Source organism: Thamnophis elegans, chromosome 3 (assembly GCF_009769535.1).
Source record: "Thamnophis elegans isolate rThaEle1 chromosome 3, rThaEle1.pri, whole genome shotgun sequence".
NCBI lineage: Eukaryota > Metazoa > Chordata > Lepidosauria > Squamata > Colubridae > Thamnophis > Thamnophis elegans.
In genome coordinates, this window is record NC_045543.1 from 98,041,197 (window position 1) to 98,171,726 (window position 130,530).

A 130,530-nucleotide genomic window follows, 5' to 3' on the forward strand; every position below is an offset into this window, starting at 1 on the left:
CTTCCTTCCTTCTTTCTTTCTTTCTTTCTTTCTTTCTTTCTTTTTCTTTCTCAGGATTCTATCTCTTCTACAGACCCAAAGGATGATGAAAGAACTTGATAAATGTCTGAATCTAGACATGAAAAGCAATGACAGCCATGGGAGAAAATTCAGAATCCATGTTTGTATAAGAGTAAAAAAACATAAATTAGTAATTTAAACAGAGAAGAAAACTTACTGAAATCACACTGGCTGTAGAGTTCTCCTCTGTGCTGAGCATGTAACATTGATGACTTTAACCCCCCCCCCCCCCCTTGACATGAAAGGTTGCTCATCTTTCCCAGTTTGGTGCTCTCCAGTTACATATCAGAGACTGTGGGAACTGGAGTTGAGATTGGAGAAATGTTTCCTAGTGTTGAAAGTTAAAACCCACCCCTTTCCTAGAGAAATGAAATATTTTAGGAAATATTAAAAAGGCAGAATATTTCCTCTAAAAAGAAAAGTAGAAACTCAAGAGAGGCATAAACTCAGCGACCCCCACCTTTGTCAATTGGCCATTAAAGCCCTGACCAAGTCTATTCTACATAACAAAGTAGGATTACCCCTCTAAGGATCTCACCACATGGCACTTGGGAAGAAGCAATGCTGAACCAAACTTGGACTCAAAACACAGCCTACAGAGTTGCCCCTGCATGGCACCATGGCTAACAGCCAATCAGAATACATGCTCAAGTTCAAAGCTCAAAGAAGACATAAAACCATGGACTTTCAACATCTCTGCCTTTTTTTTCTTCATCACCCGAACATCTTGAAGCATGTGATCACCTTTTTCCCCCAGGACCTCAAACCAAGTGGTCCTGTCCACCATTAAAATCATCTTTCCAAGTGGCCTCTATGTTTCCAGTGTCTTTCTCCCACTTGGAAATGAATCCAGAAGGACATTTCTTCCAACACTAGCTATGAAGGTTTCAGCAGCAGTAGGAAGTGAGGTAGATTGTATAGGATTGCTTAATTCAAAACGCCACAATCTTTGGAAGCTCTATTGTTCATTCCTGAGTTGGTCCTGCTTTTCTATTCCAAAACCTTATTACATAAAATGGATAAAATTGAAAAGATTTTCAGGTGGCTTGAGGAATTGGTGGATGTTCCCATACCTCCTGCTTTATTACACAAGGTAAGCATGAGGTGCGGTACAAATTTGCCATTCCCCTCTCTACACATTTCTGTCATAATTGGTGGATAGTTTTCTGACAGCTGGTAACATACTGAAACTGGGAGGATAGCAAAGCCAGAAGAGGGTTTAAACATTGCCACTGTTAGCTGTTTTAACACTGGCAACATTGGCAAATAGGTCCCTTCAGCAAGAAAAAATAGTTACTGGATTATTTACACATCTATCCAAGTTCTACTGTCTGTATTCTGGGTTTATTTTTCCTCTCATATTATATGTTGGTGTGTTGATCTACTTCAGATGGTGGAGTTATACACTTTAGAAAGATCTTTTTATACAAATATGTAAATGATATATGCAAAATCACTGCAAAATTCAGAGTTCCCCTCAAATGCCTTATTAATCAATTTGGCTTTTGGTAGGTGCTTGGGAATTTCACTGACAATCTGGGCAAGATTTGCTTGAGAGCAAGGTCCCCCCACTGGTAGGAGAAAGTATCTCAGATCCTTGACAAAATCCAGTCTGAGCAAGTTCTGTCTGCCAGCCAGTCCCAGTTAGCTCCTTAGTTCTTTGAGGACCTCCAGGGGATAGAGGCAAACTTGAACACTTTAGACAACAATTAAGATAACAGAGGTACATTCATAAGTTTAGGCCTTTTCAATGGTAATGAGTAGCAAAATGTGCTTCTGTCTTACTGCATCAGGTAGTTGTTGTCCAATGAACCTGTTCCAGGTTGCCAACTGCCTTTTGAGTATGATTTCTGTTCTGACCCCCCATGTTCCGCACCAAAGCACACTCGTTCCACACCAAAGCACACTCCGAGCCAGAGATAAATTACAGCATTTAATTAACAGACAAACATGTCCTTGACAGCAACCCAACACAGACAAGCTTGGGCAGCAATAAACACAGATAAGGCTTGGCAGCAATCCAGCCTGCCAAGCTCCTACAAAGTTCTCCAACATTCAATTCTGTGTTGACTTCTGCAAAGAGGGGCATGTGCACAAGTAGCTTTTTATAGTCTGGAGAGGAGCCTAATGACCACCAGCTGAGCACAATTACGTCCTGTAATTGTGTAATTGTTCCTGACGCCTAGTAGCTCTTCAATGGCGTGCATCCAGGAACAACTCACTACTGGCCTCCGGCTCACTCTCCCTTGTTTCCTCCCCGCTGGTCCAAGGCTCAGGTGCCTCCAGGTGGCCAACCAGCCTCTCTGCGCCCTGCTTGGAGTCGGAACCCTATCCAGGGTTCTTCACATCCTTCAGAGCTGACTCATAGGGCCCCTCACCGTCGGAGTCTGCTGGCAGCTCCAACGGCTCCTGCTGGGCCACAACAGATTTCTTTGTTCAACACTTTGCTGGCAAAGTCGGTCAAACCTAGTCTAATCTGGACTCTAATCAGGATGAGGCTTTGCAGTGTGATTTAGAGCACCATCTTGCCAATCTGACTTGTAATTTCATTTGGCATTTTACCTTTTGACAGGGGTCTCTCAGGGACATCTTTATCTGTGACTGGATTTTTGTCCTTCCTGGCTTCTTTGGTCAGCTGGGGAAGTATTAATTCCCTCCACTGAAGTGGTGGTTGTAGGGAAGAGATCAGTGTGGTAGCTTTGGTCCTGCAAGTGTTGACATCAACATGAGCCACTGGAGGAGATGATGAGACAGTTTGATCTTGATACTGTCAGTATACTGATTAACTCCTAGTACACATTGGGCCTCTAAGCCATGCTAGAGATGCTTTCGAAGTCTTCCCCTGATGCCTTGAGACTATATGGGTCTTGCTGGGAAAGGACTGAACCCTAGCAAGATAGAGCTTTGGTTTGTACATCCCCTTATACCCCCTGCTTTCTCAGCTTGGTATGCTTATCAGTGATTACATATCACACCTGTCATATGCACTGGCTTCCTATTATATTGGATTCTACAATATAATGTCATTTTTGGTAGCTCCTAATGAAGTTTTTCTTAATTAAGTTAGAATGATGATTTTTTAAAAATTATTTATAGATATAAGACATGGGATTTTTATCTCTGTCTTAAGACAAAATACTGTATAAAGAAATATTTTTTACCTGGTTTAAAGTCTCTGTGTGTGTCTGTGTCTGTGTCTATATGTATACTTCATAATATTTCATATTTGAAATATTAGAGAAGCTGTTACTGAAAAGGTTTGTACTTGTCTTGATGATGGTAAAAGTCATTTCTTTATTTTTTCCTTATTCTTTATTTTTTATATTTCTGTACCCTTTGTCTTTCTCTTTCTGTACTTTTCACTTTTTCTTTTTTATGTTTATCCTAATTTGTATTCATGTTTTAACTTTCAATAAAAATTATCTTAGTAACACATTTTTATTTTTTTACAATTCAAAGCCGTAGTCCTATAGAAAAAGGTGGAAATATGAATAACAATGCTACCAACAATAAAACAACGTTTAAGAAGAAGAAAAAAGCAAATTTGAGAAACAATGGAGGGAGGGTTCTGGGTCATAGAGGATCTTGGAGACCTTTAAAATAGAGCATGTCTTACAGCCATATATTTGATAATTGAGTCACCATTTTCTGTAAATCCTCTGTGCAATAACTATGTCATGCCAGATGTGGAAAATAGGCCTGTGTTGGACTAAAAAAGAATTTTCTTTCTTTAAGAAGGGATTAAAAATGGAGAAAGAAGAGGTTGCAGATGTCGTTTGTCTCTCTCAGGCATGAATATGGTGGCTAAAAACTGTTTATTTTATATGTTTGTTTGATATATTTAAGGTGGCTGTTTATTGATAGTGCATATGGTTATTTCAATTTATAATCAAATAATGGCTGCTAATAACAAAATTGAGGAGCTGAAGAATTGCCTCAGTATTTCTATCACAAGATCATCTGAAAAAAAAAATTAATTCTGTATTTTACAACTGCATTGAATTACGGTACGGATTGCAACACCTGCTTCAAATAAGGAAAAATGGCATAATGCACAAGCTATCACATATTCGCTTTCAGCTCTTGCATTGTCAAGTTCATATAATGATTTGGTGGATATTGTGTGGCTTCCTAATTAATGTGGAATTTGATAATTATTAGAATGAAAGCTATTCTTAAGGGCTTTCATGTCATTCCTGTCTAGGCCTTTGAAGATGAATGCATCTGCTCCTTACTAAAGATCAGGAAACTATAAGACAAACATGTGGGAGAAACTTGTGAGCAGGAAGAGATTAATGCCTGCCAAGTTAAATCTAATCCAAAGACAAATGATAAAAAAAAATACACATGAGCAGGTGGCAGGAAAAAAAACAGAATTATTTGATTTATTCATTTCATCTTCTCTGAAACACTCAAATGGCTTAGTTGCAAGCATTAACAGCAGAATTCCCTCTCGAGTAGAAACAGCCCTCAGTATCTGTATTTTAACAAACACAATTAGCTTCTTGGTTCTGGTTAACAGAGTAAGGAAGTAGGACATCAAATACTAAGAAATGGGTGTACAGTATTTCCATCAGAAGATTTTATTCTGTATAATCTTAATATTATCTTATAATGTATAAAACTACTTCAAGTTAAAAAAAACGAGGCAGTGTGTCAGAGACTCATGGTACCATCTAATTAAAGCATCATAATCAAAGGAGCTCTACTCACTCAGTTTCTGCCCCTGGTTTTATATACTACTACCAGGAGTGTGGGAAAAAACGTCTTCGGAGAGCTGTCCTCAATCTTTTGGACACCCGGGACCAGTTCCATGAAGAAAGATTTTTCTGTGAACTGGAGGGGGCGTGATTTTGCATGCTGCCTGAATCCCAGGAATGGGGCTTTGCATGTTTGCATGGACTGGTTGCTGGCAAGCTGTGGACCAGTGCTGGTCCATGGACCGGGAATTGGCGACCCCTGCTTTAGGACAATGTAGATACCAGAAAACTTACATGAGTTTGTTGAACTTTGCAAGACTGGGCACAGTTGCAAGCTGAGAAATAGTAGGACTGATTTAAAAACCTAAGCCTAGCAATGCTCCAGGCAATTATATTATCACTGCTGAAGTTATTAATAATAATCTGGAATGATGGACTCCATTTTTAGTATTTCTGTTTACTTTTATAAACCATGTGTATATTCTATGTGAATGGGACTTGGCCATTATAGGGTCCATTTATTATTATTTTTAAAAGGTAATTAAATGCAATTTAATTTTAAATACAAGCTGTAAATTTTATATTCAATCTCTTTGTAATAAATTTACAGCCTAGGTCAATTCAGTATATATATTGGCTGAGGAACAGGGAAGGCTTTAGAACTGGCCATTTGATTATAGAATAATTTTCATTTTTATTTTGTTCTAACTTTATCACTACTAGCTGAAAACTATATTGTTAAGTCTGGATCTGCATCATATGACATATGATTTTAGGTTTACATTTGATTTTATTTCTAAATCTAGGTTGTGGTGCAAACCTTAACTGTCTCCTGTTGATAGATGGATGCTTCTGTTAGTGAGCAATCTTTATGAGAATTCAAGATTAAAAGTTCAATGCAAGTTTGGTGTAGTGGTTAAGGCACTAGGCTAGAAAGCAAGAGAGTTCAAGTCCTGCCTTAGTCAAGAAAGCCAGCTGGCTGATCTTGGATCAGTCATCATCTCTCAGCTCAATTCACTTCACAGGGTTGTTGTAGGAAAAATAGGAGGAAGATGTATTGGATATGTTCACTAACTTGAATTATTTGTAAAAATTAAGGCTAGATATAAACAAACATCACATCAGTGGTGGGTTCTACTAGTTTGGCCCGGTTCGGCCGAACCAGTAGTGGTTTGGCGACCTAGGTCACTGGAATCGGCAGCGATCCAGGCCTGCCACACCCCCAAACCAGTTCCCCAGTCGGCACCATTGGTGCCACCATCTTGTTTTTCATTTCTGCGCATGCACAAAACAATTTTAATTGCACTGCACATGTGCGCATAGTGCGCATCAAGCACAAGCATGCACATGAAGTGCACACACACAAGTGTACCGGTAGTAGTGCCAGCCAGAACCCACCCCTGCACCAGATCTATTCTTAACGACAGGACTGTATTCTGTCACCTTTGTTACTTAACTTACATATCAATTTTGTAGTGACTAAGTTAAATATCTTTGCATACTATCTTCTGAAAGTGGTTGACAAACACAATATGATAAATTTGTATATGGATGATGCAGTATCATAATCATATAAAATTGGTTTGGGATGAATGTGTTTGCTCTGCCGTGAATTATAAGGAAAAAACTGCTGAACAGAAATTCTAAAATTAAGATCTTGGTATTTGTCAAACATCACAGAGTCTATGCCTGACAGTTGAATGAGCACCTGATTGAACAAGTTAAAATCTTAATATATTTGTGAATAGTTTTCAGTTCTTTGGTAACGATAGGGCACACTGGGATTATATTGTTCAAAATGCCTCAAAATTGGCATTAGTCTGCCATCTTTTTATTACTCTAAAAGAACATTATTTATATTAGCTCCCTTAAAGCATTTTTCAGCAAAAGATCATGTGTACCCTTTATTTGGTTTCCATATAGGCTGATAAAACTATTTAGCCCCATTAAAGAGAGTACGATTTCCATTTCTAAGGACTATTTTTTCAAGTGGTACAAAGTATGCTAACGTGGTCTTTCATAAAACTGATGTGATTAGAGTGGCTATTAGTAAATGGTTGTGCAGGATTTTTTGTGGTTGAAATCAGTTTTTCCCAGCATACACAGGTATTCTGATACTCATAATTTTTGAATCAATTTAGGAGACTAATTCGTTGGACGTTGCAGTTACAGCTTTTCATAAAATATATTACTGATGATGGATTATAAACAAGCTGTGTCAGGCCTTTAAGCAACACATTACACATATATAAGTCAATTATCTTTATCAGCTATCCCTAGAGGGTTTTTTAAAGGTATATTTTTTAAACTAACAAAATATCTAAATCATATTTCCATCCCTAAATTTAGGATAGCACTAAACCCCAGTATGTTACAATATACTTTACACAGCTATCCTTGAAGGTGGTTTAGGAAAATCCCTTTAAGATTCTGTTCTTGTAGGAAGTAACATTGAAAATACAGTCCATGTGTTGTGTCATTGCCCATTTTATAGATACACAAGGTTGCATTTTATCATTTTCTTATTAAACTTCTGAGACATTTAGATCTATTTTACATATCGCTGACAGTTGCTATTTGTCAGCCAATATGATTGTTTCTTTGAATGTTGCCAAATTTTGCTTTGTGTGTAAAACTTTTTATTGACAAATAAGAAATTCATTTTGCAAATTTCATTTTTATTTTAAGATAATTTTTTGTAACTGACCATAAAGGATGAACACTGAAAATAACTTTTGAGCATTTTTGCTGTCTGACAGCATATAATACTCTGGGGAGTTAATTGTATAATAGGATGTTTTTGTGTACTGTTATTTTGTTATGGTTATGACATATTTATCTTTGTTTGCTGCCAAGAGTCTTCTGTGGTTGAGATATATATTTGATTAATAAGTAAATCAGTGGCCCACTGGAATCAATCCAGTTAAGCAGTAGATATGCTTTCTGACATGCATCAGACCTATTTCAATTATCCCTAATCCAGTTAATTATCTGACAAATTTTAGCTGATCCAGATAAAATCCTTCACTGATCCTAGTCAGCTTTAGTTGAAAATATTAACTTTTTCATTAGTATATGCTTATGTACACTATATTTTTCAAAATGTATCCATTACAATTACATACACACACATATGTATATATGTATACATATACATAAACCTACTGTATGTACACACACACACATTGTGCGCATGACTTACAGGTGAAACTCGAAAAATTAGAATATCGTGCAAAAGTTCATTTATTTCAATAATGCAACTTAAAAAGGTGAAACTAATATATGAGATAAGACTCATTACATGCAAAGCAAGATAGTTCAAGCCGTGATTTGTCATAATTGTGATGATTATGGCATACAGCTCATGAAAACCCCAAATCCACCATCTCAGAAAATTAGAATATTAGATGCAATCAATAAAACAAGGATTGTACATAGAACAATATCGGACCTCTGAAAAGTATAAGCATGCATATGTACTCAGTACCTGGTTTGGGCTCCTTTTGCAGCAATTACTGCATCTCATTTGGAAACCAAAGTCCCAGAGTATGGAGGAAGAATGGAGAGGCCAATCAAGCACAGTAATCCGTCATCGAACCACTTTTTGGTGCTTTTGGCAAAAGTTGCTCTCATCAGAAAAGAGGACTTTGGACCACTGTGCTTCATTAAGACCAGGGTCAACGCATCCGTCTACCAGGAGATTTTGGAGCACGTCATGCTTCCTTCCGCAGACGAGCTTTATGGGGATGCTGACTTCATTTTCCAACTGCCCACACTGCTAAAAGCACCAAAACCTGGTTGAATGATTATGGGATTACTGTGCTTGATTGGCCAGCAAACTCGCCTGACCTGAACCCCGTAGAAAATCTATGGGGCATTGCCAAGAGAAAGATGAGAGACATGAGACTGAACAATGCAGAAGAGTTGAAGGCCGCTATTGAAGCATCCTGGTCTTCCATAACACCTCAGTAGTGCGACAGGCTGATAGCTTCCATGCCACACTGTATTGAGGCAGTTAATTGCTGCAAAAGGGGCCCAAACCAAGTACTGAGTACATATGCATGCTTATACTTTTCAGAGGTCCGATATTGTTCTATGTACAATCCTTGTTTTATTGATTGCATGTAATATTCTAATTTTCTGAGATGGTGGATTTGGGGTTTTCATGAGCTGTATGCCATAATCATCACAATTATGACAAATCACGGCTTGAACTATCTTGCTTTGCATGTACTGAGTCTTATCTCATATATTAGTTTCACCTTTTAAGTTGCATTACTGAAATAAATGAACTTTTGCACGATATTCTAATTTTTCGAGTTTCACCTGTATATCTGAGACCAACTTTTAGCAAAGCTCTTATATTGCTATATGAGTAAAATAAATTGGATCACTTTTTTAATTACATCTATTGCAATAATTCCATGGGCATCTTTATATTGCTTATCTTCTGAGAAAATATCTGTGAGAAATTGGTCCTTAGAAACAGAAAGCAGCTGACTACATAGGCAAATACTCATAGTTTAACACTGTTTCCAAAACAAACAACTGTTAAGAAAAGGACAGGAGGTGCTTAATAGTAAACCATTGTTCCCTTGCGTTTCCCAACACATTTGAATGTTGCCATATAATCTAACAGTTGATCAGTACTGAAAAATACACAAGCACCTGGTGCTAGCATAGTCAGTAAAGCTGATCTACATATACAATACCTTTAAGACATACGTTAATATTTTAATGAAGCACAAAAAGTCCCATTTAAATTAAATCATGCTTTAGTCTCACTGAAATAAGCGGGCAAGTTAATCATAGTTCTATCCTAGCCATTTCATAGAAACATAGAAAACTGAGAACAGAAAAAGGCCTAGTGGTTCTGCCCTTTGTTTTTTTAATTTTTTTAATTTTTGTCAGGTGATGGACATGTTCATCCCAAGGATTTTTAAACTCAGTTACCGATGACTGATCCACTACCTCTGCTGGAAATTGGTTCCAAGCTTCTATGCAGCAGGGGTGGGATTCAGCTGGTTCGGGCAAACTGATAGTTCCAGCAATCAGTTGGCCCCGCCCAACTGCCCCTGCGTTAGTCTGTCCTATATTTCCTTTGTTTGAAGCCCAGCTGATAGGCATGGCAGAACAGATTGCTGTGCCTCAGCTGTTTTATTCACTGGGGCTGCAGTAGAAGGTAAGTTTTACAGCTGTTTTCAAACAGTGCATATGTGTGAAGCATGTACTTGGTGTGTGCGCATGCAAAGCGCACACTCAGTGAGCCAGTTGTTACACCAGTTGAATCCCACCACTACTGTGAATTAATGCTTTCTAACATTGCTTTTGAATTTCCCTTCTGTCAGTTTGAGGTTACACCCCCATGTTCTTTATTTTAGATTAATATTGAAAATATTGCCTTCTAGAATTTCCATGTAATGCATGGTGAATTCATTCATATTTTCTTCTGTATGTTTATATATTTAATATATTGGAAATGAAAGTGCTTCATGTCAATAAAAAACAGACACAATAATACATGCACGTTTTCTGGAACATTTTGTTAAAAAGATGCACTTGGTTTGTCAAATAATTTGTTTATTTCAGTGTGAGAATTAAATTACAAAAGAAAAGCTCTTGTCTTATACATCAACTCACAATTAAGGAAGTGGAGAAAATTAGTACAATTCTCATTAGCAAAACTGCAGAAAGAAGCCAAAAAGCTTTAAATGAATCTGTCAACTTTTTAAAAAAACGTTGTCTTAATTTCTTGACTTGGTTCTATCCATACTGCACGGCGCATCACTTTTACAAGTTAGTGATTAATTTCAGTAGAAGCAAAATAGCAGTAATCAGCAAGTACAAATATGACAACATTAGTGACCTCCAGATGCTAAATTAAAATTTAATAGTCAGCAAAGACAGGGGTACATGATGGGCTTTTCCTGTTATGTTTTCCTATTGTCTTTATACAACAAGTGATTTAAAGATAAATTGAGATGAACCATACTGCGTACTGATCCTGTTTATTGATCCACATAAGATGCCTCACAAAAAGTACATTGAAACATATACATTAATCCATCACAAAGATTATATATATGATAAGCAGGCCTTGTGTTCACATAAGATATTCTACCAATATGGTATGCCAATAAATATGCCCTGTTAAAAGGCAAAAAATACAAGAAATAAATATGTATAATCTTTTTGACGGAGAATCAGTAATGGGGAATTACGGTACATCTATTCTTTTATCATACTTGAATTTAAATTAGTTATTTTTGTGGTCTTAGTAATGTTAGGATTAGTATTATTGGGCTAAATGCCTACCTATGTGTGTGCATTTTTTAAAAAACAAGTGGAATAGAGGCTGCATCATAAGATACAATTATGTAATGCTAAACCAACTTACTGTTACAAGGCCTAGATTGCTGTCTCCTCTTCCAGTATATCCATGACTTTAGAAGCTCTTATTTCTGTTTTAGGCTAAGCCACCGTACATAACCTGATACTCGTTAGGTACTTTGGACTTCATCAATCCTTGTTACTATGGTCAATGGCAAATGGCTGCAGGAGCTGTAGTTCCAAATGCCCAAGAAAAATCCCTAGAATTCCTACCATGGCTAGTGTATCATTATGTCAAGGCCTAGACAAGTTGCAATTAATCTCAACTATCCTTAATATAAAAATACTTTAAATCATTAGTTTGCAACATTGGGTTTGGTTTTTTTTTTGCTAACCTTAATAACAGCAATAACAATTTAAGGCTTTATGCAGTGATTTAAAGTTGGGCACTGTAAAACCTTAAATTGTTTAACTTTTCTTTCCCCCCACATTTTTATCATGTGTAAGAAGAGAAAATAGAGAGAAATAAGTAGAAGGGATCTTTGTGACCATTTCTCAGATCTAGTTTCCCGTTTTGTGTGAATTTGGCCATCAATCACTTGAAAATGTTGCTGTCAATCTAGCTTAATGCAGAGGTTATTATCTGGTCTGAAAAAGTAAAACTGGTACTAGAATAGTTGTTGTAGCATCCATACATTTTAAGCATTGATTTCATTTGCAGATTAAACTGGATTATCTGAGAACATCGGTAAACAGATATTGAACTTGTCAAATAATCATGAACAGGATTGTAATGACGAAAATCTGCTTGAGATACACATTTGACTTGCTTACTACTGTTTTAATTAACAATGTGCACACACATGTTGCTATTTCTGCATAGAGGCACTTAGTAGAGTACTTCTGTTGTAAACAGTCCACGGAAGGTCTCTAAAGTAAAATATATGTAAATACCAAGTTGGTTTGTCCAGAGCAGTTTAATATACAAATCTTATTTTCTACAAGACACTAAAATTTAGTACATTAGTTTCTAGTGCATTAACCAAATGAAAAAAAATTTTTTAAACAATTTTCATTCTCAATACTTACCATGTTGTATTTGTATATTGAAAGCACTGTAGGCTGTGCAATAGGAAATTTATGCCTTCGGGCATACGTATGGAAGTACTTTTTTTAGCCTCTTTTCTTAACTGGAGGAACCAACAAACATTTCAGCTGAAAACACTAATGCTATATCCTAAAGCTGCAGCTGATACATAAAAACAGCTATTAGAAATTGGAAGAAAACCAGTGTGCGACTGTATTAGGCAGTGGATATAACACAGACCCATTCAAATTTGTAAGAATGTTTCCACTGACTTCAGTAGAATAATTATTGTTCCCAACACGCTTTTTGAGGAAATGCATAATACAAAAAGGATTTCTTAAACATATTAAAATTAAACATTGATTGTTATGTACTGCAAAAGTAACACACAACAAAATGTACATACAGCAATAATTTATTCTGTCATTTAATTTTGTTGAGACTTCACCTGTGCCTCATTAATAAAAGAGCAGCCATCTTACCTCAAATACCAGAATATACAACAAGTTACAGCATAGCAAAAATCCTATCTACTGTCAGTTAAAATCTAGTTCTGGTAAAATAATTTTGTTCAAGGTTTACACATACACATATGTCCTTTTTTCTTTTTTGCAGAGCACAAAAACCAAAATGTATTCATCTCACTATAACTATGCACATTATGTGACCACAGAAATGTTAATTATCATTTCAGAAAATGAACCATCAGTTCTATCCATGCAGGAATAAAAGGCTTGTTCAGCAGAAACCATATTACTGTGAATTTCACAGCCACATGATTAATTAAAAGGTTAGTGGCTTCACAAATACTAAGGTGGAGGGTTTTTCTTTTTTGGCATAAATACCAATTTTTCCCTGAAGTTATTTAGCCATTTTGCAACTCTAGAAGTGAGTGATATATTAATAGAATTATTTATTTTAATCTGTTTTTCATCTTTCTAAATTCCCCCAACCCATCAAAACAATTATAAAGGTATGGGATGTTAATTAAATATATGTAAAATATACTGTACAAATATAATTATTTTAGCAATTTTATTGCTAAATTATCAATTGGGAATCCCTCAAATATTAGTGAAGACAAAGAATATTATATATGGCTTCCAGAACAAGAACCCTCTACAAGAATCAAACCTATTTACAAAAAAAAGAGGGGCTAACCACAATTTTGCTGCTTTATTTTTAAAAATCCACATAAATCAATACATTGTTAATTTTCCATTAAACAGAAGTCACCAGATAAGACCCTGAATGGCGTTTAGGGCTTTGTGCACCATTCGAATCTGTACTTTCAGTCTTTGAGTCTCGTTTTTTTGTACTGTTAGTTGCTGGTGTTGGTATCTGCGATGGTCGAACAGAACTGTTATCTATACTACTTTTTCTGGGGCTTGGATTATAGTTAAAAGGCGTCACACGTGCTGCAACAGCACCACTTGGTGAGCTGTGTTTACTTGAGCTGCTAGAACTAAATGGTGTGCGCTCAGTCAGAGTGTTTTCACTAGTCTCTGGGGCAGCTGTAGAGCTGCTTAGAACAATTTTAGTTTCAGTTCCTTTCTTGTCTGGACCATCAGATTGGGTAAATGAATTCAATCGCGTTTCTAAACCCATGGTGCGAATAGGAACATTTCCATGAAGATCTTTTGAATCTTTATTATTTATGCTACTTTTCTCTGAACCACTGTCAATAATGGGGGGACTATTTCCTGTTGGAGATTTTCCAGACCTTGGATTATTAATAGGACAGTCCTCAATCCTCACCCATACATCCTCTGTTTTAGAGACCGCAGGGGCCATCTGATAAATTAGAGTTTTTGAATCAGCACCATTGGTGGGACTGGGTGACATATTCTGAGGAGGACTTGTCATTATTTGAGGAATTTCATTTTCCTTTATTTTTCTCCAAGTCCCTTTGGTTGGTGCTTGATTTTCTTTACCTTGTTTGAGTCCAGAAAAAGAAGTTACATGTTGCTTTTCATCCTCACTTTTTGCCTTTTCACTGGATTCTGAAGAAGCTGAAAGAATTGAGGAAGAACTTCCTGTCCTTCGCCAAGTACTTACACGAGGAAGTGATGAAGAATGTTTACTGTGTTCACGCTTCCATGTTCCTGATCTGTTAATTGGCAATCTGGATGGACTCTCAGAATGAGATCGAGTTATGTCATGCCGTTTTGTTGGCCTCCCATCACTGTATTCTAAAGATGGACTCAGGTTAGGAGGTAATTTTCTCCAGCCACTGGCTTGGATGGCTGAGTGAGCAGATAAAGACATGTCAGGAAGCGATGGACTTAAAACTGGAGTCTGTGTTTGGGACTGGGTTGGGGAGTCTGGTCTAGAAGGTGACAAAGATTCAAAGGAGACAGACTCTTCTAATTTCCTTCTTAAAGTAGGACTTGGGGTTTCTTTAATAAAAGTTGACTGACGTACTAAAACAGGTCTCTCTGATCGGTCAGATTCACTCCCACTTGATTTGGTTGATGACATTCTAGATAACTCAGTCTTTTTATTTGATCCACTGATATTACAATTTTGATTTAATCCTTTTGAGGCAGATTCACTTCTAGGAATTCCACTGGTACTTTTAGGCAATCCTGTTTGTTTTGCTACAGTTTGCTGGTTCATTTGTCTGCCTGGTGATGTGTATGCCATTCTTCCTGAACCTGATGACTTATTGGAAGCTGTACTTGGCGATGCTGTTCTTGGCAGCTGGGAAAGCTTATTGGGAGGACTTATGCCATTTCTACCTGGTGAAATTGAGTTTCTGCCAGGAGACTGCAGAGGCCTACTTAATGGTTGCTGTTGTGGTCTAGAAGGTGTAGAATCTCTAGATCCTGATCTAGAAGGTCCTTTACTTGAAATAACCTGTTGAGATGGCTGTCTAGATATAGGGCTTGGGTCAGATTTCATAGATGGTTTGACAACTCTTGGAGAGCTAGTAGAACTTTGGCTTTCATTAGGACTTTTGGATGCTGCATTCTTAAGTTGTGGTCCTTTTTTAGAAACTGGACTTGTACTTGAAGAACTATTTCGAACTCCAGGAATATGAATCATTGTTCTTCCTCGGGAAATAGAGGGCATATTTGTTTGCAAGGGCTGTTTTAAATGACTTGTAAGTTCAGAATTAGAACGAGCTTTACCTGTAATCATGCTTTTATAAACTTTCTTTCCTCCTTTAATTCCTTTACTTTCACACTCACTTTTCTTATTTTCCAGTGTACTCTTATCTCCTGGTTTAATAATTCTTGGACCCTTATTACAAGTAAAAGGTTTTTCTTCTTGATCTGGTGTAAGATGAAATGGTGATCCTAAGGAAATTCCTGATTTTAATGAAAGGATTGAATCTGAATCTGAGGAAGCTTGTCTAGATAGTGATGCTGCTGCAGCAGCTTGATGTAAACAGCTAACTATAGAATTTGCACCTTCTTGAATAGCTTTCCAATCAAAGTTCTCTGAATCGGGTGAGAAACCGTTCTCTGAATCAGGCCTTTGTATATCTTTCAAATCTAATGTGAGATTTTCTGCTAAAATGCCTCCAGTGTTTCTAGAACTAAATTTTTCATTATCCCCCTTTGACCTTGATGGCTTTTTCTTTTTAGGCATGGCTGAACTAATACATTCCTGCAAAAGATCATCTTCTGAATCAATACTAAGAGAACTAAGGGAGCTGTTCCTTGAAAAGCATACAGGTGTATCTTCCACATGAAATGATTTAGGAGCATATCCAGAAACTGGTGCTCTAGTTGGCTCTATGTGTTTCTCAGGTGGTTCTATTTGTTCTACAGGTTCACTTTCTTTGCTATTGTTGTTTTCCTGATCAATATCACTGAGAGAACTGAGAGAGGAATTACGAGAGAAACAAACAGGTGTATTTTCTATTGCAAAATTCTGCGTTTTTTCATCTGTAGATGTAATGTCTTTGGCTGATGGACAAAAAGAGGTCTGATTTTGCCCCAAAGGTTTGGGGTGATTTCTTCCAGTTGAAGAGTGCTTTTGGCCAGCTTGTGGTATAGTGACTGATTGCTGATTTGAACTATATTCTGTATTGGAGTTGGCTTCAATTTCATTGTTTTTCCCCTTTCTCAGTTCTGCCTTTTCTTTTGAAAGATCTACATCATCATCAAATTCCAAGGAACTCAAAGAGTCATTTCGAGAAAAACAATATGGGGTTCCTTCAATTGGAGTGTAGTGGTGGGGAGAATCGAATGCAAAGTTTCCTCTTGTACGCTCTTCATTATTTGGAAGTTTATCATTAAAATCTTTTGAATTATTTTCAAGAGTCTGCTTCTTTGTCTCTTTATTCTCATTATTTCTTTCACTGCTAAAATTATTTTTTGATTCTACATTTTTTCTTAAGCGTGCTCTGTACTCATTGCTTTGTGGCATAGGCTTTACTGGTGACGTTGGTTTCTTTTTCTCTATTTCTAGTTGATTTTTAGTATTTGAGGATGGTGTAGATACTAGCTGGATCTGATCCATTATCTTTTTCACTCTGAAAGGTTTGTGACTTTTCCCTTTTGGCATAGCAGAATTAATACATTCTGCAAGAATATCATCACCTTCCTCTGTTTTGTCATCATTCAACCCAACAGCTGAGCTGCTTTTTCCCCTTTGAGCATCTTCCGTATTTCTTCCTTCTGTGGGAATTGTATCCCTCTTTTCAATTTCAGCTGATTCAATTCCTGAAACAGCAATCCCTGTACTGGCCAGTTCATTTGGAGGTGATTCTATTGTTAGATCACTCAGAGATGTAGCTGTTGAAAAATTTATTGGTGTTCCCTCAACACAATAAACACGTGGCATGTCATCACCAGGGGTAAATGTAACATGCTTTTGGGAATGTAATCTGCTCTGAGAAGGAAGAAGTTTATATACAGGCAAATGGCTTGGCTTTCTGGCTACAGGTGGAGGTATTTTAGAAGCAGTTACCTGCGAAGGCTTTTTGGCTTTACGTGAAGACTTAGTTGGCATAGCAGAAATAATACACTCCTCCAATATTTCAATATCATCTTCATCTGAATCATCTAGAATATCTTTCTCTATTTCAGTGGATTCTTTTGTATCTTTTTCTATATTATCCTTTGTATCATTTGATTGTTCAAGTTCTGCTTCATTTACATGATCATTTTCATGCACAGGAGGCATTATTCTCAATTCCACATCTTTCTGTATAAACGGTTCATCAAGACTTAAAGCACTCAGACTTGATGAACAAGAAAATCCATCTGGTGTACTTTCTGTTGCAAAGTGTAACAAAGTGTCAGCATCTTGCATTACCTGCACCCTTTGAACAGCTGTATTTACAGCTGTTTGTTTTGGTCCAGATTCTCTCTTTTCAGTGTTGGATACTTTTGCTTTGGCTGCTTCTCTCTTTACTTGGGGCACTTGGGTAGGTGGGGGAGTTTTACTCCTGCTGGGTGGCATTGTCTGCCCAGGACTATCTGGAAGATCACTTGGGCTTATTATACCACTTATCATCCCACTACATGGCTCACTTTGAACAGAGCTAGCAATTGAACGGCTCTCAAAACTATCCAAGGAACTCACAGAGGTACATCTGCTAAACATGAGCGGAGTCTCCTGTAAATAATGTTCTGGTGGGCTCTTGGGAGTTTGGGCACCACTTTTTGAAGGAGACTTGGCACCCGAAGAAAACTCAACAGCTTTATGTCTTGCTGAATCAGAGGAAGAAACAGTGGAAGTCTGAAGTCTATTTGATTTTGTTCTAAGATGCTGGGAAGCTAATGAGGTTTCATTAGTTGTTACTGCTGTTGACAGATTCCCACTGTTTTCTTTCATTCCAACTATCTTCAGAAAGTTATCAGTATCAGCTACCCGTGTGGAATGATCACGTCCTGTTTCATCTTCAGCTGATGATAAAGATGACAGAGAGCTACATCTTGAAAAACATATTGGTGTATCTTCTACACAGTAAGTTTGTATTGTTTCCTGGTTAATGGAGGATGCTTTGCAGGATGTAGGCTTCTGAGTATGATTTGCCCTATTCTGAGCAGAATTTGGATGAAGTTGGTTATGTTTTTTGGATGCAGCAGATGATGATGTATTTCCACTGCTTGACGAAATATGATCTGTTTTAGTACTCTGTACCGATGGAGTTTTTGAAAATGAAAAAGATGGTTTCTGTGCAGGAGGAACCTCTGTTGAATATCGAAGACTGTAATCAATTGGCTGATCCACATGGTGCGCCTCTTCATTGTATTTTATGCTGTAATTAGTTGGATGATCTTCTTCCTCATGCTGTTCCTCTTCAGAATAATGCTCACTATAATTTGTAGGCTTATCAGTCTCATAATCATCCACCTGACACAAGGACTGATTGACTTTGGGATTTATTCCATGATTACATCCTACTTTGTTTTGTTCTGAATTACTGGATTCTCTTGATCTGAAAGGAGAGACACATTCTGGCTGTCCAAAAGCTGATTGATAACTTAGGTGTTTATTATCACCACTCTCAGGATATACAGGATATGCTCCACTTTGACTTCTGGACTGCCTTTGCTCATTCTGTTTTATTTCTTCTTCTATTTCATGCTTAGGTCTTGCCCATCTTTCATTCTGAGATGGGCTCTGCCTTCCAGAATTCAATTGTTCATCAGAATATTTCAAACTGTAGTTTATTGGAGTATCCAGTTCCCCATCATTATCGTCCATGTGATTAGCACTGTGTATTTTATGAGCTAAATCAGCAGGATACTGTCCATAACTGCAAAATTTACTTTCTTCGTCTTCAGAATAAGATTCTATAGGCTTCATTTGTCCTCTTTTACCATACCCATCACTGCTACTGACACTGTTTAAACTATCATTAGAAGCTCTTTTATACTCTACTTTTGAATATGGTACAGAACATGCCCTGTTCTCAGATTTTGGAAAGTTATAACTACTTGTGTGTGAGTGAGCAGTAGAAGTTCTTCTTAAAGCATTTCTGTCTTCCGACAAACTATGAATTTCTGTTACAGATCCACTGCTTCTTTCATCTTGTGATATGTGCATATTTGCTGTTTCCTCCATTGCTTTTGAAATCTGGGTAGCAGCAGTAGAAATTTGTATTCCTATTCGTTTAGAAGAGTTGCCAGAATTTTCTGCTGTGTTATGGTAGCTGTTCAATCCCACTGCACGGTCCCTATCTAAACTCCGTTCTTTTTCAGAACGAGAATTCTCTGTATTTCCTCTGCTTGATGAGGAGGAGCCAGGCAATACTGTAGTATTTAAATATGGTGAAAGTACAGTCACATTTCCACTGTTAAAGTTTTCTGATCTGCACACTCCATCTTCATGGCGATTACCATCCAAAACATACTCACTGTAAAGATTCTGTTTATGTCTTTGTTTATTGCGGTGAGATGTTTTGGGACTTAAATTATCAATGTTGTCAAAAGTCTCAGATAATTGTTGAGCATCTAATTCTGCTTCCAGTGCTTTTTGCTTTCTGACATGAAGAGATGGCAAGCTTGAACCTGGAGACATAATATTAGCATCTTTGTATTTTGCAGGTCTGTTTGCCATTAAATTTCTTAGAGCTGCAGCACTCCCCATGGCTATCATTTTGTGCTTCGAATGTATGAGATTTTTGAGCATACTGACTGCTCCCAAGTCCCATAACGCTTCCTGGTCCTTTGCATTCCGTGCAGACAGGTTCCACAAAGTTCCACATGCATTACTGACTATTGTCAAACTGTGAGACTTCAAATGATGTAAGAGGGTTTGCAAGCAGTTATTCTCTCTCAGTATTTGCCTGGAATTGAGATGTAAGCATAAAAATTATCACCTTGACAACATGAAAAAGCTCAAATATAGCAACTTGTTATTTTTCATAAATAATATGGCTTGTAAACTCTGATTAAGAAATCCTCTTAAAGAATGAATCAAAAATGTCAAACCAGTTCTATGGGAATAATAGTTTCCAAAAGATCACTTATTATGGCAGATATTGTCTATGACAGTGGTTCTCAACCTTTCCAATACCACGACCCTTTAATACAGTTCCACATGTTGTGGTGACCCCCAACCATAAAATTGGTACCTTGGTTCCTAAGACCATAGAAAATATGTGTTTTCCGATGGTCTTAGATGACCCCTGTGAAAGGGTTGTTCCCGACCCATAGGTTGAGAACCACTGCTCTATGACAAGGAGATAGCCATGTGGATATCCCTAATTATTACATGCAGATATTATGCTGATAGTTCTATTTTACTTAAATATTCAGCACATGCAATAATTTTATTCTGGAAATATGAATCTAATACAGAAGGATGAAAAGGAAACAGGCCTACTCAGCGGGCTCTGCTGAAACAGTGGCTCCTCCACTCCTTATAAAAGATTCATTATGTTAAGATCTGATTCCAGAATTTGCCCTCAACCTCAAATCATTAATAGAATATCTGTGATTGAATGGATCACTAAATAATTCAATAAAACAGTATTCTCACCTATGGTCCTCATTTGTAGCAATCAAACTAGACACATTACGAAGAATTCCCCCTCCACTTTCAATGATGGCTAAAGTATTTGTTTGGCTTCGGTATGTCAGTGTGCCAACCAAAAAGGCAAGAGCACCATCCACTGCACATATATCAGCTTTATTCTCAGTGCAATGCGCTGATAGATTCCATAAGGCACTCAATACACTTTTCAGCGTAGATTCCTGCAGAGAATAAAACATTACCTTAGATTTCTTAGTTATATAAAAATCATTAACTTCATTTCAGTAGGAAATACCTTAAGACAGTGGTCCTCAACCTTTGTAGCCTGGCAACCTGGCGGGGATGGGACAGGACTGGGGCGCATGTGTGTGCAGCTCAACTCGTGCAAGAGGTTTGCCAGGGGGCATGTGCATACACATGCTCTCAACTGCAAGTTGAGCTGTGCACATGTGTGTGTGCTGCCCCGCTGCCTGGTTGCGAATAGGTCATGGGCCAGTAGTGGGCCATGGCCCAGGGCTTGGAAACCCCATCTTAAGATATCAGTGGATAAGTGGATTAGTAGATAAGTTGGCCCTGCAGGATCAATAATTTTCTATGCCCCTCACAAATGCTTGGCAGGCCTTCTCTTCCGCCTTTCCTATTTGTTTAAAACCACTGCCCTATCCATGGCAGCAACCATGTAGCAACTTTATCAGTGTATGAGTCTATGTCTATATGTGAAACAGAATATGTGTCTTTATTTAAATATGCAATGAATTTGTGTATGTGTAAATGTACATAACATTTACTGTTATGTCATTGGAAATATACCATAGCATTTTATTATTTGATAGTAATGCAGTGATAGCTTCTTCACTGTGGCACGGGAAAAAACAAATAAATACATTTATGCATACATGTACATTATCAGATGTAGACATATTATAGCACTAATAAAAACTTCAAATTGTTACCCTAATAAGATTTATGGGAGAGCACCTGTCCCCCCAAAATCAAGGTAGTTTGGTAGTTACTTCCTATCAGCTTTTGTAACAATTTAAATTTAAGCATATTTATCAATATCATTTACTAGGTGGAAATTACTTTATAAATTCAAATAGACTTTAATCTATGGTAACTAACTAATTTTACCCAACATATTCAGTTATTTCACTGTGATTCAAAAGTAATTAATTTAATCCACACCCAACTAAATTTGTTCCAAACTATTACTGTAAAGTAATATACAAATAAAAACAACAATTAGGAAAAAAAGGCTAGTGTGTAGTTTATTTAGAAGAGTACCATCAGTGGAAAAGACTTTTTAAAACCAATTGCTCCTGCTAGCTTCCTTCCCAGAGGAGCTTCCACTTTCAAGGAACTATTACTGATAAAAGATTGTCTTCTTTGCCAAAAGTAACTATTTGAACTCTCTCTTTTATGTATTATTCTTAAACGAGGAAATAGAATTTTTTAATATATTTAAATACTAAAGAAACACTCATTTGCTACAGTACCTTTTTAACTTCCAAAGCACATTCCATCAGTGCTTTCACACTCCCAACCTCTCGTAGTGTCTTCTTACTATTCACATCTGCCCGCCAAGACAAATTTCTTAAAACACTTGCAATAACCTATAATATTGTCAGTGAAATAATAGAAAAAGGTAATGTGCTTTAATTACCATGCATTTAATAGACTCTTATTTGGTATTCTGAGGAATAGTTTATTATTCATTTTAATATGCTAGTTTATACAGTAGTATCTTGATACTCAACTGGTTTGAAACTCTTGGTACTCAATGCAATTTGACATGAACATTTCCCCCTGGTATTCATCATTTGTTTGGTACTCAACGTACCAGCTAGAACTTGCCAGTGTTGGATGTCTTGTGACTCGTTACACTATTTTTTTTATAGGAAAAATTGTTTGGTATTTTTTGTTTTTGGTATTCATTGTACCTCCCAGAACCAATTAATGATGAGTACTGAGGTATCACTGTATATTGATTTTAAATAATTCTGTGCTTGAGACTTTGAGTCAGAAATGTAGAACATCATCTTTTTTAAATTTATCATAAAAATTCTTGACAATAATAGACATTTACCATGAGATAAAATGGTATCTATAAATCTCTATCTCTATTTTTCTATGTTTTTTACACTATTCATCTGTAAATGAAAGTGTTCTAATATATTATTATGAAATATGAAAACTTTTTCAATGTAATTATTTTAGCATAAAGTATTCAATATAAAAGAAAATATTTCTCAGAATACGAAAATAAATTGCACCTAATAAAATCCTTAATATAGTTTGTTAATAGCATATTATCTTATTTGATTGACTTTCAGACATGAATTAGTTCAACTCAACATTCATTTAGAATTCCTTAAAAAATCAAAAGGAAAATAACATTTAATGCTTGGCTTGTTCCATTAATCAATTTAGTGACTTTAGTGTAGCTCCTCAAAGTTGTCCCTGGTCATATCAATTGTTTTTTTCTTCAAAAACAAATTAAAAAATTTATGTCACTCAATATACTAATTGAAAGATTACAAAATAAGAAAATAAAAAGGGAAAACTTTTGAAAAACCAGAAGATCCAGATAGTAAATTACAGTATACAAAAGAAGGAAAAAAGAAACATTGCATGAAAGTTATAAATATATAGAAACAGACTACCCGAGCAATGAAGTTTACCTGCTGCAAATCTTCACTTTCAGATTTTAACTGGGCTACTAAAGCTCTCATGCATCCCTTCATAGAACACAAAGTCGCCTATTTGAAAGAGAGAGAGATTTTATGAAGCACATAATTAGATGTATGTTGGCAGTTGATGATACATTATCTAATGGATATTCAAGATAGAATTCTTTTCTCTGTTTTTGCATTTAGTCCACTAATGGCTTCTCATAAAACTAAAGTAATAATTAAATGAGAATGACAAACATAATAAGTTAAAAGCAAGTTTTTTTTTCTAGGAGAGGTTTAAGAGAACATCTTAGTTGAGAACTCCAAACCTAATTGAATACCAAAAGGGGGAAGATTCCTCTCCAAATCAATTGGGGGGGGGGGGGGTTGAAATAAACATCTCAAAAAATCACAGTAAAGCAAGCACACTTCCAAATATAAATTAAAATGGTTCATGGATAAGCAGAAATAACATATAATTATAGATCAACATTCATTGCATAAGATGAAACAAAAAGAGCTGGATCTTAGCTCATTATAATTAGTTCACACAAGAAGAAAACTGCTAATGATAGATTCAGATGGCACCTAGATTCAGAGTTTACAACAAGACTTAAAATAGCAAGAATCAATCTGTGAAGTACAACAGCATCTATTAGAATAAACAGAAATAAATCCAAAGAGATTCAAACCTACCTTGTTGGCTACATCTCCAAAAGTTAAATTTGTTAGAGCCATTCCAGCGTATCGTCTTAATGTGACACTATAATGGTCATTAGTAAGCCCATACATTTCACAATCTACCTGTAGCAATTCTGCAATGGCTTGTAAACCCCCTATTAAAATGATTGAAAGATTTGTTAGAAATATTTTGGTAAATTGGTATATTTATTCTCAAAAATTCCTTCCTTAAAAATGCTAATACAGAAAAAGAAAGAAAAAACAAAAATAATGATTATGGCTTTATTGTATACGAGAGAAACAAAACTGATCACTCTTCTTAGGTTTATAATCCTGGATTACAGATATATGGTCAGTTTCTATTTATTGATTTAATGGAAACTCTAATGAATATTATTTTGTGAGGTTTAATAATTTCTTTAAAATTTAGAATAAATTAGTGTCTTGTGTGCTCTAAATTTCAAATTTTATTGAATGCTCCAAATTTTCCTGTATGCTCCAAACTCCAAATTTTATCTTTGTAAGCCACCAGGAGTCACTAGTGTGAGTTGGGTGACTATATAAATTTTCATTCATTCCAACATATATAAAATGTAAATATGAAGCAAGGGAATTACGCTGTGAATAAATTCAGTGGCTGCTCTGAAAACTCCTGCTGGTTATTGATGCATGTACAACCTTTGGGCTGAAACTGCCAGTGAAGCAAGATAATATAAGAATTAAATAAGTAATTATATATAAATAAAATAATAGCTAATATAACAGTTGAATTAAATTGGTGGAAGAGCCCCTATGTGCGTTGGTGTCAATCTTTGCATGTGTAGGTATATGTGTATGACCTATATGTTGGCATAACAGACCTACTATGCTAATATGGATTTTGGAATCTTTCTCTTGGCTAGCTTCCTTTATTTTATGTATAATATGAAAAACACCAGATGGAGCTATTCAAAATTGGATCCTAAAAATCTCTGAGAATTCAGTTATTTTTCCTTCTAATACTAACTAAAGTGATCAAGTTACATTTCTTGCTTTTTTAAAAAATAAAATCTTAGTTTAGCTTCATTTTGAATCTTTTTCTAATACCATAGTAAGCTAACTTAAATAACTCCTGCATTTTGTATTTTTAAACATGAAACTCAAAACAATTGCATTTTTTCTTTCTTTTTAGTGTATGTCTCAGAGCAAACTGAAACTGCCAGAGCACCAACAAACCCTGATATATATTTCTCCCCTTATGAGTGCATTTTACTGTACTGTCAGTATTTCCCCATTTTCATTAGTATATTTTCAGATAATAAGGAATTTTAAAAAGTGTATTCCGTTCTCAATACTCTGAATAAACCTAATAAAAACATTGATTTAATGTGGATTTAGAAACATTCTATTAGGTGAAATCAATTAAGTTATATATCTGCTCCCTTCTAACAACTGTATATTAAGGAAAAATATTCCCTTTTCTGCAACGTTGTTTTTTTCTTACCAAGTTCATTCATTGCATGCCTATGCTCTTCATCAAATGAAAGCTTCATTAAAACACATACCGCAGGACAGATCTGATGGTCAACTGGAGCTGGCACTATGTCAGAGCAAAAAAACTATGTTAATTTAATGTAACAGTTGAAGAATTAAACAAAACCTTTGAAGTTACACTGTCAAACAATTTATTAAACAAATGCAGTTTAACAGATATACTTCTCTAAGCTTTTGCAATGGAAAAAAAAATTGAAGTCTGCCAGTTTTGCATCAGGAAGAATAACCAATCAGTTATAGCACTTCCATACTTGCTGTCAATGAGAATGTGATATCTATTGCCCAAGGTCAACAGGGCCTGTCACACCTAATCACTTCCATGTAACTTCAATTTAAGGTAGTCCCTCAACTTACAACTATTCAATTGATGACTGTTAGATATTACAATGGCACTGAAAAAAGGAATTTAGGACAGTTTTTCAAACTTATGACCCTTGCAGCATCCCTGTTACATGATAAAAAAACAGACACCTGGCAACTGGCTCATATTTATGACGGTTGCAGTATCCCAAGATCATGTGATCACTTTTTGTGATCTTTTGACAAGGAAAGTCAATGGGAAAGCCAGATTCACTTAACAACCATGTTACTAAGTTGGCAACTGCAGTGATTCACCTAACAACTATGTTAAGCAAGTTTATAAAATGTGATAAAACTAACTTAACAACAAAAATTTAGGGCTCCATTGTGATCGTAAGTCAAGGATACCTGTAGTGTAAAACTACACTGCTGACAGTAGTATGAAAACTGAGAACCAGTTAAGCTATTGAAAGAGGGATAGAAAAGATACTAATGAACAGACGGATAAGGGCTGCTCAACACAAAATATTTGGATATTATCATAATTACAAAGTAACTTTCTTAAATTCCTGGAATGCTCTATGCAAATCATGAAACTGGCAGCTTTCCATGTGTTTCCAAGATAAGCTGTTATGCAATCCTAGGAACTCTCCATTTTAGTGGTATAAAGGAATATGTTACCATTTTTCATTTCACAGTTTTCACTTCACATTTAAGTGCTTCAAAATTAGCAAACCCTTATCAATTTTTATAGGTAACACAAAGCTAATTCTTGCTTTCCGCAATGAATGTTTGCATTCAGGAAGACATTCAATGGATTCTAGAAGTTAAATAATAGTGTGGAAATCATTTTGAAATTCAGAATACTTCATTTCAAGTTCAAAACAGTTGTTTCATGTTCAGAATTGGTGTTTCAACAGAACATAAGCATTCTGAAATCCAGAAAGACTGAAACAGATTGCTTCAGACTTGAAAGGCCTATATTAAAATTGAAACACGGTGTTTCAAATTTGGAATGCTTTGAGTTCCAAATATTTGAGGCATCATTGGAAACCACAAAGTCCTGAGATATGAAGAGCTGCAATTGGTGTAATAATTGATTTTAATTATTACATCTTTGTTTTCATATCATATATGGAATTTCAGAGGCTAGTATATCAGGAGTTTGGCAGCACTTTTTCCATCTAATGTATGTTATTAAAAGGCATATACTTTCACAAACTGCAATACCACACACTAACACAACTCTCTTCTATAAATACTAGTTCAAAAAAGTAACAAGAAATCACTAAAAAGTATAGTTATATACATCTTTTGGATTATATCCAAATATTGCTAATGTTGGTTTTTAAAAATATTATCTGCTGCTCTGTGCAAAGGAATGTTTGAAGAAGTCAATAACTGCAAACAGATATATTGTTGCAAGTTTCTATTATCAATTACCTAATCGATGCATTCCCAATTACTATACAGCTAAAAATTTAATTATTACAAGCAATTTCATATTTAACTTTATGCTGAAGTATTAGAAATTTAATCATATCAAAATAAATTTTAGAAGTTAAAATTCCCAATCAACACAGAAAGATACTTTATAACAAAGATGATGCAATCTAAAATAGATAAATTTTCCTATTCCCATTTCTTGTATTTCTAACAGCCTGCTTGGAAAAAAAAATCCACAAATAGCTAGAGTTCAAAGCTGTTAACACCAAAGAATACTTCACAAATGTTTTGAAACCTGAATTGCAACCAACATACTTGGATTTTTATCTTGGTCCATGCTCTGATCATGTGCTTCCTGCCATTCCCAACAAGTTTCACAGTAAGCTCGGATTTGTTCTAGAAGATGGAGAACACGTATTTCTCGTCTGCCTCGTTTATCATCAGGCTGGGAATGAATGATATTATGTAGTGCTGCACTGGCTCTGGCACGAGCTTCTTTACTTCCACGAGAGTTGCCCAACAATACAGAGTCTTTATCATTGCCATGCAAAAGTTGAATGAGAAGAGGAAGACATCCAGACTGGCGCATAGCTATGCAGCTATCCTGGGAGCTAGACATGGCTAGCAATGTTCGTGACATATCATCTTTATCATGAGTGCCCAACATTGACAGCAGTGAATACACCATTTCAACCTGCAAAGCAAATAGTTTTTGTACAATTAATGTGGATTAGATATACTAAAATGAATATTCTAGGGTGACTCCACTTATATGTGGTATATGAGTAATTTACATATAAATATTGTTTATACACACAAAGAGGCAGAGATGGATGTAGCGTAAGGTAACATAAGGTAACATAACATAACATGTTTATGTGCCAAATTAAAACTTACTTAAAAAGCTAAAGGCAGAGGACAGTCCTTTTTGGGTAGTAATAACGTATCTGGGTAAACAAAGCACTCCAAAATAATTATGCATTAGCATTCAATTAAAACTATTAATTTGGCAATAATCAGATATTATGCCATTTAACAATATTAACAGTATCATGACAGGCTTATTAACTACGTTTCATATAATTGAAATAAGTATTAAAAAGTTGATTAGTTGTTAACACTTAGTAGTTTTTACTTATTACAAATAAGACAGCCAGGCTGGTCTAATGCTTGTGCCTATCAGTCATCCAGGTCATGATTGTCCTAAAGGGCTTTTTTCAAGAAGCAACTAGATTTTCTTTGTTTGTCTGTGAAGACATTTTGCTTTTCATCCAAGAAGCTTCTTCAGTTCATGGATGAGAAGCCCAGTTGCCTTTTGAACGAAGTACCTTTGGGTCTGATGCTTCTAGTCCCATTTTAGACATAAAATGCTGGGCTTTGACTTTGGCCTAATCACTCTCTCTCAGCCCAATCACCTCACAGGATTGTTGTAGTGGGGAAAATAGGAGGAGGAAGGAATAATAGGGATGTTAGCTGCCTTGAGTTATTCATAAACAATAATAAAGGTGGGATAAAAAATTCAAATAAATATATAAAAAGTAATTTGGTTTGAAGTGTATTAATAAAAACTAGTTGGCCTGGTCAGGTTTGTTAATATTACATTTATATATAAATATATTAGTTGTAATGACAGTTTCTATAGACCAGTGATGGCTAACCTTTTTTGGCTCCCGTGCCAAAAATGGGGGAAGTGCAGGGGGGTCATGCATGACCATGCCACATCCATAATGCTATGCGTGCAACCCAGCACGCATGCCGCATGACACCTTCCCTCGCTTTTGGCACGTTTTTTTCGCCCTCCCCAGACTCTAGAGGCTTTTTAAGAGCCTGAGGAGGGTGATAACAGCCCCCCCCCGAGGCCCTCCAGAGGCTTCAGGAGCTTCCCTGAAGGCTCCGGAGGGCGAAAAATGGCCCTACAGACAAATTGGAAGGGACGTCCATTCCTAAACTTTTGGTTTGCCCATAGGGCCAGTTTTTCGCGCTCCGGAGGCTTTAAGGAAGCCTCCGAAGGGCGAAAAACAGCCTCAAAAGAAGGCTTCGCGTGCCCTAATGAATGGCTCCTCGTGCCACATTTCGCCACCACGGCTATAGACTAAGAGGATTATCTTTGTGTGCCTGTGCGAGACAAATATGTCCCATTATCCATTTTTGGAAGAACTATCCTCACTACACAGCCTTTTTTTTTATACCAATCCTAAAATGAACATAATCTCTCAACACAAATCTAGGTGAATAAAAGAAATCATCTAGCATTTCTGGAAGTCTTATTGGCTGTTTGAGGCTTCTGAAAATATTTTCCCACTCCTGTCCGGTCACTGGGTACTGCCTTCCACAGCCATTACTACTTGGGCTGCAGGAGAAACCCCTCCTGTGTTATACAAGTGCAGAAAGTTAGACTTTGAGCTCTTTATGGCAACTATATATTTCACTATAGTGCAGGAATAAAAGCAGTCAAGAAAACTGAACAAGCTTTACTAAGTTTCATGCAGGCAAATCTTAAGATCCAGGAGTCAGAGTTCATTCTTATAGTCTTGCACCAGTCGTCATCTCTGAGACCAGAAAGATTTTTGCTAACAGTAGTCTGATGCCAAAGCTCTTTTATAGCTCTGAGTCAGATACATCTATCTTCCTGAGTCTTGCCTTTCTTTTAAGGAACCTCGCTGAACATTTCTGTTCTACTCACTTGATATTTGTGTGAAGGCTTAGGATCTTTTCCTGCTCAGATTCTAGGTCAGGTGATTCAGCCTGCTGTCACAGTTCTGTACAGGTAACTGATTACCTGACCTTATCCCTATCCCTGGATTAAATATTAAGCAAAATAAGCATGTGATTAATGCACCACAGAGGGGGCACTAGAGTTTTTTCCTCCTAGCTACCATGACCTAAATTCTTTCACTGTCACACTCAATTTTAATTTTCAGCACTTATGGAATCTTAATGTCTTGTCAGTGAACCAATGAAAGGGCCGAGAGGTACTACTGTTAGGCTTTGCTTAAGGCATCAATTCGCTTTAATCTGGGCCTGCTTGTCTACTCCTTTGAACACATGTGAAGATATCCAAAAGACTGCTGGTTCCAAATTGCAGAAATCAGTATCAGTCATGCCCTGCTCTTTCAATTTAGAGTTTGAATCTATTCGTCCAGGATCTTAATGGGAGATTAAGCATGAAACATTTCTACTGTTTTCACTAATTTTCCTGTGCTAATGTCATTTTGCAACTATCGAGGCAATAATTTTGGTTGTCAATTAATCACTCACTGCAGAATGCCACTCCCTGGCAGCACCTATTGTTTTGTTATATTTATGAGCTGGGTGAGATCAAAAGCATTCTGCCGCTTTCCCCTTTTAGCCCTAGTGCCAGGAAGATCAGAGAACCTATTTATCAATCTTTTGGAAGACTGCTAAAACTCTGTCCAAAAATACCCAGCTGACAGGTTGGGAGGGCAGCATGTGGGCCAGGATGCAGCCAGAAAGTTATTCCTTCCTGTTTCACCCTGCAACTCCTCTTCTTTATTACTGAAGCCAATAACTCTGCCATGAGGAAAAACCCTAGGACTAGTCAGTGGTACAAATTTGTTGTAAAACGAATTTGACAAATTTGCCACAGTCATTGTAACTACACACTTTCTCATTATGTGGTAGAAATAAGACCCCTAAGACTTTTGATTCCAAAGAATCAAAAGTGCATTATTGCCCACTATTCTTTTTCATACACATGTGAATGCTCCCAAAATAGACAAATCAGCTTGTACAAAGTTGGCCAGTCAAATTTCTCTCACTGAAGCCTGGCCATATATTTGCAAAAGTGGTTCTGGCTGAAGGATTCAGGAGTTTATTTGTATGCCGCCCTTTTCCCTGGGGGGACTCAGGGCGGCTCACATCCAGAAGGGAAAGGGGAAACAGACTTTTACATGTACGACAACACATAATTAAAAGAGAACACAACATTCATACCATTCGGGAGGGTACAATCTTAGCCCCAGGCCTGGCGGGATAGCCAGGTTCTAATGGCTGTGCGGAAGGTCTGGAGAGTGGTGAGGGTCCAGATCTCCACGGGGAGATCGTTCCATAGGGTCGGAGCTGCCACCGAGAAGGCCCTCCTCCGCGTGGTCGCCAGACGGCATTGACCCGCAGATGGAACCCGGAGGAGGCCCAATCGGTGAGATCTAATAGGTCATGTGAAGTTTTATACCATAATTAGTTTTGAAAAACCCTGAAGACACGGTAAAGTGGCAAAGGTTTGGAGGTGGGCAAATCTGTCTTTATCTGGAGAACACATATCATATTGTCTGATATTAATATCTGGAAAATTCTAGAGCAGATGATAAAGAGACTGATTTATAAATGGTTCTTGGTGCTCTCTGAGCTTGGTTGTTTTTTGGTAGATGTTTCATTACCCAAATTAGGTAGCACCATCAATGCTAGTAAGGAGTGAGATTTGCTCTCAGTTTATATTCTAGTGGCTTGTTCTGGGGTGGTCTTAGAGATTCTTTGTTTGGGCTGTTTACTGTTGACCCTGGCATCAGGTCTCCCAAGGTCTTTCCACATATCATTACATCAATTCAGTAGAAGACAGAACAAAATTTTTGTCTTAACAGATCAATTAAATGGGCTGGTAATAACAATGCAACTGAACATGATCAAATGCAAAACATTTCACTTAGGAAACAAAATTCAAATGAACAGATATAGGATAGAGAATATATTCTCAGACTTGATAATATTGTAAAAAAGATTTTGAAAACTGAATATAAATTAGCTGTGTAATGTGGTTATCAAAAATGCAAATACAAATGATAAGAAAAACATTTCATCTTTTTTCTATAAGTCAGCTCCCTCCTTGAATGTGTGTTCAATCCTGGCTATCACACTTTGAAGTCTCAAATAAATAACACTCAAATTTAACACACAAGTTTAGAGAAAAGCAATGAGGGCAATCAGACATTTTAGAAACTTAGCACAATGAAGAAATATGGAAGGAACCAAGAATAATGCAAGATAGCCTTCTCCAAATTTCTCAAAGAACACTATACAGAAGATGAAGATTTCATCCAAAAATGTTTTTTTGGCAACAAAAAAGCATTGAATTCCAAGCAGTAAAAATAACCCAATAGTAGCATCACATCAGAGAAATAGTGGGTTGTCTTTTATTGCATATATTCAAGCAGATGAAATAGCCATCTGTTGGAGAGACTATTAATTCCTGCACCAAGCAGGAAACTAGAGTCAATGGGCTAAAAATTCTTTTAACTTTATCATTTTAAAATGAAACTCTATCAAGGGACTTTCCCCCCTGCCCCCCCTTACAATAAGGGATGGCAACTGAGTAACTTTAGGATGAGAATATATTAGTAAGCACAGTGCACGTACAGATGTAAATCTTACAGCTGTGTAGAACTGCAAATCTCATTACACTGACTATAGTAGAATATGCAAATTTTACATAGCAAACACTTAAGCAAATTGAAATCTAAAATATCTGGATGGTATCAGCTTGCCCTTGATGGTACCAGCATTAACAGAGCATCTGCATAATCTGATGACTCACTCAACTTCTTTCAGGATGTATATTAAAATGTTACAGATACTGTTAGACCTGAAAATCACTATTAAAAATAATATTGACCACTAACTTATATACTAGGTGTCCATTTCTGGAGTTATATATTAATTATGGACATTTTCAGGTTGCTTCATTATAATAAAAGTTGATCTTTGTACCTCTATCTATACATTTCACCCTGAATTTCAGTCTAAAGTGGAAGTGAAAATCAGCTGGCCAGCAGGAGGCGCACACATGCCTGGTGGAGTTGAGCTGAGCAACGGCTACAGAGAGCTCCACGTGCCACTTGCTGCCGATTCAGTCGAACTGGTAGTGGCCCGGAGCAGCTGATAGCAAACCGGTACGGTGGCTCTTTTGGCCTGTCCACCCTCTATACCTGTTTTTACGGCAAAAGGCAAATTGCGCACATGCCCATACCGTGCGGTGCCTGTGCAAGCTGGTTGTTGCAGAGGGGGTGGATTGCGCACACTGCGTGATAGCAAACAGTAGTGATAGTAAGTGCAACCCACCTGTGGCATACATGCCATAGGTTCGCCATCACGGGACTGGAGCGTCCATTGCTGATTATAAATTCAGATAGGTCAGTGCAGATGTAAATATATATTTTAATTATAAAATGGAGAATTAGCAAATCTACAGAAAAAGTTGATTACCTTGGTACCCAAGTGACTTGTCAGTCTTCGAGGAACAGAGTAATTACTATTAGAACTCATAACACTGGATGTTTCATGGTCCATCCGAGCAGTTGAACTCTGTAAGTTTAAGAAATAGGGTTATAAGTGGGTTAAAATATTAGCACAATGCAAATGTGGAACTTACTGTTACAGTAAATAAGAAGTCAATTCAGTAAATATTTCTTTATTTTTGTATATATATTTTACTGAACTATGATTAACAAGCATTATCAAGTAACAAAATAACATAAATCCAAGATGCATAGAGAAAAGATACATAGAAAATATTTTTAAAATCTATTTAAAAAATAAGTAAAGAAATATGTACTGTAAATGTACAATTTATCATAAACGTTATCACATTATAGACTGCCCTATTGCTTTTGAAATAAACTATAAAACCCATCCAAACCTGATTAGAAGCGGGTCCTGCTTTGAATGTTTTATTATTTTAATAATGCCTATGATTTTTTTTTTGTAAATTAGCAATTGAACTGGATTTGTTAATCCATATCTTAATTGTTTAGAGATTTTCAATGTTGGGCAATTATTATTTTATCTGCTTATATTAAATAGATAAATAAGCGTCTCATTTTTTTAGTGTGAGACGTAAATAAATGCAGTAAATCTACATCTGGGAATCATTTGATTGTTTATTTAATAGCAGTACTTAATTCTAAAGAAATGTTATGCCGTAAGGGCATACCTTTATCGAATGACTATCACAATTGAAATTGAGCCCACTTTTTGGACAACCTCACCAACAATTGAAAAAAAAAGTCTGATCTATGTGTGCCAATCTAAATGGAATCAAATGCCGGCAATGCATAATCTTATACTGCAGTTCTTTCACTGAAGCTCCTATCTTATTGTTTAGATTTTTATTTGATATGTTATAACAAGCCAGTATAGTATACAGGGGAGGGGAATTTCCCACTTATGCAAAAACAGGTTCTTTTGTAGGATTTCATTTTCAATTGACCGATTGATTAAATGCTGTCAGTTCAGTGTTGACTCTTAGCAACCAGATAGATTTTCTCCATCATTATCTGCCCCTAACTTGGTCTTTCAGATCTTCTGGCACTACACCTATCACCTTTATAAATGAATCCATTCCACCTTTTTATTGAATCAATGGGAATAACCTAGCTTCCAGATGGGCAAATATTCTGCAGTATAAGGTAGAATTAATGATTTCAAAGCTTTTCAGGAGTCACATGGATAGATGGAACCGGATATATGTGGAACAACAAGACCTAAATCCAAGACACACCATTATACCAGCTTACAGCAGGGAAATAGTAATCTTGATTTCTAAAAATAATTTATTAGCAGAGTAAAGGGGATGGCAGAGTTCTAAAATAGGGCTGATATTTTAAACAGAGTCTTCCAGAGGGAAGAGGGGAGCAGTATAAATGAAATAAAACGAAACAGAGAAATATTAAGGTGAAAATGCATCAATATCAGTAAATATCAGTTGCATAAATAAAAAGAAAAGAATCCATTAAATAGTAGGAGATATAGATTATAACAGCATCAAGCAAAGTAGTATGTGAGCTTTGCAATGGCACAGACAGGGGTGAAATTCAGCAGGTTCTGACAGGTTCTGGAGAACCGCTAGCAGAAATTTGGAGTAGTTTGGCGAACCAATAAATACCACCTTTGAGCTGGCCCCAGAGAGGGGTGGGAATGGGGATTTTGCAGTATCCTTCCCCTGCCACGCCCACCAAGCCATGCCCACAGAACCGGTAGTAAAAAAAAATTGAATTTCACCACTGGGCACAGCTATTTTACATCACAGAAATAACTACAGATTTTGATGTCAAAAATATTTATTTATTTCCCAACTTTGTTATTTTTCTAAATAACTTAAGGCAGTGAACACACACAATACTTCTCCCTTCTCCCTTTTTCCCTACAACAATAACCCTCTGAAGTGAGTTGGACTCAGAGAAAGTGACTCACACTCACAAACTCAACTCAGTCTCTTGGTTTCTAGCCTGGTGCCTTAACCACTAGACCAAACTGATTCTTATGATCAAATTTGCTTTGCAAATATGTTTTACATAACTTGGATTGACATGAAAAGGAATTGTACAATAGGCATCATACGTATATTGGAGTAGAATCTGTCAAAAGGCTCAATTCCAGCTGAATTGTCTGTAATCAATTCAATGGTGGGTTCTGGATCCCGTTCCAACCGGTACGGATGGAACAGGCCCGGTGTTGTCCACATGGACGTGCGCAGTGTGTGCACACGCATGCGCAGTGCGCGCATGCATCTTACCATCCAGCAACACCTCTGCGAGCCTCCGCGGTGCTCCAGCTGCTCGGCAGAGCGTCATGCAGGCGCTGTACGCACTGTGCACATAAACATCGAAGATAGATAAGGAGCACGGGCGGGCGGGCACTACGGAGCAGTGTACTGGAAAGGTATCCGGTGCTCCGAGCAGGCTCCGGTACGCCTGTACTGGGGCGTACCTCCTGGAACCCACCACTGAATCAATTGTACTAGGACCAGGAAATCCCAAAGGTAGCAATTTGAAAGATGCAAGATATTGTTGTACTTTGCCAAGAAAATTATATGGATTTATCCATGAAATCATCAGAAGTTGAGTTCAACTTGAAGATGGCCTTACATACAATTTTACTATGAAACACACCAGTGGAAGATAATTAAAGGTATAGGAAACTAAACACCTACCACTAGAAGAAGGGAGAAAACTACTATCTATTTCTATAATTCTCTGGATCTGAGTCGCTGAAGGCAGAACTAGTATTAATACCAAATATATAATAAAATTGAAGCAATCAAAGCTCAATTACAGAACATTAATATTCAGGAAAGAGTTAAAACACTATTTTTCCACAGAGCCTTCCAGGAATTGTTTTATTATGCTGTGGTTGAATTAGCTGATGATTATCTGGGAAATGATCATTGCATATGATGTTACAACAGATTATTTTGTTTTTATTGTGAGATTTTGTATGGTTTTGAATTATTGTATAGGATAAACAACCCAAAAGCTATGGATTTCTTTATTTTCAATAATCATAGACTATCCCCATTCCAAGACTCTGGGCAGAGTACAAAAAAGATGTATAAGAACAGAAGATATTAAAAGTTAAAGAAAAAATATGCAAAGATGGAATGGCTATATTAAGTCAACTATGACCAAATATGATTTCATTGATTTTTATGATTTCCAAATTTTTCATTGACTTGAGAAATATTAAGGAAGAAAGAGTGTTGCATATTTCTCCAGGAAAGCAGATTCTAGTTTAAGTGGTCACTACACAGAAGGCTTGTCATTTAACCGTGGTCTGTGGCCCGATCCTAGCCCACAGCTCATTCAGTACTGGGCTGCAGAAGTGGTGGGTAAGTGCATGTGTGCGCACAAAGCTGCATTTATGAAAATGGCACATCCACACAAAACCATTCCTTTCCCTGAGCTGCCTTTGCCTGTCTGTCAAGCCAGAAAGATTGGCGTCCACTGATCTAACTCAAGTTCTAAGCACTTCCTGCAAGAGGATTCTCGACAGACCTTCTTCAGGTGACTGGACTGAATAATTTTGGGAAGGCAGTATCCCAGTATAACAGCATATACACTATATTGCCAAAAGTATTTGCTCACCTGCCTTTACTCGCATATGACCTTACTGTACGTGACATCCCATTCCTAATCCATAGGGTTCAATATGACGTTGGTCCACCCTTTGCAGTTATAACAGAAGAATACTTCTTCTGGGAAGGCTGTCCACAAGGTTTAGGAGTGTGTTTATGGGAATTTTTTACCATTCTTCCAGAAGCGCATTTGTGAGGTCACACACTGATGTTGGACGAGAAGGCCTGGCCAGTCTCCATTCTAATTCATCCCAAAAGTGTTCTATTGGGTTGAGGTCAGGACTCTGTGCAAACCAATCAAGTTCATCCACACCAGATTCTGTTATCCATGTCTTTATGGACCTTGCTTTGTGCACTGGTGCACAATCATGTTGGAAGAGGAAGGGGCCAGCTCCAAACTGTTCCCACAAAGATGGGAGCATGGAATTGTCCAAAATGTCTTGGGATGCTGAAGCATTCAGAATTCCTTTCACTGAAACTAAGGGGCCAAGCCCAGCTCCTGAAAAACAACCCCACACCATAATCCCCCCTCCACCAAACTTTACACTTGGCACAATGCAGTCAGACAAGTACCGTTCTCCTGGCACCCACCAAACCCAGGCTCATCCATCAGATTGCCAGATGGAGAAGCGCGATTCGTCACTCCACAGAATGCATCTCTACTGCTCTTGAGTCCAGGGGCGGCGTGCTTTACACCACTGCATCTGACGCTTTGCATTGCACATAGTGATGTATGGCTTGGATGCAGCTGCTCGGCCATGGAAAACCATTCCATCAAGCTCTCTGCGCACTATTCTTGAGCTAATCTGAAGGCCACATGACGTTTGAAGGTCTGTAGCGATTGACTCTGCAGAAAGTTGGCGACCTCTTTGACTATGCGCCTCAGCATCCACTGACCCCACTCCGTCGGTTTACATGGCCTACCACTTCGTGGCTGAGTTGCTGTCGTTCCCAAACACTTCCACGTTCTTATAATACAGCTGATAGTTGACTGGAATATTTAGGAGCGAGGAAATTTCACGATTGGATTTGTTGCACAGGTGGCATTCTATCACAGTTCCACGCTGGAATTCACTGAGCTCCCGAGAGCAACCCATTTTTCACAAATGTTTGTAAAAACAGTCTGCATGTCTAAGTACTTGATTTTATCAATTCCTGTGGCCATGGAAGTGATTGGAATACCTGATTCTGATTATTTGGATGGGTGAGCGAATACTTTTGGCAATATAGTGTATGTCTCTGTTGATGATAACCAGCACTTTGAATAAAACTGAGAAACCTATTTTTAACCATTAGAGAGGCCACAAAATTGAGGCAGCATATTAGCTGTACAAATAAATAACTGAATTACTTTGTAGTGATATCACTTTTTCAGTAACTTTATTTTTGCTATCTGAACATTACTACTGCTCTGACTTACTTTTACATTTTTTAATTCAGTGGTTTTATCGCATCTCATTTTAAGCCACCTCATTTTTAATGTTATTTTCTATAAAAACGAACAAATAAAAAAATAAAAATTCACACATTGAAATCTTGTTACTTAAAACATATTATGATGGTACTTTTCTTATTAAAAAGGAAATCTGTTTAATATTTTTTGCTGATTTGAGATACATTTAGGTTTCAGTACACAAATAATTTAAAAAAAATGTAATAAAGCAACAACAACAACAAAGACCAATAGTGAGGTTATGTTATTTATAATAATATGTCCTCCACACTTTTTTTTAACTTTTAAATTAACTTTGCATTAGAATTTAGCAATGGATCTTTGTTGTTCCAAAAGAGCAGAGAGAAAAAAAATTAAAAATACATTTTAGCTATATCTGGTAAATAATACTATTACATGTAATGTAATACATACATTATGTAGCATTACATAAAATCACCTCTCTCTATATATACAGAGAGTTTTATACAATTTTATAGATTTCTAAAAATTGATTTATGAAAATCAATTATAATAATTACAGTATATGTATACTGTAATATATATTAATGTAGACGTTCCAAAGCATATTATACTCTTAAAAGCAAGATGCGGATATTAAATTAGATAATTCCTGCCATGTATATTGGTAGGGCTGGACTATATCCAAATTAATACTGTATAACACAGAACACATTTTTAAAAAATATATCCCCTTTCAACAATCCCCCAGAATGATATAATTATTTGGTTTACAAAATTCCACTTTTTGAGAAAAACAAATCTATTTCAAAATCATTCCACAATCGAAAATAATATTCCTTTGACTCACATATTCATATTACAAATGACAAGCCAAATTGAAAGATACATTTATTCCTTTTCCTTCCAATGTATGCATAACATCTCTTTGAACAAGAATTATACTATCACAATGTGAAATGTTAAAATATTTCAGTTTAGAAAAAAAAAATCTTCTGTAGCAGATTAATGAGAGCTCATCTCTTCCAGTGGCACGCTAGCTTTCTGGTTTAACAAAAATGAAATAATCCATGCAGGTACAGTTGCTATTACAGAATTACTACCTCTAACCTACAAGACCACCACATTTTTAAGCACGATGTATAGCCTTACCTGGCTACTGCCAGCAGTTGCCACAATGATTTCAGCTGCTCCTTGACATTCATTTTGCCTTTCAGATTCATGCGAACTTGCACCATGCTTGCTTGGAGTTGTTCTCTGTTAATGCAAGAATTTCTGGCATTATGCATAGAGATCAAATACACTTCATCATGCAAAATCTTCTAAAAACTGAACAAATCAATGCAGTAGTTTTACATGCCACCAAAGTGCACTTTGCATTTTATAATCCCCAGTCTCAATAATTAGCTCTCGAGACTGGCTGCCTAAGCAAAACTGCAGAATGAAAGTGAAGCATGTCCTCTGAGGATTATAGCTCTAGAAGACAAAGGATCTGCTGTGAGACACAAGACACCATCTTCCACCAGCTGTGCTCACATCACTTTCAGAAATGTAACAGAATTAGAACAAGCTGCTTTGTCACATGATCTACGCATTTACTGGAGGCTACAACTAAAGCAATAAATATAATACAAATAAATATTGTCATGAAAATGTACACAGAACTTCAGTTTAAAAAGCATTTTTTAATGCTTCAGTTATAGGATGACCTATATTGAAGCATCCATTTTAACAGCAAAAATAGATTGTCCCTACTTTAGCTTCCAATTAGACATGCAAAACTATCAATTTTCCCCTGGAAAAAAAAGCTCACTAAATTTATAAATAAAGAGTTTATAGCTTCTTTATTTATAAAAGCAACATTATTTTTTTAAAAACCTGACTGAAATGTAGAATAACATATAGAACCTATTACTGCTCAGAGCTATTTATGCATATTTTATGGGGACATCTCTATAATACAGGATTTTAAAAGCTCTCCAGCCCCAAGCATGCTAAGCAAATGATGCATGCACAATCCTTTCGATGTGTATGCCACATTGTCTTCCTGCTTACTCTCTTGTAATCCCATTCCCTCCAATGAAAATAAACACAACATTAATTCCCTTCTTGTTAATTGTCCCAGGGCTGGGGTGAGCATTCCAAGGAGTTTGGGAAAAAGGAAAAGCTGAAGTAAAATCCTAAGTGCAGTCATGGTCATGCGATGTCTCACTTGATCAAATTGCTGATCCTGGTTGTGGTTGCTTTGAAGGATCTTCTATCACAAATGATTCTCTCATGTTATGACCCTATTTCTAAAAGATTTTAGTAATCATTCCATCTCCTTTTAAACCTTATTTGCATCTATAAGATCACTTTTATGTTTATTCTTGAGTATTCCTGCAGGTTTTCCTGTAATTTCATCTATCTTCCTTTAAAGGTCTCTACTTTCCTTCCCCAACTCCTTTTTTTGTTATTATTGCCATTATTGCCATTTTCTTGTCTTATCTTGTTTCAAGTCTGTACTCAGTTATATATTCTGTAGGGAAAATGGTAGACTGACCACAGGTAAGTGAATTTTATCTTCTTTTGATGCAGGGATTTATTGGGGGTGGTGGGGTGGGGAAGAGAGAGAGAATGTATGCTTACTCCAATAGTTACACCTTATTTCCATGTCTTTGAATTGCCAATACTTTCTTAGATTTTAGTTAACCTTCTGTCCTTGGTTGCTGTTCCTGCCATGGAATGCAACTGTTCTCTTCACCTCATCCTAACTCCTAGTCATCTCAGATTTGGGTGACCTGGTTGCTGGCTGGCATTTTCCAAATTTTTTAGCCAAGTCTCTGGCTGAAGTTGCCATTGTGGAGTGTGTTTTGTGTGTGTGTGTTTGCAGTGTCTTGCTGGGAGGAAGGAAAGCTGCTGGGCTTGATTGTTGTTTCTAGCTCTTATTCTATTGCTGGATTCTAACTTTTGCAGTTGTGTTGTTCTTCAGTGCCAGCAATCATCAACCAAATGCTGTATCCTTTCTCTGGCCCATTAAGTATAACCACCAGAGGTGGTATTTCACCCAAACTGGTAGTGGAAATCGCGGTGGGCCCATGCACCGGCACCGGCTCTATGCTGCCCTATTCAGGCACATTTTCAAGCCAAAACGCATGGGTGTAAGGCTGAGTACATGTGCGGACGGGGCGAGTGCATGGACAGGGCGCGTGCAAGTGAAGCATTTGCGAACCAGAAGGGAAAGTAAATGAATACCATCCCTGATCACCACAGTAGTATTTTGTTCAGTCCAGTTTTAGTATTCCTGCCTTTTTCATAATTTCCCTTTCTTCCTCCCTGGTGAACAATAACCAGAATCTCCTCCCAAAACATCTGCTTCCAAAAAAAAAAAAAAAAGTTTATCCTTGGATAAACCTGGAGCAGAAATGCAGTCCTGCTAATTTGGTTGCACCAAAATCTCACGAAAAAGTAAAAAGGAAGGAAAGGCTCACACTGACTGTTATGAGGCCCTTTGTCCACATACTTATCCATCCATCTTTTCTTATTTTGATAGATGCAGAAAGGTATTTAAATCTTTTCCTCTTTAAAATTTTGTGAATAATTCGTTTAGTTTTCATAATGTCTGTTCCTACAAACACCCAGGTTCTCCTCTTAAACTACTTATATTCTTATATTGGTCTTTTATTTTTACTGCATGTTACATAGGGTGAAAGCAAATATGCTCAGTTAATATTTCAACCTGTAGGGCAGTTCTGTTCACTTCTCCAACAACTCTGCAGCATACAGGGACTGCAAAAACAGGAATCACTGGATGATAGCAAAGAAGTTGTACTATCTATTAGATGCTTCCATCCAGTGACTACTAAAAAGTTTATACTTCATATGGTTGTTGTTGGGGCCCAGCAGGAGCCATTGGAGCTGCCGATAGACTCCGATAGCGAGGGACCCTATGAGTTGGCTCTGGAAGATGTGGAGGACCCTGGGCAGGGTTCAGACTCTGAGCAGGGATCAGAGAGGCTGGTTGGCCACCAGGAGGCGCCTGAGGCATGGAGCAGTGGTGAAGATCAAAGGGAGTTTGTCCCTGATGACAGGCAGAGAAGGGAGGAGAAACAGAGGCAGCAATTACGGAGACAGACTCATAAGAGATAAGCAAGCCCAGGTGGTTGTGGTTTGGCTCCTCCCAAGAGAATATATAAGAAGAGACTTTGGGAGGAGAGCTTTTGCAGGACACAACCGTTTATACCAAGCTGGAGAAGCTTTTGTGTGTATTGTATCTCTTATCTGTGGGAGTCTAGGTTGCTGCCAACATCTTGTCTGTGAGTAATTACTGTGAATAAAGCGTGGCTAACAGTAAGCTTGTGTCGGCGTTACTCATCGGACGGAGGGGGGTCAGAACAGGTTGCCTTACTATTGTGTGGTTGGCAGCATGTTACAGCTCCTTTCTGAGGAACTCCAAGGACTGAACATGAAGAGTACAAAAACCAACATAGGCCTGATTGCTTTAAGGTAATTCAAGTGTCATTGGCTTTGAGGGCTTCCACATGCTGATACCTGAGTATTGTAGACATCTGATCTTCTTATGGGGATCTGCTTTTCTCTCTTCCTTCCCCCTCCTTTTCCTCCCTTCCCTTTTGTTCTTACTTTCTACTTCTTTTTTCCCTCCCTTTGGCTCTATTCTGGTGTATTAATTAGGTTAGGAATTACCACATACACAGCTTTAAGACAAGCTGTTATCTACTCTTGAAGCGTATACACATTTGGACTTACATTTGAAGTGTATACACATTTGAACAGAAGATGGTACACGAGTCAACTGTGATTTAGTGTTGAATTTATCAAAGATAGTTACAGCTATCCTGGTGCTTTTAAAAACATCTCATTGCTGTTCTGCTTGGTTCATCATAAAAGAATATTCCTTACTGTTTAATAACATTGGTTTCTTCCAATACTAATATTTATTTTTTCTCTACTAAAATCAGACATTATCACTTATTATATTCTGCAGATAAAAGTTTTAAGAACCCAGGATTTCCCTGAATTTTAAACTGTAGTCAATAATGGATTCAGTAATTGTATGGAATTACAACTCCTATCCTTGGTAAAATCAGATTTATTGGGCCAAAAATAGTATACTTCCTTTTAAAATTATTTTTCTAATAAATATCTTACTACTATCATCCCAAAATGATAAACCTAACACCACTCATATAATGCTGTTATTCCTTCTCATTTTTGTTCTTTTCCTAGGTAGAATCTAGAACTACTAAAACAAAATGGGTCCTTCATTTTTAAAGCAGACAATACCTGGTTTCAAAGGAATGAAATGCCATGAAAGTTTTACTGTTGTCTATTAATTTTAATCTGAGCCCAAAAATATAACTTTAAAAGGAATGACTTCTACATAGAAGTACAATTCTTTGTGCAAAATTTTACAATGAAATCTCAACAATTATAAACTTGTGTACTTCCTGCCCGTAATATATTGTAAGTATTTATTTATTACATTTATTACTCGACAAATAACCCTCCGCAGTGGGAGTTCACTAGCAGGTTCTACCAGAAAATCCACAACCCTGAGGAATAATTCAGAGCCAAGCCATGTATGGCCTTAAAAATAAAATCAGGATTTTAAACTGTTGTTAATACAGGGCATGGAGCATTAGCTGGAAGCTACATATATCTGCTGTACTAGTCATCAACTAAGTGTTGATATTGGTGATTTTTAAAAATATCCAGAATGAGATATGCATTCTAGCCTAATTACTACAACTGGGACGTCTGTATGTTGTTTTAAGTCAGAGGCAACTTTTTAATATTGATGCTATTGATGCTTTATGTGATTGATCATGCTATTAGTTGCACTTTATATAACATATTAAAGAAAAAATAGGACACACACATTTTAAATAAATATCTTGTATGATTGAAACAATATAATACTGGTATGCAAAACATTTCAAACCCAAAACATATTTCAATTGTTTATCTTTTGAGCTCAAAACAAATGTTTAAAAAGTCTGATATGGGGCAGTTTTGCACTTAGAACATTTTTAAGATAGACAAAACAATATCAGTTCAAATTCAAAACTGGATTATTTTGAGCTCAAGATGAGGCATTTTGACACCATCATAATTCAATATGACTCAGCTGCAGTTTAGCCAGAGCTAAAAGACCAGCATAGGTTACTAATTATTTCTATTGAACATGCTCAAAATTCTGTTAATTCTGATTATTTGTTTTAATTCCATTGATGTCTGAATAAACAGCAAAAAAAAACTAACACTAACCTCTGGCTCAGCAACCTGGGATTGCAATAGCTGTCTTATACGCAGAATATCTTTCTCAATTTGTTGAATTCTAGCTACTCGCACCTGAAACAATATGAAGTTTAAGAACTATTACTTATTATTTCCACTTTAAAAATTAGATATGAAACTGACAATGTAAAAGTTTCCTACGGTGTAAAGCTTGACTCAGAATATTTATTAATTAAATTTGTTTGCTACCTATCTTGCTTTGAAGTGAATATATTACTACCGTATTTATCGGCGTATAACACGCACCGGCGTATAACACGCACCCCCCATTTTAACACAAAAATTTGAGTAAAAATTTTTTTCATTAAAAATAAATGACTTGGAAGCTCGGAACTTAATGTTGGATTAAAATTTATAACATTAGAACATGAATTATAACATTAACTCCTCTTAAAAGGCAAATATGAAATGAAAAAACACCTCTTTGAGCAAAAAAACTTAATCAGAATCACTGCTTTTTGGAAAACCAAAAACCTCTTCCTCATCTTCACTTGTATCCTCAAAATCAAACTGAGCACTGCTTTCACTGCTTTCACTGTCTTCATAGATCAGTTCGTCTTCTTCCCCATCCAAAGCATTGCTTATGCCACATTTCTTAAAAGAGTTGATAACAATATCTTCTTTGACTGCGTCCCATGATGTTTTCACCCACTGACACACTTTTGAAATGCTAGGTCTTTTCATTCGCCCAGAATTTGTAACTTCATGTTGAGTTTCATCACACATGTATTTATTCCACTCTAGAATAAGTGTGAAAGTGTCGCTAAGTGTGAAAATGGTTGTTAAGTGTAAAAAATGGTAATCAGTCACTTTTTTCAATGCCATTGTAACGTTGGTCACTAAATGTTTTCCCCCTCCTCGAGACACCTCACTTCTTCCTTCATTCCTCTTGCTTATCTATCTTCACCTTATCCATCTTCTGCTCTTTTCTTCTCTTCCTTCCTTTCTCCTTCCATCCTCTCTTCTTTCCTCACTCACTCCCTTCCTCCTTTTCTCTTCCTTCCTCCTTCCATTCTTTCAACTTCCTTTCTTTTACCTATCTATCTTTTCTGTCTTTCTGCTCTTTCCATTTCTCTCTTCCTCTTCGCTTCTGTTCCTTCCTCCTTCCATCCTTTCACCTTCCCTCCTTCCTATTTCTTCCTTCCTTCTGCCTATCTACCTTCACCTTTGTCTTTCTGCTCTTTCCCTGTCTTCCTCTTTCCTCCCTCCCTTCTTTCCTTTCTAGTTCCATCTTTTCTTCTTTCCTCTCTCCCTCCCTTTTTCTTTCTTCCTTCCTTCCTCCTTCCTCTTGCCTATCAACTTCATCCTCCTCGTCTTTCTGCTCTTTCCCTCTCTTCCCCTTTTCTTCCCACCTCCTTCCCTCTTTTCTCCCTCCCTTCTTCTTTTTCTTCCTTTCTTCTTCCATCTTCCTCCTTCTTTCCATCTTTTCTCCTTCCATCTTCTCCCCCCTCCCTTCTTTTCCTTCCCCCTCCCTCCTTCCTTCCTCTCCTTCCCACTCTCTCCTTGGGAGGGGTTGGGGTTGGCAGCAGAGACCAAATAAAGTCAGAAAATCTTATTAAAACTTTCCTATTTGTTGGATTGCCTTGCTGCGAACTTATAAACCAAATCAGGGAAACATTTTGCAACCGAGCCTGCTGCAAGGAGAGGCAGTCCTGCCCCAGTTTTGCAAGGAATGAGAAACGGTGCTTTAAACCGAAGCAACTGCAAGGAACCGCAGACAGGGAAAGAAAGAAAGAAAGATCCTTGTAGCACAAAACCCACCTTTGCATGGTTGTGAGAACATAAACAAACAAACAAAAAAAAGCACAGCGTCCCTCCGCCCTCTGAATAGGACTCAGCATGACTCCGAGCCGGGCAGGGAGATAAGCACCTTCATTTGCATTCTCTGAGACCGTGATGCTTTGCAAGCCCCGGGCTTTTTGGAGATTTTTCCTTTCGTGCTTAAATAAAAAGAACGGGACTTCTTTAAAACGCCACAGCTCTTTCAGCCTAACAAAAATGCAATCTCTTCCTTCGTCCTTCTCCGTCACTAACAGCTGGGGGCTCAGAAATCGGAGTGAAAAGTCAGTCCTCCATCTCTTCCCTCTTCCCGGATTCACTCCGAAGTTTTAAATCTTCCTTCTGTGCATAAACACTCCCTCCCTCTCCCCCTCCCTCTCCCTGTATCTGTTTGTCTCTCACTCTCTGTGTGGCTCTTTACCTCTATCTCCCCCCCTCCCTCTCTCTGTCTCTCTTGTCATTCTCTGTGTGTGTCTGTCTCTCTCTCTGTCTCTCCTCCCTCCTTGTGTGTGTGTGTATGTGTGTGGGGGATCCCTGCCACCGCGGATGGGCTCCGGACTAGTGGAGCCTCCTCTTCCTCCTTTTTAACCAGGCGATCTTTGGCTGCTACACAATCCCAAGGTTTGCAGCGCTTCAGAGAAAGAAGGCATGCGAGAAAGCCCCCCCCCCCCCATCCCCGCTGCCTGAACATTTGAATGAAGGAGGCTGCAGGCTCCTTTGTCCTTGGCTATGCAATTTTCTTTCGTTCTCTGCTGCCCGAACGAGTGAATAAGGCAGAGGGAGAATGAAAGGAGATTGCGTCCCTTCTGTCTCCCAGTTGCTCAGAAAAGCAACTGTGGGAAGGTCAAAGTATCCATGGAGAGCGAGGCTGCTGCCGGCCGTTTCACCTTCAAGGTGAAACGGCTGGCAGCAGCCTCCCTCTCCTGCGGCCAGCGTCCGTTTCAGTAGGGAAGAAAACTTCCTTTCGCCTTCCCGGGCTTCTGCCGCCCGGCAGAAGCCCCGGGACCCAGTCAAATTCGCTGCGCAAGGTGAAACGGCTGGAGCAGGCAGTTTGGGACCCGGCGTATAACACGCAGTATCGGCGTATAACACGCAGGCAGGGTTTAAGCTTGCAATTTTAGTTTTAAAACTGCGTGTTATACGCCGATAAATACGGTATATATAGAAAGGAAGATAATTCTGAATTAAGACAATCTTCCAGACAACCAGGAGGGCAAGAGAGGAGGAAAAACACCTCCATTAGGAAAACACCTTTTAAAAATTAGATCAATGTTCAAATGTTCTCTTCCTACAATATAACTTAAGGTCTCTTATTACCAGCTAAAACTAATCCTACAAATGTTTTTCCCCAAAAAGGACAAAAATATGACAAGAATTAAATAACATGTCATTGAATTGTAACTGCTGATTAAAACTGTCCATTTATAAAATTAATTGATATAACATAAAGTATTCTCTACCATATGGTCCTTCTAGCAGAAACAGGAAGGAGGAAAATGTGTTGAAGATAAACAAGCAGTGCTTGATCTGTAATGGAGCCTGCCCATTATGGAGGCAAGTGATGACAACTGTTAAGTGAGACAGCTTTGCTTAATGACCCTTTTTTTTCCAAAAGTTTCCAAGATTTTTGCTGCCTGTCTGATTCCCTTGAAAACTCAGCCTCTGCTGTCCTTTGGTGCCCACATTTGTGCTTTAGAATTTTTTTTTAAGAGATGAACTTTTTCTCCAGCACCTCAAGGCAAACAAAGTGCAGGAAGCGTTTCTTTGCTTCCTTGCTTCCTTTCCTCTACTTTTCAGCTTGGCAGTGACTCATCAAGGTAAGTAACGTACAGATTTTGTCACCTTCTTTCCAGGTATGCAGTAAATTTAGCAAATTAAATGATTAATGGATCAGGATTGGAGGACAGAGATGAAGAGTTCAGTTTCAGCACCTAGCTGGAGGTGTGTGTGTGTGTGTGTGTAAAGATCAGCAAATCTGTCCCTTCATTTCTTGATAAAAACAACCATTTGCTGAAGGACTACAGGGGCATATTGCGAAATAAAGATATATTAGATTATAGAACAGCCATAACATCCTTAATCTTTATTAGGTCTTCTTGGAGTTTTTCTTGTTAGCTAAATAATAACAATATGTACTACATATTAGATTAGTTCAGATCTTAAGTTCATCTGCAGTCCTTTTATTGTCCAATGTTCTTTTACAATCCATGTGAAGCAAACTACGGGTGATTCAAAAATATCCTTAAAAATGACCTGTTTCAAATTGTCTAATAAGATTGTCATTCTTTTTTTTTCCCTGAGCATAGGAATCTGCTTAGAATCATTTGGCAGATGAGTCTAATAATATCCTCCTTTATTTTTTATTGCTGAAAGATTACTGATACTACATTGTGTAGTATCTATACTATTTTATATTTGAGTCTATAATGCCTTTTCATTAGTTAAAAACAATTGACCTCAACTCTTATCACACCTTTTAGATACAGGATAATAAAATTCAGGATCCTTTTTGAGACTTCACCTTTCCCCAAAAAGAAGGACTAATGTTCACTCTGACTATAGATTCCATAGACTCATTTTTGGGTCAATCCTGTCATTCTTCCGTATGAAAAAAAATAAGCAAGTAAACTAAGAAATCCAGTGGCTCCTTGATCTCTCTTACTGTACATATGTCTCCTGGTTTATCCCTCTTTGGTAAGAAGAGTGAGAAAAGGAATTGAAAGGAACAGATAGACAAAAGCACTAAGCAGAGAAAGATTGTGAAACTTTGGAAGCAGATGCATAAAGAAAAATAAGCAATGTATTTTACTTTTCTTTGAGTGAAACTGTGCAGTCAGTTCATACTATGTCAATATTGTGTTACATTATATTCAATACCACTGTTTCTGTTCTCAGTTGTTTTAAGGATAATTGTTAGGTTTACTGCATAATTATTAAACATATCATTTGAAAACAAAGGCACTTTCTCAAGCAGCTTTAAATACACAAAAAACAGGTACATCTTTGAATTGTTGCTAAATTGTTACTGAATTGATGTGGAGAAGAGATTACCTGTGCTCTCTTCTCCATGTCCTGACATGTACCAAGTTGTTCTTCCATGGCAGCTCTGATCTGTCTTGCCTCATATTCCAATTGCCTTCTATTCATGTCAGTCTGCAATGAAAACTAAAAACATAGGAAATACAATAATCCCAATTAAGAATAATGCTAATATTCTGAAGATAAACTGAAGAAATTTAATTATGTGAGTCTAATGTTTATAAAAGTTAAAGTTAATTAATGTCATTTTTCCAATATGGCACACAGATAGAGAAAGACTGAGAAAAATCTATAAACATATGAAGTTTTTTTTTTAAAAAGTATTCCCAATATATTTCTGTAGACTTTAGTCTTGTGCTAAAAAAATCTGAAACAATGACATATTTCAACTGGTATATTTTGATTTAAATAATACTTTTGTGTGTGTATAGCTGTTACCACTTACATTTTCAGTAAGAGGAAGACTATCTATCCTTTTAGTCAAATTCTGAAGCTGAGCATAATACCAGTCTTTTTCTTTTTCTTCCTTTTCAAGCTCAGCAAGCAAAAGAGACCTAGAGATGAAGAAACAAGTATTTATCATTTATTATTCTACATTAGCTAATATATAGCAGGTAATACTTATACAAGTGAATCATTTTTCATTTTCATAATCATCCATGAGCTTCTCTAAGATGAGCCAGTGAGGTTCATAGTGCAGAATACAGATTTAAATGTAGCCTCACTTCAATCCAGATCCAATATTGTATCAGTTTTCCTTACCCCATTCTCAACTGAATCTTGCCTCATCTTGTACTACCTTGATTTGAGGTTCTCTTGATAGTGCTGTAGATTTATTTGGATTGATACATTCGGATTTGTTACCTTAACAATATCAAATATGTAGTTAGGGAATACAAATTTGAAAATTAGAAAAGGCTACCTTGAATTCTACATTTTCATACTGTCTTTTTATCTACAGCAGGGGTGCCAAACTCGATTTCATTGATGGCCGCATCAGGGTTGTGTCTAACCATGAGAGGCAGGGGTGAGTGTGGCCAGGGTGGCCGTGGCCAGCTTGATGTCACTCGTGTTGAGGGGCCCTGTGGTGGCCCAAGCACTCTGTCAGCAAAAATGGGCTCTTGAACTCCATTTCAGCTGCAATGGCTGCAGGCAACCCTCTGCCAGTGAAAATGGAGTTCGGGAGGGCCACATGTGGTCTTCCAAGCTCTTTTTTCTCTGGCAGAGGCTCTGTGGGCTGGTCCTTTGCTGTTTCCAGGGCAGCCCTGTGGGCCAGATTTAAGCACCCCAGGCCTTGAGTTTGACACCCCCGATCTACAGTTTAATAACTTGTTATCTTTCAAGTGGAAGATAAAAGATGTTTCACAGCTGCTCAGAATTTCAACAGTACATAATATTCATACTTATTCAGCATGTGAAAAATCCAGAAAATGCCTACATTGACTCTGCTGGTGTGTCATTTCCCACCCCACCCCACCCCGGACAAAAGCCCTCTGGATTTCCTCTCTTCCAACCTCTCCTTTTCTCCAGAACCTCTGGAAATCACCCCAAAGCCTTAATCTTGCAGGCTTCTGGAGCCTCAGAAAATTGTGTAATTGTGCACAGAAGCACAATTAGCTCCGCATCAAATTCACAGCATCCAACTTAGATGAACTCTATTTATACGAGAAGCTTCACTAATATAACTTGAAACATACATTTTCAAACTTGGGAAAATTATAAATAAGATTTCTTCAACATGCCAGACAGATATAAATATTTTTGTGTGGTCTACCCATTCCGGAGGAAGGAAGGAAGGAAAGAAGGAAGGGAGGGAGGGATACAACTAATTTAAAGTTTCAGATTGATATAAAACATATATCTGAAATTTAAAATTACCTTTCTTTCTCTAGTTCTTCTAGATAACCAGTGCTTTCTCTACTTCCATTCATAAAACCTCTTCTGGGAAATGATCCCATGGGAACAGGGCTGCATTCACCTGATCGACTGGAAACTGATCCTTCTCTGCTTCCGTATGAACGCATGGATATCTTTGGCCTTAGCTTCACTCCAGGGAAGTTATTGCTATCCAAATTCAGTTCTGAGCAGAAACAAAGAAAACTATTGAGTTAACAAGAAAAAAGTCTTATATGATTTTTTAAAATTATGCCATTCCCTGTTCAGGTAAGCAATGTTACTCAAAAGGCAGAAAAAGAATATAGGTAGTTCTTGACTCACAAACATAATTGAGCATGCCCATTATGGTAGGAAATTGTGACAGCCATTAGGTCAAGAGCCCACGTGATCTTGTCACTCACAAGCCCTCATTCCTGCTTTCCTAATGTGATTGTTAAACAAATGCATGGGTTATTAATCGGAGGTGCCTCACGAACCTCAGAGGGAGATCCTAGAAAGCGCATAGGCCCTGCCCAAGATCACTCAAGGCCTCCACCAACCCCTGGGGCATCCTGTGCTCTGCTACTTGCTCAATGGGGTCCCCACAGGCCTTGGGCCTGCTTTCCATCCACTGGGCCCCACTCTCTTCCTCATCCCGCATGAACCAATGAGCATTTACCTTTCAATGATCTCTGGAGCTTGGGTTAGAAAAGGAGGACAGGCCACTCCACTGCTGGGCTGTGTGGCACAATGAAATGGCAACATTATTTTACTGCCCACAATTCAATGCAGAATGCAGCTGCAGAATGCTGTGGAAAACTATTCCATTGTTGAACTACACAACATGATCCTGAAACACCCGCCAGTTTCCGTGTGGCCACAATTCAATGCAACTACTCGGAAAATGGCAGTCTCCACAAGGATTTTACCAAGCAACAAATCAATGGAGTGGTCTGTTCTCCTTTCTTAACCACTCTTCAGATCTTTGAAAGATAAATAAGAAGGGGGTGGGGGCCCAAGGTCTGCAAAGATGCGGGAGATAGGCAAGGGAACACTGCAGTATGCATGAGGTTGGCTATAAGGGTGAATGACTATGGGGGAGTGCTGGCATCTATAACTTTGGGACTGATTTGTAAAGTAGTTTTGGGGGATCTGCTATTAACAGTCGCTAAGCAACCGGTCATACTTTGAGGATTACCTGTAAGAAATAAACAACAACAAACCCTCAAGGAATGCAGTAAGAGAAAATAAAAGGAAAATAAATAAAATCTAGTTTGCCCCAGCATTATCTTTCTATGCCTTCCTGTCTTTGAAAACAATCCTACCATTTCCAGGCACTGGCGAAGTTATACACTGCTTTTTTTCTTTAAACACTTCAATATTCATCTTTCTCTCAACCATTCTGTAATTTGAACACACATTTTTTCATTCAGCACCATTCTTGGCCCTCTTTTTTATTCTTTTATTATTTCTTTCTAGGTACCCATTTGTATTGCAAATATTCTTAACAAGAATTCATTCCCCACACAGTCACCTTTCTTCACACTACCACTACCCTTCTTTGCAATTCTTTTTATTCTTTTTTATAAACTTTGACAGATTATTGAAACAGAAATCACATAAGAACACTGTAAAGATAATATTACCACTACCTTTTTTACTAGTATTTTTATCTCTTAAAATTTCTCCAACCATTTCTCCGTCTTTAGTAAATATTCTATCAAAATATATCAATTTATCTATTTGTTCCAGTTTGTCAGTAGTTTGGTGAATTTTTCCTCCAAATATAAAGATAAAAGTAGGCAATAAATCTTATACCTGAAAATAAGACCCACCCTGAAAACAAGCCCTAACCTGATTTTTTGGGGGTGGGCTTAATATAAGTCCTACCCCAAAAATAAGCCCAGGGGAAAGGGCATGGCCAGCACAAGAGGCAGCAATTGAGGGGGCCCCCATTGATGTCAGACAGCAGCCAAAGCCTGCTGGCCATTGGCACAGTGCAAATACCAATAAGTCTGAGCCTGGTGGCAGAGGCGGGGAGAGAAGACAGGTGATCCAGACGTGCTGTGTGGCTGCCTGACTCAGAGGAGGCTCATGATAGCAGGTAGAGGCAGAGGCATGGGGTAGGCAGGTGATACTGATGCCCCATGCAGATGTTTGCTCAGCACAGCCATAGGCAAGCCAAGAGATGGTGGGACAGAGTGAGCAGTGTGTTGGGATTGCCTCTGCCTGGCTCTGCTGTGCACTTTTCGCCCAGAGGGAGATGAAGCTTTGTCTGCTTGCAAAGGGGATGCTTTGAAATGGAGCTAATCGTTCTGTTTCAAAGCATCCCCTTTGCAAGCAGACAAAGCTTCATTTCCCTCTGGGTGAAAAGTGTTTGGGCAGCTACCTGGTCTCTTCATCCCACTGTCTGCTTGCCCTCGACCTCAATTGAGGCCAAGATCTCAGCATGCCCTGGCCTCCACCTGCCCTGCCAGGAGAGCGAAGAGTCCCTGTGAGGCTAGCAGCAGCATGGGCAGCCATTTGGTAGCCAGCACGGCACCTGCCACAGCTGAAAAGTATCCCAGCAGCACCTGGGCCAGCAGGAAGGGCGGATGCAGGCCAGGGGTTGCCAAGAGCTTGGCCCATTGCAGCTGCAGGCAAGCAGACAGTGGGACGGAGAGGGCAGGGCCCGCAGTAGCTGTGCTCCCATTCCCTTCGGCCCCCCTGCACTCACTGCCTCCTGTCCTTAAAAAAAAGAGACCTCCCTGAAAATAAACCTGCGTGCTTATTTTCAAGCCCCAAAGAAAATAAGACTGGGTCTTATTTTTGGGAAATATAGCAATACTTCCTAAAGACATAATATTTTCCTACTAAATTAAAATTAGTGTCAATTAGGATTAGAATTATTCAGCTCTTTTCCCTTCTACTAAATAGTATTTTATTAGGAATCTCACAAAAGATTGTGAAAAATGTTTTCAAGTTGCAAGAATGGGAATCTATTCAGTATTAAATATGTCTAAACACATAAACTTTGTAAGTATGAAAGTGAAATTGGCAGTGTTTTCATATTTGAGTGATAATTTGAGAAACTTTTTTTTTGGGGGGGGGGGAGGGAATATATCTCTGGCTCACAATGTTCACCCTGGCAGAAAGAATTCATGGAAAATATATGCTTTGCTAACTGGTGTAGCCTTCTTCCATTTACCTTTAAGACGTTCCAGCAAATCAATCTGACCAGATGAAGCCATTGCTTCATCTTCAATACTTCCTTGCAATTGCTTCAATACCTCCTGGAATATAAGGAATGGTATTATTTAAAAAAATTAAGCAAGAATGAAATATAAAGGTTACTATTTTGTAGTGTACCCACTTTCAAATACATCTTTTGAATTAGGTAAGAATATGTACAGAATTATTTTATTTAGAATGCGGAATTAGATAATTGAAAATGCTGCACATCTTTAATTCCCAATAGCTATTATTTATTTTTAAGTACAGATTGATATTTTTTTCAAGAAATGTATATATGATATCTTAATACTTTTACAACTTGTAGTGTGTACATTAGAATAAGCATTATGCTTTTAGAATGAAAACAGATGAATTTGTGTGCATTTCAATAAAAAATATTATGAAATTCTATTGATGTGTTAAAATTAAAATCATTGTACTCAATTGCTAATTAAAATATAATAGAAAAAGCAGACAGTAATGGGAGCGCTTAGATTTGGAATTATAGTTTGGATTTTAACTTGATGTTTTAATTTATGACATGAACACATGTCTCCTTCATGTCTATGTTAACATATGATAACAGGACTTCAAGATGGCCAGCTATTCGATTCCCCTCACCAGTTTTAGTTAACATTTTGATTATGTCATAGGATGTTGAAGGCACTGAGCATAACCTTTTTTGGTGCTTTTAAAAATATTTAAAAATATGAATTCATAAAATTCTTCATTCTGTTTTGTCCACATAAGATGCAGCTATCAATCAACATTCCTTGTATCATAGACCATTCAATTCCTATGGGTACCTTAATTTTAGAAAAGATGTTTCAAAAAAGCACAGCTGCTTAGTGATCAAAAACTATTTTGGGACCTTTATGAAGAGGCAGCCCTACACACATCCCTAAATGATGCACTATTAGTAAGTAAAAGTAAGCTGTGATAATATACTGCATGTTGACATACATTTTAATTTCTTTATATATGCACTGTGTTCTCTTCCTGTTATGCATATGATTAGCAGATTTAAAGTCCAAAGCACATATTTCAAATCTGATGTCTCATTCCTGATGCTGAACACCTGGTCAATTAAGTAGGGAACCAATGGGATCATTTCAAAAATTGAATTACATCCATGCAATAATTTTTCTATAAAGTTTGCTTGGCTATTAATATTTATCTCATGTGGATACCCAGTATTATCTTCTATTGAAACAGCGTTTTGCTGCCAATATTTCAAATCTGGAAATTTGGGGTGAAATTGCTTAATAAATGGTTCAAGTAAGACAAGAGTATATCCTGTTAACTCTTGCAGAACAGAAATAAAAATTCAGAAAATCACCACAGAACTAAGCAGTGATTTTAAAAAACCCTAATCTTTTCTTGTTACAGAGCAAAGCTTATGATTCAATACTACATGACTAAGAAATTTGGGATATGTTTGTCTTTCAGTTACCAAACCACCTTCTGCCTTCTTGTCAACTTCAGAATAAAGAAAGGTGAGATGGAGATTATAGTGTAGTTATAATAGGTCCTTATATCGATTGCTCAGTTCTTATTTCTGTGTTTTTAAAATTAAAAGGGTTATGTTAAATGAGTACTTGAAACTCTAAGGAAGCAAGGAATGGCAGGCAAAATCAAGAATGACAGATGCCCCTGATAAAGAGAAGGGCAGAAAAATTGACTCTGAATAGTTTCTGTCACTTCCGCTGGCTGAATTCCTCCTCCCCATCACCTCACCATCCATATGGATACAAATGGTGTGTCTGTGACAACCAAAACCAAAGTTAGGCAATCTGTTGTCAATTGGAGGAGGATATTTAGAAAAATTGGGGAAGGGCAAGGTCTATTTTTATTGGAACAGTAAGATTTGACAGTTATATCATGAAATTAAGTGGGTCTGGGATTTTCTGGACTAAGTTTTGGATGTCTCTTTTCTATGCTTGTTGTGCCCAATTTAGGGCCTTATAATTTGATTTATATGTTTGGAATGTTTGGAATGTTTATTAACATTTATAGGCCGCCCTTTTCCCTGAGGGGACTCAGGGCGGCTCACATAAAAATCAGGAAGGGGGAATACAAACAATGACATAGACACATATAATAAAAAATAATAAGCAACATTCATTCATCATTCGGGAGGGGCGGCTATCTTTGTCCCCAGGCCTGACGGGCTAGCCAGTTCTTAAGGGCTGTGCGGAAGGCCTGGACGGTGGAGAGGGTACGAATCTCCACGGGGAGCTCGTTCCAAAGGGTCGGGGCTACTACTGAGAAGGCCCTCCTCCTTGTAGTTGCCAGCCGGCACTGGCTGGCCGATGGAATTCGGAGGAGGCCCAATCTATGAGATCTAATTGGTCGCAGGGAGGTAATTGGCAGAAGGCGGTCTCTCAGGTACGCAGATCCACTACCATGCAGGGCTTTATGGGTGACTAGTAGCACCTTGAAGCGCATCCGGAGATCGACAGGTAGCCAGCGCAGCTCGCGGAGGATAGGTGTTATGTGGGTGAACCGAGGTGCACCCACAATCACTCGCGCGGCCGCGTTCTGGACTAGCTGAAGTCGCCGGATGCTCTTCAAGGGCAGCCCCATGTAGAGCACATTGCAGTATTCCAGCCTAGAGGTCACAAGGGCCCGAGTGACTGTTGTGAGAGCCTCCCGATTCAGGTAGGGTCGCAACTGGCGCACCAGGCGAACCTGGGCGAATGCCCCCCTGGTCACAGCCGTCAGGTGGTGGTCAAAAGATAGCTGTGGATACAGGAGGACTCCCAAGTTGCGAACCCTCTCTGAGGGGTGTAAAATTTGACCCCCCAGCCTGAGTGATGGAATATTGGTCGAATCTTTGGGAGGGAAGCACAACAGCCACTCGGTCTTTTCTGGGTTGAGTACAAGCTTGTTAGCCCTCATCCAGTCCATAACGGCCTCAAGGCCTCGGTTCATCACGTCTGCCGCTTCATTGAGTTGGCACGGGGCGGACAGATACAACTGGGTATCGTCCGCATATTGATGGTATCTTATCCCGTGCCTTCGGATGATCTCTCCCAGCGGTTTCATGTAGATGTTGAATAGTAGGGGGGATAAGACCGAACCCTGAGGCACCCCATATGTTAGGGGCCTAGGGGACGATCTCTGCCCCCCCACTAACACCGACTGCTTCCTATATTAATTTCAGCAACGGAAACAGAAAAGGATGATTAACCATAAAGGCACAAAGGATGCATTAAGTCCTGAACCCAGTGGTTGCTCACTCCGTATATGCACCCAGATCATTCTATATTTTCTGGAAGAGTTGTCTGGACTATTAAACAGCCCTTAACACTTTTGATAATCTCAGATTTCTATGTAGATAGGACAATACATTGTTCTGCTGAAGATTCATCCTCTTAGTCTGAAAATGAGGGCAAGTTTGAAGGTGAGAAAGTTTGAAGGTTCACTACAATCTTTATGTGAAGTGCATCAATCAAGAGTTTCTTTACACTTTTCTGTATGCAGAATATATCTTCATTATGAGCAGTTAATTGCCTTTCACATCAATGTGAATGCAATCACTGAGGTCTCTTGGAAATTATAGAGTTATATTCAGCTAATGTCATCATGCAGTATGCGTGACAAAATATTACTACAGTGAGCCAAAAAGCAGGCCAGCCCATGAGTTTAATCAAAATGCTTTCTATTATATTTTTGCATTATGGTGCCTTATATTTGAAAACTTACTACAGTTCAGCATCCAATAGAAAAACAAAGCGATATTTGTCTATTGTAAAAGATATTAAAAGGTAGAATTGAAGTGTAACTTTACAAAGTCAGTACCTCCAACTCAGTGGCTTCTGAATACCAAGAGAGAGAAAACCCTCAGTGCCCAGAAATATTTTTGCCATGGAACTTTCTTAGTGCATTGTGCAACTATATGAGAAGGCAGACAGACAGACAACTTCACTTAGACTCTTCCGTTTTTTAAAGCCCTGTTGATAACTTCCTAACTTGAGTACCTAATCCATTTAAGCATCGGCTTCCCAGCACTAGCAGCAACTAAGGAGGGAAGTTCGGGGAGAATTTGGCAGGGGCATACCTACATAAAATAACTAAAGAAATATGTTGTCATTCTCTGTTCTCGGTAGTATTTCAAATGGTTAATGCTGAAAGACAGACTGTGAGATACTATGACTTAATCAATTTCTGAGAGTTTGGAGCCTGACCAGAATATAAATTGGCCAGGGAGGTCTTCATTTAAACTATAGAGGTCTTGTTTGTAGCTCACCCAACCACATGGAATCCAGAGGAACCTTTGATATGAGTGAAGGGGGTGGTGACATTTGGGTACTAGGCTACTGATATTGATAGGTCAACATCATTAGCTACCAGGTGATGTTAAAGTTGCTTCAAATTATTGCATGTGTCTGGGGGTATTGTTCTATATAATAGGCAATACATTCATTCCACTCACTTCAAAGTTTTCTAATCTGTTTATGCATATTTAAGTAGGGCATAAATACACTTTTATACATAGTACTGCATGAATAAAAAAACACTCCATGCTAAGTAGTTGCATTTAATTTACCCTAGTGTTTGGCAAGACTATCCATAACTTACTGTTCCAGGAATATGATTTTAAAAACCAGCAGAAAAAGCAGACATGCCTTCATAAAAATTAAGGCTCTTGGTGCTCTCTGAGCTTGGCTGTTTTCTTGCAGGCGTTTTATTAGCAAACTAGGTAACATCATCAGTGCTAGCAGGAAGTGGGATTTGCTTTCATTTTATATACTAGTAGTTTGCCCTGTCAGTATTGGTGGAAGTGGCCTTGGTGGTTTCTTGGACTATTATTGTTCAGCTAACAATAAACAGCAATCCAAGTAATTGCCAAGATCACTCCACCAATATTGACAGAGCAAACCACAAGTATATAAAATGATGGAACAGGCTACCTGCTTCAGACTACCCAAGGCCTCTGCTGACAGATACCTCATGCAATTGCTTCCTCTCCCCCATTCTACCACACCAGATTTTCACAAGAGGCCTGTGGAGACTTACTTACCTTTTGAGTATATAGTGAGCTGTCTCCTCTCCAGCCTCTCTGTTTCTTTGCTTGCTACCAGCGAGCAGTGAAAGCAGAGGGAGAGCAGGATGAATGTGCGGTGCTCGGCTTTATTGACTCACTGAGACTGTCTGCCACTTCTGGAGTGAAAGGTTTTGGGGGCCATGATCTCATGTGATTTCAGGCACCCATCTGCTTTTGCAGAGAATGGGTGCCTGAAGTCCAATGAGATCAGGACACCCAGAGGCTTACAGCAGAAGCCGAATTTGCTGCCCCAAAGCCTTCCATTCGGCGTGCAAACGCTTTACCATGCCGAGCCTGAAAACCTTTGGAGGAGACTCATCGAGGCTGCCTGCCATTCCAGAAGTAGAAGGCAGCCTCAGTAAGTGAGAAAAGCTGAGCAGAAATAGAGAGGCTGGAGAAGAGATGGCTCGCTAGATCCTCAAAAGGTAAGTGAGTCTCCACAGGCGGGATTGTGTTGTAAGTACTTGGGGGGAGGGTTATGTCGCAACTTCAAAAGGTCACAAAGTGAACTGTTGGGGATTACTTGTACTTTCAAAAATGTCATATTGCAAAGAAATTTAATCTTCGACTTCTACAATATTCCCTAGAATCCCTTCATTATTAAATGATAAATTTAAAGTTTTGAGCTTCAAGGTTTGAAAAGTTTTTTTTAAAAAGCCAATGAGGCTTCATACAGTCCTACCAAACTGGGGCTTAAAATAATGTCTGGAATAATTTACAAAGAGGAATTCAGGAGCCCGCTAAGGCTGCTTCACTCCTGCCGAATGCTGCGACTGATATACAATGCTAAAAATATAGTCCTCAAAGGGAAATTAGATATAAATTTTAAAACATAGAAGCTGCAACCCGAACAGTACCTATACACAAGTTACTCAATTCCAAATAATTCTGGGTCTTCCCTGGAACACACTTCAATGCCTTTCTCAGTGCAATAATTCACTGAAGATATAATCAGACAACTTTTACACACAGAAGATGCCCTTGATGTCTCTGATGAAATTGAAACCTTAGAACATGTTTTCCTAAGGTATAGATTTTACAAGGAATTTATCTCAACCTAAAGATACAAAGCACGAGCAAGCAGCTCTCACCATTAATATGGTACAATTGCCAATTATTTTAAGAAATTGTATTATATGGGTATTAAAAGTTGTGGGAATATGAACACACACACACACACACACACACACACACACACACTCACGGTCTGATACAACAGTGTTTTAAAAGGGAAAATCTATTATCTAAAAGAGCAAAGCTCAATATCCATTGCATTATGGGGAAAATCATAGAGCCTTGCAATCCGAACCACAATCCCAAAATGCTTTTAAAGTAAAATTATTTCCATACCTTCATATTAGATGCTTCAGTTTCAAGTTTTGTAAGATGATTTGAATTATCTTCCAGTTCTTGTCGAAGATTTGAGTTCTCCATTTTTAACACCTCTACTTGTTTTAACAACTGATCATATGACACTGCAGCCATTCTGGGCTACCCCAGGACCTGAAAAAAATAGAGAATAAACATTTGATTTCCTTTGGTCCAAGAAATATATCATGATTTTTTTTTTAAAGGACATTACTTCCCATCTAAATAATCTATCATTGCATTTTTCATATATCGTAAAAATGTCTTGGAACTTCAAGTAATTCTCTATTTAAGTAAAAAGTACAGAGCATATCTTCTTACTTTCAACCCAGAGTTGCCTGAAAGATAAAAGCTATATACAGTAAATGTTTTAAATAAACGAACTCTTGAATGCCTTTACTTCAGAAACAATAACATTTAAGACAGTATCAAAATATTCATCAATGAGGACTTTCCAATTCAAATTTTAGTATATAACATGCATTTCCATATAGACTAGTATGCTTGAATTCATTTGCAAAATAATTCAGAACCAATTAACATTCTGTAATAAATAGATAAGCCCCTTAGTTCAATGTAAGCCAGACTCAATTTCTCACTGTGCAAAAAGGGATGAAAGTGAAATATTAAAGTTCACAGTTAGCTGAGTTTGCAAGAGATATCAAAAATAAAAAAAGACTACCTTAAAAGTAAAAGTAAAGTCAGAGAGGATGTAGGTTCAGTGTGAGAAAATAGTATGAACTGATAAGGGGTGATGACCAGAAGACAAAACTGCTGAACTCCTATTTTATGCATGTCTTTTTTCAGAACACAAATAGAGCTCTAGTTGGTCATTCTGCCACTGAGAGAACAAAGAAGCTGAAATTTAGGACAGGCAAGAGACAGAACTAGCTAATTTAAAGAAATTCAAGACTTCAGACCAGATGTATTAGCAGTAGCCCTTGGTTTCTGACAGCAATTGGAATAGGAATTGCCATTGCTAAGTAATGCAGCTTTAAAGTACAATGTTATGTGTCTGCATTGCTTCGTGATGGCAGTTTCAGCAGTCTCAGTTGCCTTTATTAAGCAGGGATTGTGTCTGTCATTGTGAGGACTTCATGTGATGTTTACTTCCAACTTCTCTCTGGTTTCCCCATTGACTTTGCTTATGGGAAGCCAGCAGGGAACATTATAAATCGTGACTGTTTACATGACTGTAGTAATGCTGCAGGGGCTGGAACGCTGAGAACTGGTTGTAACTAGCACTCATTCAGCACTGTTGTAAGTTTGAACAGTTGCTGAACAAATGTTCAGATCACAAGGTCTTAACCTCTATACCCTCATGATACAGAAGAAACTAAAAGAAGCAATCATAGGAACATTTTTAGTAATATTTGAGAACTTCTGGGGTACTGATGAGGTCACAGAAATCTGGAGGAGGGCAAATGTAATCCCAATCTTCACAAAAGGGAAGAAAAAAGACACAGGAAACTACAAGTAAGCATGATATTTATGCTGGACAAGATTTTTTAATTTAAAAGATGATCAAGCAGTATGTTTATAAACAGTTTGATAGATGTGCTACAACTAGTTGCAGTTAGAATGACCGTTGGCTTATCTGAACGGTCATTCTCTGGGCTCTGCGGGAGAGTCCAAGCATGGGCCAAATTCAGTCTATTTGCCCAAGGACTGAGTTGAAATTCTTAACCACACCTCCTCTCCTCATTGAGTTTCAGTTCAAAAACGAAGGCATAGTATATGATGGACTTGTTCCTGATGTGTCCTCCGGATGTCTCCACAATCACATACTCCGAGCAGCCTGAGACGCTTGATAGATAAGGAATGAAAAGAGATCCCAGGGCGGGGTTGGACTCTCCCACAGCGCCCAGAGAACGACCGTTCATTTAAGCCAACAGTCATTCTCCTGTGTGCTGCTTGGAGAGTCCAAGCATGGGACATACCCAAGCTATGAAGTCCCAGGGAAAGCAACATGATTGTCCAGGGTGCGCGGAGTCGCAATAACCCTTTGCAACACTCTCCTCCCAAAAGACGCCTCTGCTGCAGCATAGGAGTCAATGCGGTAGTGCTTAATGAACAGAGTCGGAGACGACCAGGTAGTCACTCTGCAGTTCTCTTCCACAGGAGCTTGTGTTGCCCACGCGCCTGTGGTGGCGGCACTCCGTGTGGAATGAGCTGTGAGTCTAGGTGGTACTGGTGCTGGTAAGCCAGTTTAATACAAGCCCTCAACCTGGACCTTGCATCCCATGGAACCTGGTTGAAAAGAAATGAGAAGGGATTCAGAATGGCAGAATTCCTCCATCTTCTTGATGTAGCAGCGAACCATTCTCTGAACGTCCAGCTTATGCCAAGCTTGTTCCTTGGGATGCTGAGGGCAGATGTTGGGAAGTAGCACTTTCTGAGATCTATGGAACAGAGAGTTAGCTTTTGGCATAAAAGCCGGATCTAGCCAGAGGGTGACCCGGTCGGCATGAAAAACGCAGAAGTCTTCACGGATGGAAAGGGCAGCCAACTGTGATACCCTCCTAGCTGAAGTAATTGCTATAAGAAAGGCCATCTTCAGAGTCAGATGACGAAGACTGATGGAATGTATAGGCTCAAATGGTGTCTTGGTCAGGGCCCTCAGAACAAGTGGGAGGTCCCAGGTGGGGAACCTGTGGACCGTGGGAGGGCATAGATTGGATGCCCCCTTGAGGAAACTTCTCAGCTGAGGGTGCTGCCCCAAGGAAACAGCTGAATGTCTAGCTAGAATGGTAGACAGTGCTGCCACTTGTCGGCGGAGGGTGTTGGGGGACAGGCCTTTATCCAACCCCACCTGCAAGAAGTCCAGCAGCTGTGGGATGGATGCAGAAGTGGGCACCATGTCTAGTGTCTTACACCAGGAAGTGAAAGCCACCCAAGTGGCGTCATAGATCCAAGTTGTAGCAGACGTTGGGATGCCTGGATGGTACAAATGGCCTTGTCAGGAAGATTGTCCTTCCTCAGGAGGTCCCCCTCAAGTGCCAGACGGCCAGCTGGAGCCAACTGGGATCCGGATGCATTATGGCCTGCTGGCTGAGGGAGAACAGCTGCTGTGGTATCCTCCATGGTCTGCGAATGGAGAGACTGATAAGGTTCGCGTACCACGATCTCCTGGGTCAGTGAGGTGCTATTAGGAGAACCTCCACTTTCTCCGACAAGATTTTCCGAACCAGCTGTGGAATGAGAGGCAGCGGCGGGAAGGCGAACAAAAGACCCCTGGGCCAGTGGCATCTCCGAGCGTGTTTCCTCTGTTTGAGGTTGGCATATCTCGAGAAGACCCTCGGGAGTTGCGAGTTGTCTGGACTGGCGAACAGAATGACCACTGGTAGGCATAACTTGACAGTCAGTTGATGGAAGGTTGCCAGATGAGGACACCACTCTGCATTGTCGATAGTTGTCCGGCTCAGCCAGTCCTCTCTCACATTGTCCAGTGCCTGCTTGTGAATGTGATGTGGTCTGCATGCAAGGTGGCCAGATGGCATTCCGCCCACCATCCCAGAGCCTCCGCTTCTGCCATCAGGGCCCTGGACTTGGTGCCTCTCTGGCAGTTGATGTGGGCCTTTGTCGCTATATTGTCTGTGAGCAGCAAGACATGGCAACCCACAACGTCCCTTCGAAAGTGGTATAAGGCCAGCCTGGCTACACTTAACTCTAACCAATTTATGTTGTGTGCAGCTTCGTTTGGTGACCACTTGCCTTGTGTCACTTGTTCCTGGAAGTGGGCTCCCCATCCCTGGAGGCTTGCGTCTGTTGTGACCACCAGACGGTTTTGCTCCTGGAAAAGGCAACCTCTAATCACCGCACTGGATTCCCACCCCCGGAGGAACTGTCTGACCTTTGGAGACAGTCTGACCCGTCTGGGAGAGTTGCTGGCTTTTGCCTGCTGGATGGACAGGAGGAACCATTGCAGTTCCCTCGTGTGAAAACGTGCCCAGGGAACGATGTTTATGCACGAAATCATGAGTCCCAGAAATTGTGATAGGGACACGATGGACGCAAACTGGTTAACTCTCACCTCCAGTGCATGGATGATGAGGTTGCGCCTGCAGGCCTGTGACAGGAACACTTGGCAACGGTCAGAGTATATGAGTGCTCTGAGATGTAAGATGCGGAGCGCAGGTATCAGCTGACTCTTTTCTCGGTTCACCGAGAACCTGTGATTCTTGTAAGGTGGAGATGGTGACTCGAACGTCTCTGAGCACTTGGTTGGTGGATGCTGATTGAATCAAGATGTCATCTAGGTAACAAAGAAGACGTATTGGGTGCGAGCACAGATGGGCCGCTATGACCGCCAATATCTTCATGAAAGTTCTCGGTGCCGATGAAAGCCTGACTGGCAGAGCTCTGTACTGGTAATGCTTGTCGGAACCTGAGAAGCTTCCTGTGGGACCTGCGTATCGGAATATGCAGGTACGCCACCTTCAGGTCGATGGAGGTCAACCTGTCCCCTCGCCTGATGCAACCTAGGATGGTCTGTAAGGATTGCATCTTGAAACACTTGTAGGCCAGATGCCGATTTAGGTTCTTGAGGTCCAAAATGGCCCTCCACCCCCTGGACCTTTTGGAAACAAGGAAAAGAATGGAGTAGAACCCCTTCTTTTTCTGCTCTACAGGAAATGGTTCTATGGTGTTTATCTGGAGGAGATGAAAGATCTCCGCCTGCATGCGTTGTCTTTTGGGGAGGGAGGAGGGGACTGGGCAGCGGACGAAGGTCCGCTGGGGGAGGGATAGGAACTCCAACGTCAGGCCCTGCCTGATCGTATTGAGAACCCAAGCGTCTGTTGTGATCAACTCTCATTGGGCGGCATAAAGTTGGAGATGGCTGCCTATCGGAGGATCCTGTTGGTGGTCACTTGGACCTATGGTAGGAGCGGTTGTTGGAACCGCCATGAAAGGGGCATCGGAAGGACTGCTGCTGTCGACCCTTATTCTTGAAAGTTGACCTATCCTGGCTACGGTCACTGCCATGGGGGTAGGATCTCTGATAGGAGGGACCAGCATCCGAGGAGTCATTCCCCTGAAAGGATTGCTTCAGAAAAAAAGAATTATTCTTCCTATCAGCCTTCCTGGCAGTAGACAGAAGCACGTTCCATTTATCCTTGGTCTCGATTAAGAATTTGTCTAATGTTTCATCAAACAATTGCCCTCCTTTGAAGAGAGCGGAAGCAAGCTTCCACTTCAACTTCAGGTCCGCCTGCCAGTGACGAAGCCACAACAGGAAGCGTGAAGTCACATTGGAAGCCAGAGCCCAGGAGGCAAACTTGGCAGCATTGAGGGAAGCACCAGCCGAATACTCAACAGCTGCTATAATTTTGTTGTCATGCTTCCATCTGGAACCCTCTGAGGGGGATTCGATCTCAACTACCTCAGCCAAAGCAGCGAGGCTCAAGTAAAGAACGAAGTTGATGTAGAAGGCTTAATAGACCAGGCGGCTGCTTGGTGGATCTTGTGGCATGCTTTCTTGGCTTTTTTGTCCTCGGCCTTGAGCCCCTCAAGGAGGTTAGTCGGCAGGACGGAATTGGAAGTAAGGGATATCACTGGAGCATCCACCTATGGAAGCTTCAAAATATCCTCCAAATTATTCTCTACTGAGTAGAGGTGTTTGTCAGCCCCACTAGGGTTGGTCAGTGATCCTGGCTGCACCCACTGGCACTGGACCACGTTCACAAACAGCTCAGGCACCGGAATTAAGTCCTGCGTAGGAATGTTTTCTTTGACTAACCCCTCTTTGGGATCCTGGGTCTCAGAAGGGGCTGGAGCACCCTGAGTGGGAGTACCTTCTTGAGTAGAGGCCTTCGCCTTGTGCAAGATTGCCTTAAAGAGGGAAGGCCTGAATAAACCAGTGAAGGCAGGTTTATCTGGGAGGGGGGTCTCTTCTTCTGAGAGCTCCTGTTCCCCAATGTTGTCCACCTCTAATATAGATTCCTCCGTGGCAATGGAAGTGCCCAGAGGAGGAGGTCCCTGTGCCTGCCCACTCTGGCCAGGTTTGTGACTAGGCTTGACAGTGGAACTTTTAATAGCCTGCTTCTTTCTAGAAATTCCAGAAGCAATGCCCCTCTCAATTGCTTGTTCTATAACTCTTTTTTTTTTATTCTTTTATTAAACATTTATAGGCCGCCCTTTTCCCTGAGGGGACTCAGGGCGGCTTACAATAATAGGGGAGGGGAGTGCAGGACAAAACACAAAAAGAAAATGTGAGTAAAAATAATTAGCGATAAAACACAACATTCACTCTGCATTCACAACTCTCTGCATTTCAATGGACAGATTTGGCCCCTGATCTTCAGCAGGCCGGGGTCTACTTGCCCTCCCCCTGTCTGCGCATCCTGAGGGATCAGGATCCTCCTCAACCATCACAGACTCAAAGGAGCAAAACTCCTCTTACACTAAGGAAGAATCCGGATAACCCAGAGGCTACAGGAGAGGGAGCCTGGGATCACTCATCCATCAATGAAGGGGATATGGCCCTCGGGGGAGAAGGCTGGGGGGGAGGCTTCTGCCCTTGGGGTAAGGGACTTGGATCACGGGAAGGTTGCCCAGAGGATAGGGGTAGCCTTCGGGCCCTTTCAAATGTCTTTTCTAGGGCCTTATGTCTGTGGGCCTCAGCCCTAGATAGGGCTTTGCCGCCTCTGGAGTTAGGAATCCCCTTCAACTTGGTGCCCTTACTGCCCTGTTCCACCACAGGGGGGGTCTGGCCTACTGCGTTTTGGCGAGGGGGCTGGATGTTCCTCTGGTGCCCTCTTGTCCGTCAGCCATGGTGCTCTTCAGCCGGATCGAAGACTGACTCTCACGGCCCTTCAGGGAGACTCTGCAAGCAGTAGGTTGGCACCGGCACAAGTTGGAAGCTGCAGTGCGCTCTGCAGATATGTCTGTGGGACAGAAGTATGACCAAGCGACCAAAACCCTCCTAGGCTGCAATACTGATGTTCCTGAGGGAGGAGGCCTTGCCGGAGCCCCGAACGAAGGCCAGTAACTCCCTAGCGGCCATCTGCAGGCTGGGAGGAAAACCACAGCAACTCCAAATGACCAGGAGTAAAAAGCACCCGAAAATGCTTTTAAAATGGCCGCCTCGCTTCTCAGTCGTTCAGGGAGCTGTCAGGCATAAACCAGAGCCTCCGCCGAGGAGTCCGGCAGCCGCAGTCAGTTGAGAAGACAGCTGGGTGAAAAGGAAGCCTCCTACCTTCCACCACGTTCGCAAGCAGGCACTGGACAAATGCCCCGACGATCGCAGACTCCGCAGTGACGAGGAGCCTCGAAGTCCTCAAACCTCACCAGCGATTTTAAATGGCTCGAACAATTTTTCCTGCCACTAACTCTCAGTTAAAGACAAAAATAAGAAAAGTCCTAAGCTAACTAATGAAATGTCACATTTTATTCGCACAAGAACTGAGGAGCTCCCTAAAATGTGTCCGAACTGGGCTGGACTGAGTTTTTGAATTGGATCTCAATGAGGAGAGGAGGCGTGGTTAAGAATTTCAACTCAGTCCTTGGGCAAATAGATTGAATTTAGCCCATGCTTGGATTCTTCAAGCAGCGCACAAGAGAATGGGTTTGTTATAAAGAAATTTGCCTAACTAATGTAATCTTTATTTTTGACAGTTATAAATTTAATTTCTACCTTTCGGCAGAATACCTCCTTATTAATAAAATTGTATAACATGGCCTAGATGATACTGTTAGACTCAAAGTTGATTAAATAACTGTATTTAAAGAGTGTTCATAAATGGTTCTAAGTAACTTCTGCTTGAAAAGAAATATTGAAAAAATTGCCCGAGGCCTCTATGTTTTATGTTTTGGCTAATGTTTAACATAAAAGAGATATTTATAAGATTTGCAGACACAAAACTGGGCAGGGTGGCTAATGTTTACATAAAAGAGAGACTCCAAACAATAAATACAGATTTGAGCAGTAGGCTGAAACAATTTAACTGATAAGTTAAATTCTGAATGCATAGGAAAGTTATATGGCACAATTATAGGACGGATAATAGACGTGGCTTAGATGACCAAAAGTCAAACATGAGTTAGCAGTGTAATGCAACTACTATCTTGGGGTGTATCCACAGGAGCACAGAGTCCAGATCATGAAAGGTAAGTATGACTGGGACCAGGCCTCACTTGTGGAGTACTGTCTCCAGCTCTGAGCACCATACTTCATAAATGACAATGACAATTTGAGAAAGTTCAGGTTAAATATCAAGTGGAACAGGCTACCATATGAAATGGTAAGTTATTCCTTGATGAAAATCTTCAAACAGAGGCTGAATGGACATCTGTGGGAGCTGTTTAGTGGATCCTGTATTGACTAGAAGTTAGATTAGATGGTGTCTAAAAGTCCATGTGAATTTTATGAAAAATGGATATAGCTACAGAAAGGATAGTAGGCAGTAGTTTCACCAGTATGTATGATTGCTAGTATTTACACACATGGATTCTATGCGACAAACATTCCATTTGAGAATGATACTTGAATATAATAGACAATCCTATTTTCCTATTTTTTTTCTAAAAAGATGAAATAAAAGAGAAAGCAGAGAATGCATCTAAATGAAATATATTAAAAAGTGAGTGAAATCTTACTTCTAAATCAGTAGGTATTCAGCCATGAATGAGCAATAGGGTATTTTGGATAGGAATACAGTTAAGCAATTTCCTTGATTCCAAGGACTGTGTCACTTGCTCCATGACGATCAGGAAGTATGTATGTATATACAAATATTCCATTCATACCAGGGGCATATGAAATGACTGGAGAAAAGTTTAATTCAGATGTGAACTATGAACAGTAAGAAAAAAAATCAAATGAATCTTCCTTGCTAATTACTTTGCTCCCATTCATTCATTTTCCTGGCCTAAATAAGGTACATATAGTATGTGTAAGTGTGCGAATGTGTTCATGTGTATATGCAAATAACCTTGACAGAAACATTAAGATATGAAAGAACTTAATAAACACATGCAATTTAATTTAACTTGATACAATTAATACCAATTTATTTATGTTCATATTTTAATAACCCGCATATTCTGGCAACTTTCCCCCCCTTTTGGTTGTGGATTGGATCAGCAAGAAATAACAGAATTGAAAAATAATCTAGGAATTATTTTTTAAAAATCCCCAAGGAAGGAATAGCAAATTATTTGCATAATATTCCCAGGAAAACTACACAAATGTATCCAGGAAGCCAGCAGGAGCTGAACTCAAACTGAAGAAAAATGTACTTTCCATTCTATTTGGAATGTGCTTTGTAATACCCCATTCAAAGATGAAATATGGCCCTCATACAAAGTTACAGAAATCTGCTTTATATATGAATGCAAAATGCCTAACTCCTGAGATTATTACTTCAAGCATCTTTGACCTCTGGCTATACTAATAGAACCTATGACCGATAGTCCTTGACTTATGACCAGCCACTTAGCCACTGCTTGACCCAGTTTACTTATGACCTAGTTTCAAAATTAAGGCTCCTTCAATGTTCCTGTGATCATTCACCCTTACAACTGATCGCAGAGCTACTGCAGCATGACCTTACCCCAGCCAGATCCTCGTAGACTTTTGGGTCTGCTTCCCACTCCACCAGCTTCACACACTCCTCCCCACCCACTCTTATCACTGATTGATCACTTACTTTGTTCCACCTTTGTTTCCCTGCCCACAGTAGCTTTTAGTCTTCTTTTCTAGCTCAGGCACACTAGAAGCTAATGGGTGAAATGAAGTTGAGAGATATTTGCTCCCCTCCCCACAAGCTTCTAGTCCACTTGGGCTAGAAAGAAAGGTTCAAAGCCATTGGTGGTGGTGGTGGTGGTGGTAAGGAACAAAGGTGGAATAAAGCTATCCCACCTTAGTTTTCCCTACCATGCCTAACTTAGAAACTGCAGAGTGGGAAACAAAGCTAGGACAAAGCTTTTCCATTTTTGTTTCCCCTCCTGCAGTTTCTAGCATGCCTGAGCTTTAAAGAAAGGTGCTACATCCCTAGATATCCCTAAGCTGCTCCCAAAATGGTGCTTATTTAGATTTAGGTTTATTAGATTTATATGCAGCCCTTCTCCCAAGGACTCAGGGCGGCGCACAACATTAAAAGAAACACATAATACAAAAATAGAATATCCCAAACCCAATTAAAACTGACAATGACATTTAAAAAAAAACAATTCAAATTAAAATTAACAGTGATCAATAATTTGTTTTGTTTTGTTCAGGCCAGGCTGACTTGCTGGAAAAGCCAACTTTTTAGGGCGCGCCGGAAGGAACAGAGGGATTATACGAACAGAGGGATTATACGATTATACGAAGCTCCAGGGGCAGCTCATTCCAGAGGGAAGGCGCTCCCACAGAGAAGGCTCTCCCCCTGGGGGTCACTAGCCGACACTGTCTGGCCGACGGCATCCTGAGGAGGCCAACTCTGTGGGATCGCACTGGACGATGGAAGGCTACTGGTGGCAGTAGGTGGTCTCGCAGATATTTCTGGGAACAGAGAGAGAAGGAACTGTGTTTTTCTTCTCCAACGTAACCTGTGGCGTTTCCAGAGAGACATACGTGAATAAGTGAGCAATATGTGATGGGGGTGGGGAATAGTGTGTGGGGATCTAGTGGGATGGAAAAGCAGGCCCAAGGCTTGCAAGGGAGGTGGGAAGCGGAACACAGGATGCCTCAGGGGATGGGAAAAGCCCAGGCAGGGCTTGCATTAGATTTCCCAATGACCCTGAGTTAACCCTGCTCCACTTAACAATTGCATTACGGAAAACAGGAATGGGAGTCATTCAATGGAATAATCATGTGGGTGCTTCACTTAATAGCCATCATAACTTGCACTAAAGGGCAGCTCATTATAGTCATAGGTCAAGGACTACCTGTACATTTGATGCCCTGCTTCCATTTCATCAATTCCTATTTTGTACTTGGTGCAGAAATTGCAAATTTAGGCAATTTTGTTATGCACTTTTAAATCCATTTTAAGAATGATGTTCCCGGGGGGGGGGGATCTCTCCCTGGATTTTTAGAAATCAAATTTAGCCCTTTGAAACAATTTATTCTATTCCAAAATAGATCAGGTTTTAATGAATGCTTAGAAGATAGTAATTTTGAAAAAAATATTATTAGGTAACAGACAAAACCTATATCCATGATGGCAAACCTATGGCACAAGTGCCACAGGTGGCACATGGAGCCATTTGTTAGGGCACACAAGATGTTACTCTGTGAGCTCCAGCATACATGCGCGTGCTGGCCAGCTGACTTTGGCCTTCTTTTCAGGCTGTTTTTCAGCCGCAAAAGAAAAATCAGCCCTATGGGCAAACAGGAAGTTCGGGAACAGACTTCCGGTTTGCTCGTAGGGCTGTTTTTCGCGCTCCGGATGGCTTCCCTAAAGGCTCCAGAGGGCAAAAAACAGCCCTATGAGCCAACCAGAAGTCTGTTCCTGAATTTCTGGTTTGCCCGTAGGGCCAGTTTTTTGTGCTCCGGAGGCTTCAGAGAAGCTCCTGAAGCCTCTGGAGGGCCTTGGGGGGAGGCTATTTTTGCCCTCCCCAGGCTCCTAGAAAGCCTGTGGAGCCTGGAGAGGGCGAAAAAAGCAGGGAGAGTGCGCACATGTGTGGCACCCCCGTGCATAACCGCCCCTGTGCTCCCCCCGCATTTGGCCCGTGAGCCAAAAAAGTTTCACCATCACTGACCTATAGTCTTCATTGCAACCATTTTTCAAAGCATTTGCAAGCTGAAATTTTGCATATTAAAAGATGACTACACAACTTGAAACCTACTTAGTAAACATTTGCATCAAAAAATGAGTATAAATATATTGTAAATATGCAGACTGCCTGCAGAGTATCATTGTACCCAGAGAGACTAATTAATGTGTCAAGAAGTCCATCCACACTACTTTTCCATGTTAAATGCATATTTTTATTTTAGTAAAATGATGGCTAGAGTTGAAAGGAGAGTAAGGATTTATACCCTTATCAAGAGTGGAAAAGGTAAATAATGAAGTGCTAATTGCTAAAGTAACACCTTGGCAGGACTAGATGAAAGAAAAAGATAGCTGCAAAAATGTTGTAAAGAGCCTACACAGCATCCTGGCCTTCATTGAAAAATTTCAAGGAATAGCTGGAGGAGTGGAAGACAAAGAAGAGTTAGTACAGAGCTACCATCCACCTTATTTATCTCCTTTAAAGGGCTTCAAGGGCAGCCTTGCATTAACAATACTACTAGAGTCTTTTGGTGGGGGGGGGGGGTCAGATTAGCATCTTGCCTCTGTCCAAGATTGCATAGACTCTAAATATTACATGCAATTGCTAAAATTAGCTAACCATTAGCTAATTACAATGTTCTGCATCTATTAAAATAGGAAAAATGAAATTCAGTCAATCTAGTTCTTGCAAATGCCTATCAGCATAATTTCAGATTCGTCTGGATTCAGTTTCAGGCTATTTGTCTTATTCGGTAGATATCCATTCAAACAGTAGTTCTGCATTTCAAATGTTCTTTGCTTAATGACCCTATCTGTGGCAGGAATTTCCATCACTAAATGTTGTCTAAAAGTCACTTAAGGTTAAGTGAGTTATCATACCACTTAATGGGGGCAATTCCAGCAGTCCCAGTTGCAGTTCTTAGGCCAAGACTGCCCTAATTAGGCAAGAGATTCATGCTTCGTTTGCTGTCTGCTTCATTCTTGCTTCTGCTTCAGCCCCATCCCATCTATTTTCTCCTCCATCTTGCTCTTTTGGTTACCCTGCATTTTACCACCCCAGCCTCAGCTTCCTCCTACTAACATTCACTATCTCCTTCCTTCTGCTTACAAGGTGTATCTGGGTTGGCCCTTTGCAAGGCAGCTACTGGCAGCACAAGTCCTTGGGAATGCCGCATGCACCCAAAAACTGCTTTGGAGAGGGACAGGCAGGTGAGCCATTCCAGCAGCAGGAGGAAGATAGTGAAAATCACCTGGAGGTGATGGAGGGTGTTAGGAATATAATCTAACGGTTGGGTTGGCAATATATAAATCATGTAACAATGCTGTACCTGTTTCTTTAAATCATACTGTAAAATGTAATCGGTTGCTGTTTTCCTCAATCAGCCATAAGAGGGAGCCAGAATGACTGTTAGCTCTCTGTTTGTTAGATGCTGGGCTGATCTGATCTGAGTGTTTTGGAAGCCGGCTGTTAGAAAGTGCCATAAGCTATTGTAAGTTTTGCAACTGCTAGCAAACTTTGAGTACCGGGCTGTTTGTATGAATATGGACTATGTTATTTGGATTATCTCTTAACTGAAAGACATTGATGACTGACTGTCTTATCCATGTATGACTTGGACTGTTTGATGGACTCTGATACCTCTATTTCCATGAAAGTAAAAGCCTATTTAAACTGCATTGTCTCTGTATGCTGGCTTGTGTGTTCTCCAACACAATTCTCACAACGCTTCTCTGAACGCACTCGCTCTCCCAACGGGGAGCTTACCTAACACTGGTTATGGGCCCAGGTTATACCAGACGTAGCTAAAGGAGAGTTGGTGTTGATATTCAATACCGTATACAGACAGCTGTTTATTGTAGTGATTGTACTATCCTGGAGAAGATGGCGAGCGACCCATCAACAAGTCTATCGATGGTAACCCGGTTGGATAGAACAAACTGTGTTTCCTGGTCTATGAAATGCAGTCTACTCCTGCGTAGGGAAGGTTTATGGGATGCTGTACAGAATCCACTGGATGTAACTGCTTGGCATCCAGATAATGATGATGATGCCAGGAAGATAGATTTTCAGCGATGCAATGAACGAGCGTTGTGTATAATTGGTCTAACACTGTATGACCAACAGTTAGTACATATTCGTGGAGAAAATTCTGCTGCAAGATGTTGGGAAAATTTAAAGAGGATTTATGTACGTGACACTGTAGGTGCACACATACATCTCACATGCAAACTGTTTAGGGCACGTCTTCTGAGAGGTGGAGATATGTTAGCTCATTTAACCTTTATGAAAGGGGTTTTTCAGGAGCTACATGAAAAGAAAAACTAATTTTTTCTGAGCTACATCAAGTTTATATCATACTCTCCTCACTGGATGAGAGTTATGTTTTTGTATCTTCTCTTGAAGTCTTAACCCGAAATGAACTAACATTGACTGACATTACTGCACGACTGTTGGAAGAGTCAAGAAGAAGGATGGAGAAGGAACAACAGAGAGAGAAACCACCACAACATGAGGAGTCACGTTCTACTGCTTATACTGTTCGAAAATGTTATTCTTGTGGAGCTAAGGAACATATAGCTAGGTTCTGTAAAAAGGCAAAACAACAGAATGCCGGAAGAGCTAGAAAAAAATGCTAATTTCAACTTAGCTATGTCTACTTTGGCTATGTCTAGCAATGCAGCAGTAAACCATGATTTGTGGGCTGTTGATAGTGGAGCATCACAGTGCATTGCTAGAAATAGAAAAAGGTTTGTAAAAATGACCACGAGCAAGGAACATGTATTTTTGGCAAGTGGATTGAAGGTGAGGGCGTCTGGTGAAGGTAATGCATGTTGTTCATTTCTAAATGAGCAGTTACCAATGTTATTTGTACCTAACCTGAAATTCAACTTACTATCAATTAGGACTTTGGTTAATATTGGCTATGTGGTAACCTTTAGGGGTGAAATCTGTATCATTGAAAAGGAGGGTAACAGGGTTACTGCTACTTTAAAAAACAGTTTGTATGTTATACCAGATGGCCAGATGGCTAACACAGCTTATCATAATGTTAAACCCCATGATGAATGTATACATTTGCTACATAGACTCATGGGGCACATTAACTTCAAGATGCTGCAACAAACTGTTAAGTTGGCAGAAGGAGTAAAATTAAAACCATGCAGTAAATATTTAAACTGCAATGTTTGCAATCAGGAGAAAAGCAAAGTTACTCCAGCAAACAGACTGAATGGTTTTAAAACAAAGGAACATCTGGATGTTGTTTTTGCTGATATAATAGGACCTAAGAAACCCAGTTTGGGAGGTGCCTGTTATGTTTTGAGTATCATGGATCATTATTCACGATACGGTTTCTGTTAGTTAATGAAAAACAAAACAGAAATGTTTCAGAATTTTTTTAATTGGCTGAGGTTTGCGGAAAGAAAGATGAAAGCCAAGGTTATTACTGTAGTTACTGATAATGTGACGGAGTTTACCAATTATAAATTCCAAACAATGTTCAAAACAGCTGGAATCGAGCACAAACGTTCTGCTCCTTATAGGCCACAACATAACTCATTTGTAGAATGAAGGGGGCAAACATTACAGGCCATGGCTCGAATTACGATAGCTGATTCAGGTTTGCCGGAAACACTGTAGGTTGAAGCTATGATGTGTAGTAACCATGTTTTAAACAATGTGGTGAATACAACAACCGATGAATTGCCATTCACTAGGTGGCATGGCAGAAAACCAGATCTGAGTTACCTACCTACATTCGGAGCCACAGCATGGGTGCATATTCCATCACAAGTGAGACTGAAAGGGCAGAAAAGAGCTCAACAGTTATTTTTTTTGTAGGATATGAGGCTAACCATAGATCATTTAAGTTTTGGGAGAAGGGCACAGCTAAGATTTACTGTAGCGCTAGTGCTAAGTTTATAGACACGTGGGGTGGAATAAATTAGAAACAAATGATAATGTAATTATCGACACCCAAGTAGTCCCTAATGATGAGGTAGGAAAATCAGTAATTAAAGAAATTAAGGAAGAAGTACATGACGAACCAGAAGAACAAGAGCAAGTTATACAGGAGAGTCCACGGAGTCCTGAAATACCTAGACATTCAACTTGTGTAACTAGAACACCTGACAGGTATCAGGCGTCTATAGCATGTCAGGCAAATAAGGTTCCTGCTAATTACCAAGAATTAACTCTATATCCAACTGAGAAACAGAAAGTTTGGAAAGATGCAATGGAAAAGGAATTAAAATCATTGCAAAGGTTAGAAGTGTATGAAAATGTAAAGTTACCACCAGGTAAACATGCCATTGGTTGTAAATGGATTTTCAAACTTAAAAATAGTGTAGATGGGACTGTAATCCATAAAGCCAGGTTAGTTGCACAAGGGTTTACTTAGTCAGCAAATGACTATGATGAGGTCTTTGCGCCTAGTTTAAAGGCTACAACGTTATGTGCAGCATTAATGTGGGCAGCTAAGAATGAATATATAGTTAATCATTTAGATGTAGACAACATATCTTCATGCACCGTTGCAACATACTATATATTTACAGAAGCCTGCAGGATTTAAAACTGATAGTAAAACTGATTGCTGGAGGTTGAAAAAGAGTCTGTATGGCTTGAAGCAATCAGGATATGAATGGAATCAATGTATAGTTAAAGAGTTAACTAAGATAGGTTTTAAAGCTGGCATGGCTGATCCATGTTTGTTTAAGAAAGTAATGGTGTGATTTCATTGTTGCTATTGTTCACTGATGACATAGCACTAAAACTGAGCAAGAAGCTATGAGTATTATAACACTGTTAAGGACGAAGTTCAGTATAAAACATCTTGGTGAGATTACTAAGGCCCAAGGTAATATAAAGCATAAACGTTGCTGCGAGGAATACGGATTAAGATTGTTTGAGTCTGAGTTTCATTTTATTTATATGCCGCCCTATTCCCTGCGGGACTCAGGGCGGCGCACAAACCCAAGGAGGGGAAAGGAAAAACACAAAAAACTACAAAATTCAGGGCATTTAAAAACAACCAACAGCCACACGATTCGAGAGGGGAAGGGAGCTCATCAACCCCAGGCCTGCTGACACAGCCAGGTTTTAACGGCTTTTCGGAAGGCCTGGAGAGAGGTGAGGGTCCAAATCTCTGCGGGGAGTTCGTTCCAAAAGGCCGGAGCTGCCACAGAGAAGGCCCTCCCCTGGGTAGTAGCCAGATGACATTGGCCGGTAGACGGAACCCGGAGGAGGCCTGCCCTGTGTGATCTAATGGGTCTTCGGGAGGTAATTGGCAGCAGGCGGTCTCTCAAGTACCCAGGTCCAATACCATGAAGGGCTTTATAAGTGACGACTAGCACCTTGAAGCGTATCCGGAGACCAATCGGTAACCAGTGCAGCTCGCGGAGGATAGGTGTAATGTGGGTGTACCGAGGTGCACCCACAATCGCTCGCGCGGCTGCATTCTGGACAAGCTGAAGTCTCCGGATGCTCTTCAAGGGCTGCCCCATGTAGAGCACATTGCAGTAGTCCCGTCTTGAGGTCACAAGGGCATGAGTGACTGTTGCGAGTGCCTCCCGGTTCAGGTAGGGACGCAATTGGTGCACCAGGCGAACCTGGGCAAATGCCCCCCTGGTCACAGCCGACAAATGATGTTGTAAGGTCAGCTGTGGGTCCAAGAGGACTCCCAAATTGCGAACCCTCTCTGAGGGGTGTAAAATTTCACCCCCCAACCTGAGTTATGGAATTCTAGCCAAATTTTTGGGAGGGAAACACAGCAGCCACTCGGTCTTGTCTGGATTGAGCGCAAGCTTGTTAACTCCCATCCAGACCCTGACAGCCTCCAGGCACTGGCACATCATGTCAACCGCTTCACTGAGTTGGCACGGGGCAGACAGATACAACTGGGTATCGTCCGCGTACTGATGGTATTTGATCCCGTGCCGTCGAATGATCTCACCCAACGGCTTCATGTAGATGTTAAACAGGAGGGAGGATAGGACCGAACCCAGTGGGACTCCATATTTCAGGGGCCTAGGGGTCGACCTCTGTCCCCCGACCAACACCGACTGCGACCTGTCCGAGAGGTAGGAGGACCACTGAAAAATGGTTCCTCCCACCCCCACCTCTCGTAACCGTCACAGAAGGATACCATGGTCGATGGTATCGAAGGCCGCTGAGAGGTCAAGAAGCACTAGGATGGAGGGATGACCTCCATCCCTGGCTCTCCAGAGATCATCGGTCAGTGTGACCAAAGCGGTTTCCGTGCTGAAGCCAGGCCTGAATCCGGACTGAAAGGGATCCAGATAATCGGCTTCATCCAAAGACCTGAGAGGCCACCACTTTCTCAACAACCTTCCCAACAAAGGGGAGGTTGGAGACTGGACAGTAGTTATTCAAAATGGCTGGATCCAGAGATGGCTTCTTCAGGAGGGGTCTCACCACCGCTGTCTTCAATGCCGGTGGAAAGAAGCCCTCCCGAAGGGAGGCATTCACCATCGCCTGGATCCAGCTCCGTGTCACCTCCTTGCTGTTCGCAACCAGCCAGGAGGAGCACGGGTCCAGTGCACACGTGGCGGCACTCATCGCTCCCATGGTCTTGTCCACTTCATCAGGAGCAACAAGTTGAAAGTCAGTCCAGAGATGTCGTTCAAGACCTTCCCCCGGTACCCCGGCTGGCTCTGCGCAATTGGAGTCCAGGTCCATCCGAAGCCGAGCAACTTTGTCCGCGAGAAACTGGACATACTCCTCCCCGCTTCCTCGTAGGGGATTATCCGCAACCCTCCCATTTAGGAGGGAGCGGGTTACCCTAAACAAGGTGGCAGGGCGTGACTCAGCGGACGCTATCAGAGCGGCAATATAGGTGTTCTTAGCTGTCCGTATTACCGAGAGGTATGCTCCGATGCAAGCTTTTAATAGTGCTCGGTCTGACTCGGATTTACTGGACCTCCAGCGGCGCTCTAGGAGTCTCTTTTGGTGCTTCATCTCCCGGAGATCCTCAGTAAACCAAGGGGCCCTCCTGGATCCACTGCTGCGGATCGGCCGTAAAGGCGCAATCCGGTGGAGAGCTTCAGACGCTGCTGAATTCCAAGCAGCAACTAAGGTCTCCACCGGACTGCGGGCGAGAGTATCAGGCACAACACCAAGCGCCATCTGGAAACCCTGAGGATCCATAAGACGCCTGGGGTGGAACCACCTAATCGGTTCCTACTCCCTACAGCGGGGGATTGGTCTCCGAAAGTCGAGCCTCAGTAGGAAGTGGTCCAACCATGACAGGGGCAAAATCTCACTACCCCTCAAACCAAGATCACAGCTCCACTGCTCCGAGAGAAATACGAGGTCGAGTGTGTGACCCGCTGAGTGAGTCGGGCCCTGGATTACTTGGGTCAAGCCCATGGCTGTCATGGAAGCCATGAACTCCTGCGCTCCATCAGAGTGTTCGCCGAGCGAAGGCAGATTGAAGTCCCTCAGTATCATAAGTCTGGGGAACTCAACTGCCAGCTCAGCTACTGACTCGAGGAGCGAGGGGAGAGCTGTCGTCACGCTGTTGGGAGGCAGGTACGTTAACAACAAACCCACTTGACCCGCAAGGTCCATCTTCACCAGCAAGGACTCACACCCGACAAGCTCTGGAGCAGGGATCCTACGAGGAACTAACGACTTTCGGATAACAATGGCCACTACCCCACCCCTTCCCTGGGATCGCGGTTGATGAAGCACCTGAAAACCCTCTGGGCACATTTCAATGAGGGGGACTCCTCCCTCCGGGCCCAGCCAGGTTTCAGTAATACATGCCAGGTCTGCCCCCTCGTCTAAAATTAGGTCCTGGATGAGGGGAGCCTTGTGAACCACAGACCTGGCATTTAGCAACAACAACCTGAGACCAGGGTCCTGACTGCTCACGCCATCTGGCCTTGGAGTGGAACTAACAGGGCCGGAAGGAGGGATCCCTCTGACGTAGGGAACCCTCCTTCCCCGGTAATGGCTCGCCCTGAAGTTCCCGCCATATCTGCCCCTCCCCAATATGACCCCAATGTTCCGGCCCACTCCCGCATCTATGGTCCCTCCACCCTCTCCCCAGGCCGCCGGATTCACCAGCAGGCCCTTCGACACACATATCCAAGGGCCGGAACCAAGCCTGGGTCCCCCTAACACTTCTGCCAGAGCACTCAGTGAAGGAGGTACCCAGCTATACTCCCGGCCCACCACACATACAATCAATCAATCCCCACAAAACAAGTTAAAAACAAGGGAAACAACAATATCATAATAAAAGTAGGAACATTCAGTCAACCAGTCATACCACACACTCTCCATACAATTAAAAATTATAAAAAATTACAAATGTATAAAAAATTATAAAAACTGCACAATATAGCAAATTGTATAGTCCGAAAAAGCCAAAAAGGGAGTAATGTCCAAAACCTCCCAGACGTGCGTCCGAGATCCAAGGAGTAATAACGGAGACATATGATGATAACAATAAAGAGAGAGTCACACTTCCAGTCCTCTCTCTCATTACTGTAGAAAGTCAGTGGAGGGATGAACAGGAAGGCCAAGATGACAGTAAAATCACAGGCCCCAATTTGCTCCCCAACGATGGTCCAGAGAGAAAGGCCCAGGAAAAGTCTGGGAGGCAAGTAGGCCACAGGCGGTGAATAGTAGCGAAAGTTGTAGAGCCAGCCATAGGCGACGGCAGGCCAGCAACACCCCTTCCCTCGGGAACAAAAGGACACACGGGAGCCAGGGAAACCCCACGATAAAGGGGGGAGGAAAAAGCCCCACTCCCAGCTGTACCGTAACACTCCCACTAGAGGCAGCCAGTCGGTAGGCCCTCAGGATAGCAACCCCACCCCCACCCTCGCCCTAACCCTAACCTTAATCCTAATCTTAAACTAAACTAACCCCACCCTATAGTTCTAATCTAACCCTACCCTGTCCCTAGCCTGACTCTGCAGCAGCAGACAGCAGATGGAGACGTCAGACAACCTGGGGGGGGGTCGGGTCCCCCCAAAACAGTCTCCGATAGCCGATTGTAAGATTTATTTATTGTTCTACCCAAAGGGGAGAATGTTAGGAATATAATCTAATGGTTGGGTTGGCAATATATAAATCATGTAACAATGCTGTAACTGTTTCTTTAAATCATACTGTAAAATGTGATCGGTTGCTGTTTTCCTCAATTGACCATAAGAGGGAGCCAGAACGACTGTTAACTCTCTGTTTGTTAGATGCTGGGCTGATCTGATCTAAGTGTTTTGAAAGCTGGCTGTTAGAAAGTGCTGTGAGCTATTGTAAGTTTTGCAAACTTTGAGTAGCGGACTGTTTGTATGATTATGGACTATGTTATTTGGATTATCCCTTAACTGAAAGACATTGATGACTAACTGTCTTATCCACGTATGACTTGGACTGTTTGATGGACTCTGATACCTCTATTTCCACGAAAGTAAAAGCCTATTTTACTATATATGCTTCTCTGAACGCACTTGCTCTCCCAATGGGGAGCTTACCTAACAGAGGGCAAGATGGCAGAGGGCAGGATGGCTAAAAGGGTAGAGGTGGGGGTCAGAAAGGCAGGAGGGAGAGCTGAAGTGCACTCAGCAGTTTTGAATGCTGAGTACTCACATTTTGATCACCTGACCATGGGGTCGCTGCAACAGAGGTATCTCCAAGGACAAACTAGTATCATTCATTCAGCACCATTGTAACTTTGAATAGTTACTAAACAAATGTCAAAACAAGGACTAGCTGTATGAAGCAGTTACAAACCTTCGTAACAAAAATTTGAATCATCACCAGAAACTAATACCCAGTTACAGAGCAACACTGAATCTTCCAAATAATTTAAATATTAAGTAGTGTTCTATTTAAATATTATTATTAAATATTGAAGAGCATTTACTACTAATAAACAGTGCTAATATTGAATATTGTGGAGCACTCTTTAAAAATGTATATATCTTTTCTGTTTAGACAAAAAACAAAGAGACACTTTAAAAGATGAATCATATAAGCAAGGCTTTCGGCATTCACAGTTCAGGCCATCAACTAGAAGTGTCAGTTGGCTTTACCATCCAGGAAGGATTAGAAGTCATATTCTATGTAGCAACTTTCAAAAATAAAAAAAAATCTTAAAGGTAACTCACTATGAGTTTCAGTAGGACAATGTATATGTGACAAAAACAAAATAAGTATTTACCTTCAATTAAAAGTATGTTAATCTCAAGTAGCAATGCACCCAATTTCCTTGCTGAATTACAAGATTTTCATTAAAATATTAGCTAACGGACTATAGAAATGTATGTCAGATATACATATGGACCAAACTGGTTTTTTCTTAAAGATAAATATAAAATCAATACAACATGTATGTATGTATGTATGTATGTATGTATGTATGTATGTATGTATGTAAAAAGCTGCACTAATTTGTTTGGATGGAGAAAAAGCCTTTGACAACTTGCAATGGTACTAAATAAAATGAATTCTGCAGAAGAGTTGCAAGCTTGGGTTAAAGGTGGCAAATGGCAAAAGCAAGTGGCAAAAAGCAATAATGTCTTGCCAGAGTTCCAAATCAGTAAAGGGTTCAAAATCAGTAAAGGGACAAGGCAAGAATGAACAGTCTTTCCTTTACTATTTATCATTGCAAGAGAAATATTAGCAAAAAATAGTCCAAGGTGATAAACAAGTAATAGGCCGCAACATTTGTGAAGAATATAAGCTTAAAATGTTATGCAAATGTTGCAGTATTAATTGTGATAATTAGTTCCTTTCAGTTAATGAAAACAATTTACAATTACGGAGAATTATGGAGAACACTTTATATAAAATCAATGTTAAGAAAACAAAAATAGTTACAGAAATTTTCTGCCAAAAGAATTTGGTTGTTACCCTATTTAGCAAAATATTAGTTTGGAATTGACAGGATACAATTAAGAAATATATAAATATAATGTCAAATTATGGCCACAAATTAAAAGAGATCTTGAATGATGGAAGAGCTAAAGCAATCTTGATTATAAGACCTTTTACAATTTTCAAAATGAATGTATTACCCAAAATAAACTATTTATTTCAAATGGTACCAATTGGAATATCAGAGAGAATGTTACCTAAATGGCTATAAACTGTCACAAAATGTATATAGAAAGGGGAAAAACCCAGAGTCAAGCAAAAAATTCTGTGAGACTCCAAAAAGAGAAGTGGTCTCACTCTCCAAAATTGCATCATTAAGCAAGCCTGTCATGAATATTACAATGAATAAAATTCCCAAATACAGAATAGCAATTCTGGAAATAGATATTTATGGTATAGAGATATGAAGGAAGATAAATATGTTAAAGAAAACATTATTAAACAAAATTTGATAAATGCATGGAATTCTACAAAGGGAATAATAGGCCCAACAGTTTCATTTCTGGCTTCTCCTTTAAATATTTTTCATGTTGCAGATAATTACAGCAGGAAAAATGTAATGTATATGTAGTTATGGTTAATTCAGATTCTGCAAATTTACGGAAAAGGACTACCTAATAAAGGCTGGATGTATTTACAAACTGCAGGAAGGATAAAATCAGATGCCAAGAAAGAAAGAAGGATATTAAGAAAAAGAATTTGAAACGATCACACAAAACCAACACTATGTATTAGGGTACATATATAAACTTTATATATGATGCAAGACAGAACAAATAAATTATATGATAAAATGGATGAAAAATATCAAAGAAATAGTTGTAACACAAAAATGGGAAGAATTATGGACTAAATCTAAAAAAAATTATACCAATTAATAACTTAAAGGAAAATTGGCACAAAATGTTGTACAAATGATAACTGATTGGTCCTTAGAGAATACACAGTGATGGTAAAACTAATACAGATACACAAGAAGTTTAACCAAATTTAAACAAGAATGGTTTCCATACATGCAAACATTACATAGCATAGCAAGTATATTAACTTACTGTTTGGTTTCTAAGAGGCCTAAATGTCTACATGCATAAAGTGGGAGATTATAAAAAAGAAGAAATTAGAAACCTAAATAATTCTTTTTTAATTTCCTTTTTATTTTTCAACATACTTTTTGGTATTTTAAATCTTTTTAAATTTCCTTCATCTATTTTCCCCTTTTATTAATAAGTTTTAGACAGACAGACAGACATGCACACATACAAAAGAGAATTGGAGGTGGCAGAAAGCAATGGATTAAAAATAAGAAAAAAGTGCAGCAACTAAGGAGGAAATGCACTGCCACAAATGGAAGAGCATTCAGTCAGCAAGTAAACTGAGCAGGCCCTAGAAGACAGAAGTGGAGGAAGCAGCGATATCAGGAAATTAAAGAAATGATAGAAGGGACTCCAAGTAGGAAGAGAGGGAGAGTGATGGAAGAGTAATGGAAAGAGTATTACAAAGTGCAGAATATTGAGGACAGGAGGTTGAATGCACTTTAACTTGAAGCAGCAAACATGCCTGGGGAATAGAGGCAATGACTGCATCAGATAGCACTTTACTAGAATTTCAGCACTCCCTGCTCTAGGGCTATTTAACATGTTGTCAATCATTCTGCTCTTCTGCACGTGTATTCCATGTCAGCACTTCATGTGCTTCCAAAGTTTAGGATTAGGAAGCATTATTTGTCATTTGCATTGTATGGCTTAGGTTTTGTCTTCTCCACTGCAATTTGATGATTATATATTATTGATTATAGTTTTCACAACATATAATACAGTATAAATTCAGTCCAACTAAGAGGTCAATAGAGTTGCATTTTCCCCATTCATCAAGCATAAAGGTTTTCATAAAAGTCAGTGAGATTGGGGCTTAAAATGTCAGTCCAAATTAAGTAATAGTAGTTTCTCTGTGACAGATCAATGCCATTATTATTAGAAGCACTTTATAAAGCCTTAGTAAGACCATACCTGGAATATTGCAACCTGTTTTGGTCACATTATTACAAAAAAGATATTAAGACTTTGGGGGGAAAGTGCAAAGAAGAGCAACTAAAATGATTAAAGGCCTGGAGACTAAAACATATGAAGAACAGTTGCAGGATTTGGGTTTGGCTAGTCTAGAGAAAAGAAGGACTAGGGGGACATGATAGTAGTCTTCCAGTATTTGAGAGGCTGCCACAAAGAGGAGGAGGTCAATTTATTTTCCAAAGCACCAGAGGGCAGGACAAGAAACAATGGATGAAAACTAATCAAGGAAAGAAGCAACCTGGAATTGTGGAGAAACTTCCTAACAGTGAGGACAATTAACCAGTGGAACAACTTGCCTTCAAAGGTTGTGGCTGCTTCATCATGGGATGTTTTAAGAAGAGACTGGACAGTCACTTATCTGAAATGGCATAGGATCTCCTGCTTGAGCAGTGAGCTGGACTAGAAGACCTCCAAAGTACCTTCCAGCTCTATTCTGATTCTGACTCCTGAGATTCCCATTTTTCTGCATTTTCCTTGCACATAGAGGATTAGCAGCAAGAACACCCAACTAGTTTTGCACTATGGTATATATCATGCTAATAGGATGTATCTTTCTGTTCACTCCCACAAAATCAAATAGATTATTTCCTAAATTATTCACTTGACTGATGTTACCTATTTTGGATAATGAAACATCTGCAAGAAAACAACCAAGATCAGAGAGCACCAAGAACCACCCATTTCAACCCTAAGCTACAAATATTCTCCTTTATGAGTAATTATTTTCCCTTCATCTACCACTACTAAGTGCCGTATTTATTATTTGCTAGCCTTTTGGAACTGCTACCAATTTATATAGTAATACTATCTTTAATTCTGAATGGTTAAAATTACATATAGCAAAATACATTTCATACAAAAGTATTTATACAACACTTTTCATATAGATACCAAGTGCAAACGTCTATATGTTAAGCAAGAAAAAAATAATATTGAGTTCAATGGAATTTCAGTACCAGATAATATACATAGCACTGTTATTTAGTCTTGTTCCTTTAAATTTATTTAAATAGCGAGCTATATTTTATACCCTTTACTATAATTATTAAAATCATAACTAATTATCTTGAAAGAATGTCTTAATTTGCATATTTTTGGGAAGGTGAGATTCAAGATTAAAGACCAGTTGAAGTCAATTGGATTCCATTTATTCAGTTCATGATTGAAGCCTCATGGATTTCAACTGGGTTGCCCTAACTATAGTTAAGACTTCCTCCCCATTCTTTTAAAATAAGGAATATTGGTTGACAAAATTAAAATTAGACAATCCACATGAATGCAATTAATGCTGTAACAAAAACAGGAAAATAAAAACATACACGTGTAGAAAAAAATTAGCATTTCTAAATTTAGGGTAGATAACGGATTTTAAAGAATAATCTGGATTATCCACCTCTTCCCACAAAAGCAGCAAATTTCCTCTAAAATGCTACCTACTGCTTATGTTACCAAATATTATTTTCAATTTATCCATTTACTTTAAAACATTGCACTGCTTTACGATTTATAATTCTGCTGATACTGAAAAATTCTTCATTTTTCATCCATACCGAAATATCTAAGGTGACCTAATTATTACATTAAAAAACCATATGACAAGAAAAAAAGAAGAAAACATCTCATTTCCTATTTATTATTAATATTATCTAAGACTGAATAACTCTCAGAATCTTTTTGATGATGAATATAAGTCAGATAGCTTCAGTTGATGAAAGAAAATGAAGAGACCAATATTCATCTTTTTCTATTTCAGCAATTGCTTTTTTTCAGGTGGCAGCTGCTTTATTACATTCCTGATTGCAGCAATGCAGGAAACATTCTTGTCTCTAGGTAGCTTTTTCTTTTTAGCAAGAAAGCAAAAGCTGCTGCAGCAAACCGCTGAAGTGCCACTAACACATCATGTCAGTAACAAAGGCATATGATTTTGCACCATTTTCATTACAGAATCTTCCTGGCTTCCCAATGTCAAATCAAATATTTCAAAGCTAGAATAATTTGCTTTCTATAATACTTGCCTCATCTTCCCCTACAGCCTCTATTTTGCGGGGCTGTTAGATTCACATCAAGGCATCTCCTGTGTGGCTTTGTGTCTTTTTCTCTGGCTGCTGCTTCTGTGACAGGAGGGAGGAGGAGGAGGAGGAGAAGGAGAACCAGAGGATTTCAATGGGCTCAGTTCTCGTTCCTCTAAGCAATGAATCCGTTTCATTCTTTGTTGCCCTTTATCCGTTTCCTAAGATACCATTTTCCCGTTTTCTATGTCAAACCTTTAAAACAATCTTTTGTTCTCGATGAAGACATCTTTTTTTTCAACTGCCTTCTAAGTGCACCATTACCACCTTCTTCTAGCTTGTCAAAAACATGGATTATAATGCTAAGAATCTGTCTCTCGTACATTTCTGTAAAAGTCAAAATGAGGAGACGGGTAAAAACCACCAGGCTGCCCTCTCTAATATTTGCCAATACAAATACATAAATCAGCCCATTGCCAGAGATACAAATGCTAGTTTCTATTAGGAGCACAATGCCAATGTACACCTACCCCATTTCCGATGCGGACTGCACCTCCATTCAGTCTATAATATCCAGTAGCCTCCTGAATTCAATGACTGCACTACAGTTAGAGCCAATACAGCCACATTCCAATCACGTGGGTGCCCAGCCCAATTCAGCCAATGGCCTGCTTGTTTCGGAGAATGTAAAGACTATGGTTCATACCCAACGCTTCCTTTTTCCAACTCACCCTGACTCTTGTCAGTTTGCTGCCTGGACAATCTACACAGAGAGGGGAGGGGTAACTTGTCAACTGAAAACAGGAAAGGACACAACCTTTCCAGAGCAAAGAGAAAAACAAAATAAAATGGAGTCAGGGGAAATGTAATAGCTGGACTTGGGAAAAGAAACATCTAAATCAGAATTCTTTTATCCTATTTAGCTGGAGGATTTATCTCTGCATTGAGATGGGATTTTTCAGAGCAATATTTCTATATTAATGGCAATTGATAATGAACTCAAATTGTTACTATGGAAAAGAATTAGTTCCTTTGATTATAGTGAGAGCCACTTCAGGTCTGTTTTCTATTACTAATCCTGACAGTAATTTAATCCATTTAAATTTAAATTACAGGATCCTGATTTAGGATAGCTTGCTAACAAAAATTGCTTTCATTTCCTATTTATAAAATCAAGTTTCTGTAATAATGGTAAATTAATTTAAAATAGCTTAAAACGTTAAACACAAAAACAGTTTTTAAAGCAACATTGTCTATATTTTACAAAGTTATTTTTAGTTTGCTATAATTTATAAGAAAGTCTTCCTTAAGTAGACTATGGAGACATCCATCTAATTTTTTTGGCAACAATGTGGAAATTGTTTATCACTGCTCTTTGTGGTATGTTTTTATTATAATGGTTGGTTGTACAATCAGCCAGATGTTTAGATTTCCTAATGACTCGGGGTACATAGATTAATAATATTAAAGGTATCACTGTAGGATGTAAGCTGTTATAAGTAAAGCTGCCTTTTGCAATTGACTGATGGTGATTTTGTTAATGCCGATGTGTTCAAGTGATGCTCCAGCTGTTTAGAGTATCACCCAAGGAACCTATTACTATTGGTATTATCCTTTTTTGCCACAGTCATTCTACTTCTATTTGCAGGTCTTTTCATACTTTTCTACAGTTATTTCTCTTCTCTTCTGCTGTCTCCAGATATTGCCACACCCATTATCCAGACTTTCTTGTCCTTTCTTGTCAACAGTTTTTATGTCAGGAGTGTTGTGTAGCAGATGCTTATGTGTTTGGATGTTAAAGTCCAGACCGTTTCTTATTTTTCATTTTCTATTACTCTATTTGTGACTCCACCATTTCATGCTTGCAGATATTCCAATAAACCATTGTTGATATTTTCTTATGCTATTGTTTATAATCAATCTGTGCAATCTTATTGCAGCAGCTAACTACATGGCCCATTGTTTCTTCAGCTTCTTTGCTATCTGTTGTTGTCTTCTCAATTGTGGCTTTATGTGCATTTATTCTTAAGGCTTGTTTTTGTGACACCATAATCAGCCCCTTTCTTCAATTTCCCTGCTCTTAGCCATTGCCAGATCTTGTCCTTATCTACTTTGCCTGCTATTGTTTTTAGGTAATGGGCAATTTAATTTTTCTGGTATTCAGTAAGCTCTCATTGTATACTAGTTTCAAATGAATCTTTTTCACTGACCTCCAAATATTCTTCCTCCATGCCCACCTATGTATCTTGGTAAATTGAGTCTTGTCAAAATCATTGTATGGACGAAGGACATAAATTATTATTATTGTTGTTGTTTTCTTATCCAGTGCTTCTAAGTCTGCTTGAGTCCAGTTCGGTATTTCATCTGTATCTAATGACTGGGATTACCTGGGTGTTAATCACTTTGATGGCATTTGTGCCAATGAGTTTGGATTTTAAGATCTCCACTCTCATGATGTATTTATTACTAACCTTCTTCTTGACTTTAGTGTGCTTGTTATTGTTAGCTTGAAGGATGCTCAGATATTCCTAATGGTCATCTTCATTCAGATTCTTGATGTTATTTTAATATGTCATCTTGATTCTTTCAGTTTTCATTGTTTTTCTCCTGCTGATGTTAAAAGTGGTATATTTGTCCAGGCCAAACTCCACTGTAATATTTTGTCTGAATATAGGGGCAGTGTTGAGCAACAATTCTATTTCATATGGTTTTTTTCCATACAGATTCAGATTCTCCATCTAAAGAAGATAGCCTTGCAGATGATTTTGATGTTTGATAGCCATGGACTAACTTGTTCAGTACTGTTGATAGAGAAATAAATGCAATGACAAACAGTAGTAATCATAGTGAATCTATTTGAAAGATTCTACTCTCAATGTTAACCTCTACTATTTTTTCACCATTGACTAACAACCGTATCTTGCATTGTACCATTGATCTTTGTAAAAAGCTTCTTATGTTTCTACTGATTCTTATTATTTTCACGCATTTAATTATTCAGTCATGTGAAAAAAGAGCCAAAGGGACCCAGGGGAGCCTTCTTGTAATCACAATTGAAGCTACATTAAAATGGATATTTTTCTTACAGTTTTCCAAAATCATTAGGAACTGATCTTTTGTCCCACTACTGTTTGCATAATTTCTTTACTGGTCAGTTGGAAAAGGTTTATTTTCAATTAGATGCATCAGCTATTAAACCAGTTAATAATCTGAAAGTTACAGATAACCATGTAATTGGCCTACAGTTGCCTAGTGATGCATCTTTTGTTGGATCTTTCATTATCAGGAAGGTTTTGCCAGATATTAACCAATCTTCAATTTCACCACTTTGCAATATTTGTTAAACTGCTTGGCAATGAGTGGGTGAAGATCAGTTACTGTACATAAATGCAATTCATCTTCAACTGGTGCTGAAAAGTCCTTGATTTTCCTTGCCCTTTTCTTCACCATTTCTGCTGTTATTACAAGTTCTGTCATTTCAGCTTCACCCCCTCCCTCCCTCTTCACCTCCTTTATCCAATCTGCATTCATGTTGTATTACTTTGGGTCGTTCCAAAACTGTGCCCAGATCTGCATATGCATTCTTTGTAAGGTGTTAGCTGGTTCATTATAGTCTCTCCATTGATTGATTGGTAGAAATATTTTTGTTTTAACTGAAATTGGAAATACTGCCTGTAGCGTGCAATTCGAGCTTCATTCCTGTTGATTTTCTTGGCTATGGCTATTATCTGTTACTTTATTATTTCCAGCTCTTCCTTGGTCTTGTCTCTAGAAGGTATTTCTTGATCAGGTGTTACTTGGTCTTGTTCTTCAGTTTTTCTTCTTTCAATTGTTTTAACTTGCTTGCAATCTGATGTTGCTTCATGATCTTACTTTCCAACCTGATCATCCATTTTGATATTGACCTTTTTTCTTCCTTGCACATTTTGCATCCAAGATATTCAGTTATAATGGCAGTTAAGCTGCCCATCAGTTAATCTGTTTCTTGCAACTTGGTGATGCTTATATAGTATTGGCATCTTTTAATACTTAAGCTGTGTTTGTAACAAATTTCAATGCAGGCAACATTATTCTGTTATTTTTTTCTGCTGTTCTAGATGCTCAGTTATTCTTCATTTCTTTCTTTTCCAGTTAGATGACTTTGTTTTTTCTGAGGACAAGGTGGAGGAAAGGATGCCTGGTTTCAAAATGAAAATATAGTTCAATAGTGATGCTGGCTTTACTATCAACTCCCCCCTGGCTTGTCTCTACTGTCTAAACTACTTTTGGCAAACCTTTGATTTCTTTGCCCTAGGTAGACATTTGCAGCTCTCCCAATTCTACTCCTCTGAATACTTTATTTCATATTATAAATCAGGGTTGACCTACTAAGCTCTGTTTTATTATTTCTGTTACTGGATGTTTTTCTTTCCAGAACTGGTGCATTCTTTTCAGATATCCTCTTCTCTTTGTTGTGATTTGCAATAACAAATCATTATTTGTTTGTTTTTGGTCTTTGAATATTTGCCATGGGCAAGCAACTTTTCTTCCAGTAATTCTGCAACTGCTGCTCTGGTTGCTCAGCCAACAGTCCCAAGTCTTGTTAGCCCAGTTGTCACCAAAAGTCCAGGAACTCATGCACCTAGCATGGTCCTTATTGACCTGGGCAGAAACTGGTCCAATATAGGTTCCTGTAAATTACATTTTACCATATTGTTTATGGCACAGGCACTTCTTTGACTCTTCTGATGAGACCGTTTAGTATGCTTGAACCTCTGGCATATTTATCATCTTCCTAAGAGGACACAAGCTCCACTACCATATCAAGGTAGTCCCTCACATTGGGGGATTATTATATGTGGGTAGTCTACAGCTAGATTCATTGTCTGAGACTGAAACCTAATCATTCAAATCCTAATCAAGAACCTAAAAATTATAAAGGTAGCATCTAAGTATATAGACAGTTCCAAATAAGGTGGGTTTTTTGCTTAGTAGGGTGTCTAGATCTGAAAAATTAAGTATTTCCAGAAATCAAGGAAGTCTTTTAGATATAACTCTGAGGGCTCAAAGCACGATTGGTATAACAACAGATTTCTTTTTTCATAAGTGTTTTAACTTTGGTCTGCAAGTTCAAGTATTTTTGTATTATTACTTTCATGGTTTAGTCCTCGAGTGTCAAACTCGCCACATCACATTGCCGTCAGGTGACATTTTGCAACATTTTCCCCATTCACAGAACTGGGGCATGTGGCCTGTGCATGCCGCATCTGGCCATCAGTTTGACACCCCTGTTCTAGTCTGTAGCTCTGGTATATTCCCAATGACCTCTCAAAAGACATTATTTATACTACCTCTCCATCAAAACAACATTTTATTGAACAGGTATTACTTATATAAACTGGATTCCATAAACCTCAACAATTTGTTGAACACTCTGGTTTTTGTTTTTTGACATATAAAGTGTGGTTAATTGTAAAGATAATATTTCTCTTAAAATGAGCTTGACTCCTAGTGATTGCATAAACATGTCTAAGTTTTTGCAAAAATACATACATGGATTGCTGTTATATCCTTCTGAGCTAGGTTTTTTTTTTCAAAATTTCCAGTCTTGCCTGTATCACTGGGCTTTGGAGTTTTTTTTGTGTTAGCCAGGGATACCGATGTGGCTGGCTGCCTCTGTGAAAGGATTTTTTTGGGGTGGTGTTATCTTGCCCGTGGGACGCCTGAATGCCAGTAGGCAATCAGGGAGGCACCTTTCCTGTCCCTACGTTGTTTATTCGCTCACAGGAATCAAGCCACTGAGCTGATGTCCTTAGTGGAGCGCAGGTTCAGCATCTTTATCACATGAGCCACCATGACCTTATATCACTGATAATCTCAAATCATCAATCTAAGAACTAGTGAAGTTCAACCTGATATAGCTTTTCAAGATCATTCTGAATCAACTGGTGGGGGTAGGCAAACTAACTACATGCAGGGTATAATTCTTGCAGTTATCAAAAAGCTCCATGCAGCACAATAAAACTGATTAACAAGTAATCACACAGAGATCATCTTTCCAAATGGAAATCCATGATTCACTCTGAATAAACCATAATTAGATAGATTCACAGAATTGTTGGCTTCACACAACCCTATTAAATCAAAGACATATATTTGGGTTTTGAACATGAAAACTGTGTTGTACTGCGGTTATCTCCAGTTCCAGTTCTAAAGTTCCCAATGGCCCAAGAGTGTATTACCAAAATTCCAAAGGAGAAAGACTGGAGAACAAAACCTCAAGTAGCAGTAAAAAAATATATTATCTGAAATCCCAAATTATTTGGAAAATTATTTTATCAAATACACTACAAAATAAAAAGCATATTCCTAATTAGCTTCAAGAATTTTATAAATGAAATAAAACTGTGTATACATAATAGGAAAGTTTATGTTTGACACATCCATGAACCAGCAAAATGGGGTTACAGGATTGCAAAGTACTAGCTCAAGGCAGTTTACAATTTTGACCTAGGCCAGTGATGGCTGACATTTTTGCCATCACGGGCCAAAAGTGGGGAACGCACAGGGGGGGCTCCTGCTCGGATGTGTCCACACCCATAATTCTATGCGTGACACCCCCCACATGCATATACGCGACCGCCCCCCCCCACTATTGGCACATGATGGACCTGGTTTTTGCCCTCCCCAGGCTCCAGAGGCTTTCTAGGAGCCTGGGGAAAGCAAATATGGCCTCCCCAGCACCCCCAGAGGGGGAAAAACGGCCTGATGGGCAACCCCTCCTCAGGCCAGGCAGAGCACCACTCACCGACCTAGCGGTATCCCAAAGGTGCCAAGCCGGGGGGGGGGGGCAAAGGCGCTTGTGTGGCTTGACACCTTTGAAATACTGCTAGGTCGGTGAGTGGCGCTCTGTCTGGCCAGAGAGGGGACTTGCCAGGCGGCTGCTCTCTTGCGAGCAGTCTCCCGAAGTGCCAGGCACAGCCTAAGCAACAAACAGCTGTGTTGCGCTGTCACAGCAGCCATGAGGTGACCACACTCACGAGAAGCTGCCTGGCAACCCCCCTCTCCAGTCAAGCTCTCTCAAAGGTGCCAAGCCACGGGAACTAGGGGAGGATAGGTGCTCACCTCCCAGCCTCACTACAACCTGGGCCACCTCTTCCTGCAGGGCTAGTGCACCGGTGCTGCTGCCGCCGCCATCCCAACACTGAGGATGGCTTCTTCTGCAGCTTCCAAACCCCAGAAGTCTGCTGCCAGCTCTTCCAACAGCCGGAGCAGAGAGTCTTCCGGCAGCCGGCCCACAACCATAGAGTGCATTCCCAGACCGGCAGCAGATTTCTGGGGTTTGGAAGCCACAGAAGAAGCCATTCTCAGTGCTGAGATGGTGGCGACGGTGCCCTGGTCCTGCAGTACAGGTGGCCCAGGGCATGGTGAGGCAAGCGAGCGGGGGCGGAACAGGTACTCATGCAACCCTCCTCTCCAGCCGGGCAGAGCGCCACTTACCGACCCAGCAGTATCCCGAAGGTGCCAAGCTGCACGTGCACCTGTTTCCTCCCGGGCTCCCACGACTTGGCACCTTCAAGGCGCTAGTTGTCACTTATAAAGCCCTTCATGGTATTGGACCTGGGTACTTGAGAGACCGCCTGCTGCCAATTACCTCCAATAGACCGATTAGATCCCACAGATTAGGCCTCCTCCGAATTCCATCCGCTGGCCAATGCTGACTGGCGACTACCCGGAGGAGAGCCTTCTCTGTGGCTGCTCCGACCCTCTGGAACGAGCTCCCCGTGGAGATTCGAACCCTCACCACCCTCCAGGCCTTCCGCAAAGCCCTTAAAACCTGGCTGTTCCGACAGGCCTGGGGCTAAAGAGCTTTTGCCCCCCTCCTCGAATGGTATGACTGTTGTGTGCTTTTAAATTGTGTATTGTTATGTTCGTCTTTTTTATTCCCTGTCTGTACTCCCTTCCCTGATTTGAATTGTGAGCCGCCCTGAGTCCCCTTCGGGGAAAAGGGCGGCATATAAATGTAATAAATCCAATCCAAATCCAACCTTCAGGATACCATTGGGTCGGTAAGTGACGCTCTGCCCAGCTGGAGAGGGTGGTTGCTGGGCAGCTGCTCGTGAATGTGGTCACTTCACGGCTGCTGAGTTGCGCTGCTGTGTCAGCTTAACACAGCCGTTTGCCCCTGAGGCTGTTCCCAGCTCTTCGGGAGCCCACTCGCAAAACAGCAGCCACCTGGCAACCCCAAAACAATAAGCCCCCCTGATAATAAGGCCCAGGCCATAGTTGGAGGGGGTGTCAAAACAAAATAAGACCCTGTCTTATTTTTGGGGAAACATGGTATATAACAATAAGAAAACTAGGCACATAAATCCTCATCAATTTTGCAATAAAACAATTCAGACCATCACATAAAAAACTGTCAATTCCAACTCCACCTACTCCAGTTAAACCACTAATCAGATAGACACACATAAATCCTGTACAATATCCAGCTTCCTACTTTATTAAGGTCACCAATACTACCTGAAATCAACGCTACGGAGTCTTCTTCACCCTCCTTTCCCCATACTGGCCCATAAATATATTTGAGTGACATATTTGTATATAAAGAATTTTCAAGTAATACCAGTATAAAGTGTGAAAATAATAGCTTTTCATTCCATTTGTTTGAAAATCTATGTATAATATTATAAACATTTCTTTTATTTAAATATAATGAATTCGGATTTATATTTAGAGTATGTCCAATGACTTGCTGATAAATGTAATTAATTTATATTATATATGGTCTATGATCTAGATATATCTGAATCCAACTGTTTATATTTAATTGCACTAATCAAACATCTAGGTATGATATTTATTTTAATAATAAATAAATAAATAAGTAAATAAATAAATCTAGGTATGATAATCCACCTGATAGGAATGAAAAACAGGGAATTTTTCAAATGGCAAGAATTGTCATAAAATGGTTACTATTTCAAGAATTCTATTTTAAAAGTGTAATAATATATTTTAAAACAAGATGTGATATCACTGAGTTTTCCACAGAAAAGAAAAGGAAACAAAATATATGAAAAAGTTTTCTTGCATTTGTCAGTTATTTACAAAAATAATTTTATATTATCTAATATGGCTTGAAAACAAATTAGATAAAATATATTGATTTGTATTTGTGGTAATAATTCAAATTTGTGCTTATTTGCAATCACAGTCAAATTACAAGAGAACCCTGTCTTGCCTATATAACTAATTATGCTCCATTCTAAATTCTGAAATATTTTGAATTCTAACTTCATACAAGAAATTAATTTATGAATAGAAAACATGAAAAAGCTTCTTATCAGAAAAATTTAATTAAAGGCAGAAACAGTGATGTTTTCAAACTTGCCAAAAGAACATAATTAGCCATTTCATTTTATAACACAAATGGAATGCAAATATTATTGCCAGGTCCAGTGGGTTCAGTCTGCAATAATGTGAAAACAACCACTAGCATAAAATATACATATATTACATCTACATCAACTATGTGGCAACTGCAGTGATAGAAGCTGGGAATGTAAACAAGATAAAATTAATTTTATGCACAAATAGTAGAAATAACTGGGACCAGCTGTAGCACTACACTAATAATTACATACTTTTTTATATGACAGTCTTACTTTAAAATGAAGATAAAGTGATTCAATACATAAATAATTGAGAAAATACCAGTTATTATCATTGGGGGAAAAAACTTAACTGAGTAGACTTAACTCAGTCTTTAACCTAATATTTTCTGCCATTTAGTTAACTATTCCAGGGCCAGTTTTGATATATAGGTAGATGTATTTATAAAACATAAAATTAAAATTTATATTTAAAGCAATGTTATACATTAATGCTATAAAATACACCCAATTTTAATCTTTATACAATTACTAATTTAATGTAATACAACCAAAGACTTTTCTGAAGCAATTATTTCAATAGCTGAAGTTAAGACATTTTGTTCCTCAGTAGAAATAATAGCATAAAGACCTACTTTTTCATGCTAACAGAGATACACAAACTCACTGCTTAAAGAGGACAAGAACTTTTTCCCCCATTCAATTTACTCTTTTAAATGCATTACACTTGAAACATTTTTGGAAAAAACTTCATGAACCAAGTCCAGTTCTCAAGGTCTAACAATGACATCTAATTAGTGAGCTGCCACTTGAGCTGGCAACAAAAAGTTAGTGAAATACAGAGTTCCACATTAATTCAATATCACATAGGCTATAACATAAGTAATAAAAAGTAAATTCTTACATATGAAATAAAACCAAAAAAATACTGTTAATATAAAGAATTTCTTTTATAATTTTAAAATCTTAATTTGCTAACCTTACTCATTGAAGAAAATTCCCATACTTGCGCCTTGGTTGTTATTGTGCAAAAAGCTTTCACAAAGTTCAAAAACAGCATAAGAAAATTCCTAATTTTCATACTCCCCCTACTCCCAAAGTATTATGAATTGAAGAAAAATCCAAGTGCTCTCAAAATTCTTCCACAAAATTGACTGATACACTGGCTCAATATGGCAATGTATCTTTCACCATAGCTGGGTATCTATCCAAAATGCTACATCAGAACATCAATGCTCATAATGATTATCTCACATTACATGTTATGCAGTTGAAGTAATACTGGAAGTAATTCACATATCACTTTCAGTCACCATAAAGCCAGTCACAGTTGTACAATTCTATACATTCTTTCTACTATAGTTTTAGCTTGTTGTAAAAGGATTACGACTACCAACAAAAAGTGAAAATCTGAAATACAAAATTGCCAAATATACAGGCAGCAAGACTTAAGAAGACTCCATATTGTCTCTGTTAATGTAAACCCTGTTTTATTAACCATTTAGAAATACATTTAAAATAATGAACAAGGATGATTTGGAATGTTTTTGTACTGTTTCAAGTTCTTCAGCAATGATGGTTAATATAAAGTAAGGAAAGCATTTATAATATAGGCTGGTACTGATTGAAGAATTGATATAAATGGAAGGTTCTCCGAGAATATGTACTGAAACCATGTTTTTTAATATGTTTCTAAGTGATCTAATCTGGGTGAGAAATGAAGTGATTGCAGATTCAGACAGCATCATTAAAATAAATTAGGTCTAAAAGGAACATTCAAAATGGAGGACTGGCTTCAAAAGCAACAAAAATTAAATGTACACAAATAATACACAGTGGGTCAGCACCTTCAAAAAAAACCCAAATAACACATATACAAGTAGTCCTTGGTGTATAACAGCTTTTGATTGTAAGTTATTGTGCCATAGGTTGAATCACCTATTGACTTGACACAATTTTTGGACCTTTTTATGGTGGTTGTTAAGCAAAGGAAATGGTTGTAAATCCAAATCGTGTGATCATTAAGCAAATCGATTCAATAGGCATTTCGGGAAAGTGCACTTTGTGCTCTTTTCTTCTAGGGCTCTCTCCTGCTCCACTGTACTTTTCCTACCGTCCAGGCCATTCAAAGGCAGACATGCTGTTTCTCGGGGGTGGGCTTAGGGTTATGGTCTAATGTAGATTGGATATAAGCAATTTATTTTCAGTTATCCCAGTTACATTTTCAGAAAACCCCTTATATACAGTCAATAAACTGCTGTTGATGGGAAAGCCCCTTTTCACAGCTGGAAAGATCTAGATAGAAATTGATCTATGATGTTAGACATGCAAAGCTGCCACAAACTTGGAGACAAAAAATGGAAAAGATCATGTGGAAATAATTTTTCTCTGTCTCATGTTATTCAAAAGCACTACAGCAAAGAAACACCATTAAATGTTTATCATTCACCCTACATCTATCAATAGATCAATCTTCCAGAAATAAAATACTCACTGTATCAGATAAATCTTGTCATAGTCAAACTGATTTTTAACTTTGGTTCAGTACTGAGAAACTATGTTAGTTGTGCATCCAAGCAACATAGTGATTAATTAGAAGTAACGTAGGGTTATAGGTTTCCAACAACTTTCATATTAATGGTAACTCTATACATAACAGCAACATATTATTCGCACATTCAATAGTGCTTACTATTAATCGCATCAAAGCAAGTTAATGTAAGAATAAAAGTAGTCTAACAACAGATGTCACCATTGAATAACCTTCACCAAATATATCACAATATTACACTTACCTGAAGAACGAAAGTTAGATTCCCTCTGCCTCCATACAATATGATATCTAAGTAGACAAAATATGTAATGGAAGGATTAGCACAAACAAGCCCTGATTCAATAAAATCATGAAAACTTGAAAAATCTGAATAATTCTAACACTGACACTCAGTGAACCAATATATTGATTTAATAAAATGCAACTTATCTCATTCCCTTCCCATCAGCTCAGTTTCTTTACAATACTAATAATTCTATAAAGATTAAAATTCAAGGTTAAACATATTAGAAACTTATTTGTTCATTAATCACAACTCCTGGCATTGTATTAAAAATGAATTACTTTCTTTGCCATTAGATTATTTCAAAATGCATTTTTATTGGCCATGTGAATTTTATAAAACTCCTTTATAAAAGAGATCTATGATACTACTGTATACCGGCCAAATACAGTTCATTCTATTTGGTAATAATTCTCTAAGTTTCAAACATAAGATATTCCTCATGTTTGATTGAAGATGCTAAAAACAGAACCTAGGACCTAAAGAGTATGCATGTGCTACTATTGAATTATAGAAATCTCACAATCATTTCAACTAAGTGCATTGTACCCATCAGGACTAGAAAGTACTAAGAATATAACAGTTTGGTGTACATCCTCTTGGAATTTAGTAATCTTCAAATTAGGCAAACACTGTAGGTGTCAAAGAAGTTATTTTATCTAGGGTGTACAGTGTTTGAAATAGCTCTGACCCAGATAAAAATTGCTACTTTATTAAACTTATATATGAACTGTAAGAGGAAGGGGACTCACCACTCTCAAGTTGAGAATAGCAATAGCACTTAGACTTATATACCGCTTCACAGTGCTTTATAGTCCTCTCTAAGTTTAAGAGCATCAGCATATTGCTCCCAACAATCTGGGTCCCCATAATAGTAAGGATAAAGTTTTAAGAGTCAAGTGAATGTTACTGAGAGTAAAAATCCTCACTTCCGTAAATAATAGAGGTATTACTGACTATAGCAAATCAAGACAAACTGTGCCCACATTAAGCCTATTCTACAGCTCAAAATGTACCCAACAAGATTTTTTGACAAGATTCTTAAACAAGTGTTTCTTTGTATACACCTGTAATTCACCTGTTAGTTACCCTCCACAGTCCTCAACTCACCCCATACTATCTAACTTACTACGGGGCCCTTCTTCCTAAAAATCCCTACCCAGGTTCTCCCGTATAAGAAAACCTTAAGATTCCTGGAAGGGAACAAAAGCCTATTATCCGATCCAGCATCCTGTTTCCCTTCGAGGGCTAAGTTAAACGCTTAGGGGGAAGTCGCCCAAACAGGAAACGAGCTTCTTACGAGACGACACCGGACCCCAACCCTCCGTATCATTATTATTTTTAGCCCACAGGTACATCGTATTTATTTACCAAGAACGTCAAGCTCCGTCTCCGAATCGCGCAGAATTGCCATGCTTAGATTTTTCAGAACCCAGCCAGACAATGGGGCGATAATGTCTGCGATCCCCGTAAAAGTGGGAGGATCTGAAAAGGCGCAACGCCCCTTAAAAGGCAGGATCGCTTTGGTTGGCAAGTCTATACCTCAAGACTGCCAAAGCCAAGGCTAAGAGACGACAAAAAGGTGGAGAAAAAAAAGGAAAGGAAGGCAGCCGTGTTCTTCGCAGCCGCCGTGACCGGGGAGAAGGCACATGTCCGCCCAGAGACGGAGGCCGCCGACGGCACACACTCACCTGCCCACCTCGTCGCACTCCACACCCAAAGGCGCCGCAGCCTCCGCAGCTCCCCGAACTCTGCCGCCGCCTCCGTCGCGGCCGGTGCTCGGGGGACTCGGCCCCACCAAGGAACCAGAAGATGACCGCCCACACATCCGGGGCGCCGGGCAGGCCCTACGGGACACTGCTTACAAGCGGCGGGGACAGCGGGCAGAAGGGGCAATAGTATCCCTTGTCCCGCCACCTTGACCCCGCATTTCCGAAGAGCACAGTGAGCGAGAAATCCTCCCCGCTCGGCACGATTCTTGCTCCAATCGCTATCAGATTTTCGCCGGCCTTTTTTGCCTTCCCCGTAGTCCTACCTGCGGCCGTCACCGCCCCCTTTCTTCCCCCACTGCAACTCCCTCAGCAGCTCTCCGCCGCCATCTTGCTTAGGGAGCCTACTTCGGACGCATGCGCGATACTTTGAAATCCCAGCTCCGAAAAGGCTTTGGCTTGCTTCTGGGTAGGGTTAACCGGGATGAGCAAGAAAGAGCCGAGTGCGCCTGCGCTGACTCACACCTGCCGTGTGACAGAAAAGAGACCCACGGCTAGTAAGGGCGCGCGCGCGGGCGGAGCTTCGTTTTATTCGTGGCTTGTCTTGAAGCTGCAGAAAAGGAGGTGTGGAGCGGTGTTTGAGGTCAGCACGCCGGCTGCCCTTTTAGGTTTACGAGCTTGAAAGTTTGAGAAAGTATATGAGAAGAACAGGGTTGAAATGAGTTTGGGTTCTTACAAAGATAAAGCAGTTGGTCTGTGATGCAGATAACTAATTCTACAGAATGTCCCAAAGGTGCTTTTCAAGAGGCAACTGGACTTTCTGTTTTTTCTCTGAAGACGTTTCGCTTCTCATCTAAGAAGCTTCTTCAGTTCTTTCTACAAAAAAGAATCTTGAAGGGTCAGTGAACATCTGGAACATTCCAGATATGTTGGATTCTAATTCCCATTATTCAAATAAAGAATCTAAACTTCCTATTATCTTATCCAACTATTTAGTATTTTGCCTTTATTTAAAAACGTATGTGTTTACAGGTATGTCATGGTAAATAAAATTAAAAATAGAAGGAGGTGCATATATCATGATCTGATTCATATATTGTACTGAGTTATTGTTTGCTGATTAAGTCAAAATAACTGGATTGTGTTTTGTACAGAATCAGAAATCAAACTGCAATGCTAGGCTTATATTTTCAAGGCAAAAATGAAGAAATTACATTAGGGTGTAATACAGTATAATGTACAAACCTGGCTGTTGGATATCTGAGTCTGAGCAAAAAAAACAACAACTAAATATGTCACCTTCCTCTTTTTATTTATCTTTGTGTCATCAAGCTACCCTAGCTTGATGGCACATAATCATTATTCTGTTCAGGAAGAAAACCTATTTTTGTGTGAAATATCTAGAAATCTGGACAGTAAAATGTGTTGAAAATTCAGTAATTAGGAAAGACAACATTGAAGCAATTTTGAAGTTGCTAAAATCATTGCATAGTTAAAACAGACAACTTGTATTTAATTGTATGTCTTCAATATATATATGAATAAGAACCCCAGCTCCGTGAAGGGAAAAAAAACATCACTAAACATCATGTGATGGCAATGTGATGCCGTGAGTTTGACACCTGTGATGTATGTCCTCGCCACATAAGCTAAGTTGTAATGAAGTTGATGGGTAAGTGAAAGTTGTAGATGGCTGCAGACAGACCAACGTGCACACCTCTCAAATCCCAACCCAACTATGTGTTGTAAGGAGATGCACATCTTGCATTCTAATTGGTTGATCTGACTTCCTGTTCTGTGCTTTGCTATTTGAGTGCCTTTTAGCCAAAGTATTACATTTGCAGAAACATAAATTGAACAGCTATGCAACCATCCCCGAATGCTAAATACATTCGTTCTCTGATGTGCACTAGCAGAGAACTCTGTTCAACCCTTAAAGAGTTTGAATGGAATTCTTGCAGGATATATTGTACAGATATAACAAAATAACAGAGTTGGAAGGATCCTTGGAGGTCTTCTAATGCAACCCTCTGTTCAGGCAAAAAACCCTATATTATTTTAGACAAATTGTTGTCCAATCCTTTTTAAAATATCCAATGTTGGAGAATTCACAACTTCTAGAGGCAATTGTTCTACTGATTAATTGTTCTAACTGTCAGGAAATTTCTCTTAGTCCTAGGTTTCTTCTGTCCTAGAATATATATATTCTGGTCCTTCATTAAAGCTGCAATCCCCTTTAAATTAACTTGGCAATATAGTATTTATGCTTTACCTAAATGTATGCCTAAGTGAACATGTATAGAATTGTTTGTAAATATTATTGTATCTTCTAACAGCATGTCATTGTCCGTAATAAAAAAAATGACGCCCTGATCACTTTCACAATATAAAATTACTCATACTTTTTATGTTGATTGTTCAACACCATCAATAATTTTAACTGAGTCACAGACATTTGTGCTTTAATAATAACTGGCAGTCTGATTGCCCTGCCTAATTTTTATGAGTGTGCTTTCTTTGTAATGCCACTAGAAACTGGCATTATAACAAAGACTTTCTTTTAAAGTTTCCAAATATAGATTAAGTCCTCCCACAACCTTAGTTAGATTTGTCTCATTTGGTGTAATAAAGAAGTTACTGTTCTTGGTTCATAGCTAAGATTCTTTTCACTGAGTAATAGTATAAAAAGTATTGCCTCTATCAGAATAAGAGTGCATTCAAAATCTAATCTATATTTGAAATTTACCAGTGGAAAAGCAAGCCAGAAGTGAAATATTCTGTTTATCCCTAAATTCTCCTGTTTAGGGAGTTTGCTTTTCTTTTAAATACAAGTTCACATTCAATGGATGTTACATGCAGTTTAACTTGTAAAATAAAGCCATCACATACCGTATATACCATTCTTGTGCTTCCAACAATCATGCATTATTATGTGACCAAATTTCTATAACTTCTAGCTCTCTGTATCTGTTTAGTATTCAGAACTTTATTTTTGTCATGTGGAGTAAATAGCTTTCAATATTAGCACATAAAAATATGCTTTTCTTCAAAGATTTTATATATAGTGGTACCTTGGTACTCAACATTAATTGGTTCAGGAAGGCCCATAAGGAATAATATAATGAGTCACAAGGAATCCGACACCAAAAAGTTCTAGTTGTGCGCTGAGTATCAAACAAACAATTTGATGAGTTTCAAAGCAGTTGAGTATCAAGATACCACTCTAATACTATTATTTTATTATTTTAAAAGATTATCATATAAGATTGGACATTCTTTTTAAACTCTGCTGTACTCCATGCCTGCCAAAATTTTAGAAACTATCACAATATAAGAGTAAGATTTCAGTGACATTTTCTGCTTGGAGTAATAAAATAATATAAAGTGTTTATATTTTACTGAAATAGCCCACTAGGGGGAGCTATACCACGTGGTAATGGCGGAGGGAAAGAATATGTAAATGCTTGAGAGGAGAACAATGAATTGTAAAAGGAGTGGCTATGAATTGAGCGGGAAAAATGTGATTGCTCGATTGGCCAGAAGGATGCCAAGGGCTAATTGGTTAAAAATTGTATTTCCAAATAAGGTAAAAGATAGGGTAATTATTGTCTCTGATTGGTCTGTAACCACCCTCGTCAGGCTAGCTGACCAGGAGTAGGAGGAGTTAGGGAGGGTATAACTACTGTTTCACTTTCGAATTTGGTGTGGCTCTCCTTTGTGACTCAGGTGAAGTCAGGGTGAGACCCACCAACGCTTTGCAAACCGTTTTCAAATTAACTCTGATATTTGGATAATAAAAAGGAACTTTATTTTTCTACCCCGAACCTCGTCTCTAGAATTCTTTTAAAATTCTACAAACAAATTGGGGGCTCGTCCGGGATTCAATCTCTTGCTGGGCTCTAGGGGGGTCTCCCTTGGGTGCACCCCTCTCCGAATTTGAGAGGAGGGGGAACTACCTAGAGAACTGCGGAGCTCTTGGAAGCCCGTAAAAATTGTGCGATAGACGAGTAGTAGGGGGAGTTGAATAAAGGGAAAGAGGTTGAATAAAGAGGAAAAGACGGCTTGGAGATCGACCGGGAAACATCTGTGCACAGAACCCTGAGTGAGTACCTGGTAAAAGGCACCAGAACAAGACCCCAGGGCGGTCACGGTTAGAGTTGTGTGGTGAGAATCAACAACGGGGGCTGGGAAGAAGTCCTTTTGAGGGGTCCTGGGGGACCTGCAGGACGGAGTGAGTGAAGGGGATATTGTTGAATGTCCGGGGACGGTGACGTGTGAGTTTGGAAGGGTTGTTGAGAGGGACATAGGAACACATACTCGGGAGAAAGGTTAGCCATCAATCGGGAAGATGGGTGGTGGAAGTTCAATTAAACCAAAAATGAAGTGTGTAAAGAAAATAAGAAGTAATCCCAAACTTAAAATCAATCCAAATGGCCCTTTGGGCAGAATATTGGCTGGATGGGGATCCCCGCCCTATAACCGGGAGATTTTGAGGTTGGGGTTGAACAAAGAAGATATGGTTAATTTATGTTGTTTTATATAGTGGAAAGATAATAATGTTGAGTGGCCACAAGATGGCGCTGTAAAATTACTTTCAATGCTGTAATCTGTATGATTACGTGAAACAAAAGGGAGGTTTGTAGGGGAAATGAGCTAGCAAACGTGAGGAAAGATTTAACAAGGCAGATGGAGGAAGAGGAACTAATTAGACAGCCTCCTTTGGATTCCACACAAGAAGGAGAACAAATTAAGCAATTCCCTTTAAGGGAAACCCTGAACGGAAATGATCCCAATGGGATTCCGATCATAACATATGTACATGAACCCTTGCGATCGTCCGAAGTACGGGCATTTAAGAAAGAAATGAAAAGTTTTGTTGAAGATCCCCTGACCGTAAGCGATCAGTTGGATGCCCTATTAGGACCTAACGTTTACACCTGGGATGAAATGCAAAATATAATGAGAACTTTGTTTAGCCCAGAGGAAAGAAATTTAATTAGGACAGCTGCAATGGCAATTTGGGAAAGGGAGAATCCGGGAGTACAAGGAAATCAAATCAGAGAGGACATTAAATACCCATTAGTAAGGCCAAATTGGAATAATAATGATGCAGAGGGAAGACAGAATATGATGGATTTGAGATCAATAATCATAAAAGGAATGAAAGAAGCTATTCCACAAGCACAAAACATGACCAAAGCAGTAAATATAAATCAAGGGAAGGATGAGGACCCGGCAACATATTTGCAGCGTCTTAAGGACGGAATGCGTAAATATGCTGGGGTGGATCCGGACAATGCTCTAAATATCCAATTGGTGAAAATCCAGTTTGTTACCAAAGCCTGGCCGGATATTGCTAAGAAGTTACAAAAGAGAGAGAATTGGACCACAGAAGCTATGAAGGTTCTGTTAAGAGAAGCACAAAAGGTTTATGTAAACAGGGAGGAGGAGGTAGTGTCCTGAGAACACCCCTCCAGTGTATGTTGAAGAATTTTAAGAAGGCATATAATGGGGATTATGGGGACCCCCCAGCAACCCAGGCTAATTTAAAAATAGGATGGCCCCCAGAGGGAACTCTGGATCCTAGGGTTATAAGCTTAGTCCATCAAGTTGTAACAAACTCAGGAACTGGCCACCATCAGGTGAACTGAAGAGAAGTTCTACCTGAGTTTCTTCCCCAAAGCGATTAAGAAGTCCACAGGGACATGTTAGAAAGCTGTTAATAGTTGTCTTTTAAAAGAAAAGTAGAGCTCGAGCCCCACCCAGATGCAAATGATGTGTTAATAAAATATCTATATATCTTGCTCTTTAAAACTATGCCAGCGTTCTGCTGGGAGAGCTAAGAGTTTGGACCTTTAAAACTATGCCAGCGCTCAGCTGGGAGGTCCAATCTAGAACCCTGGCCAAGCAATGTGTGGACAAACATCCCTATACATTGTCTCTATAAATCTTGACCTTTAAAATTATGCCAGCGTTGCTGGGAGATCAAGATAGAAATGGAACACCCCAGGGCAGAGACAGGTATTAACAATTTAGTGCTTAAAGAGATAGAACAATGGGTGTAACTTCGAGCAAAAGTAAGAAAGTTAGCAGATAATAAGGTAAAGCCTGACTGAATGGGAAGACCTAGGTAATTGGACTTGATTAATTTGATGTAATGTCTGTTAAAAAAAAAAATTATTAGGCGTGCATCTATACTAATAACATGTAGAATTGAATGGCGTTGAATTGATTGTGATATGTTTAACCAAGCTAGCAGAATAAATAAGCTTATCAGCTTGGGCTTGAAGCTATGGGGGATGGGAGAGTAGTTAGGATTTAAACTGCTCTCTCTGAGTTTCTCAGCTGCTTGGAGAATGAGCCATAAGTTCTCCAAGGAAAGAAATTTGAAGATTTAAAGTGACAGGACCTCCCCCAGGCCTGAAAGTGTTGTTTCATGGTATGTGTGCATGTGTGTGTGTAATCATTTTCAGACCTGGAGGGAAGTTGAGACTTCTTAATAATAGAAAATGGAGCTCATTGGCTTATGTACAGCTCCCTGAAATAATTATAATAATTGCTTTGTATGAAAGAAGAATGAAATGGGATATTTTTGTATGTGAAATTAATCTAAACAAGCAGCCTGATTGCAGTGCAAATGTATGTCATGGTAAAAGTTGATATGAATGTACTATAAAGAAACAGTAAGCTGCAAGATTGTTTAATGGTATATGCATGTATGCTTGTGTGTTATCATTTCCAAACCTGAAAGGAGGGTGAGATCCTCTAATAAATAAAATGAAGCTTGGTGGCTTGTGAAAAAGCTTCCCGAAATAATTATAATGATTGGTTGGCATGAGCAAGCATGATTACAGTATGAATGTATATGTCCCCAAAAGTGATAACTGAAGAGATCCAAAGACCTGTGATCGCCTACGTGAATCCCCCCCCCTCTTTTCCCCCTGAGTCATTCTTTGGAGGAAAACAGGAGAGGTGGGGAGAGAGTGTATGTATGTGTTTGGGTGAACAAATGAGGGAATTGCCCCTATTTAGGGAAGTAGGTGGGTTATTGCAAACATGATTAATCAAAGATAAGTATGGGGACAGGTTGGACAGTAGAGAGTAACGAGAAAGTGATAAAAGAGTGGGAGAGAGAGAGAAAGAAAAAGAGTGAAAGAGACAGAAAGAGACAGAGGACAGAATTGTTGCCTATAGCTTTCTGCCCACCCCCAGCTAATGGGCCATTAAGATGGCCCGGCTAGCTCACTTTACATAATAAAGACTTTTCCTCACTGCAGCTGTAGGGGGAAGGGATATCTGAGAACTCATCACAGCCTAGATGAGAGAGAAGAATGGAAAAGAAAGAAAAAGAAAGTGAACAGAAACAAAGAGATAGAGGATGAGAGAAACAGAGAGAGAAGAGAGGAAGAGGAAGTGTTGGGTTTAGAGGAAGAATGAGATGTGCAGATAGTTAAAATTCAGTTTGTAACTAAGGCGTGGCCAGACATTGCCAAGAAATTGCAGAAAAGGGAGATGAGGTTGAGAAGAAGGGAAACAGGTTGGCAGATCAGGATAAATATTTGTTGATCTTTGAACCTGATGGAACTTGAACACAAATTCGGTGTTATAATGACAAGGAGAGTGAGTGTTTTCCCATGAATTGGATCTTTGAACCCAAAATTTGGTGGTATGAATCTAAGTTACAACCAAACTGGCAACAAGTAGGTCAGGAGGAAAATTGGATAGTGGTAACACAAAAGAGAGGGGGTAAGTGTCAAACCACTCTATATTTGCAAATAAACCGAGAGACTGTAGGAAGATATACTTGTACAATGTGGGAGGAGAAAGACTATTTAAACACAAGCTCTTTAGTGGTCTCCCCAAGTTCTTTCGAATTTCCTCCTATCCCCTCGTGGATGCTGACTGCTTCAGCTATTAGGAGACGCTCCCTGCGGAGAAAGAATAGAGCCGTTGGTATGGTGATCTGTTCGAAAAGTGGGGGACATCGAAAGGGAGAGTTCCAATACTGGAAAACTGCCCAATATGGATGTAATCTGACTCTGGAGGTAACACCAAGGCAAACTCAGAGAGATCCAGCTTGGACTTGTAAAAATCAAAGTAGAGAGTGGATGAGTGGAATCACCCAGATGTGTGAAAATGCAACCAGGGGAGACTCAAGGTGCTATTGGATAGGGAAGGCCTTGTGGTTCAGTGGTTGTGGCACGGAAGGGGAAGGCACTGAGAATCTCCACTTTCTATGTGATAATACTAGGAGTCAGTATTTACAACCAGGAAGGGGTTGTGTAAAGTATTGTGGGAACCTGCTCGGAGTCATCAACCAGCCTATCCCTTAAACCCCCATGGAAAAAGAAAGAACAGAGCATTACTTGCCATAACCCAGGCCTACTCACAAGGTATAATGTGACCCTGTGGGTTGGACTGGGAATTATTAGTGGACAACCTGGGGCAGCATTACTAAAATATCTTAATCATACGGTGGTCACCAAAGAAGAAAAATGGGAGCTTTCATTAGATGTATGTAGAGCAATGGATATGATAGCCTTCCGAAAATGTGGTTCACAAACCTGGACTGGCCTGTTAGATGAAGGAGGGTTCCTAGGGGACATTTTCAGAAACTGGAAGCAAGCCTTATTTATGGTTGGTGTAATTTTTATTGGATTAATGTTGTTGCCATGTCTAATCCCGGTAATAAGAAACTTAGTAATCACAACTGTGAAAAGTATTATGCAGGCCCAACAAACAGAGAAAACAATGATGGTACTAAAGGAAATTGGTAACCAAATACACCTGTTGGAAAGTATGGACACTCTACACCCTATGAAAAATACTGAAACTGAGAAAGAAAGATTGAAAGAAATAAAAGAAAATATTAAACAAATCACCAAATAAGAAATGGGGGAATTGGAGTAATAAAATAATATAAAGTGTTTATATTTTACTGAAATAGCCCACTAGGGGGAGCTATACCACGTGGTAATGGCGGAGGGAAAGAATATGTAAATGCTTGAGAGGAGAACAATGAATTGTAAAAGGAGTGGCTATGAATTGAGCGGGAAAAATGTGATTGCTCGATTGGCCAGAAGGATGCCAAGGGCTAATTGGTTAAAAATTGTATTTCCAAATAAGGTAAAAGATAGGGTAATTATTGTCTCTGATTGGTCTGTAACCACCCTCGTCAGGCTAGCTGACCAGGAGTAGGAGGAGTTAGGGAGGGTATAACTACTGTTTCACTTTCGAATTTGGTGTGGCTCTCCTTTGTGACTCAGGTGAAGTCAGGGTGAGACCCACCAACGCTTTGCAAACCGTTTTCAAATTAACTCTGATATTTGGATAATAAAAAGGAACTTTATTTTTCTACCCCGAACCTCGTCTCTAGAATTCTTTTAAAATTCTACAAACATGCTAATATCAATAGATACAATTTAGCAATGCATGGTATTGCTGACTATCCCACTTTTAAAAAAAGGCATTACATTATTGGACAGGAAAATGTTAATTATTTACTCAATACTTATTCTCTTTAAAAAAAAAAAAAAAAAGCTCCCATGTGCCAATATGCTTTTAAAATACCTCCACTGAAAAACAACGGGCTTTGGAAGAGAGATCAAAGCTTTCCTAATATCATTTGAGGCTGCATTGGGTAAATCCAGTGATTCAAACCAATGGCTCATGAGATTTCCACAGATCCAATCCAGTGATAGGATGAGATTTCATATCAAGAGCACCAAGATTCTTGCTTCTGCAGGAGCATTCAGTATTCCAGAACTTATATATTATATAAACTTACAGATATAACATGGATATTTAAATTGCTTTATTGCAGATAAGATAAAGCCATATGTGGTATATTGAGGAAATTTCTCTTCAGGCCTATATTTGTGTCTGCTCAGGTTTAAATTCTCTTGAATGGAAATTTGGCTGTTTTCTTCCTGCCTTTGAAAAAGGAGATATCTACTTAGTATTTATCTAAAAATTCAGGCTAGCCTATGAATCATTGGTTCTTGCTTCATGAGATTCAATGTTTATTTTGATTCAAAACTGACATGTTGAAGCCAGCGAGGTAGTTTGCAAAAGGAACTGTCAGGTTTGATGAGCAGTGTATATATTAGCTGCTGTTTCCAGCTACAGTTCTACGTATAGGTAGCCCATTTCTTGAATTAAATAGTCTAATCTGCCTTTCTTGTACCAACTAAAATGCCATCTTAAATTATTTATCTGCCAAAATGGGAGGGAATGGGTTGATAGGTAGACCTCTACTTATTTAAGTTATAATGACCCTGGAAAGGGTGTTTTACATCTTGTAAAGCAGTTGCAGCCATTCAAAATATTGTGCTTCATCTCCCCCACATAAGTGGTTATATGATTGCATTTTTGGTACATGGCAACTGGCTCACATTTATGATCAGTTGCAGCATCCTGTAGTCATGTGACCATAACTTGTGATTTTATTTATTTGCTGGTTGCTGGCAAAAATGCCCATTTGTGAGAGTGGATTTGCTTAATGACCACAAGATTCACTTAACAAGTGCTATAAGAAAGGTCGAAAAATCAGATCCAGTCACAACAACTTAGGACCAAAATTCAAGACCCAATTGAGTCGTAAGTCAAGGACTACTTGTGGAGTAGAATAACACCAGTTCGAATAGGAGCATTCCAGGAATGGTGGAAAACCAGATGTATTTTAATTGTGATCGGCTGATGAAAGACCATATGACTGACTGCAATGTATAGTGTGGGGCACGGAGGGTCCTAGGGCCCTGTCTGTCTGCTGGTCTTGAGGCAGTCATCTCTCCTGCCCTATTTTGTCGCAGAATGGCAAAAGTCCCTCAATTGTGCGTGCACGCACACACACACACACACTTCCAGAATTCCAATCTTGATATTTTTTTCATATAATTGTATGCGTTTGCCTGGGAGTACATTACAATCTGAAAAGTTGCTCTGAGAGAATGCCATGTAAATTAAACTGCTGAAATCTATACAGATTTGATCAATAGATAAATAAAATTATTTGCTGCCATTCTTCTGTTGTACTTAAAAGCCACTCTGAGTGGTGAAGATGAAGTGACACCATATTGGCATCTATAGTAACCAAGCACTTTTGCTAAAATCTGGGATTATGATTGTATGCATTCTGAGCCACACATAGAAAAAGCAAGCTTCAGAATAAAGATGCTCAGTCACTCTGGGGTGGTAAAGGCAGGAAAGAGTTCCTGTCAATCAGGAAACATTGTACCTACAGCTGCAGAGCCTCTGCAATTCCATGGAAAATTCCCCTTTCGCTGTGGTTTCCAATAAATCAGGGCAGAATAAATTAAATCCTGAAAAGAGCTTGTAGTGCAGGGATGAATTAGTTGGGAAAGTAGGTGAAGCAGTCGTCTTAAATTCTCCTATGTACTATTTCTTGCCCTATATTCTCCTCTTTGCACTATTCCTTGCCCTATTCTGCCCATTTGGCTCAGGAGGAATAAACCTGGTCACAAAGGATTCCAAGAGTTGAAGAATGGAACAGAAGGGGGAAGGGCACAAGGAGCCACAGCTGTTACTCTGTCTTCTCCTTTAATGTTGATGCTGAGTCAGCCAGCCATTGACTCAACAGCAGCAATGTGTCAACAGCTGCTTGGACTCTTATCAGTCACGGAATGAATTATCTGCAATGACTAAGAAGATAAAGGGAGATCACTTGACAGGACTTAGAGCATTTATTGGGATGGTGGCAGAGAAGTAGCAACCGTGGGTTGGTTCTTTCCTCTCTCTTTTGCCCACCTCATTTTCTGCAGAGTTAGACTAAATTTGATTTTGGTTCTCTCTGCCTTGGTGGGTCCATCCTTGGGATCAAAGACTACATAGGGAATAAGTTACTGATTGGATGTTGCTTTAGTGCTACTCTTCTATTGGTTAAATCAGAGGTGTCAAACATCTAGCTCCATGGCATTGTTATGTAACATATCGTGACTTTTCCCCCTTCACTAAACCAGGCATGGGCGTGACCAGCATATGACGCATCTGGCCCATGAGTTTGACAACTCTGGGTTAGATGAAAGTTAAGCACTGATTGGTTCTCTGCATTTTTGAAGTCAATAGACATGAAGACAACTGCAAGTCGAGTGTTATATTTAGATATTAGCCAGCACTAAAAAATAAAAGACAAAATCTTAATACCACTTGCAGCTTTAAAACTTAAAAATCATTTTCTATAAAGAGACTACTCTTGGCAGAATTAAATTGCTTTTATTTCTGAGATGCTCTTTTCCTTGCTTTTTGTTTCACAAATATTGCTATACATTTATCCATAATCAGAGTGACTGAGTTCACAAAGTGAACAGTACCATTTTCAGCTGAAATTCTTACCAGAACAGTCAATAATTATTGACCCATTGCAGATCTCAAAACCCATATCTTATTTTCAGTCTTGGAAATATTTGAGCACATATTGCTACAAAGCTCCTGTAATATTTGCCTCCATTTCAGTTCCAAAGAAAACAGGAACAAAATAGTCCATGGCAGGCCTCCTATTTCTAGATTATCTTAGTGTCTATTTAGAACGATTGATTTTCTCAAGGGGCCACATGAGAAATTGGGACTGTTGTGGAAGGCTGACCCCACACTACTCCCAACACTGCCATTATCCTGCCCCCGATGCAAATGCTGCCCCACTGTCCTACCCCTTCTGCTGATACCCCACTCTTTGCTGATACCATCTCACACCTGCCACCAGTGCTGTTCCACCAAAGCCCTATTGCCAATGCCATGGGCCAGATTAGGGACCACCAACAGACTGGATATGGCCAACAGGTCATAAAATGCCCACATCTGATTTAGAATCACCTACCAGAAAAATACCAACAAGTACCATTCTTGTGAGCATGGAAACAGACATCTTTAGAGTCTTGAGTGGAATTGCTGGGTTAGTGAATGAATATAAGGTGTTCTCATGTGAGCAGAGTGATAGAAACACACAACTAATATTTTCACCTTCACATCTCAAAGCCCAACTCAACCTGCTGCTCTGTTTAAAGATCCCCAATCTTTTTGAAGCTCCTTATGATTGCATATACTGTCAAATTTGCATATACTGCCTGATTTTCGCTTACTCAACAAAATGCAATTTTTTGGCTATAAATTCAATACTGTAATTAATAAAACATACATTTTGGGTAAATTTGAGAAATTATATGGAATTAGAATATAACTGAATCAATCTACATAGTCCATGCTTCTCTATATGTATTTAAAATATTATATCCTTTCTATTCAGCTATAAATCATTTAGGGCTACACACCACAGCTGAAGGCAGCTTTCCATTGCAGGCTATACTTAAATGTGGTCAGTAGCTTAATAAAATGGGTAGAATTCATTTTGTTCAATAACCTAATTTGGGTTTTTACTTGCTTTGGCTGTAATTATGCAAGAGTTTGACCATTCTCCCTATTAAATGTAATTTTGTAGTTATTTTTAATTCTGTAGTTGACTTCTGGAAATTATTACTTTTAATAGCAGCCCGATCCCACCAACATTAAGTAATTTTGCCTTGTAGATTGTAATAACAGAATAGATTGTTTTAAAAACATTTTACAAGTCCACCCAGAAAATGTAAAAATACATCAGGCAAAGGTGAGGAGGACATAGAATAATAGCATACATACTTTGTTAGTTACACAAGATGCATCTTGTATCCACATTAACTTAATAGTGCCAGCATAAAAAGATTTCCTTTGTAAATTAATTTTAAAGACATGACAGGAAGAAGAAACAATTCATTAAGAAGTTAAATCTACAATTAAGCTATAGAATGTCCTTGTAAACAGACTACAATTATTTGGTCCTAGACTGACGCAGAAGTGAGGCTATTTCTAGCATGTAATGATAGCACAGAGCCTGCTGTGTTAAAACTGTTAAATTTATAGGGAAAAGGTCCCTTTGACAGTGTACCACAGATTCAATTGCACGCCCATTTCATTCTATTACTGTCTCCTTTCTAGAAAACAATCACATAGAAAAACCAATGCACAAAGCCTATCAGCTGTGCTGCTAGGGACAACTGTCAGGACTAATCTATCACACCTTAGTTATTCTTCAAGACAATGGCTGAAACAGCAAGAAAGAATATCAGTCAGGAGGGGGGGAGAAAATGGCTAGCACCAAGGACAAGGTCAGCTGCTGATAAAAATATAATAAGTCCAGACAGTGTCTTCAAATTGGAATATAATCTTAACCATGGATGCATCTCTTTCTTGGTTCATTAATCACAGCTGCACAGTTTCTGTAAGCTGCAGTAAAGAAATGATCATATTTAAAAGTACTGATGGTGTTATGCATGGTAATGGTGTTATATTTAGTAACCTTTGACTAAATGCTTGATTTTATATTTTGAAATGGAATAACAGTCAAGTCAAGGTTCTGTGGTGAAATTTGCAAGAGTTCTTCATACCATAGGGGATTTTTTCCCTTTTAAAAAAATGTCTCATCAAATCCATATTAGACTGTCTCGAAGCAGGCCTTGTGCTGGTTTCACCATTAAGTACAACGTGCAGAGCAATATCTGTGAAGTGAAAGATTGTAAAATATAAAAGGTGAAATTAGAGCAAGTAAACTAATTTTGCACCTCTGTAGAATGTTCACTAAAGGCAGGAAAATGGAGATATATGTTTAATGCTGGAAGTTCATAGTATATGGCCTAGTGCAAAGAAATATTATACAAAATGCTAAATGCCTGTGTATACGAGTGTGCTCCAGAGGTGGTATTCAGCCAGTTCTGACAGATTCTGGAGAACCAGTAGCGGAAAATTTGAGTAGTTCAGCAAATAGGCTGGCCCCACCCCCACTGCCTCCCAGATCATCTTCTTTTGTTGCCCTGAACAGGAGAATGGAGCTGGAAAGCAGGTTAGTAGGGTGGGGAGGGAATGGGGATTTTGCAGTATTCCTCTCTTGCCACACCCATCAAGCCATGCCAACAAAGCCACACCATGCCCACAAAACTGGTAGCAATTTTTTTTGAATCCCACCACTGGTGTGCTCATGTTTATTTTGTCATATGGAAATGAAAGTTTGGTTTATCATGAAAACAAAACTTGAATGAAGTATTGAAACAGATGAAAGATGAGGAAAACCAAGGTCATAATTGGATTGAGTTGCTGAGTTTCTCAAAAACAAGTTTAAAGAACAAAAGTCAATGTATAAAGCTGTGTATGGATATAGTAGATGGATGGTTTATAAAGAAAAAATCAGGGATAAGCTCATTGAATTGTATTGAGGTACACTACATTTGATTAGGGTTTTATCCTTTTATCTCCATTTTAAATTCTTTTGGTCATCTACTGTCCTCCTCCACTTTCCATGTCATTGCTTGCCAAAATGAAATTATATGCATGTTTCCTTCTACAATCTGTAATTTCAACCATAGGACTAACAGGCAACCTTTCTAAATATTTTGGCTGGGCTTTGTTTGGAAATGTCAATCTATCACTTCTATTTAACTTTTACTCCATTTGTGAGATTAGTTTAGCATATGAGGCCAATCCCTAGTATGTATTAAACAAATTCAGTAAAAGCAAAATAGTATATTTTGCTGTTGTTTGGGGACATCCAAAATTTACTCCTTTGTTAAGCATTGTCAAAACTCCAGATTTGAATTTTACTGAATTTATAGATAGCAAATGATTTAACTTTATGGAAGTCAGTTATGCTGATTTACCTTAAATACATAATCGCCAACATGATTTATCTTAGATACTAGCAACTGTTATAATGGTTTCCACCAAGGTCCTCTGTTCCAGCGGGAACAGAGGTTTAATCTCATTGGTCGAAGGGTCTGACAGCTCCCTATAAAAGGGCTGCTGTCAGACTGAACCTTCGCTGGATTGCACATACTTGTTCTGTTACAATAAAGAGCTGTTGTTGCCTTTAGCCTGAGTGTGCCTTTCCATTACCCGATCTAACACTGGCAACGAAGGTGGGATTGGAAGGCAACAAGGCAAACCAAAAAGAGCATAGCAATCCAGCAAGTAAATCCAGCTTGGAGCTCAGTGCGGCTTCGAGCAGCCATTTCTGAGCAGCAAACTCAAAACGCTCTCAGAACACAAAATGGCCATGCATGCACACCGACACTGTACGACCCAGTCACCAAGCACTGAGACTCCTACATGCTGAAGTTCAACTGCTTCCTCGAAGCCAACGACCTCATGGGCCTTTCTGAAGGCCGCAAGAAGAACATGTTCCTCGGTTACTGTGGATGGGAAGTGTTTGAAACAGCCAAAGACCTCTCTGAGCCAATGCCACTACAATTGGTCGCTTGGTCAGTGCTCCAACAGACGCTGAGAACACACTATGCTCCCAAGCCATCCAAGCACATCCACTGGCATGAATTTAATATTCGTAATCAGAAGGAAGACAAATCGATCAACGAGTACGTTGCAGTGCTATGGAAAGCTGCAGTGTACTGCAAGTTCCGAGACCTAGACGAACGTATACTAGACCGCATCATATGCAGTATGTGGGACATTAATTTACAGAGGAGGTTACTTGCCAAATCTAACCTCACTCTACAAATTCCCTTGGATGAAGCCAGGGCATCCAAATTGGCCATTAAATCTACAGAAACCCTGCAGCACCAAAGCACTCCACAAGACATGTGAAAGAGCGCACACATACATCGTGAGGCTGCAGAGGCCAAGAGCTCAGGAGATGAAGATGACAGCTGCCGCATGCGCAGTAGCCGTGCCAAGTCATTGCGCAAATTTGAACCGTGTTTCCTGCCTTGCGCAAGCTGAGGAGGAAACCATGCCAGCTCATCTTGCTATCTGCCAGCACTGCGAGTAAAAGGGGCACATCACCAAGATTTGCAGAAGCGAGCACCCCATGATGACCTGGCAGCCCAGAAGCCAACCTAACCGCCAGCAGAAGCCCAACCAAGGGACATGGCAGCCACAACCATGGCGCTCAGAGGGAGACACCAGAGTCACCTACCACACCTCAATCGGCCAAGTCTGCACTAGGCGGCCAAAAAAGCTGAAGGTCAAAGTCCTCATCGAGGACTCTCCATGCGGAATGGAGATCGACATGGGGTCACCACTGACCATCATACCATGGTCTACACTCAAGCAGGCTATCCCTAGCCTGAAGAAGCAGCATCTACATGCCCCTGATATCTGGCTTCGTGATTACAAGGGGAACTGAGTCCCCATCCTGGGCCAGGGCACCTTCCAGATGCAATTCAAGAACTACAGCAGCCATCTCCCAGTGACGGTGGTTAGCGGCAACCTGCAGAGCCTCCTGGGGCTTGACTGGTTCTAAGCCCTGGGCCTAGAAGTGACCAGTATCAACGCTTTGAAAGATGATAGCGCCGAAGCAATTTTTAAGGAGTTCAAGGACGTCTTCAGCACCGGTCTGGGTAAGTATATGGGGACTCCAATCTCTTTTAATTTGGATCCCAACATAGCCCCCATAAGGCTAAAACCCAGGAGAGTACCTTTCGCTCTCCACCCAAAAATTGATCTGGAAATTGACAAGCTCGTAGGCCAGGTAATCCTAGAGCTGATTGATCACGCACGCTGGGAGACCTCTATAGTGACACCTGTCAAATTTGATGGGTCTGTCCACATCTGCGCAGACTACAAATGCACAATCAATTAAGTGTTACAACAAAGCGCTTACCCTGTACCCATTGTACAGCATTTATTACATTCCTTAGGCCCTGGCAAAGTATTCGTTAAATTGGACATGGTACAGGCATACTAACAATTACCTGTAGATGGCGCTACAGTGGAGGCCCAAATCACTGTGACACACAGGGATGCATTCAAATGTAACCGCCTGCAATTTGGAGTTAGTATCACCCCTGGACTGTTCCAAAGCGTAATAGAAGGGCTTTTGCAGGGGATTCCAGGAGTTGTCCCCTATTTTGATGACATCTTGGTATCGGCTTCAAATGAGGCACAACTTTTCAAACATTTACGAACTGTTTTGACCAGAATTAGAGACAAAGGCCTCCGTCTCAAAAAAGAAAAATGCTAAATTAACATGCCAAGGGGGTTGAATTCGTAGGGTACCTAATCGACGGCTCTGGGATTCACCTGACCACTAAAAAAATTAAAGCAATCCAGCACACCCTACACCTCGCAATCAAACTGAGCTACAGGCATTTCTCAGGCTCCTTAATTTCTACAGCGTCTTTCTTAAACATAAAGCCACCGTTGCTGAGCCCTTACATCGTCTCCTGGCAAAGAACACGAAGTGGTCCTGGGGCAGAGCCAAGACAGCTGCATTTGCCGCGGGAAAAAAGACTTCTGTCAGCAGACATGTTCCTGGTGCAGTACAGCAAGACCCTGCTACTGGTGTTGACTTGTGACCTTTCCCTGTTTGGTGTTGGAGCTGTCCTCAGCCACCACATGCCTAATGGAACCGAGGTTCCCATAGCCTATTACTCAAGGTCCTTGTCCACTGTCGAGCGGAACTACAGCCAGCTGGACCGTGAGGCTTTGGCTGCAGTAGCCAGGGTAAAAAGGTTCCATGAGTACCTCTACGGCCGTGATTTCGAACTAATTATGGACCACAAACCGCTACTGGGCTTGCTGGCTGGGGACCGACCTACTCCTGTGTCATCACCGTGGACGACCAGATGGACCATTTTCTTAGCTGCCTACTGCTACCGGCTCATCCACCAACCAGGCCCCACTTTGGGGTATGCCAACGCCTTGAGTTGCTGCCCTCTGCCAGAACTTCTTGCAGACCCTACCCCCGAGATGCCAGTCCTTCTTATTGACTGCTAAGAGACTGGTCCTGTCTCATCTAGTGACGTTGCCCACCACTCTGCAAAAGACTCCACCATCAAACAAATTTTGAACTGGGTGTGCAGGGGGTGGCCCAAGGGGCCTGTTGGGTCTGATTTCAAAATGTATTATTGCAAGAGAGATGAATTGTCTGTTATTAATGGCTGTTTGCTGTGGGGTGGATCGTTATTCCACCCAAATTACACGTTGCAGTATTAGAGGCTTTACACATAGGGCATCTGGAATTGTCAGGATGAAGTCTTTGGCCAGGAGTTACATGTGGTGGCCTAACATGGACAGGGAGACCGAAGAATGGGTGGCTACTTGCACACCATGCCAGGAGTCCAGACTAGCTCCCCCAGAGATGCCCGCTAAGGAGTGGGAGTGGCCTCAAGCATTTGTAATTTGTAAAATAATAAGATATGGGAAGTTTATGTATAACAATGATAAATGTGTAGAGGTTTAGGGTTACCTAATCCAACCCCTTGGATAAAAGAAGATATCAATAGTCTATCACAGACTGATTCCAAAGCACATGGTAATCCTTCAGAAAGATGTTAGAAAAATAAAAAGCAGTTAAAGGAAATATATTATGCTTGGAAGAATATCTTCTGGGCCTCTCACATGCCTGGTACAATGTCTCTATTTTCTAGTTTAATTAATTTGCACTTATAATGACCAGTTATAAAGTTTAAGATAATGTTGCCAAATCTGACACATCATATTACATTGTCAAATACTGTCACCTTTGTAATTTGATGTGTAATTTCTATAGGATCTGAAATAATAGAACATTGAAACTTTTTTCTGTAAGAGTATAAACTATTGACTCTCCATGGGATGCAATTAACCCTTCCCATCATTATTTCGGTAGACTTGTGAAAGAGGTCTTGTGGTATACTAACCTTCCTCTTCTGGAGTGTGCACACCTCAAAAATGCTTCAGAAGAAATGTTTTGTACCTTACACAAGCACAATTTCAACTTCTGCCTGCTATTCATTTAAACAGCCCAACCTTTTTCAGGCTTTCTTGTCAGGCTGGAAAAAAAATCCCCCAATGTACACATTAAAGTTAATGCGATTCCTAAAGCAGTGACTTTTTTTTCAGTGCTTTATGCTTTCAGACTGTGCAGAAGTCTGAAAAAAGTGGAGCAGCTTTAATGAATAGAGAGAGGCTGTATTTGCACTATCAAACATTTTGTGTGTGCCCATCTCTGTCCTTCATGTTATAATGAAATCAAGCCATTGATCCATGACTGTTTAGTTCCATTTCTGAACTTGAGATTTTTAAACCTCATGGCTGTGCTCAGTGTGACAGATTTAAATGAGTTAATTGTACAATGCCGCCCTCTTCCTAGTTGCTAAGATACAGTGGTATGCCTTCTAGCTGTAATAACCAATTCTTTATTCTAATATAATTTACCTGAATTTGAGAGCAAAGGTTGAAGTTGAAGGCAAGGTAAGTAAAACAATGTCAGTTTAGGAATTCCTTCAGTTAAAAAAAATACTTTTTTCTCCTATCTTGCTATACCATTTTCAAATTCATACTTTAATTTATCCATATTTAGAAAAAATGTTACTGCCTCTGGGGGTTTTACCTTGTGACTATATGAACAGAACATAAACACAGATTGTGCGTCTTATTACTTCTACAGAAACATTCTTTCCTGTATATGAGGAGGAGGAAGCCAACATTTCTTCCGAGCCGAGGTGGCGCAGTGGTTAAATGCAGCACTGCAGGCTACTGCTAGATCAGCAGTTCAGCGGTTCAAATCTCACCGGCTCAGGGTTGACTCAGCCTTCCATCCTTCCGAGGTGGGTAAAATGAGGACCCGGATTGTTGGGGGCAATATGCTGACTCTCTGTAAACCGCTTAGAGAGGGCTGAAAGCCCTATGAAGCGGTATATAAGTCTACTGCTATTGCTATTGCTATTCTTAGGCAGAGATGGGAGTTATGTAAACACAACAACCACACAACTTCAAGAATCCAAAACACCAGGCCAAGAATCCATTAATTAATTGGAGGGGCCAGAGACAGAAAAGCAAGTTTAAACCATCATGGATATAGGAGTCACTGGTTGTAGGCAATTAACTTTTTTATATGGTTTCATTTTTATATAAAATTAGCAATAACTTTGCCTTTTCTAATTTAGCCCTGTCTGAGATTTCTTCAAATTCTAGTGAAGGAGCAAGCTTCAGGAAACAAGAGATTATTAATGATTTACTGCTAAGTCCTTCTTAAAGGACCATGACACAGAGTCTCTTATGTCACCCAGGAAAGTTTATGGGTTTGATTAATTTTTATTTCTTCTCAGTAACTGGTCATGCATTTTTATATTTTTGCCTAATATATTTTGCCACACACAAACAATATTTTTAAAAAAACACTAATTCTAATATACATTCACCATACGTTTTCTCCATTAATAGAAATATTTGGTTTGCACTTTTCCAAAATGTGTACTTTATACCAATGTTCAGAAAACTGCACAGAGAAACCTGGATTGACAATTTTGAAATCAAATAATTAAACTGCAATTGCTGTATTTATTTATGAGGTGCGAATTGAGGTGGTGTTGTAAGATATGATTAGAGAACTGGTAAAGTAAAAAGTGAAACTGACCAGACTACAAACTCAAGTTCAATGCTATACTATGATTTGGGGGTGGGGAGTGAAGGGGAAATTTTTCATTTTTTCCCCTCTTACACCACTGGCATCTATCAGATTTTGGCCAGCAGCCTTGTAGCCTGAGGATATTGAGGATCTGAATGCACAAAACAAGCTGATGCTGAACCCAGGCCAGATAGATTTGTTATTTTAGGTTTCTGGCAGGGGTGGGATTCTACTGGTTCAGACCAGTTCGGGTGAACCAGTAGCTCCAAAGATCAGCTGGGAGCGAACCAGTTCGTGCGCACAAAGAACATGCTCAGCGGTTGTTAAACCAGTAGGCTCTCACCCCTGGTTTCTGGCATATTTGGTGTTATCCTTTGACAGTAAAGCACCACCCAAGAACCAGGTTCATACCTGAGGGATGGATACAAGTGGATGGATAGATGCAGGATATGGTGGTGGAGCCTTCACCTATGGTAGTTTTGGTTTGTAAAACACTCTTACATGGAATGTGAGGACCTCACAACAGTGAACCATGCCTTCATAATTTCCCATCTTGATTATTGCAATACCCTGCACCAGTGATGTGTGGTGAGGTTTATGGCTGGTGAGGCAGCAATTTTTTTAGACTTGTGGACTTCAACTCCCAGAATTCCACAGCCAGGCATGCTCAGTTCTGATTTAAAGCGGCAGCATTTGTTTTTCTCCTTTGCTAAATAAGTTTCCTTCTTTCTTTTTCTTCTCCCTTCCCCTCCTTCCTCCCTCCCTCTCTCCCTCCCTCCCCCCTTCTCTCTCTCTCTCTCTCACACACACACACAAAGTTGGATTGGACGGAGTCAGGGAGACCACAGGAGGAGGCAGGAAGCCAGTCAAAGAGCCATACTGGAGCACACACACTTTTCCCCAGCCCCTTCCCCCCCCCCCCCGGAAGGATCCAGCCCAGCTTCAGATTACAGGTTTGAAAAGACAATGTGGCTCTGTCTGCAATCAAACTACACTTGGGGAGGGAGAGCATTTCCCTCCAGCCTTTGCCCAAAGCCCTGCACCAGGAGGATGAAGTTTGAATACCTCCCCCTCCCTCCGACCCACACGTACCTTTTTCATTTGTTTCAGAGAGAATTTCAACTCTGCTCTTGCCTGCCATCATGAAAAGAAAAAAAATGTAAATGGAAAAAGGCAAGAGCTGAGGTCAGGCTGAGCTAGTTGCTGCCAGAATCACCGTGGATGACTCTGCTTAACCGTTTTAAAAAGCCTCTAAAAAAGAGCCCTCTACAGGCATAGAATTGCTACTACAATATCATAGCATGAGTGTTGATTCTACATCTCCCAGCATAAGACAAGTGGTCAGCCAGCTTGTTTCTCTATCCATGTGATTATTCCAGTAGAATTTTCTGTCTTCTGTTCAATTGCATGCAATTCTCAAAGACTGCCTGGACAAGTTCCTGCAGTTTTTTGGGCAAAGTTTTTCTGAAGTGGTTTGCCATTGCCTCTTTCCTAAGGCTGAGAATGACCAGCCCATAGTCACCCAGCTACCCTTGTGCCCAAGACAGGATTGGATCTCTTGGTCTCCTGATTTCAAGCCTAATACCTTAACAACTACACAAAACTGGCTCTAGTAGTAGAATAGCTCCTGATAATGTAAGTTCCACAGAACATGGAGAAATTCATTTGAAATCTGCTGAGCTAGTATATAGAATGTGAAGGGATCAATATAACCATTTGATCAGGAGCTCAAAGAAAATGCAGTACAGCTGTTCCTTTGTTTATGGATTAAGTTTACCCCACTTTTCTAATGTATATGTCTCACTTGGATCAGCTTATAGCAATTAAAATCACAGAGGTGCAATCGCAGCAAAATTGAAGTTTTGTCTTTGTGAGATGCAGGCATACAGATGTAATTGCTGCTGCTATATACCAAAGCATTTATTGGCACAGACATGCATTAAATTCTTTGTAAGAGCTATATAATCCAGGAAAATAATTTAACATTTATTTTAAAAAATAAACATGGATACAAGTGTCATGGGAGATATACAGATCCTCAAACATCTATTGTATAATGAAATTTCTTTTTTGGTCCCGAGAACATCATAGTGCAGATCAGTGATAGGTTTCAAATTTTTTTAGAACCTCTTCTGTAGGTGTGGCCTGCTTTGTGGGAGTGGCTTGCCAGCCATGTGACCGGGTGGAAGTGGCTTGGCCGTTGTGTGACTGGGTGGGCGTGGCCATTGTAAAATGTGGTGAAACTCACTTAACAACACGCTTGCTTAGCAACCAAAATGTTGGCTCAGAAACTCTGGCATTGAAGCATGCAAATCTTAAAGCTGTCAAGTTACAAGACCCTTAAACCCCAACCCTTTAGAAAAAAAATCCCAGGGGTGTTCAAACTTGATAGCTTTAAGACTTGTGGACTTCAACTCCCAGAATTCCTCCTCTCGCTCTTCATCTTGATGATGTGCGGATGGGCGGGGAGGGAGGGAGCTGTATCCAGTTCTAAACGGCATTGTAGATTTGTGGAACCTCCTCTATAGAAGAGGTTAGAACTGGCAGGAACCCACCCCTGGTGCAGATGCAGTTTTGAAGAATTGCACACCTAATTGTGTTCAGGAAGAATGTACAAAGGAAATATTTCCTGCCATTTTTCAGCACACGTGTGATCAAAGCAATAGCACAGCAAAGTAAGGGGAAAATATTTGTGGGAGAGTTACACAGGAGACCTTCAGAGGTAACAATTTGTCCATAGAGATTAAGAAAAATCACAAAAGTTCACATTAAAAAAAAATCTTAGGGCAGTGTTGGCAAACTTATGATGCATGTGTCAAAGGTGATATGGCACAACATTTTGCTTTACAGGCCTATTTTTACCAACACTCGACAATAATTGATATATTCTTGAAAGCATACAATGTTTGGAGTCTGCAAAGGCTGCACAGGAATGGTGTGGGCTCTCGAGTGACCTATGGACTGTCCAGAAATTGTACAAAAAGGCTATGGTCTCACACAGCCTCCTAGGCCTCTAATGAAAATGGGGTGTGCTTTTGCATAATTTTCAGAAGCTGAACACACTGCAGAAGAGCCTTCTCTGAAAGCGCTTCAGGAATGAAGTCTTCATGATTCCTCATGCAGCCTTGAGTGGGCCACAGAGGTCTGTAACCATCACCTGAAAGTGAGCGGTACATGGCAGATTTCGGAGAACAATGAGCCATGGAGGCAACTGTACCATTCCCAAAGGCTTGCACACCTTGGAGAATGGATGGTGGGCTTTTAGAAAGGCAACAGTGGCACTAGGACTGAAGTTGAGGCTGCTGCCAAGAGCCAAGTGCCATTGTTCAGAGTGGCCTAGGAGAAGAATAGAGAATTCTCTTGTTTTGGGCAGGAGAGAGGTGTGACATACCAACTGAAGCCCACAGAGTTCATCTTCATTGTTCTAGACACTCTTTTGTTAAGAACAGCATTTAAAATAATGTTCTTCATTAAGAGACTAAAAAAATAGAAATAACTGTTGCCATTGCCATTATCTGGATGAATACGATTAAATTAGTTCTTCACTGCTACTGTCTCTGTGCTGTACATCACAGTTAATGCTATTTTGGTGTGTTTTTTTCTCCGCTTTACACCATTTGAAGCAGAAAATACCATAAATAATATTCAACCAGGCAGTCACCTCCTTACTATGGTTGAGTTTTTTTAAAGTACCAGTATGTGCTCTTACTTTGTGCACATACTTTGTGCAAGTAGGTGCACAATTACTTCAAAGAAAAACAAGGAAGTTCAGTTGCCTTTGGAAAAAAGCACCTTTGGGACACATGTGCTCTTATGTTTCAGGGAAAGCATGTTGGGCTGGGTCTCATCAGACAACATTGCATTAAAGAAGGAATATGAGCACGTCAATGCTCCCAGATCTTACCTGGATGGGCAGGATCATTGGGAGAAAAGGAGTCCTTCAAATAGCCAGACTCCATGGCATAAAAGGCTTTATAAATCACAAACAGCAGTTCAAATTGCGTTGGAAGCTTACTGGTAATCAATGTGGCTAACACAGCAGGAGGTATCTTAGTATATCCATAACTGCCCATGCCAACCTATTCTGGATCAGTAGTTTTCAAGTGGTCTTAATGGGCAGCCCCATGTACAGTACACTGTAATAAGGCAGGGAGAAGGTGACCAAGCTATGAATGATTGTGAGAAGAAATTCCCACTTTAAGAAAAGGTGAAATTAGCATATTTGTTACCTGCTGTTTGAGCAGGAGCTCAAATTGAGCACCAGTTCTGTCTGGAGGAGTGCTACTACACAGATAGACAATTCACTAATTCTTTCCCATCCAGATCCCAATAGCTCTTTGGGCACAAAATCTCAATCACATCATATGTACAATTGAATATTTATGCAGGAAGATCAAGACAACCTTGAGAAAGAAATTCAAGGGCAGTTATATATTGTAAACAAAGCTTAGCTCTGAAACAAAAAACTGAGTAAGAAACTTGAGATTCTCTAACCTGATTCTCTGGATTGGGGGAGAAAGAAATTCTCTAGGCTTTAATATTTTGCTCTCATTACCATGCAACAATAATGTAGAGTTCTATTTCACTTTGTGGAATCTTTTTCCTGATTTGGGTTGACTCAAAGGGCTGATATCACATGATCATGTGTCAATAGATGGCCTAGTCCAGTAATTTCATGTACAAGTTAAATAGAAGCACTAAGAGTGTTAAGTCCTGTGGGACCCCACATATGAGGGATATTCCGATTATTTTCTTCCCCATCAACACTGATTAGAACTAGCTACAGAGAAAGGAGAAAATCCATTGCAACAATGTGCCATCCACTTCAGTTTACTCAGATAATTCAGAAGGATGTATCATGATCAATGATAACAAAACTGCTGAGAGTCCAAGGAGAACTAGGACAAATGTTTAACCACTATCTTGGTTATACCATTGTGTATTCATAAAATGATTGATTCTGCTTTGATACTATATTCTGATCTGAAATCTGATTGAAAAAGATCCAGATAATCCATTTTCTTCAGAGGTCGCTGAAGATGCAGACTGGCCACCTTCTCAAAAACATTCATTAAGAAATAAGTTTGGAGACTGGATAAAAATTGTCCAACATCATTAGACACAGCAATGGCTTCTTGAAGATGGGATGCACATCCTTATCGTTCAAAGCAGATTAAATCACCTCTTCATTCAATGCTGCATGCACACAGACACAGTCCACATTCTGGAAAGCATTAACAAACCAGAGGTAGAGGGGGGGTCATGGGTCTAAAGGGCCAGCATCTGGGTTAAGTGTCCCAAGGAGCCTGTCCACTTCCTGAAGAACAGCAGGTGCCCTCTTATCTGCACTGATCAGAACAATTTTATCTGACAGGAGCCTGGAATATTCCTCAGGGCAACCTTGAAAATACCCCTATGATTCTTTCCTCCTCAATAGAGATAGGTTTATCTTTAAAATCTTATCTTAAATAGGTTATCTTAAATATGGTCAATGGTAGTATGAATGTAGTAAGAATGGGAAAATAGATACATTTTGCTGCTATTATCACCACACTATAATCACTAATATGGGCTCTTAACGTACTGTATATTAGGTTTGTTCACTCTTTTATCATCTTCAATTCCCTAAAGTATTTCTTCTGTTGTTTCATTTGCTGAGAACTCTCCACCCCTCTACACCTATTTAGGTCTTGGTAATACATGCCAGATCAGCCACCTCACCCATAATAAGAATGGATGAGAGCAGCTTTAAATAACATGGCATTTAATAATTGCAGCTATGAAGCTTTAGAAATTTGCCACTGTGGCTGAATGCTAGGGTCTAGAAGGCACAATCAATTTCACCTTTCCCATGATAGACCCACCCTCAAATTCCTATCATATTTCCTCTGCCTGTAACAACTGGGATGTTGGTCTCTGTCCTCTCTACATCAATGTTACCCTTTCCCACACCTCACTGATTATCTCCCATGAACCAGGGACCATCTACTAATTAATTGACAATGCTCATCCACCTCCAGCAACAACCAAATATTCTAGGCCAACTATCAGACTGCATTGTTCTCAAGCTGCTTCCACTTAACAGCAGCTGCAGGACAGAATAAATATCTAATTTCAAAAATCATTACCCACGCAGACATTCAGTGATCCTTTTGCTGTAAGCCTGGGGTAGCAGATGCCACCATACAAGCCTACATATATAACTTTACTCTCACACAGGACACAACCAGAGGTTCCTTTAGTCCAATAAACACTTCAGTAAATAGTCCAACATATGCTGGCAGGCAAATCTAATAAAATTGATGAAAAAATATCCAAAATAAACATAACAGAGTAGACTCATAAAGGAATTCTACATCCTCTAAGTTCCTAATAGCAGCAGGCTTTCTCTAGGTTGAGAAAGGGCAGAGATATGGAATGTTAGACTTACTTGCAAGTCATCTTGCCTTCTCTACAAAGCTCTGCTTTGATCAAATGTAATAGCAATAGCAACAACACCACTTATATACAGCTTCACAGTGCTTTACAGCTTTCTCTAAGCAGTTTAAAGAGTCAGCATATTGTCCCCAACAATTTGGGTCTTCATTTTATCAACCTCCAAAGGATGGAAGGCTGAGTCAGCCTTGAGCCGGTCAGAATCGAACTGCTGGCAATCAGCAGAATTAGCCTGATGAGACATCAATAACCAACTGTTGCCTCTAGGTTGTGACTTTAACTTTGCAATATTTTTGCTACTGCCTAACTGTTTAACTGTTCAACCTTTTGTACTTGCTACTTAAGAGTATATTATCTGTCTTCACCCTTGGGTTGTTTTTTGACTACACTTTTTCCTGCTGATTCTGGTATGAATAAATTGGAAGAATCAACTCCAAACTAATTGCCTAAGTTTAACTTGAAACCTTTTGCTGGAGCCAAGGCAACATGCCACTTGATTATGCTCTACTTGTATTGGTGCATGGAAAAGCATTAAAGATTGGAAAAATAGCATCATATTTGCTAAAGAGATTTGGAATACTTTTACTTTTCCATATATTCTTTCAATCCAAATAAATCTATTTTTATCTCTCCAAAATATATTTTCTGTAACTTGTATTCAACATGAAGTGAGAATTAGAACAGGTTACATACCAGAAAAGAACTACCATGTCGAACATCTTAGTGCAAATATCATGGATAAGACACCACTTCTAAATCAAGATCAGAAAAAGGTCCTTGATGCTTCTGGGCACACACATTTGTAAAAACATTTGTAACTAATTTCATTGTTACCGAAATCAGGCCTTTCCCTGTCTAATACAGGATTACGATAAATGAATATCTGGGCAACAACGGGCTATCAGCTAGTAAATTTAAAATTTAGAATTGTAAATAGAATTAGGCATAGAATC

At 39.5% G+C, this 130,530-nt stretch overlaps 1 protein-coding gene across 5 annotated transcripts; it reads right to left on the bottom strand.

The window, feature by feature from the left end:
• Nucleotides 1-10,323: 10,323 nt before the first annotated feature.
• APC (APC regulator of WNT signaling pathway) lies at nt 10,324-102,758 on the bottom strand. 5 transcript variants are annotated; one of them, XM_032212634.1, is made up of 17 exons: nt 102,087-102,758; nt 100,010-100,056; nt 61,131-61,283; nt 54,705-54,789; nt 51,521-51,722; nt 50,088-50,196; nt 49,655-49,768; nt 44,795-44,878; nt 39,680-39,784; nt 33,468-33,566; nt 27,567-27,945; nt 25,456-25,551; nt 23,988-24,127; nt 23,301-23,378; nt 22,116-22,232; nt 20,626-20,840; nt 10,324-19,930 (listed from the first exon to the last, which is right to left on the bottom strand). In XM_032212634.1, the coding sequence occupies exons 3-17, from the start codon at nt 61,263-61,265 to the stop codon at nt 13,399-13,401; spliced, it is 8,490 nt and encodes a 2,829-aa protein (XP_032068525.1). In that variant the 5' UTR covers nt 61,266-61,283; nt 100,010-100,056; nt 102,087-102,758; the 3' UTR covers nt 10,324-13,398. The 5 variants fall into 5 exon arrangements, with proteins under 5 accessions (XP_032068525.1, XP_032068522.1, XP_032068523.1 ...); XM_032212631.1 differs by having other exon boundaries at nt 101,743-102,757; XM_032212632.1 differs by lacking the exon at nt 102,087-102,758 and adding an exon at nt 101,423-101,487.
• Nucleotides 102,759-130,530: the final 27,772 nt, after the last annotated feature.

What these genes read in the sequence shown, in the direction of transcription:
- APC (XM_032212634.1), bottom strand. Translation starts at nt 61,265, where the DNA reads ATGGCTGCAGTGTCATATGATCAGTTGTTAAAACAAGTAGAGGTGTTA. An exon ending in CAAGTCACTTGGGTACCAAG is followed by an intron (nt 27,946 to 33,467) that starts GTAATCAACTTT and finishes TTTGCTTTGCAG; the next exon opens with GTTGAAATGGTGTATTCACT. An exon ending in GGACCAAGATAAAAATCCAA is followed by an intron (nt 25,552 to 27,566) that starts GTATGTTGGTTG and finishes GCTCTGACATAG; the next exon opens with TGCCAGCTCCAGTTGACCAT.